At 36.4% G+C, this 144179-nt stretch overlaps 1 protein-coding gene across 1 annotated transcript; it reads right to left on the bottom strand.

The window, feature by feature from the left end:
* Positions 1–100378: 100378 nt before the first annotated feature.
* LOC134856797 (MICOS complex subunit MIC60-like) lies at positions 100379–103641 on the bottom strand. The gene is made up of 6 exons (XM_063873076.1): positions 102866–103641; positions 102025–102219; positions 101638–101820; positions 101446–101534; positions 100863–101317; positions 100379–100624 (listed from the first exon to the last, which is right to left on the bottom strand). The coding sequence occupies exons 1-6, from the start codon at positions 103628–103630 to the stop codon at positions 100497–100499; spliced, it is 1815 nt and encodes a 604-aa protein (XP_063729146.1). The 5' UTR covers positions 103631–103641; the 3' UTR covers positions 100379–100496.
* Positions 103642–144179: the final 40538 nt, after the last annotated feature.

Below are 144179 nucleotides of genomic sequence, written 5' to 3'. Positions count from 1 at the left end.
GTGTTTCACTTTTTTCGACAAAATCCGAAGTGTTTCAAATTTTTTGACAAGATACGGAAAGTGTTTCATTTTTTTGACAAAATGTAAAAAGTGTTTCACTTGTTTCCAACAAAATGCGAAAAGTGTTTCAATACTTTTGACAATATGCGAAAAGTGTTTCACTTTTTTTTGACGAAATGCGAAAAGTGTTTCAATTTTTCTACAAAATGCGAAAAGTGTGTACAAGATGCAAAAACCATTAGGTAACTTTTAACTTGTGTACAATTTTTCCAGTGTTTTTCCGAATATGTGTGCAAAAATTATTCGAATTTCTCAACATATGTGCGAGTTCGGAACACTAAATTAGGTTCTAATTGTTTTTCAATGGTTTACACTGAACCTCTTATTTATTCTCATAATTAAATTGAAACTGAAGAAATTAAATAATTACAAAGAACAAAAACAATACCAAACACTAACTATTTACAAGGACATTTAATCAAAGAGCTGTCGAGCAACAGAAGAGTTCTGGAGGTTCTCTATAGAACGCAGAGCCGGACGAGGTTCCATTGCTGGTGGTTGTTGTGGAGGAGTGTTTTGAGGTGTCATTGTTTCTGAGAAACCCTCATCTTCATCTATTGTGATGAGGTTTTCGGCTGATACTGCCTCCTCCCAAGGAAAGAGGAAGTCGTCGACTGGTTGAGCTACAAATGTTGAGTCAGAAATCTCGGAGTAGTTCATTTCTACATGATCAGAAACTTCCTCCATCATTTGCATTTCTTCAAGTTGGTTCTCTGTCATGGGTACTTGTCTCATATGATGTTCGTTGAAGTCCCTTCGCGTCACTTCCACCATGTGCCAGACTTGGATTGAGATGTCCATTTGTGTCAGAAAAACTCCAGAGACTGTTTCTCGCATTTGAATTTGTACTAGATCAGGCGAAAATTCTACAGAGTAGATGAGGTTGCTGTTTTGCACTGAGAAAATCATTTTGAGCAATGAATTGAGTAAAAGCGTAAAAACAAGAAAGAGCTGAGAGAGGGGGTAGCTGACGGAAGATAAGTTGAAATTAAGGTATTTAGAACTGAGAGAGTAGGTAGTTGACGTAGTTAAGTTGAAAATAAAATGATTTTTAGTTAGGAGTTAGGGATACCTTAAACTCGAATGTGTGGGTTTGGTCAATCAGAATTGATTTTCCTTATTTGGGTTGTAGTCGTGTTCAATCAGATTTCAGCTTCCTTTTATGGCATTCTTGGATAAAAGTCGTGTCCAATCGGAAACAAAGTTCCGTTTTGGGTATTGTCGTTTCCAATCACAAAAATTTTCATTTTTGTTCTAGTTGTCGTATCCAATCAGAGAAATTTTTAAGGACTTAAATCTTCCAAATAAGTAGCAATATACACAAAAGAAATTGAAAAAATAAATGACCAAAAGTGGTTTGCCTTAAAAATAAGAAGTATTGCTGGTATAAATAACAAAAAAATAGCAAAAGAATAGCATCTCTAGAATTTTTTTAATCAAGGTAATTGAATTTTTTGTATGTAATCAATGACAAATTGTTGATTTTTGAGTAGATAGTCAAGTTCTTTGATTTTGACGTAAATTTGGGAGGATAACTCAAATTTGATTAATTGTTCAAAGCAAATCTCTGGAAATCTGATTCCAAAAAGAATCAAGCAGGATTTTGAACTTTGAAAATCCTTAAAGAAATGATGGAATAAAGAAATTTGCTGGGCAGTTTTTACAAGTTTGGGTAATGAGTAGGGGATAAAAAGACTTTTTGATATATTATGGTACGACTTTTTGATTAATTTCAAATTCTCGAGAATAAATAAAATTTCTTTCCTTGTGAGGTGTAATTCAGCCGTAAGTTTGAAGCTTTGACACGCAATATGTTGATCACAAGTAAACATTGAAAAAGTTTCTCTGAAGAGACCTTTACTTAGTCGGAGAACTCTATTTTGGACAACATAAACGTCCAAAAAATTGTGAAAAAAGTAAGATTCAACATCTATTTCATCAATAAGAAAATCAATTGGAATTTTTTCTTTTTTCTTGTAAAGTAACTCGAGGAAATTCAGATGTTTTTTGATAGACATTTTTCAAAAAATGATTACGTTTTTTTTAGTAATAAACAGTTCACTTTTTGAAAATGCTTGATTCTAATAGGATGATTTCCAACAAACAGTGTTACTAAAAAAATATTCAATTATGATCATTTGATATTGAAAGGGTTGAAAAACCCGTGAGAAGTAGAACTCAGTTTTGATTGGTTGACATAAAATTTATTGAAAATCCCATAACCATTGAAAGTCGATTCTGATTGGTTGATATCAGAAAAGATAAAAATTTCCTTATAATTAATGCTCGATTCTCATTGGTTGATAGCAAAACTTTTGAAAACTCCCTGGTTAGATTGGATAAATTTTATTTCAGCTAGACTGAAAAGTAAATCCATTCTGATTTTCTTTCACATTAAAAGAAATTGATTAAAAAATTTGTTTTTTTTATTCATTTTTATTCTTTTTTTGAGGTTATTCAACTTTTCTTTTCAAAAAACTTGGGACATTCTAAATCTCCCATTTTTTTGTTTTTCTACTTTTTGAGATGCCGTCACTGAATAGAAACGAAAGAATTCCATGTCTTGAATGTGGAAGAGAATACACTCGCTTACAAGCATCAAGACATCGAAAGCACCGTGGCGTTTTAGAGTGTTCCAATTGTAACTTTTATACATATAGCAGCGACGAACTTACTAATCATGTCAAGAAGAAGCATTGTCAACATAATATTAAATTATGTGCTCAGCAGTCTCAAAACACACTCCAAGAGAAGGTAAAACTGATATATTTTTAATAAAAATATAGTAGAAAATACTTTGAATAATAATTTTTTACTGAATCTGAAAAGGCTATACACTAATTTTGAAAAACGTCTCGTAAAAAATTTACAGTTTTGTCATGATTATTCTTGTTTTGTCAAATTCAAAAGTTCTGATTGATGATAAAACCAGCAACCACCGAGTTCAAATTGTCTTGGAACTTTCAATGGAAATCGATTCGAAAATCTTCCATCTACTGTAAAAACTCCATGGGTTGCCAGCTTGAGGGGACTTTGTTGCGATAAATTTGTAGTAAAATTAAATCACATACGCTGACGAGTGCTTAAGTAATTGTTGAAATACTATAAAAAACTGGATATTTATAAAACATTGATTAATTAAAAGTTTTTACCTAGTAAAGCCATTTTAAAATTTTCCTGGCTTAGTGCTTCTAAAAGCAATCATAGAGTAGTGCGTAATAGATAATGGGGATTGATTTACTAAAAATTATGGTTTTCTTTTGCTTTTTTTTCAACGATTCAGAAAAGAAACTGAGAACTGTGCTGGAAAATGTATCTTTTGCTAACATTTGAAAATTTCAAGATACTAATATACATCATTCTCAACCGAAAGTTTACTTCAAAAGCAAGGAAACGACTACAACAAGGGTGTGGTTGTTTCCCCTGCACACTAATTGATGACGCACTAGTCGTTCTGGTGACGAAAATCGGTGGAGTCAGTTTCTGCAGAGAACCTTTCGTTTTCTCAGTTTTCGGTTCTGTAGTTTGCTGACTGACTTAATGAGATTCGTGATCACTAGAAAGTGATGCTTTGACATATCGTTTATGAGTAGGAGATTCAACACGAAGTCGCACTGATGTTTTGACACTCTCAATGGCAGCAGTTTTGTCCCGCAATACCTAAAACTGTTGCAATGTAGTAAATTGTGTGAATAAATACCTAACAATTTTGTGGTCCTTTTATTGCTTTGATTTTGCTTTTACACTTTTTCATACTGATATAAAAAAAAATTTGTTAATGATTAATTCAAATTTCAATTCACTATCTAACCTGAAGACATTCATTTGCACATCGTTAAGAACTTCAAATTGGAATATAGCTGGTACACCCATGTGGTAGAGGAGTTCAAAAATTGGTTCATGTGTTCTTGAGTTTTGTTCTTTGTTGTAGTACGTCTATTTATCCTCCTGGTCTCTGCGGATCGTCTTAAGGGTGATTGCTATTTTTTTCTGACGATGAAACTCGGCGACGAAACAGTAAAAGAAGCATTTGTCATTCTCATAGTTGCAGATATTCAGTAAAAAAAGCTGATGTTTAACAAGACCGGCTGGCAGAGCCAAGTATGAGGCACCTCTGAATGGTGCAGACCGCAACATTTTCAGGACAATTTTGTCGATTTTTCGAATTCTCCACCCGGTGCCATGTGAAGCATACTGATGGACAGTTGAAAGTGTTTGATATTAGCAATCATAGAATTGCTCGGTTTTCCATCCCTGAACATCGACGGCGACCATTTTACAGTTGGCAAGAATGGTGATCACTTCCTCAGATCCGTCCTGTTTTTCTTTTTCCAGTATCACTTCTACTGACAACTGAATTTTCCAAGGCTCGTACATGATATATTGATTTATCAAAACTTCTCTCTCTGCTCGTTTTGACACAAATAGAGCCAACAGGCCCTTTTTAGTGTCCATTGGTATGATGTTGCATACCCTTTCTGCCCCATCAAATGCCGACTCACTGGGTCTGGGATGTACTTGGGTGAGAATCACTCAATTTACGTCCCATGCTGACAGGACATGCTCGTTTTGCATATGGTTTGCATACGCACGATCGTTTTTGAATACTTAAGATCGTAGAGACATATTCTTCTCTCTGCCCGTTCTCCACTATTTTTATGGATGTTCACGATATTTTCCCATATTACTCTCAGCGATGTAGTCAGAGTTGACTTCGTCGATCTTGTGAACACCCTGTAGATGTTTTTTCAGGCTTCGCCGGTCGCTCAGAGTTTCTTGTTTTGAAGGCAATTTGTTAAGTGTTGATTTTTCCAAGTTTTTTTTAAACTTAAAATTTCGAATTAAGTTGTTTTCCTATAAGGAATAGCTGAAGTTTGGCAAAGCATAAATTAAATTAGTTTAAGATTGTTGATTGAGGTTTTTATTGAGTTATTAGCCCCTGTTAAGGAATCTATTACTTTTACTGTGTGCTGTGACTGTTTTGCTTTCAGAGAACTTTGCTTCAAGCTTTATTTAAACACCTTCATTATGGATATGTATTTGCTTTACGGTCACAAAGTTTTGTTCTGGAGGTGAGGTGGGAATACAATTTGAGAAAGTTGGAAAATGATCATAACAGCCATGCTAGTAGTAGTAGCAGTAGTAGCAGCAGTAGTAGTAGTAGTAGTAGTAGTAGTAGTAGTAGTAGTAGTAGTAGTAGTAGTAGTAGTAGTGTTACAAATTAAATAGAAGTAGTAGCAGAAGGAAAGAAGTGGGGGGGGGGGTTTGTTTGTTTCCGGTAAAAGAGTATTTGCTGAAGATTATGAATTTTATTAATTTTTCCAATAAAAGTTTCAAAAAATGCTTATCTCATGTATCATTATTGTGCTTGGTGAAATTTATGTGTATGCAATAAGTTTGACTAAATGGATTTTTTGATGTGTGTATATTTATTACGTATGCAAATATGTATGTCAATATGAATGTTTCTTCTGCATAAACGTTCATAGAGGGTCCTTCGAAATATTGAGGCATGGCCGTTTTGGTTTGGCGGGCGAAAAATAACCCGGCGCTGCTCGTCCCTACGCTCCTATGGACGTTACGCTTCGCTACGCTGATTAATTTCAAGATAAAACTTTTGTCAAAGTCAGTTTTGTTTTCCTTATCAGAATTTTTTTAAAAAGCAAATTTTACAAAGAAAAAATTTTTGTCTCCAAATCCAATGAAACCTAGTCCAATCAATTTGCCATGATCTTGTGGAGAGGGTTGATAACCTTGCTCAAAAAATTTTAAAAACGTATTATGATTTTTTCGCCATGTTTACCAATACTTTGATATTTATGCACGTGTAATTGTTATTAAAATATGATATTAGGCTATATCATGCTTTATAACAGCTCAAACACTATCTGTTGCCTTCGCGTAAGACCAAGATAACCCCATCAGGCACACGGCAAATGGGAGAGAGATGACAGAGAGTGTTTGAAAAGAGCCAATAGTATGGCTGAATTCCCGGAATTATTATGCCGGACCGTTCCATATTATGCTTTCTTATAAGAAAGCTATATAGCGAAAAGGATAATTGAAAAATGGGGTATGTGGACTCGTCAGTGCAGTGCAGTCTCTCTCCCTCTCTCTCTCTCTCTCTCTCTCTTTTCTTCTGTGAAAATGATTTCTATTTATCTCTAAATATTTTTTGACTTATATTTTGCAGGAAAAAAATAAAAGACAAAATAGCAAAAAAAAACTTGTTACTTTTCAGAAGTTACACAATTAATGACTGAGTCTTTGATCGAATGAATGCAAATGACACGTCTGTCTTCTAACAGAGAGCAGCAGCGTTAAAACTGATAGTTCAGTATTTGGTTTCTAAACCGTTTTTTTAAAATATTTTGACTAAGTTTTTTTCTCTTCTTTTGTTTGGTTTCAGTTTTTTGACAATTGAAAACAACTCAGCAGACTTAAAGCCTGATAAAAAATTCAATCGGTGTTATTTACAAAATAAGTTACGAGATGATTCTCAGGCTAACGAAATCTACAAAGTGACAACGAGCGTCAAACAGTTTAGGTTTTAAAAGTCTATGAATTGCACCTTTCTTTTCATAGGTGCATAGCAAGCTGCAATTGGTGGAGTTTCAGGCAATTTGCCTGGTGCTACTGGATCGGACTGCTTGCTTATCATGACGAAGAGGGTTGGTGTTGGTTTACGACTGCTGGCGTTCCTTGATCGTCGAACGACATCTCCGAATTTGTGGGAGTTATGTACTCATCTCAAGGAGTTCAGTCTGGCGACCTGACAGAGTCCATGTTCCAGTAAGACTCTCGCACTGCATAATCTCTGAAAAACCCTTCTTGATTCACATTTAGTAAAATTGACTGACAGTCGTAGTCAGACAAAATTTTACCCGCGGACCGCTCTAGCGAATTTGGATCGTAAACATCTGTTCGCTCCAGAGCGGGGTAGCTTTCAGTCATGCTGACACTCTCGTATATTCGTTTCCGACTCTATATAAGGAGATCGATACGGTCGATAATGAAGTTGGGCATCACAATTTAGTAACCCACTATTCATTTTTGATGCTTTGACGTCTCGGTTCTGGTTCGGGTTTTTTTGTTCTGCTGTACAACCACAATCTAGTCTGTCATATAGGTTTTGTAGATGATTTTTCTCTGAAGAGATGAGTTTGAATTTATTTGCAATGGAGTGGTCATTTTCAAATTTTGAAGTGAAGTTTGACTATTTTGATTCGTTGTTGACTTGAGATAAAGAATTAAAATAGTGAATATAGTTTCTGTAATAACGAATCTAAGTTATTGGTATTGGGTGGTCTCAGATGTGGTCCAGTTTCAATAAACCTGGTAGCGTCTTCTTTTTATTACACTTTATGGTTTCTCTAACTAAAACTAGAACTCAAATCCTTTGAAAAACTTTACTTCAAAGAGAAAACATAGCGTCTTTTTACGATGATCGAAGAGCTTTGTGGTACTCTAAAGGGGCCACTGATTGAAAAAATTAAAATTGCTGCCAACTACAACTCAGCTAACAGCCTTGGAATTAGTGGACCTGCAGCTGCTGTGCAAGGAAAGTTACCACAAGTTTATTTTGCCCCACAGACTTGTTCAATTCAAATTCAAACTGACCTGATTACTAATGAACCATTGAACGCTTTACTAATATTTTAAACGGTGATAAGGCCTCTGAGTTTGCAAAATTTATTGATATTATTTTGAGTGTTCATGGTCTTTTAGAGATGGATTCAAAAATTATGTTTGGTAAGTTTATAATGGAAAAGAATTTAAGTTTTTGATTTTTAGCATTTTCATTTTCTGTCCTTAAGAGAAAACCTGTTACTACACCAGCCGGAGACGTTCTCGAAAAGAAGAGCTTTGTGGTACTCTAAAGGGGCCACTGATTGAAAAAATTAAAATTGCTGCCAACTACAACTCAGCTAACAGCCTTGGAATTAGTGGACCTGCAGCTGCTGTGCAAGGAAAGTTACCACAAGTTTATTTTGCCCCACAGACTTGTTCAATTCAAATTCAAACTGACCTGATTACTAATGAACCATTGAACGCTTTACTAACATTTTAAACGGTGATAATGCCTCTGAGTTTGCAAAATTTATTGATATTATTTTGAGTGGTCATGGTCTTTTAGAGATGGATTCAAAAATTATGTTTGGTAAGTTTATAATGGAAAAGAATTTAAGTTTTTGATTTTTAGCATTTTCATTTTCTGTCCTTAAGAGAAAACATGTTACTACACCAGCCGGAGACGTTCCCGAAAAGCATAGCGACGAGCAACGCCGGGCTAGCGGTTGCAAGTTAATCCTAATCGCAATGCCTCAAATTTTTGAAGGACTCTTTATAAAATGTTTCTCGTTACATTTATGTAGCGTGGTTTTGAAAACAGTCTTCTAGAATATTCTCCCAGACAAGTAAAAACGAACTTTTGGAAAAAATATCATTTATAAATTATAGAAAGCATCACAATTTTTAGAACATCATATGTGTAGCAAAACGTATCTTATCATGGTCATTAAATTCAACATTTAATTGAAATCTAGATGAAAGAGTCAAATGAGCAACGTATATACAAAAACGTCTACACAAGACAGAGTTTGCAGTTGAATAGGCTTCTTCATCAAAACTTGGATGGGATCATAAGTCGCGAGCCTCATTGCTATGTACTTTTCTGGTTACTCTAATAAATTTCTTCCAAGAGGGTCTGCAAACAAAACAAAATCTCCAACTCTTGCAAATAGTAACCAATGCGTTCCAGGTTGATCAGACTTGGATGCAATAACTATCATAAAAGAATAGTTTCTTCTCAGTTTGAATTTAATCGCATAATCAGCCGCATAAAAACATCCAAAACGACATTTCAGATGTTTGCATCGATTAATCAGCTAGATAATTTGAATATTATCCATTTCTAATTTAAGTAATCAGAGTAGAAGATGTTGGAGGTTAAGTGGGGGGAGGGGAGGTGGCAGACCCTCATCTTTTAAGATAAGGAATAGAGCATCCGGTCTGCCAGCTATGTATTAACATTGGGTATAGATTCTACAATGTATTAAGATAGGTAATACCGATGGTAAGGTTTTATGGTTTGTGTGATGGTACGATAATGGTAAGAAAAACGGTTTTTTGGTTTTTGAGTGGAAGTGTCTAGTTTTCCGCGAAAATGTTGGCGCGTGTTAACTACTTTGTAAATATCACGGGTTAATTACGTAATGGGTTGTGTAATGAAGGATGTTTGATACATGGTAAGTCAATGGTAAGAGTTTTTGGGTAAAAAACTTGGAATTGTTATGAAAAAAATTTCAAAAAAATCCAGAAAACAATAAGATTTGTTCTAATTTGATCTAATAAACATGTACTTTCTATTCATCTGAATTTATTCTGAAACCTACTGAATCTTCAACAAAGGTCAAATTTTTTGATAAAAAAATTACATTACAAAAAATATATATAAATCACTGCATTGTATAACAAGTTTACCGCAAAACTTTACATTTAAATATCAAAAACCAATATAATACGACATCAAGAATAACTTTACTACAGCAGATCAGTTCTTATAAGTTCAATGGTTTTGTATGATTTCCATCATCTTGTACTTGTCTTTTTGGATAAAAATAGCTTAGTCCTTTCTTTGTCTGTTCATATGTAGCAATCATATGATTTATAGTTCTGAATCCTCTGTTAGTAGATGTAAGGCTAATTGCTTCATCAAGCACTCTCCTGTATTGTGACAAGGAACCGTCTCCAGAATCTTATAGAACCCGTTTTTTTAATCCTTTACTGATAAATTTGAACTTATCGGACTTGGTGTCATAGCAGCAATTTGTCTTGCTACACAAACATAACATTTCTGTACATCTAAATTCTTCTTTTACAAGTCCCGGCTCCCGTTTATCATGCTTTTTATGAGTACTGCAACACGTTGGGAAGAAATTAGATTTTGCATCCGCCTTGAAAGGATCCCTACAGTCATTTTCCCTCATTTTTCCCAAGCAGCTCTCTTATCTGGTTGGATATAGTCGTATAAATTCTCTTCCGCAAGTGCCAAGTAAAACGAGTCTGTGTCCATCTCCAACTCTTAAATTTATTCACATCACAGAACTTGTCAAAAGAAGTTATAGTAGAGTTCCAACATTCTCAGTTTCGCATACTGAAGTATGAAAAATCCAACGATGATGGGTTCTCTGTGTTCAATGGTTGATTTGAATAACTCCACCTTATGTAAGTCTTTTTCAACTGTATTCAGTTTTTTGAACAATGACCCATTGGTTGCCTTATGAGTTTTTTCATCGCTCAGATTTTTTGTGATTGTATGTCTCGAGATCTATCCATGATCTGATATCGATACGAGGAATTACCCAAAAATTTCATTGTTTCTGCTACACTTTCTAATAGAGTGTTTTCATCTCCTTCTCTTCTCGCATCAACCACTGATTGAACGAAATTATTGAAACATTTCAGTGGAGTATACTGCACAAAACGGTAAATTTTGGTGCACTGCAAGCCAAGTTCCAAATAAAAGTTGAACAGAGGAGTTCTTACTGTTCCATTTTCCAGCTTGAAACTAGATATCAGCATTCTCTGGGGATGCTTTAACATGTCGTTCTCGATTGCATAGTTTATCATGTAGTCTCCAATATCATTTCTTCCAACTTCAGTGTTTTTGAAAATTGGAGGAAAGTTGGTAAAGTTTCATTTTAGCTCATCTGGAACAACTAAATCGCACTGAACGTAGCCAAAAAGAGATCCCTCTTTTATTTTTGCTAGAAGGGAGTCTGAAGAAAGAGGTCTTTTATAGGGAAAGTGGTTTCTGATGTGATTTTTGATCTTGTCATTGGTTTTGAAATTTTCCCCACAAGTCCGTGGTAATAGCATCCCATTGCTTCGAATACTGTTTTACAGTGATCGCAGTAACAATCAACATTAAAACAGTCGATTTTTTTCTGTTTTCTAGATGTAAAAAAGCTCTCAATTTCACATCCTGGTCTTGATTCTTGATAGAAAGACATAACCATATTCTCAAAGTTGCGAGTTCGATTATGTCTAGCCTTGATTTTCTGCATATCAGTGTCAAACTCCCATCTCGTGTACAGTCCTGTTGGCATATCTTGACACATTGAGAAAGGGTAAAGCTGGCTTGCATCAATTCCAACGATTAATTCCCAAAATTTGATGATTTTCTGATGTATGTTTCATTAACTACAGCTTTTCGAGTGAAAACAATGGAAGGTCCACCATTCATGTCCTCTCTAATTTTTTCACACAATCTTTATCACTTTCGCAAAAAGGATAAAATTTGTAATTTGTAGATATGTGTAGACATATGTTTGCTAGATTTGGAACTGTTCATCCAAGTTTCAACATATCTACCCCCTTGTTATGATAAAACTGAATCAATTTTTGCATTGCTTCCAGGGTTGGAACTACATCCTTATTGTTGTATTACTTCAAAAAGACTTTGAACACTGTCATTCCAACTTTTTTCCAAGTTTTTCTATTCTAATTATCCAAACCAGATGGAGGAACAGTCTTGATTTGAACCTTTTTCAGTGCCTGTTCTTCGTCAAGCCCACTTTTTTCAAGCTTCTCATAATCAATGAAGTCTTTGTCTAGAGGATTGTTATTTGTAAGTTTATTGAAAAAGGCTTCATACGGTGGCAATTCAGGAAAGTCAAGTTTGTCTGGGTTATCATAGGGAAAAAATCCTTTCGTATCTCTAGTTTTATAGGCTTTGAGAAAGGAGTCCAGAGTAGTTGCCCCTTTCAGAAACTTCATTATGTCGAGAAATTGTACATGTCCAAACTTGAAAGATATAAGTCATTTGATTTTTTGATGACGGATGTTTCTTGTTCTTTATCGCGAATCAAATAGTGGATTAGGTAGGACTTGATCAAATTTAAATCATATCTACCGCTGTTCAGTCCAAAAACAGGTAAAGTTTTTACATATCTCTCCAGATGTTGTTTCAAATCAATGAGTTGATTTTTCTGAATTCGCAAGAATTGTCTTGACATATCTGCTTCTTCCGAATCTTCAATGCATTCGTCTTTGTACTCAAATTTATTACTTGAATAATTTTTACCGCGTTCGTTCAGCTGATCAAAAATCTTTTTCATTCTTTTATTGACAGCTACTTCAATATCTTGAAATTTTGTTCTCATCTCCAGCTTATTTTTCTCAGCCAACAGCTCGAGTTTGCTTACAAAATCAATAATCAAGTTCTGTGGATCCTTGTTGTACAAAAAGATGGGCTCATTAATCAGATAGATTCGATGATATATAGACCAAAATGGGGACATGTTTTCCAATCCAGGTAGTAGTTTGCGTCTCTTTTAGTTCCTCTGTAGGAACACAAATCGACTCAAAGTCGAAAATAGCTAGATTATTAAAAAGTTTGTTGTCTTCAGAAACTGGAAGACTGAATCCTTCTAGCTTTTCAAACAAGGTTTCGCGAAGCTCATAGACGTTCTTTGGGTAAATATGTTTCACTCGGTCCTTGCATCTCAGAAGATGTTTGTTGAGAAACTCAGATCTTTTGAAGAAAGTATCACAACTAGGACACCGGAAACACTTGAAGAAACTATCTATATCATTTGTATGAATAATATGACTGTTAAATCTCATTAATTTGACTGTTTTGTCAAATCTTCCAATACTTCGTCGAGCTAGTTCTCCTACATATTCTCCTTCTTGGATATCGAAATCGTATAAAAAGATGTTCATTTGAACAATTTCCTCGACAACAGGTAAGTCTTCTACTGAAACTCCACGAAACTTTTAGGATCAAAACCAGACTTTGATACAAATTCTGTAAAGTATCTAGAAGTGTGAGAGTCGAGATCATTATGTCCGTTCTTGTACATGGCCAATGCACGGAAAAGACACAAATGATCTTTGTAAGGTTCCTTGTCCATGTTAGATAAAAGACAGTTCACTTGCGTATGTCGTAGTAAGGGTTCGGGTAAGACAGAGTCCGGACATCCCATTGGGATGTTTTTCAGCAAAGCAGCAAAAATTGTAACGTTAGTTATCAACTTGAATCTCCATTTTGTGTTTTGGCTTTCTTGGGTACATTGCTCCACAATATCAAATTTTTCTACTTTTCCTTGGATCGTTATCAAGTCTGCTTTAGTACAGAGCAAATGGGGTTTTTCATTCAAAGTATTGTTACATTGGCGTAGAAATATCGATATTCACCAGTGTCAATATTTCGAAGAACTAACCCCAGTGCAATGTTGATTTTAGCGGCAGAATCGAGCTTGTTGAAGACTTCTTCAAGTTTCTCAATGATTATTTTAGTATCTAACTTGGACAATTGGAAGTTAAATACCTTACGTCTCCCATTTTCCATCTCCGTATCCACCAGAAAAAGTTGACAAGCACTAAGTTCCTCCTTTAGTTTTTCCCCATCTTCCTCCACAATCTTGTTCAAGTCGGCCACCGTATCACTGGGTTTCCGTTGTTTTGCTCCATGTTCTTTTCTCCGGTGTTGTTGGAGAGTAGTAATTTGGGAATTCTTGTTCACCAGAAGAACAAACTATTGACTACTTCGAACTTGAAGGTGCATGCTTCTTGGCCATATGATAGTTCATTTCTTGTTGATTGTAAGTGGAATACTTACAGTCAGGACAAGAAACAACTCCTTTAGCACATCTTTTTCGATGTCGAACTGCGTTTTGACGAATATACAAATTTCCACAGTCTTCATATTTTACTTTCTCGTTTTGGTTAAGGGTCGGTATTATCTAAAAAAAATTGGGACTTTAGAAAATTTCCTAAACCAAAAATTTAAAGTACCAATTGAATGAAAATACTGACTTTTTTCTTTTAGTGAAGTAACGAAATGTAAAAATTGAAGTAAAATTCAATTAACTGTTTCTGATTGGCAAACAACATGAATGATTCAACGCAATAAAATAAGCGTATTTATACTATCGATGACGTCATCCCCTACGCAATTTTCCTTTTATGGTAATGACGTCATTCTCAAAATAGAAGTGACGTCACCACCCACGCAATTTTTCTTTTTTGACAATACTGTCAATCTATGAATAGAAGTGACATCAGCACCCACGCGATTTTCCTTTTACGGTAATGACGTCATTTCTTCGAAAGTTCTAGAATTTTCCAATAAAATTTTTAACCAATCAGAACTAAGCAGTTTCTAGACATAACTTTGGATCCAAAATACTCATTTTTGAACAATGTCAATTAAAAAACTTTTGAACTTCCTCAAACTACTCTACAAGAAAAAAAAAAATTTTCCGTGTGATTTCCTTATTGATGGAATAGATGTAGATTCTTACTTTTTTGATAACTTTTTGGACGTTTATTTTTGTCCTAAATAGAGTTCTCCGACTAAGTAAAGGTCTATTTAGGGAAACTTACTCAATCAAAGAGCTTACATTTGATCCACATATTGCGTATCAAAGCTATAAACTTACTGCTGAATTACACCTGACTAGAAAAAAAATGTTTATTTATTTTAGAAAACTTGAAGTTAATAAAAAAGTCGTACGATAATATTTCAAAGACTTTTTTTATTCCCTACCCAACTCCCTGTCAAAAAAGAAGGTAAAACGATTTTTACAAAGCAAGACATCGTATAGAAAATTTGGTCCACCAATCAGACGTTTCCGAAGGCTTCAAGCGTTTTCAAAATATATCAATTAAATCTGGTGTATGGACTTGGCATTTGTGGACATACTAGCGAGTCAAAACAATGGAATCAAAAAATTATTGGTTGCTGTTGATGTTTTTTTGCGATTTGTCAGAGTTCAAACAATGAAAAATAAGTATGCCAAAGACACTTTACAGGCTTTCAAAAAAATGATTTCTCGAAAAAATAATCCTGAAAAGCTTTGGGTTGATAAAAGAACAGAACATGGCGGAACTTTTAAAAAATTTTGCAAGGAAAAAAACATTGAAGTTTACTCGACAATGAGTGAAGCAAAAGCTGCATTTGCAGAAAGAGCCAGACAATCATTAAAACACATTATTTACCGCTACATAGAAGATCATGGTGAAAAATTCATTCACAAAATGCCGAAATTTGTGTCTTCAAGGAATTTTCGCATCAATAGATCTATTGGGAAATCACCTAGAGATGTTATATTTATTTGGAGTATTTAATTCCTTAAAAGGTAAAATTTTGTCTAATTGGATACGACAACTCGAACAAAATTTAACATTTTTGTGATTGGAAACGACAATGTGTATAATGTAATTTTGTTTTCGATTTGACACGAGCTTTCTATAAGAATTCCATAAAATGAAACTGAAATGTGATTGGACACGACTACAATCCAAATAAGGAAAATCCATTCTGATTGGTTAAAACAACACATTCCACTTGAAGGTATCCCTCTCTCTTAACTAAAAATCATTTTATTTTTAACTTAACTACCGTCAACAACCTCCTCTCTCAGCTCATAAATACATTAATTTCAACTTAACCACCGTCAACTAACTCCCTTTCAACTGTTAACCTTGTTTATATTCTCTATCGTTAAATCAACTTATTGCTCAAAATGATCTTCTCAGTACAAAATAACAACCTTATATTCTCGGTAGAATTTTCGGCTTATTTATTACATATCCAAGTGCGAGAAACAGTTTGTGGAGTTTTTCTGGCACGAAGGGACATCCCAATCTAAGTCTGGCACATAGTGGAAGTGATGCGCAGGGATTTCAACGAACATAATATAACGCAAGTAACCCCTACAGAGAACCAACTTGGATAAATGCAAATGATGGAGGAAGTGAACGAGCATGTGGGAATGAACTACCCCGAAACTCCTGAGTCTAGATATGTGGCTCAACCATTCGACGATTTCCTCTTTCCATGGGAAGAGGGATCTGTGGACAACCCAATTACCATCGAAGAGGATGAGGGGTTCTCTGAGCCGAGAGCTCAAGTCAGCGGACCACCTAGACAACCAGCAGTGATGGAGGCAAGACCAGCTTTGCGCTCCATTGAGAACTTGAAAAATTTTGAGAACTCAGCTGCTTCACAGCTCTTTGATTTGTAAATAAATTGGTTTTTGTCGTGTGTTTTGTAAGTTAATTTCTTTGCATCTAGTAATTCTATTTTAAAGAGATAGGAACGAAGAGATCATAGAAAAGTTTATTAAGAAATTTCAAAGGTAAAAGTTTGTTATAAATGAAACTAATATGCATCTGGTAAATACTTTTACAGAATTATGTTAGAAAGATGGCAAAAAAATTAAACCAATTTTTGCAAGCATGTTAAAAACTTCACAATAATTTTTGCACCATGCAAAAACTTTCATAATTTTTGGCACACTTGTTAAAAAAATCAAAGAAAATCTCGAAAATTAAAAAAAATTTCATTAATTATTTTCGCATTCTAAAGAAAACTGAAAGATGATTTTCTTGCACTGTTAATAGTTAAAGTTAATGAAAATCTTTGTTTTAATTTTGCTCATAAAAAAATTTTTTTGCATGTATATAGATCAAAAATATTGGAAAAACAATGTATTAAGATAGGGAATAGCCCTCAAAGTCAGCAATTAAGAAAAAGTTTAAGCAATAAATTAACAAGTTTTTTACAATGAAATTTTTTGCAATTTTTACATATGCATAAAAAAAAGAAGTTAGATTTTTGCATTTGTTTTCAAAAAAACCACGAAAAAACTTGCAACTAACACCACATTTTTTGAAAATTTTTGCACACTTGTTAAAAAACCAAAACAGTTTTTGCATCTTGTATAAAAATTTAATTTTTTTTTGCAAATGTGCTGAAAAAATCAAACCAAAATTTGCATCTTGCGAAAAAAACTCTGAGTTAATTTTTGCACACGTGTTGAAACTTACAATTTTATTCGTTGAAAAAACTTTTGATTTTAAATAAAAACAATTTTGAAAAAATTTTCATAAACAAATATTCAATTATTAATAGAAAAATTGATACGCTCACTATTTACGGTACCATAACCATCAATAAAACAATCAACATTTTTCAACAACTCAGTCTCATACATTGAGTTTTGAACTTTTCGAATCCTTTCCAAAAAGTCTGATCCAAGAGTCTGAGTGGACGCAAGCTTCTGAACAGAACTGAGATAAAGTCTTTTGAATTTTTTTTCGCAGCAGACGTTTCTTTGCAACTCTGGTTAACTTTTCCGGTATTCTACCTTTCAAGTTGTGTTCGACTGCAAGGTTCAATTGATTGAAAACTTCGCCTCTTGATGAAATAATATTGGAATAAAATCTGTATTTGTGTAAAATATACTTTTGATTTTAAGTATGAAAAGTCAACATACTTTTGAAAAGTCAACAATTTGATAAGTGAAATGATATTTATCTAATCCTTGCAAAATCTGATCGAGCGATGATCCGATTAATACTAAATTAATACGAAATTTGCAATTTTTCACTGGGCAGAATGATGAATGGTTAGGTACACAGTAGTCTTGGGTGACAATAAAATTTTCTTAAAAGTTTTCTGGGACAGAGATAAAAAGAGATTTTGCATTGTAGTCCGAATGAAAAGTGGGATATGCTTGACACATAGCAGATGCCATCACCGATTACTTGTTGAAAATGATATTTATCTACTTTGAATTGCTTATAAAGTAGTTCCATCACCTACGCAATGTCCATATTTGGATCATCACCTAATCATTATTCCATATAAGGTAATGATACCTTATTTGAAATGTACAGTGAGTCATCTACATTTCCTAATTTCTATAAATTTTCAAATATCATGATTTTGAAATATCTACTACTAATCAGTTGGCTCTGAGTCTCAAGTCAAAAATGTGTTCACGAAAAGATATCCCTCCCAACTATATTGAATTTGCTAAGAGCTAAAAAAGAATTGGGAGATTTTCTTGGACCCAAAAACCCTACAACGGAAAAATTTACTTTGAACCTTGCTACCAATTGCTAAAGAAAAATGAATCGGGACAAATCGAAAAGACCCAGCCAGTCTATCTTGGTGAAAAAGAAGGGGAAAGAATATCAGCAATACTGAATACTGTTATTCACGCTGCTGAAAATCTTGGACTCGTTGAAACCCTATTCTGACAAAGACTCAACCATGGAGCAGGAAATTGCGAACTGTCATGCGGTGTATGACATAGCAACAAAAAAGAAGAGAAGGGGGTGTGTCACAATCAAGAAGTACATTGGTTTTTCCATAAATCTTATTTCAAAGCTTCAAAATAAATTGGGACTTTTTCATATCGTCTTTCAAGAAAAGTCCCAAAAATTTTCTTTAACAGTTTTGGAATCTCAAATTTTACCAAAATTGCAAGATTTGGATACAGAATCACAAATTTCTCATTTTGAGTGGATTCTGCATAAAGGTAGAAGAAAAATGCACATAAGATACAGATCCGATACCAACAAAATAGAACTTGTAGAATATCGTAGAAATGGAAACCAATGGAAAAATAATCAATCTTTACAACTACAAAGAGAAGAATATGATAAATTACTCGATATGCTTCCTTCATTACTAGGTTATGAAGAGACCTTCAAAAAATCTTGCATCATTATTGACGAATGCACTGTAGAAAATGAACGTACAGAAATTGAATGAAATTCTAAGAGTTTTCGAGATTATTAAGCAAGATTTCTCATCAAATACAAAAAGAAAAAATTTGTTTCTTTGTACCTGTATTGTTTTGGACCCGGACATAAATTTAAAAGAAATGGACCAAAAATTTACTTTTGGAAGACTAATTGGATACGGAAATTCCTGTATCGATTACTTTTTGGAAATTCAATAATTGTTCAGACTTCATGCTATTTTACATGATGCAGCTGGACCTGTGAAGACTACTACTTATAAGGGACCTGGTTATTGTTATGTTTTACCTACATTTCCAAGTTCTTGTTTTCTTCTTCACGTGACTGGATTGTTCTTCTGTTTATATATTGAAATTTTTGCTTCATCAGTATAAGCATTATTCGATTGTTAGTCATTTTAACCAAAAACGTCAGCGAAAACAGTTAACATCATGAGTCTAGTTGTTTGGATTTTGAGTGTATTGAAAACAAAATAGTGAAAGAGTTAGGAGTTTATAAAAAATGGACAAACTGTGGGATATTCCTTTCTTCCTCTCAAAAAGTTCAAGCAGACTACATCTCAGTCAGCTTGGTGTACGAAGCATCTTCATGGAATCTATTGGAACAGTGGCCATGAAAAATAAACTGAGCTTGAAAAATATTGAAAAAAATGAAAGCTCCAGAAACGGAGTTTTTTGCAAAAGGTTATGAAAATTGTAAAATTCTGTCAGAAATTTTGGAAAAAAAGGTTACAAACTTGGATGACTACGCATGCCCAAAAGTTCACATTTTGTTTCAAAGATGAAGAATATGATTGGAGGTGTAGCAACTACTCATTTCATCATGCAAATACTCTTCACTGTGCAGAAAGAAAAGCTTTTGCATACGGAACATGGACTCGATGTTTTTTTAATAAATTGTAAATAATCTAAATAATTTTGTATTATCGTGTTTTTGAAATTTAAATTTTAATCATTATCAATTTTTTCATTCCAAAAGTGAGATGGGAGATGAATGTGACAAGCACTTAAATTTAGGAAATTTTGTTTTTGATGAGGAGAATCATGAACGAAAATCATGGGAATTGTTTGGACGTACATGTAATGGATCTCTTTTAGTTTTTTTGTGCCAGTTTTTTTTAATAGTTTTTGTATGTGCAATCGTTCGAATTATGTTATCCACAACATGTGATGAAACAACTGTTTGGGTAGCTATCTTATCAAGTACAGTCGGTTATATTCTACCTTCTCCAATGCTATGAATAAAATAATATCTAACAATGAACGAATTTTTATTTCCCTAACTGGACCAAGTGGATCTGGAAAATCTCATCTTATTTTTGATTGGTTCAAAATTGATACTTTTTAACCAGCATTCGACAAAATTTTTCATTTTTATCGACATTATCAACCTCTCTATAGTCAAATGCAAAGAAAAAGCCTTAAATTTATTCAAGGAGTAGATTTTGACTAGATTGCAAACCTTCCCAATAACGGAACTAAGTATTTGCTTATAATTGATGATTCTTGTGAGGAAATTTCTTGTGAGGAAATTTGTAAAAACTGCCACTGCTGGGAGCCACAGGGGACTGAATACAATATACGTCAAACACAATTTATTTCATCAAAGCAAATTAGGAAGAGATGTAGAGTTAAACAATACACACATAGTCTCGTTCAAGTCGCCGAGGGTTCTTTTACAAATCAATACATTAAGTCAACTACTAGGTCTAGGATCACAATTGAAAGAGTGGCATCAAGATGCAACATCTACTCCTTATGCATGTTTACTCATTGATTTAATACCAAAAACAGTTGATTCGCTAAGATATTGCACAAACAGTGGTTCAGTTCCATCAAAATTTTACTTACCAGCTGGAATAGAGACAAAGTTTTTGGACGATGAGCATACAATACGTCTCTATACTCCCAATATTTCAAACATTTTCCCAAAAACTTCAAAAACAATTCATCTTCCATTGTCCAAAAAATTTCATTCAATTCCTCAGCGAATGTCTAGTAAACTTACTACGAGGCAAGCTAAAGGATCTTCGAAAAAAAGACGTATTAAAATAACGAAAAAAAAACCAAAACTCACACGAAGAAGAACGTCACTGCATAAAAGGAGAACTATTTTGAGCTCGCCAAAAGGCTAACAATTGATATCTGTTATCACTCTTTTTGTCATTAAGCGATTGGCATAGTATGTATCAGTTTGTTCTATTTCCTTACTCGATTTATCAATCACAAAGTACACTTCCAAAAAAAACCAAAATGGAAGAAAAGCAAGAAAAAGAGGAGATTGTTCCAAAAAATTTTAATTCATTTTACAGTGCTGTAAATGCAAAGTTGAAAACGAGCAACAATAAGCACCTTAATGATTTAATTTTGAATTCTCCTAGAATTATACTAAGTCAGTTAGAAAATATCATATTAGATAATCGAGACACAAAAGCTATTTACTTTACCATTTTGGAAGCAACTCAAAATCCACCTAAACTTGTTATCAACAAAAATGCCAAAGCGAAAGACAGAGAAACTTGGATCCCTTTCAAAATCTGAAAAAGTAAGTCTGAACAGATTGTTTTCTAGGGTTAAAGCTGCGTACGGTTCTGTGCGAAACTTGTGTAAAGCAAGTGGGTTGTCAAAAAAGAAGGTAGAACAATTTTTACAAACCAAGACATCGTATAGAAAATTTGGTCCACCAATCAGACGTTTCCGAAGGCTTCAAGCGTTTTCAAACTATATCAATTAAATCTGGTGTATGGAATTGGCATTTGTGGACATACTAGCGAGTCAAAACAATGGAGTCAAAAATTTATTGGTTGCTGTTGATGTTTTTTCGCGATTTGTCAGAGTTCAAACAATGAAAAATAAGTATGCCAAAGACACTTTACAGGCTTTCAAAAAAATGAGTTACAAGGAAGGATATTCCGTTCCGAAAAGGATACAAACCACAATTTCCAGATGAAATTTTTAAAATTTTGGCAATATCTACAAAGAATTCATTTATATACATCATCAAAGATATCAGCAAAGTTGAAAACGAGCAACAATAAGCACCTTACTGATTTAATTTTGAATTCTCCTAGAATTATACTAAGTCAGTTAGAAAATATCATATTAGATAATCGAGACACAAAAGCTATTTACTTTACCATTTTGGAAGCAACTCAAAACCACCTAAACTTGTTACCAACAAGAATGCCAAAGCGAAAGACAGAGGAACTTGGACCCCTCTCAAAATCTGAAAAGGTAAGTCTGAACAGATTGTTTTCTAGGGTTAGAGCTGCGTACGGTGCTGTGCGAAACTTGAGTAAAGCAAGCGGGTTGTCAAAAAAGAAGGTAAAACGATTTTTACAAAGCAAGACATCGTATAGAAAATTTGGTCCACCAATCAGACGTTTCCGAAGGCTTCAAGCGTTTTCAAAATATATCAATTAAATCTGGTGTATGGACTTGGCATTTGTGGACATACTAGCGAGTCAAAACAATGGAATCAAAAAATTATTGGTTGCTGTTGATGTTTTTTTGCGATTTGTCAGAGTTCAAACAATGAAAAATAAGTATGCCAAAGACACTTTACAGGCTTTCAAAAAAATGATTTCTCGAAAAAATAATCCTGAAAAGCTTTGGGTTGATAAAAGAACAGAACATGGCGGAACTTTTAAAAAATTTTGCAAGGAAAAAAACATTGAAGTTTACTCGACAATGAGTGAAGCAAAAGCTGCATTTGCAGAAAGAGCCAGACAATCATTAAAACACATTAGTTACCGCTACATAGAAGATAATGGTGAAAAATTCATTCACAAAATGCCGAAATTTGTGTCTTCAAGGAACTTTCGCATCAATAGATCTATTGGGAAATCACCTAGAGATGTTATATTTATTTGGAGTATTTAATTCCTTAAAAGGTAAAATTTTATCTAATTGGATACGACAACTCGAACAAAATTTAACATTTTTGTGATTGGAAACGACAATGTGTATAATGTAATTTTGTTTTCGATTTGACACGAGCTTTCTATAAGAATTCCATAAAATGAAACTGAAATGTGATTGGACACGACTACAGTCCAAATAAGGAAAATCCATTCTGACTGGTTAAAACAACACATTCCACTTGAAGGTATCCCTCTCTCTTAACTAAAAATCATTTTATTTTTAACTTAACTACCGTCAACAACCTCCTCTCTCAGCTCATAAATACATTAATTTCAACTTAACCACCGTCAACTAACTCCCTTTCAACTGTTAACCTTGTTTATATTCTCTATCGTTAAATCAACTTATTGCTCAAAATGATCTTCTCAGTACAAAATAACAACCTTATATTCTCGGTAGAATTTTCGGCTTATTTATTACATATCCAAGTGCGAGAAACAGTTTGTGGAGTTTTTCTGGCACGAAGGGACATCCCAATCTAAGTCTGGCACATAGTGGAAGTGATGCGCAGGGATTTCAACGAACATAATATAACGCAAGTAACCCCTACAGAGAACCAACTTGGATAAATGCAAATGATGGAGGAAGTGAACGAGCATGTGGGAATGAACTACCCCGAAACTCCTGAGTCTAGATATGTGGCTCAACCATTCGACGATTTCCTCTTTCCATGGGAAGAGGGATCTGTGGACAACCCAATTACCATCGAAGAGGATGAGGGGTTCTCTGAGCCAAGAGCTCAAGTCAGCGGACCACCTAGACAACCAGCAGTGATGGAGGCAAGACCAGCTTTGCGCTCCATTGAGAACTTGCAAAATTTTGAGAACTCAGCTGCTTCACAGCTCTTTGATTTGTAAATAAATTGGTTTTTGTCGTGTGTTTTGTAAGTTAATTTCTTTGCATCTAGTAATTCTATTTTAAAGAGATAGGAACGAAGAGATCATAGAAAAGTTTGTTATGAAATTTAAAGGTAAAAGTTTGTTATAAATGAAACTAATATGCATCTGGTAAACACTTTTACAGAATTATGTTAGAAAGATGGCAAAAAAATTAAACCAATTTTTGCAAGCATGTTAAAAACTTCACAATAATTTTTGCACCATGCAAAAATTTTCATAATTTTTGGCACACTTGTTAAAAAATCAAAGAAAATCTCGCAAATTAAGAAAAATTTCATTAAATATTTTCGCATTCTAAAGAAAACTGAAAGATGATTTTCTTGCACTGTTAATTGTTGAAGTAAATGAAAATCTTTGTTTTAATTTTGCTCATAAAAATTTTTTTTTGCATGTATATAGATCAAAACTATTGGAAAAACAATGTGTTAAGATAGGAAATAGCCCTCAAAGTCAGCAATTAAGAAAAAGTTTAAGCATTAAATTAACAAGTTTTTTACAATGAAATTTTTTGCAATTTTTACATATGCATAAAAAAAAGAAGTTAGATTTTTGCATTTGTTTTCAAAAAAACCACGAAAAAATTTGCACCTTACACCACATTTTTTGAAAATTTTTGCACACTTGTTAGAAAAACCAAAACAGTTTTTGCATCTTGTATAAAAGTTTAATTTTTTTTTGCAAACGTGCTGAAAAAATCAAACCAAAATTTGCATCTTGCGAAAAAAATTCTGAGTTAATTTTTGCACACGTGTTGAAACTTACAATTTTATTCGTTGAAAAAACTTTTGATTTTAAATAAAAACAATTTTGAAAAGATTTTCATAAACAAATATTCCATTATTAATAGAAAAATTGATACGCTCACTATTTACGGTACCATAACCATCAATAAAACAATCAACATTTTTCAACAACTCAGTCTCATACATTGAGTTTTGAACTTTTCGAATCCTTTCCAAAAAAGCTGATCCAAGAGTCTGAGTGGACGCAAGCTTCTGAGCAGAACTGAGATAAAGTCTTTTGAATTTTTTTTCGCAGCAGACGTTTCTTTGCAACTCTGGTTAACTTTTCCGGTATTCTACCTTTCAAGTTGTGTTCGACTACAAGGTTCAATTGATTGAAAACTTCGCCTCTTGATGAAATAATATTGGAATAAAATCTGTATTTGTGTAAAATATACTTTTGATTTTAAGTATGAAAAGTCAACATACTTTTGAAAAGTCAACAATGTGATGAGTGAAATGATATTTATCTAATCCTTGCAAAATCTGATCGAGCGATGATCCGATTAATACTAAATTAATACAAAATTTGCAATTTTTCACTGGGCAGAATGATGAATGGTTAGATACACAGTAGTCTTGGGTGACAATAAATTTTTCTTAAAAGTTTTCTGGGACAGAGATAAAAAGAGATTTTGCATTGTCGTCCGAATAAAAAGTGGGATATGTTTGACACATAGCAGATGCCATCACCGATTACTTGTTGAAAATGATTTTTATCTACTTTGAATTGCTTATAAAGTAGTTCCATCACCTACGCAATGTCCATATTTGGATCATCACCTAATCATTATTCCATATAAGGTAATGATACCTTATTTGGAATGTACAGTGAGTCATCTACGTTTCCTAATTTCTATAAATTTACAAATATCATGATTTTGAAATATCTACTACTAATCAGTTGGCTCTGAGTCTCAAGTCAAAAAGGTGTTCACGAAAAGATATCCCTCCCAACTATATTGAATTTGCTAAGAGCTAAAAAAGAATTGGGAGATTTTCTTGGACCCAAAAACCCTACAACGGAAAAATTTACTTTGAACCTTGCTTCCAATTGCTAAAGAAAAATGAATCGGGACAAATCGAAAAGACCCAGCCAGTCTATCTTGGTGAAAAAGAAGGGGAAAGAATATCAGCAATACTGAATACTGTTATTCACGCAGCAGAAAATCTTGGACTCGTTCCTGTATTGAAACCCTATTCTGACAAAGACTCAACCATGGAGCAGGAACTTGCGAACTGTCATGCGGTGTATGACATAGCAACAAACAAGAAGAGAAGGGGTGTGTCACAATCAAGAAGTACAGTGTGAACAAGCCACCCTACATTCAGATTCGACTCTTCACTGCAAAGGAGAACAAAGTCTTGAAGCAAGTTGCCTATCTCAATTATTCTTTGAACGAATTCAAAGATCTCGCCCTAGTCTTGGGAGATTTTATGTTTGTTGAGAACTGTAATGTTCAAAAATTTTGTTGAGTGATGTTATTATAGTAATGTAATTCAAATGTTCATCTTCTTGAATCATTTTTTGAAATTTCTTTGAGCTGCGCAGTATGAGTTGGAACATTGGTTTTTCCAGAAATCTTATTTCAAAGCTTCAAAATAAATTGGGACTTTTCATATCGTCTTTCTAGAAAAGTCCCAAAAATTTTCTTTAACAGTTTTGGAATCTCAAAATTTACCAAAAGTGCAAGATTTGGATACAGAATCACAAATTTCTCATTTTGAGTGGATTCTGCATAAAGGTGAAAGAAAAATGCACATAGGATACAGATCCGATACCAACAAAATAGAACTTGTAGAATATCGTAGAAATGGAAATCAATGGAAAATTAATCAATCTTTACAACTACAAAGAGAAGAATATGATAAATTACTCGATATGCTTCCTTCATTACTAGGTTATGTAGAGACCTTCAAAAAATCTTGCATCATTATTGACGAATGCACTGTAGAAAATGAACGTACAGAAATTGAATGAAATTCTAAGAGTTTTCGAGATTATTAAGCAAGATTTCTCATCAAATACAAAAAGAAAAATTTTGTTTCTTTGTACCTGTATTGTTTTGGACCCGGACATAAATTTAAAAGAAATGGACCAAAAATTTACTTTTGGAAGACTAATTGGATACGGAAATTCCTGTATCGATTACTTTTTGGAAATTCAAAAATTGTTCAGACTTCATGCTATTTTACATGATGCAGCTGGATCTGTGAAGAATACTACTTATAAGGGACCTGGTTATTGTTATGTTTTACCTACATTTCCAAGTTCTTGTTTTCTTCTTCACGTGACTGGATTGTTCTTCTGTTTATATATTGAAATTTTTGCTTCATCAGTATAAGCATTATTCGATTGTTAGTCATTTTAACCAAAAACGTCAGCGAAAACAGTTAACATCATGAGTCTAGTTGTTTGGATTTTGAGTGTATTGAAAACAAAATAGTGAAAGAGTTAGGAGTTTATAAAAAATGGACAAACTGTGGGATATTCCTTTCTTCCTCTCAAAAAGTTCAAGCAGACTACATCTCAGTCAGCTTGGTGTACGAAGCATCTTCATGGAATCTGTTGGAACAGTGGCCATGAAAAATAAACTGAGCTTGAAAAATATTGAAAAAAATGAAAGCTCCAGAAACGGAGTTTTTTGCAAAAGGTTATGAAAAATGTAAAATTCTGTCAGAAATTTTGGAAAAAAAGGTTACAAACTTGGATGACTACGCATGCCCAAAAGTTCACATTTTGTTTCAAAGATGAATAATATGATTGGAGGTGTAGCAACTACTCATTTCATCATGCAAATACTCTTCACTGTGCAGAAAGAAAAGCTTTTGCATACGGAACATGGACTCGATGTTTTTTTAATAAATTGTAAATAATCTAAATAATTTTGTATTATCGTGTTTTTGAAATTTAAATTTTAATCATTATCAATTTTTTCATTCCAAAAGTGAGATGGGAGATGAATGTGACAAGCACTTAAATTTAGGAAATTTTGTTTTTGATGAGGAGAATCATGAACGAAAATCATGGGAATTGTTTGGACGTACATGTAATGGATCTCTTTTAGTTTTTTTGTGCCAGTTTTTTTTAATAGTTTTTGTATGTGCAATCGTTCGAATTATGTTATCCACAACATGTGATGAAACAACTGTTTGGGTAGCTATCTTATCAAGTACAGTCGGTTATATTCTACCTTCTCCAATGCTATGAATAAAATAATATCTAACAATGAACGAATTTTTATTTCCCTAACTGGACCAAGTGGATCTGGAAAATCTCATCTTATTTTTGATTGGTTCAAAATTGATACTTTTTAACCAGCATTCGACAAAATTTTTCATTTTTATCGACATTATCAACCTCTCTATAGTCAAATGCAAAGAAAAAGCCTTAAATTTATTCAAGGAGTAGATTTTGACTAGATTGCAAACCTTCCCAATAACGGAACTAAGTATTTGCTTATAATTGATGATTCTTGTGAGGAAATTTCTTGTGAGGAAATTTGTAAAAACTGCCACTGCTGGGAGCCACAGGGGACTGAATACAATATACGTCAAACACAATTTATTTCATCAAAGCAAATTAGGAAGAGATGTAGAGTTAAACAATACACACATAGTCTCGTTCAAGTCGCCGAGGGTTCTTTTACAAATCAATACATTAAGTCAACTACTAGGTCTAGGATCACAATTGAAAGAGTGGCATCAAGATGCAACATCTACTCCTTATGCATGTTTACTCATTGATTTAATACCAAAAACAGTTGATTCGCTAAGATATTGCACAAACAGTGGTTCAGTTCCATCAAAATTTTACTTACCAGCTGGAATAGAGACAAAGTTTTTGGACGATGAGCATACAATACGTCTCTATACTCCCAATATTTCAAACATTTTCCCAAAAACTTCAAAAACAATTCATCTTCCATTGTCCAAAAATTTCATTCAATTCCTCAGCGAATGTCTAGTAAACTTGCTACGAGGCAAGCTAAGGGATCTTCGAAAAAAAGACGTATTAAAATATCGAAAAGAAAATCAAAACTCACACGAAGAAGAACGTCACTGCATAAAAGGAGAACTATTTTGAGCTCGCCAAAAGGCTAACAATTGATATCTGTTATCACTCTTTTTGTCATTAAGCGATTGACATAGTATGTATCAGTTTGTTCTAATTCCTTACTCGATTTATCAATCACAAAGTACACTTCCAAAAAAAACCAAAATGGAAGAAAAGCAAGAAAAAGAGGAGATTGTTCCAAAAGATTTTGATTCATTTTACAGTGCTGTAAATGCAAAGTTGAAAACGAGCAACAATAAGCACCTTACTGATTTAATTTTGAATTCTCCTAGAATTATACTAAGTCAGTTAGAAAATATCATATTAGATAATCGAGACACAAAAACTATTTACTTTACCATTTTGGAAGCAACTCAAAATCCACCTAAACTTGTTATCAACAAAAATGCCAAAGCGAAAGACAGAGGAACTTGGATCCCTTTCAAAATCTGAAAAAGTAAGTCTGAGCAGATTATTTTCTAGGGTTAAAGCTGCGTACGGTTCTGTGCGAAACTTGAGTAAAGCAAGCGGGTTGTCAAAAAAGAAGATAGAACGATTTTTACAAACCAAGACATCGTATAGAAAATTTGGTCCACCAATCAGACGTTTCCGAAGGCTTCAAGCGTTTTCAAACTATATCAATTAAATTTGGTGTATGGACTTGGCATTTGTGGACATACTAGCGAGTCAGAACAATGGAGTCAAAAATTTATTGGTTGCTGTTGATGTTTTTTCGCGATTTGTCAGAGTTCAAACAATGAAAAATAAGTATGCCAAAGACACTTTACAGGCTTTCAAAAAATGAGTTTCAAGGAATGATATTCCGTTCCGAAAAGGATACAAACCACAATTTCCAGATGAAATTTTTGAAATTCTGGCAATATCTACAAAGAATTCATTTATATACATCATCAAAGATATCAGCAAAGTTGAAAACGAGCAACAGAAAACACCTTACTGATTTAATTTTGAATTCTCCTAGAATTATACTAAGTCAGTTAGAAAATATCATATTAGATAATCGAGACACAAAAGCTATTCACTTTACAATTTTGGAAGCAACTCAAAATCCACCTAAACTTGTTATCAACAAAAATGCCAAAGCGAAAGACAGAGGAATTTGGATCCCTTTCAAAATCTGAAAAAGTAAGTCTGAGCAGATTATTTTCTAGGGTTAAAGCTGCGTACGGTTCTGTGCGAAACTTGAGTAAAGCAAGCGGGTTGTCAAAAAAGAAGATAGAACGATTTTTACAAACCAAGACATCGTATAGAAAATTTGGTCCACCAATCAGACGTTTCCGAAGGCTTCAAGCGTTTTCAAACTATATCAATTAAATTTGGTGTATGGACTTGGCATTTGTGGACATACTAGCGAGTCAGAACAATGGAGTCAAAAATTTATTGGTTGCTGTTGATGTTTTTTTGCGATTTGTCAGAGTTCAAACAATGAAAAATAAGTATGCCAAAGACACTTTACAGGCTTTCAAAAAAATGAGTTTCAAGGAAGGATATTCCGTTCCGAAAAGGATACAAACCACAATTTCCAGATGAAATTTTTGAAATTCTGGCAATATCTACAAAGAATTCATTTATATACATCATCAAAGATATCAGCAAAGTTGAAAACGAGCAACAGAAAACACCTTACTGATTTAATTTTGAATTCTCCTAGAATTATACTAAGTCAGTTAGAAAATATCATATTAGATAATCGAGACACAAAAGCTATTCACTTTACAATTTTGGAAGCAACTCAAAATCCACCTAAACTTGTTATCAACAAAAATGCCAAAGCGAAAGACAGAGGAATTTGGATCCCTTTCAAAATCTGAAAAAGTAAGTCTGAGCAGATTATTTTCTAGGGTTAAAGCTGCGTACGGTTCTGTGCGAAACTTGAGTAAAGCAAGCGGGTTGTCAAAAAAGAAGATAGAACGATTTTTACAAACCAAGACATCGTATAGAAAATTTGGTCCACCAATCAGACGTTTCCGAAGGCTTCAAGCGTTTTCAAACTATATCAATTAAATTTGGTGTATGGACTTGGCATTTGTGGACATACTAGCGAGTCAGAACAATGGAGTCAAAAATTTATTGGTTGCTGTTGATGTTTTTTTGCGATTTGTCAGAGTTCAAACAATGAAAAATAAGTATGCCAAAGACACTTTACAGGCTTTCAAAAAAATGAGTTTCAAGGAAGGATATTCCGTTCCGAAAAGGATACAAACCACAATTTCCAGATGAAATTTTTGAAATTCTGGCAATATCTACAAAGAATTCATTTATATACATCATCAAAGATATCAGCAAAGTTGAAAACGAGCAACAGAAAACACCTTACTGATTTAATTTTGAATTCTCCTAGAATTATACTAAGTCAGTTAGAAAATATCATATTAGATAATCGAGACACAAAAGCTATTCACTTTACAATTTTGGAAGCAACTCAAAATCCACCTAAACTTGTTATCAACAAAAATGCCACAGCGAAAGACAGAGGAATTTGGATCCCTTTCAAAATCTGAAAAAGTAAGTCTGAGCAGATTATTTTCTAGGGTTAAAGCTGCGTACGGTTCTGTGCGAAACTTGAGTAAAGCAAGCGGGTTGTCAAAAAAGAAGATAGAACGATTTTTACAAACCAAGACATCGTATAGAAAATTTGGTCCACCAATCAGACGTTTCCGAAGGCTTCAAGCGTTTTCAAACTATATCATTTAAATTTGGTGTATGGACTTGGCATTTGTGGACATACTAGCGAGTCAGAACAATGGAGTCAAAAATTTATTGGTTGCTGTTGATGTTTTTTTGCGATTTGTCAGAGTTCAAACAATGAAAAATAAGTATGCCAAAGACACTTTACAGGCTTTCAAAAAAATGAGTTTCAAGGAAGGATATTCCGTTCCGAAAAGGATACAAACCACAATTTCCAGATGAAATTTTTGAAATTCTGGCAATATCTACAAAGAATTCATTTATATACATCATCAAAGATATCAGCAAAGTTGAAAACGAGCAACAGAAAACACCTTACTGATTTAATTTTGAATTCTCCTAGAATTATACTAAGTCAGTTAGAAAATATCATATTAGATAATCGAGACACAAAAGCTATTCACTTTACAATTTTGGAAGCAACTCAAAATCCACCTAAACTTGTTATCAACAAAAATGCCAAAGCGAAAGACAGAGGAATTTGGATCCCTTTCAAAATCTGAAAAAGTAAGTCTGAGCAGATTATTTTCTAGGGTTAAAGCTGCGTACGGTTCTGTGCGAAACTTGAGTAAAGCAAGCGGGTTGTCAAAAAAGAAGATAGAACGATTTTTACAAACCAAGACATCGTATAGAAAATTTGGTCCACCAATCAGACGTTTCCGAAGGCTTCAAGCGTTTTCAAACTATATCAATTAAATTTGGTGTATGGACTTGGCATTTGTGGACATACTAGCGAGTCAGAACAATGGAGTCAAAAATTTATTGGTTGCTGTTGATGTTTTTTTGCGATTTGTCAGAGTTCAAACAATGAAAAATAAGTATGCCAAAGACACTTTACAGGCTTTCAAAAAAATGAGTTTCAAGGAAGGATATTCCGTTCCGAAAAGGATACAAACCACAATTTCCAGATGAAATTTTTGAAATTCTGGCAATATCTACAAAGAATTCATTTATATACATCATCAAAGATATCAGCAAAGTTGAAAACGAGCAACAGAAAACACCTTACTGATTTAATTTTGAATTCTCCTAGAATTATACTAAGTCAGTTAGAAAATATCATATTAGATAATCGAGACACAAAAGCTATTCACTTTACAATTTTGGAAGCAACTCAAAATCCACCTAAACTTGTTATCAACAAAAATGCCACAGCGAAAGACAGAGTAATTTGGATCCCTTTCAAAATCTGAAAAAGTAAGTCTGAGCAGATTATTTTCTAGGGTTAAAGCTGCGTACGGTTCTGTGCGAAACTTGAGTAAAGCAAGCGGGTTGTCAAAAAAGAAGATAGAACGATTTTTACAAACCAAGACATCGTATAGAAAATTTGGTCCACCAATCAGACGTTTCCGAAGGCTTCAAGCGTTTTCAAACTATATCAATTAAATTTGGTGTATGGACTTGGCATTTGTGGACATACTAGCGAGTCAGAACAATGGAGTCAAAAATTTATTGGTTGCTGTTGATGTTTTTTTGCGATTTGTCAGAGTTCAAACAATGAAAAATAAGTATGCCAAAGACACTTTACAGGCTTTCAAAAAAATGAGTTTCAAGGAAGGCTATTCCGTTCCGAAAAGGATACAAACCACAATTTCCAGATGAAATTTTTGAAATTCTGGCAATATCTACAAAGAATTCATTTATATACATCATCAAAGATATCAGCAAAGTTGAAAACGAGCAACAGAAAACACCTTACTGATTTAATTTTGAATTCTCCTAGAATTATACTAAGTCAGTTAGAAAATATCATATTAGATAATCGAGACACAAAAGCTATTCACTTTACAATTTTGGAAGCAACTCAAAATCCACCTAAACTTGTTATCAACAAAAATGCCAAAGCGAAAGACAGAGGAATTTGGATCCCTTTCAAAATCTGAAAAAGTAAGTCTGAGCAGATTATTTTCTAGGGTTAAAGCTGCGTACGGTTCTGTGCGAAACTTGAGTAAAGCAAGCGGGTTGTCAAAAAAGAAGATAGAACGATTTTTACAAACCAAGACATCGTATAGAAAATTTGGTCCACCAATCAGACGTTTCCGAAGGCTTCAAGCGTTTTCAAACTATATCAATTAAATTTGGTGTATGGACTTGGCATTTGTGGACATACTAGCGAGTCAGAACAATGGAGTCAAAAATTTATTGGTTGCTGTTGATGTTTTTTTGCGATTTGTCAGAGTTCAAACAATGAAAAATAAGTATGCCAAAGACACTTTACAGGCTTTCAAAAAAATGAGTTTCAAGGAAGGATATTCCGTTCCGAAAAGGATACAAACCACAATTTCCAGATGAAATTTTTGAAATTCTGGCAATATCTACAAAGAATTCATTTATATACATCATCAAAGATATCAGCAAAGTTGAAAACGAGCAACAGAAAACACCTTACTGATTTAATTTTGAATTCTCCTAGAATTATACTAAGTCAGTTAGAAAATATCATATTAGATAATCGAGACACAAAAGCTATTCACTTTACAATTTTGGAAGCAACTCAAAATCCACCTAAACTTGTTATCAACAAAAATGCCAAAGCGAAAGACAGAGGAATTTGGATGCCTTTCAAAATCTGAAAAAGTAAGTCTGAGCAGATTATTTTCTAGGGTTAAAGCTGCGTACGGTTCTGTGCGAAACTTGAGTAAAGCAAGCGGGTTGTCAAAAAAGAAGGTAAAACGATTTTTACAAACCAAGACATCGTATAGAAAATTTGGTCCACCAATCAAACGTTTCCGAAGGCTTCAAGCGTTTTCAAAATATATCAATTAAATCTGGTGTATGGACTTGGCATTTGTGGACATACTAGCGAGTCAAAACAATGGAGTCAAAAATTTATTGGTTGCTGTTGATGTTTTTTTGCGATTTGTCAGAGTTCAAACAATGAAAAACAAGTATGCCAAAGACACTTTACAGGCTTTCAAAAAAAAGAGTTCTCGAAAAAATACTGCTGAAAAGCTTTGGGTTGATAAAAGAACAGAATATGGCGGAACTTTTAAAAAATTTTGCTAGGAAAAAAACATTGAAGTTTACTCGACAATGAGTGAAGCAAAAGCTGCATTTGCAGAAAGAGCCAGACAATCATTAAAACACATTATTTACCGCTACATAGAAGATCATGGTGAAAAATTCACAAAATGCCGAAATTTGTGTCTTCAAGGAATTTTCGCATCAATAGATCTATTGGGAAATCACCTAGAGATGTCAAGAATACTGATTTCCTCTCAATTCTGTACAATAAACCTCTAACAAGGTATAAGAAACTAAAACTCAAAGTTGGAGACAAAGTGAGAGTTTCAAGGAATGATATTCCGTACCGAAAAGGATACAAACCACAATTTCCAAATGAAATTTTTGAAATTTTGGCAATATCTACAAAGAATTCATTTATATACATCATCAAAGATCTCGACAAAAATGAGGAAATTCTGGGAAAGTTTTATAATAAAAGAGCTGAGAAAATGTTCTGATTAAAGGTAAATCATTTATTTAAACTAATATTCTATCGATCAGTTGTCATGTATTATTTCACTATTGAGTTGGTTTCCAACGCTTCATTTAATTGTTATCTGAATAATAGTCTTAGTTCTTTTAAAAACTTTCTACCCCAACAAGTTCATTTGAAAGGAAAATGGGAGGTTGCTATTTCAGAAATATCATACCCTTCCTGGTACCAAAATGTTACAGAGGGAAAGTTTACATTAGTAGATGGTAGAGAAAGTTCTGAGGAGAAAAGAAAGTTTGTACCGATGAACATTGAACCAGGATTTTATCCAAGTATTGTTGATATAGTTGTAGCCATGAACAACAAAACTCGAGAACATCTAGGTGCTCAAGTTTTTGAATATAACGGAATCTATGTATCAGTAGATAAAATTACACAAAAGGTTGCTGTTCATTTACCTGAGAATCAATCAGTGTTTATAAATCAGAGCGCTGATTTTAGCCACATTTTTGGTTGCAATTTAGAACAAAATCAAACAGGGGTTATAATGAAAGAAAAAGGTCCACATTATCCTCAGTAATCTTACGACATTATGAGAATACACTCCCTAATGATATATAGTGATAATATAGGTTATAACATAGTCGGTGATACAAAACTCCCTTATTGCGTTGTATTCCATTTATCTCCAAAGTGAAGAGTGGAGATATAATTTCTACAGGACAGTACATGAATTATCAATCCTTTACAAATTTACAGTTTGAAAAGCTGTTGAAAAATTCTTCCCATAGTATCAAGATAGAACTAAGAGATAGTACTGGCGAAAAATTTCCTTTTGTGTCCGTAGGAATCACTCGAAATGTTCTCTTGTTCCGCAAGGTTTCGAATAATCAAATAACGAAATGGTTGCTCAAAATTCAGCTGATTTCCCTATTTTTTGAGGACATGCAAGACAGCCTGAAAAAGGTTTTGGAGTTCTTGCACAAAATCTTGGGAGAACTGCAATCCCCTTTTTTAAAAAATATATAGTCCCAGCTGCGAAAAGAATTGGGGCAGATTTGTTTGAAATTGCTGCTCCAGAGATTGGGGAAGTTGTTAGTGAACGTAAAAAACTCAAAACATATGCAAAAGATGTGGGAACAAAAACAGTTGGGAAACAATTGGGAGGTGGAAAAAAGAAATACAAACATAGAACTGGTGGAACCAGATCCATTTCTCAAAAAAAAACAGATCGAAAAACGGTCACTCTCGCAAAGAAATTTTTGACAACATAAAATGAGGTAAACCAAAGTCATTTTTGGTAGGGAACTTTTACAAATTCTTCATTGGGGATTTTTGATAAAATCCCAGTTTTAAGAAACAATTATGTCATCTTACACAAGAAGTATTCCCCAGTACTTCTCTGGATGAAAGCAGTATTGAATTTGAATTCGAAACGGATCGTAATCTCTACTTGGATATGCGTGATACCCATCTTAGCTTAGAGCTTCAACTATTCAAAGGAAGATTATTTGATGCTTTCGAAAAAGAAAAAGCAGAACATAAAGCAAAATCGGAGGAAGATTCAGATGAGGAACCACAAACTTACTTAACTTATGTAAACAATCTACTACATTCTCTATTCTCCAACTGTGGTGTTTATTTTAACAATACAATGATTTACAATGCCAATGGATTATATCCTCATCAGCCACAAATATCGAACAAAATCAACTCGTCAGCTGTGAGTAATAAAGGAATACTTGCTTGTCATGGATACAGTTTTGAAGAATTTCCTGGTGTGTTTGATATGCATTCGTTCACTGATAGAGCAAATTCCTTAGGAACAGAAATAACTTTTAGTCCAGTACATAAGGCTTGTGTATGGGAATTTGTTGTTTGAATACCTAAATGCGTGTATGTCATTTATCTTAGTTTTTTTAAATCTTTTTCACTCTATGGGAGGCTCGCCATTGATTTTTTTAACTTGCGAAAAACTTTTGCTACCAAATACCAAAGTTCGAATTAAACTTATTCGAGCTAGACTTAATTTTTACAAGCTATCTGATAATCCAAATGTCAGTCTGAAAATTGCTGAATATATCAATTAAATCTGGTGTATGGACTTGGCATTTGTGGACATACTAGCGAGTCAAAACAATGGAATCAAAAAATTATTGGTTGCTGTTGATGTTTTTTTGCGATTTGTCAGAGTTCAAACAATGAAAAATAAGTATGCCAAAGACACTTTACAGGCTTTCAAAAAAATGATTTCTCGAAAAAATAATCCTGAAAAGCTTTGGGTTGATAAAAGAACAGAACATGGCGGAACTTTTAAAAAATTTTGCAAGGAAAAAAACATTGAAGTTTACTCGACAATGAGTGAAGCAAAAGCTGCATTTGCAGAAAGAGCCAGACAATCATTAAAACACATTAGTTACCGCTACATAGAAGATAATGGTGAAAAATTCATTCACAAAATGCCGAAATTTGTGTCTTCAAGGAACTTTCGCATCAATAGATCTATTGGGAAATCACCTAGAGATGTTATATTTATTTGGAGTATTTAATTCCTTAAAAGGTAAAATTTTGTCTAATTGGATACGACAACTCGAACAAAATTTAACATTTTTGTGATTGGAAACGACAATGTGTATAATGTAATTTTGTTTTCGATTTGACACGAGCTTTCTATAAGAATTCCATAAAATGAAACTGAAATGTGATTGGACACGACTACAGTCCAAATAAGGAAAATCCATTCTGACTGGTTAAAACAACACATTCCACTTGAAGGTATCCCTCTCTCTTAACTAAAAATCATTTTATTTTTAACTTAACTACCGTCAACAACCTCCTCTCTCAGCTCATAAATACATTAATTTCAACTTAACCACCGTCAACTAACTCCCTTTCAACTGTTAACCTTGTTTATATTCTCTATCGTTAAATCAACTTATTGCTCAAAATGATCTTCTCAGTACAAAATAACAACCTTATATTCTCGGTAGAATTTTCGGCTTATTTATTACATATCCAAGTGCGAGAAACAGTTTGTGGAGTTTTTCTGGCACGAAGGGACATCCCAATCTAAGTCTGGCACATAGTGGAAGTGATGCGCAGGGATTTCAACGAACATAATATAACGCAAGTAACCCCTACAGAGAACCAACTTGGATAAATGCAAATGATGGAGGAAGTGAACGAGCATGTGGGAATGAACTACCCCGAAACTCCTGAGTCTAGATATGTGGCTCAACCATTCGACGATTTCCTCTTTCCATGGGAAGAGGGATCTGTGGACAACCCAATTACCATCGAAGAGGATGAGGGGTTCTCTGAGCCAAGAGCTCAAGTCAGCGGACCACCTAGACAACCAGCAGTGATGGAGGCAAGACCAGCTTTGCGCTCCATTGAGAACTTCCAAAATTTTGAGAACTCAGCTGCTTCACAGCTCTTTGATTTGTAAATAAATTGGTTTTTGTCGTGTGTTTTGTAAGTTAATTTCTTTGCATCTAGTAATTCTATTTTAAAGAGATAGGAACGAAGAGATCATAGAAAAGTTTGTTATGAAATTTCAAAGGTAAAAGTTTGTTATAAATGAAACTAATATGCATCTGGTAAACACTTTTACAGAATTATGTTAGAAAGATGGCAAAAAAATTAAACCAATTTTTGCAAGCATGTTAAAAACTTCACAATAATTTTTGCACCATGCAAAAATTTTCATAATTTTTGGCACACTTGTTAAAAAATCAAAGAAAATCTCGCAAATTAAGAAAAGTTTCATTAAATATTTTCGCATTCTAAAGAAAACTGAAAGATGATTTTCTTGCACTGTTAATTGTTGAAGTAAATGAAAATCTTTGTTTTAATTTTGCTCATAAAAAATTTTTTTTGCATGTATATAGATCAAAACTATTGGAAAAACAATGTGTTAAGATAGGAAATAGCCCTCAAAGTCAGCAATTAAGAAAAAGTTTAAGCATTAAATTAACAAGTTTTTTACAATGAAATTTTTTGCAATTTTTACATATGCATAAAAAAAAGAAGTTAGATTTTTGCATTTGTTTTCAAAAAAACCACGAAAAAATTTGCACCTTACACCACATTTTTTGAAAATTTTTGCACACTTGTTAGAAAAACCAAAACAGTTTTTGCATCTTGTATAAAAGTTTAATTTTTTTTTGCAAACGTGCTGAAAAAATCAAACCAAAATTTGCATCTTGCGAAAAAACTCTGAGTTAATTTTTGCACACGTGTTGAAACTTACAATTTTATTCGTTGAAAAAACTTTTGATTTTAAATAAAAACAATTTTGAAAAGATTTTCATAAACAAATATTCCATTATTAATAGAAAAATTGATACGCTCACTATTTACGGTACCATAACCATCAATAAAACAATCAACATTTTTCAACAACTCAGTCTCATACATTGAGTTTTGAACTTTTCGAATCCTTTCCAAAAAAGCTGATCCAAGAGTCTGAGTGGACGCAAGCTTCTGAGCAGAACTGAGATAAAGTCTTTTGAATTTTTTTTCGCAGCAGACGTTTCTTTGCAACTCTGGTTAACTTTTCCGGTATTCTACCTTTCAAGTTGTGTTCGACTACAAGGTTCAATTGATTGAAAACTTCGCCTCTTGATGAAATAATATTGGAATAAAATCTGTATTTGTGTAAAATATACTTTTGATTTTAAGTATGAAAAGTCAACATACTTTTGAAAAGTCAACAATTTGATGAGTGAAATGATATTTATCTAATCCTTGCAAAATCTGATCGAGCGATGATCCGATTAATACTAAATTAATACGAAATTTGCAATTTTTCACTGGGCAGAATGATGAATGGTTAGATACACAGTAGTCTTGGGCGACAATAAATTTTTCTTAAAAGTTTTCTGGGACAGAGATAAAAAGAGATTTTGCATTGTCGTCCGAATAAAAAGTGGGATATGTTTGACACATAGCAGATGCCATCACCGATTACTTGTTGAAAATGATTTTTATCTACTTTGAATTGCTTATAAAGTAGTTCCATCACCTACGCAATGTCCATATTTGGATCATCACCTAATCATTATTCCATATAAGGTAATGATACCTTATTTGGAATGTACAGTGAGTCATCTACGTTTCCTAATTTCTATAAATTTACAAATATCATGATTTTGAAATATCTACTACTAATCAGTTGGCTCTGAGTCTCAAGTCAAAAAGGTGTTCACGAAAAGATATCCCTCCCAACTATATTGAATTTGCTAAGAGCTAAAAAAGAATTGGGAGATTTTCTTGGACCCAAAAACCCTACAACGGAAAAATTTACTTTGAACCTTGCTTCCAATTGCTAAAGAAAAATGAATCGGGACAAATCGAAAAGACCCAGCCAGTCTATCTTGGTGAAAAAGAAGGGGAAAGAATATCAGCAATACTGAATACTGTTATTCACGCAGCAGAAAATCTTGGACTCGTTCCTGTATTGAAACCCTATTCTGACAAAGACTCAACCATGGAGCAGGAACTTGCGAACTGTCATGCGGTGTATGACATAGCAACAAACAAGAAGAGAAGGGGTGTGTCACAATCAAGAAGTACAGTGTGAACAAGCCACCCTACATTCAGATTCGACTCTTCACTGCAAAGGAGAACAAAGTCTTGAAGCAAGTTGCCTATCTCAATTATTCTTTGAACGAATTCAAAGATCTCGCCCTAGTCTTGGGAGATTTTATGTTTGTTGAGAACTGTAATGTTCAAAAATTTTGTTGAGTGATGTTATTATAGTAATGTAATTCAAATGTTCATCTTCTTGAATCATTTTTTGAAATTTCTTTGAGCTGCGCAGTATGAGTTGGAACATTGGTTTTTCCAGAAATCTTATTTCAAAGCTTCAAAATAAATTGGGACTTTTCAAATCGTCTTTCAAGAAAAGTCCCAAAAATTTTCTTTAACAGTTTTGGAATCTCAAAATTTACCAAAAGTGCAAGATTTGGATACAGAATCACAAATTTCTCATTTTGAGTGGATTCTGCATAAAGGTGAAAGAAAAATGCACATAGGATACAGATCCGATACCAACAAAATAGAACTTGTAGAATATCGTAGAAATGGAAATCAATGGAAAATTAATCAATCTTTACAACTACAAAGAGAAGAATATGATAAATTACTCGATATGCTTCCTTCATTACTAGGTTATGTAGAGACCTTCAAAAAATCTTGCATCATTATTGACGAATGCACTGTAGAAAATGAACGTACAGAAATTGAATGAAATTCTAAGAGTTTTCGAGATTATTAAGCAAGATTTCTCATCAAATACAAAAAGAAAAATTTTGTTTCTTTGTACCTGTATTGTTTTGGACCCGGACATAAATTTAAAAGAAATGGACCAAAAATTTACTTTTGGAAGACTAATTGGATACGGAAATTCCTGTATCGATTACTTTTTGGAAATTCAAAAATTGTTCAGACTTCATGCTATTTTACATGATGCAGCTGGATCTGTGAAGAATACTACTTATAAGGGACCTGGTTATTGTTATGTTTTACCTACATTTCCAAGTTCTTGTTTTCTTCTTCACGTGACTGGATTGTTCTTCTGTTTATATATTGAAATTTTTGCTTCATCAGTATAAGCATTATTCGATTGTTAGTCATTTTAACCAAAAACGTCAGCGAAAACAGTTAACATCATGAGTCTAGTTGTTTGGATTTTGAGTGTATTGAAAACAAAATAGTGAAAGAGTTAGGAGTTTATAAAAAATGGACAAACTGTGGGATATTCCTTTCTTCCTCTCAAAAAGTTCAAGCAGACTACATCTCAGTCAGCTTGGTGTACGAAGCATCTTCATGGAATCTGTTGGAACAGTGGCCATGAAAAATAAACTGAGCTTGAAAAATATTGAAAAAAATGAAAGCTCCAGAAACGGAGTTTTTTGCAAAAGGTTATGAAAAATGTAAAATTCTGTCAGAAATTTTGGAAAAAAAGGTTACAAACTTGGATGACTACGCATGCCCAAAAGTTCACATTTTGTTTCAAAGATGAATAATATGATTGGAGGTGTAGCAACTACTCATTTCATCATGCAAATACTCTTCACTGTGCAGAAAGAAAAGCTTTTGCATACGGAACATGGACTCGATGTTTTTTTAATAAATTGTAAATAATCTAAATAATTTTGTATTATCGTGTTTTTGAAATTTAAATTTTAATCATTATCAATTTTTTCATTCCAAAAGTGAGATGGGAGATGAATGTGACAAGCACTTAAATTTAGGAAATTTTGTTTTTGATGAGGAGAATCATGAACGAAAATCATGGGAATTGTTTGGACGTACATGTAATGGATCTCTTTTAGTTTTTTTGTGCCAGTTTTTTTTAATAGTTTTTGTATGTGCAATCGTTCGAATTATGTTATCCACAACATGTGATGAAACAACTGTTTGGGTAGCTATCTTATCAAGTACAGTCGGTTATATTCTACCTTCTCCAATGCTATGAATAAAATAATATCTAACAATGAACGAATTTTTATTTCCCTAACTGGACCAAGTGGATCTGGAAAATCTCATCTTATTTTTGATTGGTTCAAAATTGATACTTTTTAACCAGCATTCGACAAAATTTTTCATTTTTATCGACATTATCAACCTCTCTATAGTCAAATGCAAAGAAAAAGCCTTAAATTTATTCAAGGAGTAGATTTTGACTAGATTGCAAACCTTCCCAATAACGGAACTAAGTATTTGCTTATAATTGATGATTCTTGTGAGGAAATTTCTTGTGAGGAAATTTGTAAAAACTGCCACTGCTGGGAGCCACAGGGGACTGAATACAATATACGTCAAACACAATTTATTTCATCAAAGCAAATTAGGAAGAGATGTAGAGTTAAACAATACACACATAGTCTCGTTCAAGTCGCCGAGGGTTCTTTTACAAATCAATACATTAAGTCAACTACTAGGTCTAGGATCACAATTGAAAGAGTGGCATCAAGATGCAACATCTACTCCTTATGCATGTTTACTCATTGATTTAATACCAAAAACAGTTGATTCGCTAAGATATTGCACAAACAGTGGTTCAGTTCCATCAAAATTTTACTTACCAGCTGGAATAGAGACAAAGTTTTTGGACGATGAGCATACAATACGTCTCTATACTCCCAATATTTCAAACATTTTCCCAAAAACTTCAAAAACAATTCATCTTCCATTGTCCAAAAATTTCATTCAATTCCTCAGCGAATGTCTAGTAAACTTGCTACGAGGCAAGCTAAGGGATCTTCGAAAAAAAGACGTATTAAAATATCGAAAAGAAAATCAAAACTCACACGAAGAAGAACGTCACTGCATAAAAGGAGAACTATTTTGAGCTCGCCAAAAGGCTAACAATTGATATCTGTTATCACTCTTTTTGTCATTAAGCGATTGACATAGTATGTATCAGTTTGTTCTAATTCCTTACTCGATTTATCAATCACAAAGTACACTTCCAAAAAAAACCAAAATGGAAGAAAAGCAAGAAAAAGAGGAGATTGTTCCAAAAGATTTTGATTCATTTTACAGTGCTGTAAATGCAAAGTTGAAAACGAGCAACAATAAGCACCTTACTGATTTAATTTTGAATTCTCCTAGAATTATACTAAGTCAGTTAGAAAATATCATATTAGATAATCGAGACACAAAAACTATTTACTTTACCATTTTGGAAGCAACTCAAAATCCACCTAAACTTGTTATCAACAAAAATGCCAAAGCGAAAGACAGAGGAACTTGGATCCCTTTCAAAATCTGAAAAAGTAAGTCTGAGCAGATTATTTTCTAGGGTTAAAGCTGCGTACGGTTCTGTGCGAAACTTGAGTAAAGCAAGTGGGTTGTCAAAAAAGAAGATAGAACGATTTTTACAAACCAAGACATCGTATAGAAAATTTGGTCCACCAATCAGACGTTTCCGAAGGCTTCAAGCGTTTTCAAACTATATCAATTAAATTTGGTGTATGGACTTGGCATTTGTGGACATACTAGCGAGTCAGAACAATGGAGTCAAAAATTTATTGGTTGCTGTTGATGTTTTTTCGCGATTTGTCAGAGTTCAAACAATGAAAAATAAGTATGCCAAAGACACTTTACAGGCTTTCAAAAAATGAGTTTCAAGGAATGATATTCCGTTCCGAAAAGGATACAAACCACAATTTCCAGATGAAATTTTTGAAATTCTGGCAATATCTACAAAGAATTCATTTATATACATCATCAAAGATATCAGCAAAGTTGAAAACGAGCAACAGAAAACACCTTACTGATTTAATTTTGAATTCTCCTAGAATTATACTAAGTCAGTTAGAAAATATCATATTAGATAATCGAGACACAAAAGCTATTCACTTTACAATTTTGGAAGCAACTCAAAATCCACCTAAACTTGTTATCAACAAAAATGCCAAAGCGAAAGACAGAGGAATTTGGATCCCTTTCAAAATCTGAAAAAGTAAGTCTGAGCAGATTATTTTCTAGGGTTAAAGCTGCGTACGGTTCTGTGCGAAACTTGAGTAAAGCAAGCGGGTTGTCAAAAAAGAAGATAGAACGATTTTTACAAACCAAGACATCGTATAGAAAATTTGGTCCACCAATCAGACGTTTCCGAAGGCTTCAAGCGTTTTCAAACTATATCAATTAAATTTGGTGTATGGACTTGGCATTTGTGGACATACTAGCGAGTCAGAACAATGGAGTCAAAAATTTATTGGTTGCTGTTGATGTTTTTTTGCGATTTGTCAGAGTTCAAACAATGAAAAATAAGTATGCCAAAGACACTTTACAGGCTTTCAAAAAAATGAGTTTCAAGGAAGGATATTCCGTTCCGAAAAGGATACAAACCACAATTTCCAGATGAAATTTTTGAAATTCTGGCAATATCTACAAAGAATTCATTTATATACATCATCAAAGATATCAGCAAAGTTGAAAACGAGCAACAGAAAACACCTTACTGATTTAATTTTGAATTCTCCTAGAATTATACTAAGTCAGTTAGAAAATATCATATTAGATAATCGAGACACAAAAGCTATTCACTTTACAATTTTGGAAGCAACTCAAAATCCACCTAAACTTGTTATCAACAAAAATGCCAAAGCGAAAGACAGAGGAATTTGGATCCCTTTCAAAATCTGAAAAAGTAAGTCTGAGCAGATTATTTTCTAGGGTTAAAGCTGCGTACGGTTCTGTGCGAAACTTGAGTAAAGCAAGCGGGTTGTCAAAAAAGAAGATAGAACGATTTTTACAAACCAAGACATCGTATAGAAAATTTGGTCCACCAATCAGACGTTTCCGAAGGCTTCAAGCGTTTTCAAACTATATCAATTAAATTTGGTGTATGGACTTGGCATTTGTGGACATACTAGCGAGTCAGAACAATGGAGTCAAAAATTTATTGGTTGCTGTTGATGTTTTTTTGCGATTTGTCAGAGTTCAAACAATGAAAAATAAGTATGCCAAAGACACTTTACAGGCTTTCAAAAAAATGGGTTTCACGGAATGATATTCCGTTCCGAAAAGGATACAAACCACAATTTCCAGATGAAATTTTTGAAATTCTGGCAATATCTACAAAGAATTCATTTATATACATCATCAAAGATATCAGCAAAGTTGAAAACGAGCAACAGAAAACACCTTACTGATTTAATTTTGAATTCTCCTAGAATTATACTAAGTCAGTTAGAAAATATCATATTAGATAATCGAGACACAAAAGCTATTCACTTTACAATTTTGGAAGCAACTCAAAATCCACCTAAACTTGTTATCAACAAAAATGCCAAAGCGAAAGACAGAGGAATTTGGATGCCTTTCAAAATCTGAAAAAGTAAGTCTGAGCAGATTATTTTCTAGGGTTAAAGCTGCGTACGGTTCTGTGCGAAACTTGAGTAAAGCAAGCGGGTTGTCAAAAAAGAAGGTAAAACGATTTTTACAAACCAAGACATCGTATAGAAAATTTGGTCCACCAATCAAACGTTTCCGAAGGCTTCAAGCGTTTTCAAAATATATCAATTAAATCTGGTGTATGGACTTGGCATTTGTGGACATACTAGCGAGTCAAAACAATGGAGTCAAAAATTTATTGGTTGCTGTTGATGTTTTTTCGCGATTTGTCAGAGTTCAAACATTGAAAAATAAGTATGCCAAAGAAACTTTACAGGCTTTCAAAAAAATGAGTTTCAAGGAATGATATTCCGTTCCGAAAAGGATACAAACCACAATTTCCAGATGAAATTTTTGAAATTTTGGCAATATCTACAAAGAATTCATTTATATACATCATCAAAGATATCAGCAAAGTTGAAAACGAGCAACAATAAGCACCTTACTGATTTAACTTTGAATTCTCCTAGAATTATACTAAGTCAGTTAGAAAATATCATATTAGATAATCGAGACACAAAAGCTATTTACTTTACCATTTTGGAAGCAACTCAAAATCCACCTAAGCTTGTTATCAACAAGAATGCCAAAACGAAAGACAGAGGAACTTGGATCCCTTTCAAAATCTGAAAAGGTAAGTCTGAACAGATTGTTTTCTAGGGTTAGAGCTGCGTACGGTTCTGTGCGAAACTTGAGTAAAGCAAGCGGGTTGTCAAAAAAGAAGGTAAAACGATTTTTACAAACCAAGACATCGTATAGAAAATTGGGTCCACCAATCAGACGTTTCCGAAGGCTTCAAGCGTTTTCAAAATATATCAATTAAATCTGGTGTATGGACTTGGCATTTGTGGACATACTAGCGAGTCAAAACAATGGAGTCAAAAATTTATTGGTTGCTGTTGATGTTTTTTTGCGATTTGTCAGAGTTCAAACAATGAAAAACAAGTATGCCAAAGACACTTTACAGGCTTTCAAAAAAAAGAGTTCTCGAAAAAATACTGCTGAAAAACTTTGGGTTGATAAAAGAACAGAATATGGCGGAACTTTTAAAAAATTTTGCTAGGAAAAAAACATTGAAGTTTACTCGACAATGAGTGAAGCAAAAGCTGCATTTGCAGAAAGAGCCAGACAATCATTAAAACACATTATTTACCGCTACATAGAAGATCATGGTGAAAAATTAACAAAATGCCGAAATTTGTGTCTTCAAGGAATTTTCGCATCAATAGATCTATTGGGAAATCACCTAGAGATGTCAAGAATACTGATTTCCTCTCAATTCTGTACAATAAACCTCTAACAAGGTATAAGAAACTAAAACTCAAAGTTGGAGACAAAGTGAGAGTTTCAAGGAATGATATTCCGTACCGAAAAGGATACAAACCACAATTTCCAAATGAAATTTTTGAAATTTTGGCAATATCTACAAAGAATTCATTTATATACATCATCAAAGATCTCGACAAAAATGAGGAAATTCTGGGAAAGTTTTATAATAAAAGAGCTGAGAAAATGTTCTGATTAAAGGTAAATCATTTATTTAAACTAATATTCTATCGATCAGTTGTCATGTATTATTTCACTATTGAGTTGGTTTCCAACGCTTCATTTAATTGTTATCTGAATAATAGTCTTAGTTCTTTTAAAAACTTTCTACCCCAACAAGTTCATTTGAAAGGAAAATGGGAGGTTGCTATTTCAGAAATATCATACCCTTCCTGGTACCAAAATGTTACAGAGGGAAAGTTTACATTAGTAGATGGTAGAGAAAGTTCTGAGGAGAAAAGAAAGTTTGTACCGATGAACATTGAACCAGGATTTTATCCAAGTATTGTTGATATAGTTGTAGCCATGAACAACAAAACTCGAGAACATCTAGGTGCTCAAGTTTTTGAATATAACGGAATCTATGTATCAGTAGATAAAATTACACAAAAGGTTGCTGTTCATTTACCTGAGAATCAATCAGTGTTTATAAATCAGAGCGCTGATTTTAGCCACATTTTTGGTTGCAATTTAGAACAAAATCAAACAGGGGTTATAATGAAAGAAAAAGGTCCACATTATCCTCAGTAATCTTACGACATTATGAGAATACACTCCCTAATGATATATAGTGATAATATAGGTTATAACATAGTCGGTGATACAAAACTCCCTTATTGCGTTGTATTCCATTTATCTCCAAAGTGAAGAGTGGAGATATAATTTCTACAGGACAGTACATGAATTATCAATCCTTTACAAATTTACAGTTTGAAAAGCTGTTGAAAAATTCTTCCCATAGTATCAAGATAGAACTAAGAGATAGTACTGGCGAAAAATTTCCTTTTGTGTCCGTAGGAATCACTCGAAATGTTCTCTTGTTCCGCAAGGTTTCGAATAATCAAATAACGAAATGGTTGCTCAAAATTCAGCTGATTTCCCTATTTTTTGAGGACATGCAAGACAGCCTGAAAAAGGTTTTGGAGTTCTTGCACAAAATCTTGGGAGAACTGCAATCCCCTTTTTTAAAAAATATATAGTCCCAGCTGCGAAAAGAATTGGGGCAGATTTGTTTGAAATTGCTGCTCCAGAGATTGGGGAAGTTGTTAGTGGACGTAAAAAACTCAAAACATATGCAAAAGATGTGGGAACAAAAACAGTTGGGAAACAATTGGGAGGTGGAAAAAAGAAATACAAACATAGAACTGGTGGAACCAGATCCATTTCTCAAAAAAAAACAGATCGAAAAACGGTCACTCTCGCAAAGAAATTTTTGACAACATAAAATGAGGTAAACCAAAGTCATTTTTGGTAGGGAACTTTTACAAATTCTTCATTGGGGATTTTTGATAAAATCCCAGTTTTAAGAAACAATTATGTCATCTTACACAAGAAGTATTCCCCAGTACTTCTCTGGATGAAAGCAGTATTGAATTTGAATTCGAAACGGATCGTAATCTCTACTTGGATATGCGTGATACCCATCTTAGCTTAGAGCTTCAACTATTCAAAGGAAGATTATTTGATGCTTTCGAAAAAGAAAAAGCAGAACATAAAGCAAAATCGGAGGAAGATTCAGATGAGGAACCACAAACTTACTTAACTTATGTAAACAATCTACTACATTCTCTATTCTCCAACTGTGGTGTTTATTTTAACAATACAATGATTTACAATGCCAATGGATTATATCCTCATCAGCCACAAATATCGAACAAAATCAACTCGTCAGCTGTGAGTAATAAAGGAATACTTGCTTGTCATGGATACAGTTTTGAAGAATTTCCTGGTGTGTTTGATATGCATTCGTTCACTGATAGAGCAAATTCCTTAGGAACAGAAATAACTTTTAGTCCAGTACATAAGGCTTGTGTATGGGAATTTGTTGTTTGAATACCTAAATGCGTGTATGTCATTTATCTTAGTTTTTTTAAATCTTTTTCACTCTATGGGAGGCTCGCCATTGATTTTGTTAACTTGCGAAAAACTTTTGCTACCAAATACCAAAGTTCGAATTAAACTTATTCGAGCTAGACTTAATTTTTACAAGCTATCTGATAATCCAAATGTCAGTCTGAAAATTGCTGATTGTTCGCTGTTTACTAGAAGAATTTTAGTTGCTGAACCTAATCATCAAAACTTGCAATGAAATCTGGAAAGAGAATCTGCTCAATTCAATTACATGGAAACTGTAGCAAGAACCTTTATCATTCCATCTCGTCAAAACTAATTCATACAAAAAAATACTTTCAATAACACCCCAATAAGAAGAATAGCTGTTGCAATGAATACAAATTCAGCTGTTGCGGGATCTTTTCATGAAAATCCTTTCAGCTATCAGCAATTTCATTTGAGAGAGCTGAGAATTATTCGGGTTGGAAGAGCAATTTTTTCATTAGATACAACTTCTCCTTCTGTCGTCCTTATGTTAAAACAATGAAAGCAATGCAGTTTATCGAAAATTTCTCAGCTCTTCCTATAGAAGGTTTTCAAAATCACTATTTTCTATTTTTTGACTTGACTTCACTAGAGGATGCAGCTGAACAGTTGCATTATTCAGAAATTAGTGGAGAAAGCTTGAGATTAGAAATGTTTTTCCAGTTTCCCTTGGAGCAAGTAACGGAAGTGATAGTCTTGGCAGAAAGACTATCAAATGTTCAAATTGACAAACTCGGAACAGTTGCTAAAAATGTTTAGTTTTTTTGAGTTTTTGGTGTTCTTTCAAAAATGTTGTATTTTTTTTGGGATTTTTCATTGTTATTGTCTCTGTATTATCTATTTTGTTTTTCTTCAGACCTAAATCTGCAGACAAATTAGATAATGAATGCTGTTTAATTGAAAACCCAAGAAAAGTCTTCAAACTAGACTGTAAACCAGTGTTCATTATTCTTTGTCCAGTTCACAAGTTTTGTGTATGGGACTTTGTTGATTCGATACCTAATTGCGTAGGTCAAAAACTTTGGTTTTTTTCACCTTAAATTACAATATCAAAATTTCTATTTCTTTAATTTAGATGTAAATCAGCTAACAGTTGCAAAGATGGATAGTTTTTCATTTCTGCAAATCATTGAAAAAATTCCCGAACTCTGGTTCAAGTACATGGGATCTTACCACTCTGATAAAGTACCTCAACTAACAAAAACTCTTTTGCAATTGTTAACTCAGCTCCAAGCAATGATAGAGGGGAGCACTGAATCATGATAGCTCGATTGGACCAAACTTACTATTTTGCTGATTCTTTGGGTCAAAAAAGAACAGCTTATTCCTTTCTAACAAAAAAGTATCGGCGAATGGTTCCTCGAAAGCTACAAGAAACTGATAATTTGTGTGGATTTTCCGCAATTTTTTCACCATTTCTTCTTTTTAAAATCTACCAGACAAACTTGAATAATATTCATGATGTGCATGCTTTGAATTTTATAAGTAATTTTATGTAAATGTGTAGTTTTTTTATTTGTAAGTGTAAATTTTGGCAGTAAGTTTACTATACGATGCAGTGATTTATATATTTCATTGTAATTTAATTTATTTCTCAAAAAATTTGATTTTTTTTGAAGTCTTTGTAGGTTTCAGCATTGTTTCAATCAGATAGAAATTAAGATTATCTAATAAATTAGGTCAGATAGCTACTCTTATCGTGTTTTGAAGTTTTTTGAAAATTTTTTCATAAAAATTCCAAGTTTTTTACCCAAAAATTTGTACCATTGACTTACCATGTATCAAAAAACTAATTAAAGGTCCTTACACAACTCACACGTAATTATCCATTGATGTTTACAAATTAGTTAACACGCGCCAACATTTTTGCAAAAAACTAGACATTTCCACCCAAAAACCAAAAAAATTACGTTTTTCTTACCATTATCTTACCATCACACAAACCATAAAACCTTACCATCGGTATTCCCTATCTTAATACATTGTAGACTCTATACCCAATGTTAATACATAGCTGGCAGACCGGATGCTCTATTTCCTATTTTAAAACATGAGGGTCTGCCACCTCCCCCCCCCCCACTTAACCTCCAACATCTACTACTCATCAGACTGTAGATGCACGCTCTCCAGTGAAAAGTAACTAGAAGTTTGTTGCAAGACCTGCATCAAATTTCAATTCCACCGAGATGGTGCAATGGGTCAATTTAGGATGAATAAAGTCATGTGAAGCCCCCTGAGTAGATGTGAGATCAAATGCCATAATATAAAACTAGGATAATTAGCTAGACTGATTCCATGGCTTTTGTTCAAATCAAAGTCAAGAGCTTCCAATGGGTTATAGTATAGTCTTTTCTGTTGTAGCTATTAGAGTACCTGCAATAGCTAGAACGTTCCTGTACACAATGATTTCATATAAGCCGAATTTTTGAAATTGAAATAGATTTGTGCAATTTGTACCCAAATACGCTTCATTTGTGCTCATTCCAACAATCATTTGTCGAACTGATTTTCGCAAAAAAACATCCTCTTGACGCCTGCTTTGTACTCCTGTTGTGGTCAAAAATGTTCGTGGTAAAACCTCAACGTAGCTGTATTTTGGCGGGCCAGTTATCTATGTTTTCTCTATGGATGAAAGAACAACGTCTGTTACGGCCATTTTGCTTCTCTGATTCGAACTTGGTAATGTTTGTCTTGGTGATCTGACATTACCACAACGTCATAGGGAGATCGTCGCAGAGAAAGATGAACTGTTACACCACAAATTAAGTGCTTGTCACTTGACAGGAAGTCACATGCTATTTTCAAATAATCGCAATTCTCTGGATGCAGCCACGAGTCCGTTACGTTCTGTTACATCTGCAGCCCTCCCTCCTCCAGGCTCAATTGCAGAATGGTTATCCTCATAATAATAGCGTTGGCAAGCAATCCGTTTTTTTTGCATCGTTACCATAGGAGAATTCAGTCTCTATGAAGCTTTCATGCGCAAAGACTCCTTTAGTAGTTAGATTTTCTCCCCATTCAAGGAAATTTTCTCCGCATTCGGAAAAAAAATGAAAGAAGGTTATTAATCAAATAAGGTGCATCTTTTTCACCGGGTTCAGTAGCGTGAGTTCTAAGAACATTTCCATTGTTTTGAACTATTCTCGATACAATTTCCAGACGAGTGCGCAATAAAGTTTTTTTTTCGCCTAAAACTTCAAAATCCAGCATAGGACCATCAGGTGAGTAAGATGGCCGAAATTTTTCTGTATAAATGCTTGTTTAAATGAAACAAATAACGGTGGGTTTTCAAACAAGTCTAGTGAGCTGTGTGTTGCTTCAGTTGGTATCAAATTAGAAATCCTTTCGCACTCTGATGAAAAAACTGGAGCGACTTCTCGTTAGTAGACGTTTCTTGGGAATGACAACTTTTTGTTTTTTCTTTTGATCTTGGTTGAAGTCTTCTTTTTGATTGCTTTACGAGATTGCTTCCACCGCCTTTTTTTTTTCTTAGGGTATTTTTTACCCGACTTTTCAATGCTTGTTTTGGTGTTTTTTTTTCATGGTTGCAATATTGATCAATTCAGATGCAGCTTTGCCCATCGCCAAAGCACTAAAGCCACTGCCTCGTTGTCTATAATGGCCCGCAAAATGAGGCATGGTAATTTGATTATGGTAGCATGCATGCATTATCGTTCTAGCTTGGAATTTTTAAACTTTAAAGTCAATACAACTTTCCCTCCCTCGCCTGCAAAAGGTAAAAGACGTCCGGTCTCTGTTTGTAGATTGACTTCAATACTTTGTATGATATTAACTAACACTTTCTTGTAATCCAAATTGCTAAAAACTTTTCGGTGACTTATTCAATGGAACACGCGCTACCGTTTTTCACTTTTCTGTTGGTATGAATGACTCTTAACATTGGTATCGTCAACAATGTGATAGTGACTTGTTTTCAACTAGATGAACATTAATTGGTTATCGCTAGATATATCAATAGGAAAGCCCCCATCAACTTCTGCGCTGACAATGTGCTTTGTATTTGACAAGAACGTTTGTAACCGATATGGTAGCCCGTTCCAGCCCTTATTTTTTTTGAAAACTAGAATACTGAGAATTTGGAGACTCTCAAAGGTAATGCCCTTCCCAAGCCAGTGAAAGATGTCTGGCAATTGGGTCGAGTTCATAGCCAAACTTTTAAAGGGGAACCTTGCTAGTAATTTCGTTAATAATTTCACAACATTATCATAAAAACTTCTTGTATTTATGTTACTTTCTCCATATTATGGTCTAGTTATTTTGTCTTTTTGAGATTTCAGATTCGCTAAAATTTTGTCTTTTTTGTATTAGATAATTTACTGTCGGTCGCATTAATCAACTAAGCGGGAAACGTTGATTCTGACAATGCCACTCTCCGCTCGCCCTGTAAATTGATCTCCTCGCAAACTAAGTTTTGAAAGCTTGCCAATGTGTTTTCACCGAAGATCTTCATCGAAGCCGATGACACCAAAGAAATGGTAAACAAATCATTGCTCATATCCTCATCTTCAGACATGTCTGTTTTATTCTTTTTGTGTTACTCTGATTAGCTCGTCTTCGTAAAACTTTCCCTCTATTGGCTCCTTATGGGGGTAGGTAAAATTATATGTTGGTGGATTCCTTGTTGATTTATCAAATATCTCGAAAGCTTCGTCGGTGAACGACTAATTGTATCCCTTCCAAAAATTATCAACTTTTGCTAATCTAACAAAATCTTCAACGTAAAAGTTAGGTCGGCGAACAAATTTCTGCGATTGTTCCACTCGCAATGAAATTAAGAGTGGAACGTCTTTTTTACTCACTTTATTGATTGCCAAATGAGTGACAAGGTTTGTTCTGTAATTTAAATTTCTCAATAACCTAAGGTTTCCCTCTGCAAAATCAGACGTTTTTTGCACTCTGTTGTGTATGTTTTGATGTCTTTCTGATCACATAAAGATTGGAATGATCCTTTGAACTCTGTGCCCTTATCTACCGAGACTTTTTAAAAAAAAATTTCTGTCTGTATCATTTGTTTGAACGCTCCTGCTGTTTCTGTGGTATACTTTGATTTTAGTGGCTGTACCCAAAGATATCAGGACATGCAATCTACTGCAACTAAAAAATATTTGTTATCCTTGTTGTATTTTGCAAGTTAATCAACATATGCCAAACCGAGTGACCAAATTTCATTTATGTCATAAGCCATCACTTTAAGCCGAGGTATTTTGCGACGCTCTGTTCTCGGTTCAATTTTTTGTATAAACTAGTTCTGTATTTAAAAATTGCTTAATTTTTCTTCTTGGTATGACCGTTATAGCCTTAAAAATTTTATTGCTACCGAACAATGCTGGTCCTTTATCTGTGTAACTCTTTTTCATTAGTTTTTCCTCAGTTGGTGTAGGTTTCCCATCTTTTAGTTTTCGTATCCTTCTTTTTTGACGTTATTGGGCGTTCCATACAAGTCAGTGTCGTCGTCGTTTTCTCTTTTATTTTTTTTTTGACTATTTCAGTGGTTTTCTTTCTTGTTTTGCGTCGTTTGGCTTGTTTTGAACTTGTTGATGTCTTACCGCTGGCGGTGGTTTTTGCTTTGCCAGAGGTTGGCAGAGATTTGGTGGAACTTTTTACTCTTCGTTGAGCCTGCTCTTTAATCTTTGACTGAACTGCGTGTTTGGCATACTTGTTAATAACAGTTTCTTCGGTAAGGTCGAGAGCGGACAAAATCATTATGTATGCAGGATTTTAGCATTTTAGCTTGCTGTTGTATATCGTACAAAAACGTTGCTGCTTTGAGACCAGTTGGTACATTGTCAACATAAATTGTTTCATCCATGGCGTTTATTGTGGCTCAAATTGAGGTTTTGATAACTTCTAGGTTATTTTTAGCTCTCGTGAATTTTTTATTCTCCATTAATTGCAATTGTAAAAGAATGCGTTCAAAAATCATTTTATTTTCCTTTCGCTCCTTCCTTTCGCTCCTTTCGTACTGTTGGTTGTTCCCCAGGGTCAACAAGAGGTGTTGAGGGGGGTGTTGGCGGAAGGGGTAGTGGAAGAGCTTCAGTCGATTTAGAGTTTTGCTTCGGAGGTATTAGAGGTCTCATACGGTTCAAATAGGATAATTGAGACTTTTTGTAGGCTTTTTGTGTTTAATTGAACTATCAAGCAGCACTTGCGATGCATGCGGCTACTCACGGATGTGTGTATGTTTTTTTGGAATTAAAACAAACTCTTCGACTGCCATATTTTTATGCTAACGATAAGTATCTATAGCAAAACTAAAGTATCAGTCTGATCAGATTGAAACCTTGCTTACTTAGAATAATTGGTCGTTTTCGTTTAAGTATTGTTTTCGGTCTGATTTTCCACCTTGAAGTTTTGAATGTATGGAAAATTTACAGGTACATTGCCATAGACTACCTTGAGCAAACATTCGCATATAACTGAAATAACATGAGGTTTTGTTGTTTTTCTAATGAAGCTTCGGAGCTGGCTGGGATTCAATTGTACCATGCGCTGCAGAATAGTTAATTTTTTCGAGGTCATTTGTGAGACGTGTAACCTCTGCTTGATTTATTGGTAAGTAAAAATTTGAGGGACCAGGTGGTGTAATGTATGAACAATATCTCGAACAATCAGATATTCGGGGATCCCAGTCGATTCAAAGATCTCCGTATGTGCCTTTCGTAGCAAGCTCATAACAATTTCTCAAAATTTGCTGTTGTTCAATTGTCTTCCAAGATGATCAAGTTGCTGAAACTCACGAGGTTATTTGAACAAAAAGATGTGTGATGTGTTTAAATCAATTGTCCGAGACCATCGGCTTTGTTTGAAAAAATTATGCTGAACATAAATTACATCTAGTTTTGGTGTCTTCCTGCTGTTGCTAGTTTGACAAAGTCTTTATCGTTATAGATTTCTTCGCATGAATCATCAAATACTAGAAGAACTGTCCAAGGTTTGGCAAACTGTCAAAGCCATTGAATTTTATAAAAGTTAGATCAATGCTGTGGGTAATGATTTTTTATCTATAAATAGGCTGAATCTCTCTGTAAAAGTAAATGGCTCTTCGAAATTTAGGATAAAAAGTTTTTCCTTTCAACAATTTGAATACTAGCTCTTTTCGTCCAGAACCCGAAGGGCCCAGGATTGCCAAAAACACTTTCGTAGATTTAGCAAAAATTTTATTCTTTTTCGTGGATTTGGTAATACATAATCAACTAAAACCGATAATATTGAGAACAAAACTGAGGTTTCTTCACAAATAATTGCGTCAATGAAACTTGAAGACACAAAAAAAACAAATAAAATCAGAATTAACATCATTTGTGACGTAAAAATCACTTCAGACCTCGGTACAGTAACATTATAAACGAAACTCGGTAACAATTGTTGCATCAGGCTCGTCAACTGCCGTGTCATTCATTCAATGTTTTTTGTTTCCCTACCTCTTTCTCTCACTCGTTAACTTGCAGTATGGAAAAAAAAAATTTTGAAAAAATATAAATAAGCATCTGAACAGTGATAAATCACAAAACGCGTATATCCAGTATAAAAATTATCATCATCATCATCATCATCATCATCATCATCATCATCATCATCATTCATTTCTAAAACAAAATTTGCAGGAAAATGATCAGTTTTTTCACGGTACACAAGTTTATTCACAGAATCTTCTCTTATTATTTTTTGAATGCCGTTGGTAGGTCACTTGAACTCCTGGTTGACGTTTGAGCACCAAGACTAGCTTGGGAAGATAAAGACCGTGCTTGCTGGCTAACATTACTCATGTATTTGAATCGCTCAATGTAGATGAGTTGGTCAATCACGGGGAAGAGTCTTGTTCAGAAAGTGTGACTTGCTTTTTTCGCTGAACTACTTGGCCTCTACAATCAATGCGTTCATTTCTAGTCAATGAAATCATTTTGTCATTTCTGGTAATTTATATCAATAGTAGTCGAGAGGAAAAATAAAGAACAAGCAGCCAGGAAATCATTTTTTCAAAGTATTAAAAAAATCATGATTTATTTCCAAGTCTGTTTAGGTTACTGTATGTTTTTCCAATTTCATTTTTAATTTTTTCCAACACTTTGTAAACCTGCTGAAATTCAAGCCAGTGGAAATGAAAATAAAACTATAGATACCACTTGCTCAGCCCTAAATCCCATTGATATACGTTTGGATAAATCACTGGTAGCTTTTGAAGTTTGGACAAAGTTTTGAAGTAAAGTCGTATTGTTTGTTCAACTCCTTTCTCAATCAACATAGAATTGAAATCAAACAAATAATCAAATATGTTTTCACAAGTAGATAATGTCAGATTGGTCGCCTTCCCATATTTCTATTTTGCAAAAATACACCACGTTTTTTGCAAAAATTCGTTCAAGTAAAACAATTCCTTACAAGTTTCTGCATATTCTACATTTGCAATCTCTCTACATCGTATGATGAAAATTATGTAAAGTTTCTGAAGGTATAGATTTTTTTGTCGTATACCAGTTAAACACTCAGCGAAAGATAAGTGCTCCGAATCTATATATGTTTTGTGCCAATTGCCTTTTAAGTTCATTTTGCGTAATTCTCCATTCAACATAACGATCGATTTTTTAAATATCAAAACTCGTTGCTTTTTTTTACAATCTGACAACACCGAGGTTTTAGATAAAACTAAATTATCCTAAATTATTATATTTAGAGTGAATTTTCATCCCCTTGAGCGAACGGAGTCTGTGCATATAGTTTCCAGTTTGCGGGCGGTGGCTATTTACTGTGTATTACTAGCGACGTTTAAACTGTGTACACACTTTTAATGGTTTTAAATTTAGCCGAAACAGTCCAACCTAAAACATAGAATAGTTAAAAAATCGAGAAATTTACCCAGCCCTAAATTAAAGAGTGGTTAGAAAAATTGAGGTTAGTAACCACCTTAAACATAGGTGGTAGAATAACAGAGAATTTTAACCACTTAGGGGGTTAAAAGTGACTATTTTAGAACCACTCTGAATTTACAGGGGGGGGGGGGGCTTAATAACCCCGATTTTTCTAGCCACTTTAACATATTACTAATTACATTGAATTTGAAAAGCCAACTTCAGCTTAAAAGCTAAGCAGAACTACGCACCACCTAAAATACAACACAAAAAAATCTTAGTCCCAAAAAATTGAAAACTGTTGAAAAAAAACAAGATGAACAAAAATTTGTGTATGTCTCGATAAAAAAAGGCCCAGCTAAAGCTGGAGGTACCTTGTTGGTTTTTTGAACAGACTGACTGTACCCTTGCGCTTTGCGATACAAAATTTCAAAATTTCATAAATTAGACTGCCCAAAACAATAGTTGCTCTATTAAAAAAAGAGAGAAGATTAAAAATTTTTGAGAAATTGGAATTTTCAAGTTTTGAAGTAAAGTCGTATTGTTTGTTCGACTCCTTTCTCAATCAACATGGAATTGAAATCAAACGAATAATCAAAAATGTTTTCACAAGTAGATAATGTCAGATTGGTCGCCTTCCCATATTTCTGTTTTGCTAAAATACACCACGTTTTTTGCAAACGTTCGTTCAAGTGAAACAATTCCTTACAAATTTCTGCATATTTTATATTTGCAACCTCTCTACATCGTATGATGAAAATTATGTAAAGTTTCTGAAGACATAGCTTTTTTTGTCCTGTGCCAGTTAAAAACTCAGCGAAAGATAAGTGCTCCGAATCTATATCTGTTTTGTGCCAATTGCCTCTTAAGTTCATTTTGCGTAATTCTCCATTAACGATCGATTTTTTAAATATCAAAACTCGTTGCTTTTTTTTTACAGACTGACAACACCGAGGTTTTAGATAAAACTAAATTATCCTAATTTATTATATATAGAGTGAATTTTCATCCCCTTGAGCGAACGGAGTCTGTGCATATAGTTTCATTTCAATTAACCAAACGTACTTTCGAAAACATACTCTGTTAAAAACCAGTTTGGGAGTGGTGGCTATTTACTGTGTATTACCAGCGACGTTTAAACTGTGTACACACTTTTAATGGATTTAAACTTAGCCGAAACAGTCCAACCTAAAACATAGAATAGTTAGAAAATCGAGAAGTTTACCCAACCCTAAATTAAAGAGTGGTTAGAAAAATTGATGTTAGTAACCACCTTAAACATAGGTGGTCGAATAACAGAGAATTTTAACCACTTAGGGGTTAAAAGTGACTATTTTAGAACCACTCTGAATTTACAGGGGGGGGGGGGGGGGAGGGTTTAATAACTTCGATTTTTCTAGCCACTTTAACATATTACTCACTACATTGAATTTGAAAAGCCAACTTCAGCTTAAAAGCTAAGCAGAACTACGCACCACCTAAAATACAACACAAAAAAATCTTAGTCCCAAAAAATTGAAAACTGTTGAAAAAAACAAGATGAACAAAAATTTGTGTATGTCTCGATAAAAAGGGCCCAGCTAAAGCTGGAGATACCTGTTGGTTTTTTGAACAGACTGACTGTACCCTTGCGCTTTGCGATACAAAATTTCAAAATTTCATAAATTAGACTACCCAAAACAATAGTTGCTCTATTAAAAAAAGAGAGAAGATTAAAAATTTTTGAGAAATTGGAATTTTCACAAGTACACTTTCTAGGGAACATGACGTTGCGAAGTTCATGAATTTTTGTCTGCTGAAATTAGGTTGTGGCATCTTAGCCAAAAAGACTTAAAACTGGGTTTTTCGATCGAACACTGAACATAAAAAACGGCAGGTTGACTTTCGACAAAATAAACAAATTTCCAAAAAACCATTAAAATTTCGATCAAAGACTTTTTTGAGGCCATTATTTTTTTTCGAGAAACTGAAGGTAGCCACTAATGCATGTAGGTTTTCATCAACTTGTTGTCCTGATTTATCTCTTGATGTCAGATTTGGCAGGATAGTTATCGAGAAAAGAATTAAAAGTTTCCACAAATCGGTCAGCAAATCAAAAATATGAATTTTCTGAGAATGAAAGCTTTTTCGAAAAATTTTTTGGTCATAGCTGCCTATTAATAAGAAATTAACACAAGCTGTTACTTTGATAGAACTCAAATTATCAGTTTATTGAGAAAAATTTAAAAAATCACGAATAGAAAAATGGAATTTTCCGAGGACCAAAAATATTTTCGTAAACGATTTTTGGCGCTCATAAACGTTTCATTTCTTGAACACAAAGTCTCAGATTGGCGAAAATCATTTTTGAAAAAACAAAAAAAAGGTAAGCATATGGGTCAAGCATTCCTCTACAGATTTTTTTTGAAGGCTGTAGATAGTGAACTAAAGTAAAAAGATACAAGGGGATTCTGAAAGTATACAGGGGATGAGAGGTCTTTCCATTGAAAACCGTTTTTTGAAAAGCAGTTCAATTCGCAAAAAATGAAAGTTTCAAAAAATTTTGTAAGCGTCTCAAGCAACTGTAAAATAAAAACCCAATTCCTTACATTTTCATTAAACCTGTTTTTTTTGTCAAACAAGAATTCCATGCAATCCATTTGATTTTTAAATTAGCTACGGAATAAAATTTACAAAGAGGAAAGAAAGACGCTGACAACGTTTGAGCAGACAAAAATTGAACCAAATAAAAATCTTCTTACAAAAAAAAACACTACAGTTTTAAGTCCCTCTGAAGTTTCAATGAGCAACACTTGCACTTGCTACTAAAATGAAAGTCGTTTAGGGCACAGGCAAAATCCATGCAAAACATCCGAAGGAAATTCCAAAGCAGAAATTGCAATTTCTTAATACATACTGAGAAAAACAAGATCCGGCCGGTACTCCAACCCAAAACCCAAAAGTTTTGAAGTGATACCGCTATCTCTAGGCCAAGTGGAAACTGTTAAGATTCAAAAATAAAGCAATTTTAAATCATACAAAAAAGTTTTGTACGAGAATTAAAAAATCCTGATTAAAGTCACTTGACTTGCTCTCGCATATGAAAAAAAAATAAATTGTTAAACCGACAAAACAAATTGTGAAAACCAAACATTGGATCTTTTTTATCTTTTCCGCCCGCAAATCCATTTTCAACATCTAGAACTGAGATTATTTTGCTTCAATCTCATTGGCAATAGTTAGCCAATCAAACTTCCGCACCAACTCAATTAAATTTAGTCGACCTATGAATAGGCCAAAATAGCCGGAAATTTAGATTGTTTGGTAAATTTGTTTCAATTAAACTGCCTTGTTTTACTCAGAATATTAAAAAACCGAATAATTAGCTCAAGAAAAAATGATTACATATACATCTGCTCATTATTCTGTCTCGTTTGTGATCAAAAAGTGATTGTATTTGTAATTATCAAAATAATCAGTGTTTTATTCTATGCATTTATACATTCATTTGTCTGCTTAAGTTTTGTCGGCTTAGGTTCCACATTACGGATTTTTCTTGTGCTGTCAACAAGTGTTGTAGTTTCAGGAGAAATTGAAATTTAAAAAAACATATGAATTCAGTTGGAATGTATTAAAACCAAGTATTCAGCGGCATTTTTACTCCAGTTTTCTCGTAATTGATTGAGAGTGTAACTCGAGCTCTATTTTGAAACTGATTTTGGGAAGCCAACTTCAACACAGAGGCTATGCAGCGCTGGGCACCACTTGCGATACAACACTAAAGTTTCTCCCTAATGAATTTGAGTTCGACATAGAAATTTTCATCTAAATCCATACCATGGAAACACTGAAGAAATACATGAAATTTCACAAAAAATAATTTGACTAGATTTCATTTCCAAAATTTTCTGTTTTTCGATCACATATCACTAAGAAACTGACTGATAATATAGAAAATTGAAAATTTCACACAAAACGAAAAAAAAACATTGTATAAAACTAAACACCTGCTAATATGAAAGTTATACTGGTTGGAATTGAAAGTATGGTGCCTTTTTTTACAGATTTAAGATGGTTTCCCATAAAAAAAAACGAAACATTAAAAAAATGGGGTATTCTCTTCGGAAAAAAATGTAGAAAATAGTTACCGCTTTTAATCACCCATTTAAATAATCGTTTACTGAAATAACCAAATAGATGACAATCATATAAAAGTCCTCGATGTGTTAAATTAGATAACCTTTTACTGGCATAACCAAATAGATGAAAAACATATAAAAAACCTTCGATGGGCTTAAATAGACAAAAAGCTAAACTCCAAATAGATAAAAAGTCTTCTTTTTTTTTTTTTGAAAAATGCTTCCCACTTGCAATTAGTTTTTTCTTAAATGTTTTAATTATTGAAAGTTTTTTGAATGGGGTCAGTACTAGGTGAAAAAACTTAATCAAAGACCAGAAACATTTTGAAACTTTCAAAGTTATCAGTTTTGGTAAGCAAGAAAAGCCATTCAAAAAACACACACTTGCTCTGGAATATAAATAGCAATTGCTATCAGATCGAAATTCAAGATGTTTTGATCAATCAGGGTGGACAAATTTTTTATCGGGGAAAATGATTATTTAACCGGTAGTATCTATTAGTTTTAAGCAGTTGATTGGCATTACGGCGCTCCTGTATTGTTGATGTCTAGAAGCCATATGATTGTGGGTACAAACGCCATGTGGGTTGCAATATGCAACCTTTTGAAAAGTCTTTTGACATCGTTCGCTTAATACGCTTGCGATTAGCAAACGTTATCAAACCGGAATATCGACTTTTTTAGGGCTGACAATTTGTTCAACAGAATCAACTGAATCATTTGTTTCCTGACTCATATTGATTACAAACTTTTATGCGTGATCGGCACTTGGCCTTAAGGTAAAGAATACACCTGGGATAGCAAAGGTCGTGGGTTTGGATCTGACCAGGGACTTTTTGTCAACCTGGAAGTACTCCTTTTCAAAAAAGTGTTAGCCTATAGCTTTTCTGCTTATGTTTTATCGGCTGAGTTGCCATATCATAGTTTTTTTTGTACGTAGTTTTTAATGTAGTTGCCATCAGTCTTTTGAATTACTCCTGCAACTTTTAAGTTTACTAAAATTACTAGCCTTGGCTTCGTATAATTTGCTGTTTTTGTTTTCTTTCGTTTAAAAACTTTATTCGGCTTAAATGAGTTTGGTTTATGTTTTATCGACCTAGTGACCTACTTTGGGGTCATTTTAAAGGAAGCATTAACTTTATGCTTCATCCCGGATCGCAAAAAATGTTTTTAAAAAATTTAGAATAAATTGTATAGCTCAACGTTTTTCATGACAACAATTATTTTGTCGGTTCTACGGGAAAGTAATTACGTTTCGTCGGTTCGGTTGCCGCTTGATATTTATTTTTTTCTTAAGTTTTCCTTAATTGCCTTCAATGTGTTTCTAGACGTGTTTTTCGCTAATAGAACATGATTCCAGATACTTTGAGTTGTTTAAGCTGTATTTTTGAAGTGTTTTTTTTTTCTGTTGTTTTTTGGACTTAATGGCTTTCTATTCATGTCTGCTAGCTTGCACTGCTAAGTTTATCTTGTATCACAAGTGGTGTGAAGCTCCGTTTCGCCTCTGTGTTGAATGCTGTTTTTCATGGACGGATCTATAAATTTCTCAATGATGAATTTTCTGTCGAGTATTTTTCAGGTCAACAAAATAGTTTTTCTGAGATCTCCCAATATAAATTGTAAGCTAATTTGCTAAAATTTTATGCACGGCAAGAATTTTTTTCAATTAAAAAACAGACCAAATGGGTTTTTTTCGGCGCGCGCTATCCCATCAAAATTATATACTACCAAAGGAAAATTTGGAAAAATTTCATAAAGTAGGCTGAAAATAGATGTGGTATAAAGAACCAAACGGGGACCCTTTGGTTAGGGAGGAGGTCGAATCCTTGAGAGGGAAGCCCCCTCCCCTAAATCGGCCCATACTATTTTGATTTTGTATAGCTAATACATTTCTGGTATCAATTGTTCTTTGTGAGCTCAAATGGGGTATGTTTTTTTTACTGCGTGCCCTACTTTTGAAGTCAAAATCATGAAAAATATTAGTTTCTTAGTTTAAAAAGTACAACTACTTCTTTGTCGAACTAGGTGGTCTGTCCCAATCCCCGAGCTCTCAGTGATTCGCTCAACTTCTCGATAATTTCAACTGCTTTTTCTTGATAATCACTCAAAATTTTTTCAACCTTCTCTGGTATCTTTGCGTTTGCATAGTAGCCGTTCCACTGAAGATAAAAGGAAGGATCTTGGTTATCATGACTGTATCTCAAATCGTTAACCATTTTATAGGCCGGCTCATGTAAACTTTCTAGGTTTCGTTTTATTATGAGGAGCGTAGTTTTTCCATCTTCAAAGAATTTTTGTTTATTTCTCAAAGCCTCCAGTTGATCCAGTGCTTGGCTACCCAAAAATTCGGTTCGGAAACGTAGACTAAACTGAGTAATTTCATTTTGCAAGTGTTGAATTTCTTGTTCTAGTAAAGGAAGTACGTGTTGTAACTCTTGCAAGTTGTCTGAAATTTCGGCCGCCCCTGGTCTTATAACCTGAAGATCTTTCACCATTCTAGGTTTAAGGGTTTCAAGCCAATGAGTATCAACTTGCTCCAGATGAAGACCTGCTGTCTGGGCGTATTGTATTCTTCGGTGAATATGCTCTTCATCTTCATCATCTACGAATGCATCGTCAACTCCCTCATACTCGTTCAGTTCAGGTACATACGTCATGTAATTATCCTCTTCAGAGACCATTTCTTCAGGTGGTGCAGTCTCCCCTCCATATTCCACTGGTCGAAGTCTGGCTGGAATTGTGTCTACTTGCCCCTCTAGGGCCTTTCTGGCCGCACCTGCCCACTCAATTCGAGCAAAAGTTAATTCAATTGCTTCAGCTTCAACATCAGCTAATAATTTTTCCATCCTTTCTTCAAGGAAATCAAGGTCAGCTTGGTTTTCATCAAAAAAATTAGCTTTTCGTGTCTTAATTGCGTGGACCAGCAAGTGATACAAAGTTTTTGCCTTCGAAATTGTGTCTTTGATGACTCTATACAACAGTTGAAGATAATCATATCTGTCCAGGTAGAGTTCATAGTCTTTTTTAAGACGCTGAGCTCTCGATGTGTTCCAATAGGGGTCATTGTGAAAATGGATGCCTCTTTGTTCATTATAAGCTTCCATTTCCGTGACCATGATATTAATGACTCTTTTGAATCGACCTTTTTGGAACTCCAGTGTCATCCTCTTTTCACCTACTATGGCCAGCTGGTGTTTCAGTCTCAAGATCATGTAGGTATGCCAGTGTGCTTTTGCTTGGTCCACTGGTATCTGAGTTTGGTTTGCATATTTGTCCCATTGGTTTCTAGTCCATGAATTGTAAGCTGAAATGAGTTCTCATCATTAATAACAATAGCTCACATCGATTCAATTGATAAAATGGAGGCAATGTGGCAATGTGTAATCGCAGAGTGCACGAATTTATGTTTGACACGTACTAATACGCCAATTTGACTTTGAAAACCACTTTTTACAACAAAAAATTAACTTCCTAGTCTGATGTTTTTTGTGATAGGGGGTTTCATTTCTAGTTTTCTGTAAGCGCTGTAACTTGCGGGCTGGAGCTTAGAATTTTGTTTTCTCACAAAAACAGTTAAAGAACTGATAGTGATGAAAAAACAATACTGAAATGATTCAAAAAAACCAAAATTCTTTAAGAAAATCTTGCCTTCTCTATTTATTTAGGATACTGTTAAAATCAAACATTTAAGGCAAAATGAAAGTCCAGTAAATTAACTGCCATTGAAACCATTTTTCTGAAACCTTCCTGGAGAGTTTTTTATTAAGCGACGAGCCAGATTCAAACCGTTTTGGAGCAACCAAACAAAGTAAAGTATTTGAAGGAAATACATCTCGAGTATGAACAAAAACAACTTGAATGCAACTTTTTTCTGTTGAGTATGATTGAGTGAGAGTCTGCGGAACGGTCGCTTTGATGTTTAACTAATTCTTTTGCCTTCTTTTTAGACTGCGTTTTTGGATTGCGCTTTTAAATAGCGTTTTGAAGGAGAATTGAACTGAATTTCAGAAGAATTTGGGAAAAGATTCCAGTTTTTTTGTGATTATTACAATTGATTATTTGATTATTAATGGATAGTGAGCAACCATAGAGTAGCAACGGACCAAAGGGTAGTTCTGGTCGAAGAGTTGAAGCAGTTGTTCCTGAGTTTGGATGATGCCAACACAAGAAAAGTTTTGGAGTTTTTGACTACAAGGGTAAACAAAAATCAGTTGGACAACACTGACAGGTTTGATAAATTTATGGCGTTTTGTCAGGACTTTCAATGAGGAGGACCTCTTTGATGCAAAAAACGAAAAAATTTGGCAAAAAACGTTTTTTGGTTTATTAAAAAATATTTGAAGTTAATGTCATTGATAGTATTATGAACGCTCATCAATGACTCGCAGAGAGTTGCCTTGGCCGATGGTTGGATGCAAACTTGTTTAATAAAATTTAATATGTTGAAGGTTAAAGATGATGTGTGCCGCCATCGAAAATTTTTGAAAAGTATTTTTTCTATGATGAGATGTTTTAAAAAGATCTATAAAAAGGAGTGCTTACCACCTACAGAGGCTGCTCTTTACAACTTTGCTGACTCAATAAATTATGTGACTTCAACGAAAAACTGCAGTATATCTGTTCATTGCTCCGGCAAAAAAAACGCACTCAACCAAAAATGGACTCAGGTGAAATCACCAAAATAAGTACTTGCTTGAAAAACCCGTTCTGAAAAGTCAGAATCGGTGCTCAAATGGGAAAATTTTTTCTAATGCTAACCTTTTCAAGCGAAACATTGCTATCGTGGCGAGAGATGGAAAAATCGGCTAAGTTATTTGCCAATTAGTCTCCCGAGCAGACAAAAAAAAACAAATAACAGAATCCTTGAATTAAATTACTATTTCTTATTAATTTGTAAAAGACGCTGTCGTGTTGCTGGTACTACGTTACTCTTATCGGCTATTAAAAAGTGTTTGTGTTTAAATTATAAAAATCAGTAATGTCGTGTAATTAGTTAATTCAACTTATCTTACTGACAAAAATTTTGTTATTTAAGCTTTCAACATGCTCAGTATTTTTGAGCTATATGTGTTTAGTTATATCGAATGACTAAAGCAACCTTATTGTTAAAACTTTTTTTCCTTAGGTGATGTAAGTTGCTCACAAAAACATTTTTTGTCGCATTATACCTGACATAATAAAAAAAGACCATTGATTTTGGATAAAATTTAACATTGTATCTATTTTTTTACCAAGCTTTCTATTAAGAACATAATGATAACACAATGCGTAAAATACAAAAAAATGGATAGTAATATCTACTTTCAGATTTGAAATCTAAATTTCTTTTGATATTTTCAACTTAAAATAACAGAAAATTCAACAATTAAAACAATGCATCACGACACCAGCGAAAAATTTATATAGAAATGATTCAAACAGAATAAGATGTCGATTTCCAAGCAATTTTTTGCAGAAACTCAAAAAACAAATTATAAAAAATAAAAATGGACAATTATGGTAAGAAATAACGAAAATTCATACAAAATTAGCAAAGCATTTTTCCGCTACACTCTTAATTTTTATATGAATTATAGATATGCGTTTGTCCCAAACAAAAAAAGCTGCAAAAACGGCCAAAATTGTCACAAGTTTGGGTTTACACAAGAAAATGAATGAAAGCAATTATTGCTAAAATCTAGTACTAATGAGATAACCGGGGCTATTTTTTTCTTCTTTCGTTTCAATTTAGTTTTTGTTGTTCTTTAAATGAAGCGACTTTCCTCTGATCTTGAAATAAACGCAAGTTGTATCATTGGCATATTTTTGTAAGCTGGGAGAGCAGCAGTTTCCGCTGATCTATCTGAGTAACTTCTAATCAAAAAAGAAAAAAACTAGATTTATGTAGAGTCTGACAAACCCTATGTTTTGACTGAAGCGATTTTCCGCTGAAGTTAGACTGGAGTGAAATTCTCTAGCTATACTTCTGAAATTAGTGAAGTTTCTACTTTTGAGGTGAGAATGAGCAAAGCAATTTCCGCTGACCTCTCAATGTCATCTCTATTTTGTAAAACTATTTTTTTTCTCAAATTAAACATTAAAATTGAATAGAGCGAAGCATGCACTACTCATGTATCTGATTTTTTTCTTTTCTTGAAAGTCTAAAATGAAAATAATAAAAACAATTATCCCATGCAGTTATCAACCCACAGACAAAAACATAAGTCGTTTTACCACATTATATTTTCACATAATTTTGCGACAAAACTGTAAAATATTGAAAAATAGCAGTTCTGGAAAATGGCCAAAGATTTGAATCAAAATTAAACCGAAATGCTTTTTCTACAGAATATACGCTCTCTTGGAGCAAATTATGATAAAATGGATGTGCTGTCTGCAACAAAACCCTTTTTTTGTTCAAAAAGAAACTTGGTTATGAACAAACATTCTTAACATTTTTTGCCAAAATGACTCTAAGCACATAGCTACCTGTAACAAAACCAAATGAAGTGGTGGAGAAGTAGCAATTCTTTCAGGGGAAGAAAACGTTTCAAAGATTCTGAAGAGTGCGGCCTCAAAAAAACTACCAATTCTTACTGTTTCGACAATCTGTAACAAACAGAAATTGTTTCTAACTCATTGAATAGAAGGAGCTGCTTGAAATAAATCTGAAATCTGCACCAAATGACAGCAGGCGTGTTACAGAGACTCTCAAACAACCATAGATTTGGCCTTTGCAAATGTTCCAAGCTCCACTTAACGTTATTCAACACGCAATCAATGATCATTATGGTGTTGAAGTTGACTTCAACATTTGTTTCATTAAAAATGTAAGAAGGACAATTTCTACAGGAGAAATTATACAAAACCGCAAAAACATGAACTTAAAACAGAGTTCAATTGTTTTTCTTTGAAATAAGTAATCGAAAATGAGTTAGAAGACAGTGCAAACAGTACTGATAAAAACGTGAGTCCTGCAGCAGCAAGTTCACAGCTTTTTGAATGCAATGTTACCGTTGTTAAAAAGAAATACAAAGTCAAAAACGCTGGATATTGAATCATCTGAAGCATGAGAGCACGATGAAACACAAATGACTAAAAATATATCAAACTCAGGGTACTCTGGAGGCGAAGGAAAATCTGGGACAGCAAACTGTCAATGTCTCAAATTGGTATCGGAAAATATTGACCTATTTTTACAATGGCTAATCCTTTGTTAACACTGGACAACCCAAAAAAATTTTTTTGACTAAGTGAAAGAAGATAAAGGCAATAAAACGTTCAAAAACCGAAGAAAACTTTATAACTGCCAAAAAAGTTGAACGGTTATTTTATCGCAGTCGGTCCAGAGTTGTCATCTGGATTTCAAAAACTTCAAAATTTCTGAAAAATGATTGCAAATAACAATTATTCTTTCCTGTCACAATAAAGCCAAAAAAACTGGAGATGACATGGATCTGTCAAATTATCCAATTACTAAAATCAATCCTTCTATAACAGCTCATTTGACCGGGATTTTTACCAGATAATTAGCGAAGCAGTTTATCCTAGTTGTCCAGAAACAGCAAAAGTAGTTTTTTTCCTAGAAGAAAAAAAGTCACGTCCAAGCAATATTGGACCTATTTCTTTAGTTCCTAGAAAAAATTTTTGAAAAACTATTATCGAAATGAAAATTTATTTTTAAAATAAATTTGGCGTCCTAAGCAGTAGAGAGTTTAGATTTGGCAACAAACGCTTCAAAAATCATGCTATTGTGGAAATTTTGGGGGTTCTTATTGAAATCAAAAATACTGAAAAATTGGCGCACTGCACACTCATAGATCTAACTTAGGCTGTCGAGACTATTGATGAAATTTTTCTTTCTCACAAGTTTCAACTTTACGGACTGAGAGGCGTTTCTCTTAATTTACTGAAGTCTTACATCAACAATAGAAACCAGTATGCCTTTCTGTCAAACAATTCGTCAACAATAGAGAAGCTTGTTTTTGGGGTACCTCAATGTTTTGTTTTGGATCCCCTGCTTTTTTATAGGTAACATTGTTCTTCCCAACATACCAGAGCTTAGTGAATAGAAATTTTTCCAGAGTGGGTAGAAAATAATGAACTTGCAACAAAAAAAAACAAATAATGACTACGAATGGAATAAAAAAAACTAAAATTTTTACTAGGAACCAAAACACGATAGATTTATCAATTGCAGTTAAGTAACTGAGACCAATTTTGGATCAAAGTGTTACCTTCAACCAACTTGTTTAATCAGAAAAAAAACGCAATCAATTAATTTCCATTTTTTTTTTCGAACAAGACGGTTTCTCAGCTCGTCTGTTCTCATTAGAGTTTAGAGCTATTTATACAACCAATATCGATTTGGTGTAGTAGTAAAGGGTGTTACCAATAAAGTCGCTTTAAAAAAACTGCAAGCACAACAAAAAATTTTCACTCGAATTGCGTTTTGCCTCAAAAAACACAATAAGTAAGAAAATTAAGAAAAACGAAGGAAAGTTGCTCAATCAATGATTTTTACATATATGAACTGCTGAAATTACTTTCTGAAAGAATTCGATAACATGAGAGTGACAAACTGATCAAAATTGTTTCAAAAAAAAATTTCACAAATCGCTCGATACCACCAGAAGAATAAAATCACTAACACCAAAAAAATTAACAAGAAGTAAAAAAATATATCTGTGCGAATACGGACACTATATAGTTCTTCAATTAAATTCAATAACAATATCATTAAAAATTTTTTAGTTCAGCCTAAACAGTCGATAGGCAACCTTATGCATGAAATTAGATATACTTGTTCAATTGATTGCAACTACTTCAACAAATTGTTTTTGTAAAAAAAGTATTGAGTTAAATTTTTGAATCATTGAATCATAAAGCGTACACCCGAAAAAACTATCATAGAAATGATACAAAATGTAAATTTCAATACTGAAAACTGTTTTTTCGCTACCTTTCTTTGCTCGTATAAATTTCTGAAAAAAAACATAATAAAAAGAGGCAAGATAAATGAGCTGTAGAATTTCGATCTAATATTATTTTTTCTGGATTAAAGTTACTTAGATTAAACAATCAGGTCCATATAAAATAGTACCTAATAGAAAGTTCTCAGCGGCGCTTCATCAGGTTGAATTACCTTCTGCCTCTGCTCATGTTGGTGCTCTTTCATTGATAAGTTTTCTATATTGTTGGATTATTGCTCTGCTTGAACAAATTTTTTTATATGAATAATGAAGTATCTAGTAAAAAACAGCAACAAAATTAGGATCGACAACTTGAAAAAACTGCGTGATTTAGAGTTGGACCATGTATTGTTTTCAAAAAATTTGTGATACGTTTTTGACTTTGGTACATTTGGAAAATAATGACTTATAGCTTCAAAAGAGGTTTCTGATAACCGGTTTAGCTAGAAAGTCTCAAAATAATGTTGACAAAAAAAGTTATTGTAGTTTCCCCATTCTTCAAGGTAAAAGCTAGCAGTGTTTATCATTTGATAATTGTTGTTAATTGATTGTTTTGTTTATTTGATGACTGTCTTTTTTGATTCTGTTTCAAACGGCATAATTCCAAAATGAAGAAGAAAAGGAAAATTTGTCAAAGGGCATTAACTCGGGAATTTTTTTTAGCGATTTTGAACAGGGGTGTGGAAATTGAATAGGTTATCATTTCATCTGTATCGATAAATTTGGAATTTTTGTGGAAAGCATCAGCCGGCTGTTTTTAAATAATTTCTTATGATCAGTTTTTCTGGCAAAACTGTCACTCAACATTTATTTAGAAACAATCAGTTCTAAATTCTGTGCACATTTTTTCACTTCTGGTAAAAAAGGAGAAATAATTGTTGATAGCAAGCACAAAAACTTAAGCCGTTCAGTAAAAATTTCTGATTTTATGCCAATATTGAACTACGCTATTTGAGAAATTACCTCTTTTTCTGCTTAAGAAAGTATGTTCAAATTAATTTGGTTTTGTTTTTGTTTTTTTTTGTGGTTTTTCCAAGTGTTTATTTTTTGCTTTAGCTAACTTTGCATTAAAAATCATTTATACCAGGGGCAAATTTAGGGAAGGGGGCGGGCGGGGCGGATGTTCTTTTCAGGGATTCGACCCCCTGCCGACCCAAAGGGTCTCCCCTTTGGCACTTTTAAGAAATCCAGTTTTGGCCGACCAACCTAAAAATTGTTCTAAAGGCGCCTTTGGCGCCAATGTATACTAATTTTGAGGGGGGAGCGCGCGCCGAAAAAAAAAACAAATTTTATTGGCCTATTTTTTCAAAATTATGCCTGCGGCGCACAAATTTTGACAAAAAAGGAATAAAACAGAGCTCAAAAAATCTTTTTGGTCGACCTAAAAAAAGGTCGACAATATTTTCGAACATTTTTTGAAAATCCGCCCCCGCCCCCCTCGAGAAAATCCTATGTCCGCCCCTGATTTATACTGAGTTGTTTTGCTACTTAGATCTAACTCACAATTTTGGAAGCAAAAAAAAATCTAAGCTCACATAAAAATAATTAGCTTCCTCCAGGTAAATACTAACATTGTTTATCTTATAATTTATCAGCAGGGTGTTAAATTGATGATTGATTTGCTAAAAATGCTTGTTTACTAACTGTTTCGTTTCTGTATTCTGTTTTTTTTTATGGTGAAAGTTTTCTGGTCCTTACCCCAAGAAACCTCACTAGCTAATTTCGAAACCATACGCAAACCTTCTCGATGGCCTTGTATATGATCGAAAAATATGCAGATCCAGATAGATAAATGCAAAAAATCAAAGTTTGTGCCAGCAATTTTTGTGTTCAACCCTGGTTCGTTTAAAATTTCGAATAATGAACCAAGCTTGATAACGAATTGAGGAAAACTTTGTGGGAAAACATTTGGTTGAAAGAAAACTTTTTTAAATGCGGTTTTTGTTGAAACATTTACATTTGAATTAAAACGTTGACAATTTGACCAAATCACTATCTATGACCTTTTGATACCAGATTCTTTCAAACATAAACAAATAAGAAACTGCTTGATTTTAAGTTTTTTAAGTAAAGACTCAAGTGAGACTTATAAGGACAATTGTTAAGAAAGTTGTAGAAGCTTTTGTAAAATTTTCACACCGCGCGATAAAAAATGATGCAAAGTTGCCTCTCTCTAAAAATGAAATTAATTTTTCAGTACTTACTGGTATACTCGGGAACAAAAAGTACGATAAGTTGATCCTCTGATAAAAGGTGATCGATGTCTTTCAGATTAAAAATTTTTCTATTTCAATTGCGTCAGTTAAGAAATGTTTTTCAAACGTGTTGTTTTCATACATGGAATGAAACGATTCAATGGTTAAAACTTACTACGAATGGTGGACACGGGCTTCTCCGACTCAAAACAAACTAGTAGGTGCTTCAAACTGAAAATTGAGTCTCTCAGAGAGAGTAGTTCAGATCACTTGCTGATGATTGAGAAAAAGTTTTGTTAAATTTTTAAGTAAAATTTTGAGGAAGAGTTTTGTCCATGAGTCTATATTGAAGAGGACATTTTTGTCGACTTAATTTTTTTCTCGAATACTTGAATACTTTTAAGATTCGATGAACTGAGTTAAGGCGTAGCTCAGATCATGTGCAGTCGGTCACTGGAATTTTTTTTGATAAAGTTTAAAGGAAATGTGGTCCACAAAAAATAAGCATTTTAGAAAATTTTCATATAGTCTTCATTTACTTCATCTTTTAGCTGTCAATCAACTGTCAATCGTGGTGCTAATTAATCTGTAAGCAGGTGCTGTCCTTGGCATAGTCTGCATAGTCTGTCACCCTTTGATAATGTTTAGTGTCACTCTTATTGTTAACTTTGTGAGATCAACTTGATTATCTATTGGAATTCAAATACTGAACAACGAAAGTTTTCAACATGGCGCAGCCAGCAGTCTCAGGCGGGAGAGGGAAAAATCCACTGGGCATTACAGGATTCTGGCCATCGAAATGTACTGAACCGCCCATGATATGGGAGTTCTGGATTAATAGATTCCAATGGGGAATGGTGGCGAAGCATACAATCAATCCGAAAAACTACTATTACGCAGCTACCCTTACTGCAGCCCAAGTTACCGCTTTGTCCGAGGAAGTTGATGGAAAAATCGACTGGAATCAGAACAAATACTGATTTCAAACTTTTATTACCCAAGGATGTTAGACGTACTGGAGACGGAATTCAAGAAGGAAAGGAACGAGACATATGAGACATCTCAACTTCTCTCTCGGAAGCAATTCATCAATGAAACTCTGGAGCAATTCCACTCCGTCCTGAGCGGACTTGCGGCCCCATGCAATTTTGGAGCGTTGGAGGACCGTATACTCAGGGATGTATTCATTGTAAATGTGAATAATCGCAAAGCACCAAAGGAATTGTACAGGTCAACGAAAACACCGAAGGAGGTGTACAGGATCGCCTTTTTGTATGAGCGGGGAAATAAATATGCCACATCTTACGTTGCCACGGGATGGATGGGAACCCAAGGATCGTCATCAGGGGGTGGAATCCAGATTAAAACAGAACCGGTCGGGACGATACGAGGAGGATATCGTAATAGCCGTACAAAAGGCAGAGGCTCATACCAAGGACGAGGTTCAAACCGGGGGAGGGGGAGGGAATCTGCCCTAGAACAACCGATGCTACAACCGCGACCAAGCAAATTTTACAAGAGAACATTTGGATAGATGCCCCGCAAAAGGAGTCACGTGTAATTTTTGCCATAAAATTGGACATTTCGAACGTACCTGTAGGGGGAAGCGCGGAAATCAGCGAGGACGTGGAGCAGTAGGAATGATACGTGAGAAAGCTGACGATACATCTGGAGAACTCGGCGGATGAGGAAGCGTCTCAACATGCAAGTTCCATTGGATGGGTCAATAAAAATCCAGTGGTACACTCATGGGATTCAAGCAGTTCAGATGAGGAATATATGGTAATGGCATTAAAAAACATAAACGATTCACGGAATTAAAAGTTGCTGGGGCACTGTTGCCGATTAGAATGAATGGGAAATCAACTCGGGTGTGGATCGAAAGCGGGTCTCCGATCTCAATTTACACCATCGGGGAACTAAGAAGAACCCTTGAAGCCTCGGGGAAAAACTTGACGCCCTCTCGAATGAGGATAATGCATTTCGGAATTATGGGAACAATCCACTACAGATGACCGGAACAATGGCTGTCACTTTAGAATCCAAGGACTGGAAGATAAACGCGAGGATAAAAGTCCGCCCATCGATAATTGGAAGAGACCTGATGCCTCAACTAGGACTACAGTTGGTGCAGCAATCACCAGGGGACCAGATAATGTCCATTGATGAGGTGGAAAAGGAAACATCGGTGCAAGAGGGGGAGCTGGACTCTTGGCAAACTTACATCAATAAGTTCCAAACCTTTTTAATAGGGTAGGGAAAGTAAGAAATTACAAAGTGCCAGCGGAAATTTTCGAGAATCTCACACCAGTAGAACAGAAGCACGAAGGTTCCTATTTCATTGCAAGAAAAAGTAGATGCTGAAATCGATAAACTACTGAAACAAGGTCACATCGAAAAACTAATGGAATGCTCGGATAAATACTTTGTATCCCCAATCGTAATCACAGTGAAAAAAGATGGGTCGGTAAAACTAGCGCTCGAGTCAAGAGAATTAAATAAACAAGTGCATAAGAACAAGTATCAAAAGCCGAATATTGAGGAATTAATGGATACAGTGGGGCAAACGATCAGCGAGAGGAAACCAGGGGATATTTTTTTACAACGATGGATCTAACCTACGCGCACGACCAATTGCCTTTAAGCGCGGAAACGAGCGTAGAATGAAATTTTTCTCTGATCGGAGGTCGGTCAACGGGTACGTACCGGTTCAAGACCGGGTTCTATGGACTGACTACAATGCCAGCTGAATTCCAGCGCGCAATTGATTGTATCCTCGCAGAATACCCGGAGGTAGTAACCAAGGGAACCGCGATTGACCACTTAGCAACGGTAGAGGAAATCCTTTAAAAACTGGATCGGGAAAATATGTCGCTAAAACTAACGAAATGCAAGTTCGCCCAACGGGAATGTGAGTGGTTAGGCCACAAAATAACATCTACAGGAATAACTCCATTGGTACGGAAACCAGATCCGATACAAGCGCTAACGCCACTGCGGACTTTAACGCAGTTAAAATCGTTCATGGGGTCAATCCATAGCCTTCATAAGTATTTTCCAGCTTTAGCTGAATTGTCCGCGCCGTTGCGGCCATTATTAAGTAAAAGTAATGATAAAATTTGGACAACCGAATGCCAGAATGCATTTGAAAATCTCAACAAACAAGTGTCCAACATTGTTGAACTGTGACATTTCGATATTCACAAGGATATTCGAATAGTGTGCGATGCAAGTCATAACGGGTTAAATGCCGTACTCGAACGATTAGGACCGGAAGGGTGGAGACCAATTTCATTTGCCTCACGTTATCTAAGCGATGCGGAAAGAAAATATTCAACAAATGAATTAGAAATGTTGGCAGTATTGCGGGGGGCTGAATACTTCCCAAATTACATACTGGGAAAAAAGTTCTTAAAAGTGACCAATCATAATGCGCTAATCTCCCTTTCGAATGGAAATAATAGGAAAAACAAGACAATGTTTAGCCGTTTAACGCGTTGGTTAGACCGACTCATTCCATTTAATTTCCAAGTTGAACATAAACCAGGGGCAAAAATTGGGCTGGCGGACTACTTATCACGTCATCCAAGTAGAGAAGCAACGCCAATTAGTACGTATGATAATGTGTTTACCGTGGCGAAGATAAATTTAATACGTACCGCTCTCGAGTTCGATAATAGTAGTGCATCCAGGGGATACAAAACACGCAATGATCAATCCAAGGGACCGCATATCAAAGCGGAAAGCAAACAATCTATCAATAGATTGAAAGTTTCGTCACGAAATAAACCGGTAGAGGGCGGGAAGTCATGCGAGCGGAAATCGATCAATCAGAACCGAACACATGACTTAAACCGACGGCTCGGCAATTTACGCAGTAATTTAGTCGGTGCTATTACTCAATCGAAGAAAAGTTGTCTAAATTTATCAAATTCAAAATTCCACAATTCAAAATCTAAAATTGAAATGGACAAGAATATGAAAAAATGGCAGAAATTTTTGCAACAACACCCGAGTTTAAACAGCAGCAGTGATGAGATAGAAGAATTACCAACGAAAAACTTATCCTTAGAGGCGATTACCAAAAAAACAAAATCAGTCCGGACAAACACTACCCTCTTTTTACCCTCGGCATTCAAAGGTGAGACAATCCCACCCGTGGATCCGAATTCAATATGCATGTCAACCATTCCTCTAAATTGCAAAATTGTATGCAAGATTACCGTATTACTTGAGTTGTTCAACCTAAAATTTATAGAGTCTAATGACATTTCTGACCCCCAACTGAGCGCGATTAGGGATTTAATAGTTACAAAAGATTCTAACATTCACAAGAAAGTTACAGCTATGAAACGCTATTATTCTCATTTTTTAATTACTTTTACATGAAAGAGAACGTCGTGTGGATGGATGAAAAACTCGTGATACCGATGAACATCCAAACTGCAATTAATAATCGAATTCATGCTTACCATCACGGGAAAACCAATATGTTTGATGCTGCAAAAGACGTTTGGTATCCATACATTTACCGTTCAATAGCTTCAATGGCCGAGGACTGCCCTGAATGCACCGCCGCTGGTAAGAACTTAAAAACGATTTTAAGTAGGAATCAACTCGGAAATATACCTGAACCGAAGGAACCAAACAAATCAGTCTAACTGGATTTTTTGGGTCCCATTAACGATTTAAATGAATCCCGGAAATATGTGTTAGTGGCGGTCGATCGGTTTTCTCATTTGCCATCGGCAATGGTCTGTGGAAAAAACCGGTCTGATAAAATAATGAAGTTTTTAAAAAGTTATATAACAAACCACGGGGTGCCCAGAAAAATTCACGTGGACCACGGAACAAGTTTTATGTCGAACGAAATTAAAGCATTCTGTCATGGGGAGATCATTGAAATCATAAAATCACCAGGTAATGATCACCGGGCAACTGGGTGCGTGGAGCGCATCATTGGTAGTCTTAAAAACTCCATACTGACTTTCGTCCAAGAAAAACATCCCGAACCCTTGGAGAAAATGATTGAAAGGGCTCTTGGTGCCCTGCAATTTTCGAAGAATGCAACACTAAAAATCTCGCCATTCGAGGCGCACCACGGTCGAGTAGCGAACACTGTCTTAAGAAACCTTACTAAAAAACCATCTCTTCAAAATCTGGATTGGTCGCGGGTTATAGAAACGAAAAATGCTTGTTTAGATGACGCCGACCCTAATAAGAGGGACATGTCACACCCTGCTGAAACGAACTGGGGCGTAATATCGGATCTCGCATATGATATTAAGCACAGAAGCCACGCGCGCCAGCTGACCAATGAGCAATCAGAAAATCGGGAAGACGAACCGTCAATATTGAAATCTGCAGGCACCATCGGACAACCTGGACCCCTGGATTGTTATTCAAGCGAACCGGAAACCGAAACCTAAAAAGGTATAAACAGCTTCACTCTAAGGTTAAAGCAGAAAGTGCTCATACGTTAACTTTAAATAACGGGGTTGTGCTTAGAAAATCGGGTGTGGCCACGAAGCTAAAATCAAAGAAAGAGAAAGCGGCAGTTCCACAAGCGGTCCTACCGCCACCAACTCCGCGCGAAGTAAAAGAGCGGGCGACACGGAAAATAGCTCCTGAAAAACAACGGAAGCAAACCGGGCGCCGATTTGAGAACAGTGGTTCCGAATCGGAAGACAGTGAGGATTTACCGATTATCTCAGTGAAACGAACAGTTCAAACATCCGCGGAGGCACAAACAGGAGCAGCACAAATAGGAGCAGACACCGGAAGCGATCAAGATACAGTCCCGGCACTAGGCGGCGAATTGGAAAGAAATCCAAGGGATCCATCAGCGTTGAATCCAGGGGACCAAACATTGCCAGTACCCCGGGGAAAGAAAAGAACGACACGAAAGGCCAGGCTGGTATCGTATAGCAGTCAAGAAGATAGCCAGGACGAGACAGCATCAAGAGGGAGCGGAAGAAAAAGAACGGCGGTGACAAAGATGGGAGGGGTGATGATCGATTTCATCAACAAGGACGATAGAGAAGGGGAGAAGTAATTGAAAACTTAAACTGGAAATTATCAAAACTATCTAAGCCCAGGGAGAGGGTTGGTCTTTATTTGACCAAAAACTCAAAACACCTATCACTGCTAAGTGATATTTTAGTTGCTAAAACCAGTTGTCAGTAAATTTGTTAATCATCTTCATAACGCTCAGTCAGTAATTTTCTTAATCAGTAACTTATGGTCAACATCTAGTAGTTAAATTTTTCAGTCATTTAAAGTTTCATCCATTGAAGGGGAAGTGTCATATAGTCTCCATTTAGTTCATCTTTTAGCTGTCAATCAACAGTCAATCGTGGTGCTAATTAATCTGTTAGCAGGTGCTGTTCTTGGCATAGTCTGTCACCCTTGGATAATGTTTAGTGTCACTCTTATGTTAACTTTGTGAGATCAAGTTGATTATCTATTGGAAATCAAATACTGAACAACGAACGTTTTCATCAAAATAGAAACGTAAATTTAGGTTTGATTTTGTCCAATAGTGTATAAAATGACTAGAGTACAAGTGACTACTTCCAAAAATAGTGGTCAAATTAAAGAACTTTTTAACAAGTTATTGGTTTTGATTACTCACTTATTAGAACATAAACTGAGGAAGTTTCTTGCCGTCTTATTTTTCAACAGGTTTTTCTACACTCTCACTTTGCTAAGGTATCTGTTTCTACTTTACTTGGCCAATAATCGGTCGGGATACTGATTTCATCAAATTGATCCCACCTACGTTTACTCTTAAATTCTCTTATACAATACCTTGGATAAAGTTTCGCGCATATTGAGTGGAAACATTCCAAGATAATCAGTATACTCCCCGTATTTGCTGGTTTTTGATATCAGTCAGGGTAGTAATTTGTCATCAGTCAGTGTAATATTCAACTTCAGAGTTGCCATTTTTCAGCTTTTATTGGCAACTCTGAAATTGAATATTACACTGACTGATGACAAATTACTACCCTGACTTCATCAAGGTACACGGTACGTTTGGATGCACGGAGTTAATCCTATAGAAATAGACTTGGCTTTAATCGTTCCTACCATTTCAAACACATACCTGAGGAACAATTCATTGTATTCTGTGGAGGACCTTGATCCTCTTTCAGCCTTCGCCCGTTTTTCACATTCAACCTTTCGAGCGGTTTGAGCGGTTTTTTTAGACAATTACGCTCAAAATCTTGCTTCAAAATGAGCGGTTTTTGAACGGTTTATCTAAAAAAACCGCTCAAAAACCGCGCAAGATTTGAGCGGTTTGAGCGGTTTTTTAGACAATTACGCTCAAAATCTTGCTTCAAAATGAGTGGTTTGAGCGGTTTTTGAACGGTTTATCTAAAAAAACCGCTCAAAAACCGCGCAAGATTTGAACGGTTTCGAGCGGTTTATCTAAAAAAAACGCTCAAAAACCGCTCAAATCTTGCGCGGTTTTTGAGCGGATTTTTTAGTTAAACCGCTCAAAACCGTTCAAATCTTGCGCGGTTTTTTAAGATAAACCGTTCAAAAACCGCTCAAACCGCTCATTTTGAAGCAAGATTTTGAGCGTAATTAACTAAAAAAAACCGCTCAAACCGCTCAAATCTTGCTTCAAATTAGGTGAAAAATCTCGGCTCAGGTTACTATTTTATTGCAGAATGCGAACCAACCATTCAATTTCTGTACTGGCTTTACCACATCTCGTATTTCTATTTTCAGAGTCGATTAATACCCTATATGAGGGAAAAGAAAGCAAGAGTTATCGCAAAGGGAGCCGGCATTGTAATGTCATCTATTCGAACAAACCACGTGTTTGCTTCTATAATCCACTAAACTTCAATTTAATTTTAAGAAATAATTATTGTTTTTTGATGTTTTTTAACCCCAGTGGACAAAATAATTGCAAAATTAGATTTTCACGCAGTAGTATGCCTAATTTCAATGAATCTTTTGGACAAATGTTATTTGAAATTTTAACGAAAGTTTTGCATCGACCGACTGCAAATGATTTACTCCCTTTCAAATGAATTACCCCCTTTGGAAGACTCAACTTTTAGTTTGAAGAATTCAGCAGTATTTCTGGATCTAAGCAAGCCGGTTTTCACTATTTGTAATAAGTTTTTCCAAAGGAGTGAAGTTATAAGAAAAAACAAAGTTAAGACAGTTATTACACTGGACAAATGAACTTTCTCGTTCAAATTTTTTCACACCGCAAGTTCAATTTTTTCTGCTCAGCTTGTTCGAAAGAGTGTTTACTCCTATGGAAATTTTTTTACCAATATTAAAACTGGTTTTTAAGACCTGGAATGAACTGGTTATTGCTTCAAATAAAAAATGAGAATATCAGAGAGGAACTTTTTTGTTAATTTCTATGTTAATGCTGTCCAAATGATCCTTAAAATTAGGGTCTTCAAAATATTAACGTATAAATGCGCTCAAAATTTTCCACTAGTTCCCCTCGACTTATAATAGAATTTTGTTTAAAAAAAACTGTGGGACAAGACTGTCATACCGCTAAGTCCTCGCGGTATGAATTGCTAATTCCTGAATCCGTATGGATAGATAATATCGGGCGCGAGAGAGAGAGAAGTTAAAACAACTAGTTAATGTTAACGCTTGTTCTCTTTCTGAACCGTAGTTCACTTCAACCGCCGTTCTCGTCCTCGCTATCACGGTCAATCGACCAGTACACATTAACGTTACATAACATCAAAACATAAATGATGTATAAATACATAATAAGTTTTATATGAAGTTTTATCTTTCCATGCCGGATGAAATTCCCCTCCTCGGGAAAAATGATAAAGTTTAACTGAGTTTTTAGTCCCCGTGGGACTGTTTTGTTCTGGCTGTTCAATTTTCTCCTCTTGTGTCCGTGGTATTATCGACGCTGTCGTCCATTGTTCCGTGCTCTTCTTCATTATGTGGCTGTTTGTATTCCTGTTCTTTCATCTCGATGTTCGTCGTGGTTACGAATAATATGTCGTTGTTTTCCATGGTTTCGTCTTTTTCTTCTGTTGGTGATGTTAAGTCGATTACGTTGCTTGCAGTGGTCGGTTTGTGTTTTGGGCTAATAGCCTGTATAAATTGTACACAAGCCTTGTACTCGGGAGTTTTTCGGTAAATCCCATCTCCTGTATCAGAGATTTTAGGCTTGGGGAGTCTTGCACTGATTTTCTGGTGGTGAGTCGATTTCGAACTGCTTTTTCCCGGTTGCACTTGCGATCTGTATTGTGCTGATTGGGATATGGTTACCGAGTGCTCTGGCTAGGTCGCCTGTCGGTTCCTAAGTTGACTTTCTCGTTGCGGTTGCAGGCGGTGTGTTCTTTTGATTTTGTCGCTTTGGTGACGGCGAGATGGGCTCCTCCGACGTTGACGACGAATCATCGTCCTTCTCAGGGCTCTTGTTTGTTTCGTGTTCAGTCTCCGTTTGGAGGCTCAGCCCCCGTGGCGTTTGTAGCTTTCTTACTGGTTTTCCTCCAGTCCTCTTTCCTGTCGCTTTCCTTTTTGTGGGGCTGCTTCGGCTTTTGCTCAGTGCTGCCTTCTCTTGTCCTGTTAGTTTGATTGGAAGCCCCGTTCTAGTGTCCTCCTTGAACATGGGGTGTTGTGGAGCCTGCGGGTTTCCTATGTCTAAAAAACGTAGACATGGTCCGGTTCTCCGTCTGGATTTATACCCAACATAATCGCTTAATCGAGAAGGTCTGCATGGTCCGTATATTACAGGGTTAGGAACAAATGCTGTACCGCTATTTCTTAGTAACCTCGGTTGTTTGCCAAAAGTTTGTACCCAAGCACTGTGTGGTGTGTGGGTTAGGATTTTTCCATCTATGGTCTTTTGATTTTGTTCAAACTTTTTTGGGTTCTGGACTTTTGTTGCTAACTTGATAGTTTTCCGCGCCAAGTATTCTATTCATTTTTCATTATTTTTGTCTATTGTTTTTTGTACTGCCTTGTATCTTATGTTAAATTTGGTTTTAGCTAGTTCTATAGGTCTTGAATGTGCACCTGTTTCAGGCTGCGTCGGTGAATGCGTGTTAGTGAGCGTCCTTGCTAGTGATTTATGTGTGACTTTAGGTGGTGATCCCTTCTTTTGTATCTGCACTTCGTCCTCCGACCATCGCTGGAGGTCATGCATAACTTCCGCTGGCAGAGGTGGCTTCGAAAGATTCTTTCGATCTAAACATGCATGTTTTGCGCTCTCCCAATTGAGATTGTTTGACGAGCTATTTGTGGCTATATTCGATAATGGAGTATTTGGCTTTCTGCCCATATGCGTCTCAAAAGATGAAATTTTTGTGACACCGTGTGGTGTGATTGTTAGTGTTTTTATTATTTCTGCGACATCTGAAGCTAACTTATATGGTGTATTTGACTGGTCTGCTTTCATTACTGCCAACCTACGTTTAATTGTCTGAATCATTCCTTCCACGACTCCAATAGCCCTGTGATCATCTACTGGTGCGAGTAGTAATTTTATTTGTCCCACAAAAAATGGAAATTTTTAGCTCTGAATTTTTCCGCTTGGTCGCATCTTAATCTTCTTGGTACCCCGGTGTTAGAAAGGTATCTTTGAAAGAAGTTGATTGCAATGTCTGCTGTTGTATCTGACACAAACTTTGCTGTTGGGAACATTGACCACTTATCTATCGCAACTAAAATGTATGCATCCCTATTTAATTCATCCGGGAGGGGCCCCGCGAAATCTTATTGATCTTCCTCATTAGGTTCGACTACTGGTTCCATTTGGAATGGAATCTGCTTTCCTAGGATGGGTTTTAAAATTTTACCTTGCTCCGTGCAGTGTTTGCAGTTTTGTGCCATTTGCACAATGGATCGATGAATATGCGGGAACCAGACATGGTGACTCAAGTCCAACATAGCTGCCGATCCCGGGTGTGTGAGATGAATACTGTCGAGCATTGTCTGCAGCAATTGAGATGGAAGTTTCGGATGTTAAGCCAATACTGTCCATATGATGCTTTGATAGCTTCCCAATCTCGCTTCTTTACGAAATTGATCAGAGGACGCAGGTTTTGGTCCTTCTTTGTAGCTGCGGCGATGAAAGGAACCCCCAGTACTCGCTGGAGTTTTCGACGGAATAGCGGCGTGTCCTCCTCCGTTTCTGTGGCCTTCTTCACTGTTGCTACTACTCTATCCCATTATTTCGTTGTGACTGGACTCTAGCTGTGACGAAGTTGTCATCGTCGGGGGCCCCACGTTGAGTGTTGTTTCTTCTTGTGGGCATACGCTGCAATCCACGCGGCTGACTCATATTTCTTTTTCTACTAGTGTAGTGTCAGTTTCAGTTTGTGTGGCTGTAGTCGTCTTGGCTGTTTCAATTTCAGCTTCTGTGTTGATCACTGTTTGTGTGGATGTAGTCGACCTGGCTGCTTCCGTTTTCGGTTTATCCGTTTTTGGGCTCTTTCGGTCTACCACGGTGGTTTTTGATGTCGAGATGCCTCCAAAAATGATTTTTGGGAAAGTTAACTGTTTTGATTTGGTGATCAGTTCCCTTGCGTCGGCTACTGACGCGGTTGAAGTGGATGGTGTCGGTGACTTTGTGTTCTTCGTTTGTTTTCCTTTGGTTGGTGGCCGCTTGTGCCACCTCGGGTCAGAGAGACTTTCTTCCCGGTCGGATGCGTTTTGCCAGTCAAGCGAAATATCTGTACGACCGCGTGGTTTGTTTGTTTTTAACTCTGTTGGAAAAAATCCGCCTGAGCATTTTTTTGTTTCTTTTCTGCTCATCGTTTTAAGTTGATCGCGCTGATCGAAGTCTTGCCGCAGTTGAAAATTTTTGAATGCGAGAGAGTTGACTGTTTGTGAACAGAAATTGAGTCAGACTGAATTTTGTTTTTGGGTAGCAATTGACCACTGTTGGAATGTTTGGAATGTTTAGTTGTCAATTCAGCGTTTGAACTAGCCTCTAAAAACCCTTTATTTTCCGCACCATTTTGATCAGATCATATGGTGCTCTGTTTTGATTGGCCAAATTATTTAGATTGACGTTGTCAATCATTTCTAAGTTGTTTATGAAAGTATTAATTGACGCCACTACAAATTCCTCATCGTACTCACTGGGGGGTATTGGTAATCCAACCCAATTTCGTGATATTTAGTCTATCAGTCCCATTTTACTCCCTGTGAGATGCTTAATATCAAAATGATCAGGTTTTAACCTATCGATCTAGCGGGTTAGTCGGCTTTGACTTGTCTTTGATCGTTAGCTTGCGTTTAAAGCGGTGATCAAAGCTTGATGGTCGGTGATGACAGTAAAATGTTTGCCGCATAGATAGTATTTGAAGTGTTCAATTGCCCATACGATCCCTAATAATTCTAGTTCGTTGACTGGATTTTTTTCCTCATGGGAGTTTAAAAATCGTGACGCGTATGCTATAGCCACCCAACCCTCTGCTGTGTGCTGTTCCAAGGCTGCTCCTAGCTCTGTGTTAGATGCATCACAGACGTTGCGCGTGTCTAAATGTTGATCAAAGTGTTTATTTTGTGTTATTTTAGCTACCAGTTGTAAAATGTTTTTGAAAGCTAACTTATGTTATGGTAGCCAGTTGAAGTGTCTGTTTTTTTTAGTGTTTTTAGTAGAGACCATAGGGCTGCCTCTGTTTGTGTAGATTTGGTATGTATCTTGTAAGGTGGTATATTGAGCCCATGAAACTATTAAGTTGTTTGAAAGTTTTGGGAGGTGATAATTGTTCAATCGCTTCAGTTTTCTTTGTAAGTGGTTTGGTTCTTTCACTGCTGATGTTGAAACTAACCACTCAATTTGCTTGCATGCGAACTTACACTTGTCTAGGGAAATTGCGAGATTTTCCTCGTCGAGTTTCGTAAGCATCGTTTGGAGTTTTTGACGGTGTGTCTCTATGGTTCCTTCCGTTACAATTAGGATATCGTCCAGATATGCGTAAGTATTAATACAGTTAGTAAGTGTTAAATCCACTGCTCTCTGAAACTCTGCCGGCATATCCGTAAGACCGTAAAATCCCGTCTGGAACTTGTATGTTCCTGTAGTATTACTGCCAATGAGGCTGAAGTTACATTGTTCTCATGTTGCTTTATCCAACGGGATTTGTCAATATGCGTATCGTAAACCAAGGGTAGAGAATAATGTTTGGTTTGACTTCTCTGATTTCATCACTTGCGCGATATTGTCCGAAAGTAGGTCAATGTTGGACTTTTGGTATTTGTTTTTATGTATGTGTTTGTTAATCTTTTTGGAATCTAAGGCCAGTTTAACTGTTTGGTCCTTTTTGACTGTGACAACTATTGGGCTGATGAATTGTTGGTGTGAACAGTTGTCGAGTTTGATGATGTGTTTTTGATCAATCAACTTGTTTAATTCTGCTTCGACCCTTTCTTGTAGATGTATTGGTATACGTTTACCCTTTTGCTGTATCGGTTAGAATTCTTTACTGAATTGTGTCCTTATTCATTACGTGGTGTTTTGACTTTCCTATCCGTATGCATAATTTTTGAAAATTATTCTTGACCCATTGTTTAATTTCGTCGTTTGACTCGTCGTTTCATCGAACATTGAGTACCCTGTGTGTTTATTTTTTCCTGAATCAGTCTAATGCCGATGCGTGGTAACAGGTTCCGTCCTATTATATTTGACTTGTGATTATCCACTATGATGAACGGAGCTGTTTGTATTTTCCATCCTCCCGACACAATTGTAATTATCAGTCTTCCTTTTGGATGTTTTGATTCGCCGTTATAGCATGCTAAATTTCTGGCAGTATCCTCCAGTGGGTTATTTTTAAAAACTGCCGTTTGATCATTTTGTTGTATTCTTCGAGCGGTTTTTTTCGTTTAAGAAAGACACCGGGCTGCCCGAGTCAGCAATAGCGAATAGTTCTGTTGTTTTTGTTTTCAATTTAACAATATGTTCATTTAGATCATCTTCCGATAGTGTTTTTGTGGTTTTTATTTCGAATGACTCCGATATCGCCATTACGGAAAATTCGTCTATTTGTTAGCTCTCCCAACCATTGTTTGTGGAGAACTCAGCATATGCGACAGGGTCAGTGTCTGTTTCCGTGCTCTCTATTTCTGTTTGCTCTTGTATGTCATTATTTGTGTTTCCCAAGTAATTTACGTTTGTAGAACGGCAAACTTTCGCGAAGTGTCCGCGTTTTGCGCATTTCGAGCTAATTTTGTCTTTTGCCGGACATGATTGTAGATGGTTGGGACCATATTGATTCCCACACTTATAACCTTGTTTTGAATTTGTGTTTCGTTGTTGTTGATGCTGGTGACCTCTTGTGTTTTGTGATCCACGAGGATACGGTTGGCAGCGAAAACCGCCCCGACCTCGCTGATTGTTTTGGTTGTACTGCTGATTTTGTCTGCCACGTGTATTTACCTAATGAACCGGCTCTTGTTTTGTAGTCACTGTTTGGCCTCCGATCGGATTTATTTTCATTGTACGACTGTGTTTTATTCCTTTTTCTCGTCGTATCTCGTTCTCGTATGCCCCCTGTGGGCTACGTGTTTGTGCCAGCAGTTCTTCTGCAATTTTTTCCTTGTTCATGTGAGCGGTAAACATATCCCTATCCCACTCACTTTGTCGGTCGCCGCAGTCAGCCCTTGAAACTAGTTCCACTAGGTCAGCATGAAATTGTTCTAGACTTTCTGCTTTCTTTTGTTTTCGACAAATAACGATATACCTCTCAAAAGTTATTATGCATGTCGTGACGAATATATCTTCCAAAACAGTCATGAAATCTTGTGTAGTTGTAAATTAGGTCGTTCTTGTTGAATTTGGCGCTGTCCTTCAGCGCCGAGACACAGGAAAAGATAGCTGCGTACTTTTGCGTCCGCTTCGTCCCATCTGAATGAGTTACACAGAACTCCTTTCTCACGCGCTTTGATCACGTGGTTTTCCCAGCCCACTCTTTTTTCTTGATTACGTACCTCTCAGTTTTTCCTTTGGGCTTCCGTTTGACCGGTTATTCCGACCTCAAATACTCGGTTCAGATGGCTCTACTAATTGTGGTCTTTTTCGTAAAAGATTTCGAATTTCGATGCCGTCATTTGCGAATACTGCCATTTCCAGTATTGCCGCCCATTTTGTCCACTCTAATGGGGGTTCGGCCGATGCTCGTTCCCAGAATGGGTTTATGTTTAGCGGGTTCTTCAAAACATAAATGATGTATAAATAAATACATAATAAGTTTTATATGGAGTTTTATCTATCCATGCCGGATGCAAAAAGAACTGTGTGACAAGACAAAGACGCAACTCTTGTGAACGAGATTTTTTTTGTGGGAAAAACGGCTTCTAACCGATTTTGTACTAGTTTAGAAGAAAGGTCCCCTAATTCAGATAGAGACGTCTAAAGCATTCGATTCACGTCCATATGAATTATTTCAGAACATTTATAAAGATTTACGAAATCAAAAATCAATTCAATATAAAATGATGTTACCAGATATACTGATCAACAGAAAAGAAATCTTCAAAAATTATACATGAAATTTATGTAGTCATACACCGGCGGCAACAAAGCCAATTTTTATGCGTAGGAGAAGATATTTAGGCGGCATATTGCAAAATTTTATGAATAAGAAAACGATTTGTGGCAAAACCTGGGTACACATGTAAATTGTTGGAACAAGAGACTTTCAAATGATAACTCATGCAAGTCAATGAAAGTTATGCGTAGATATAACTTCTACTTATAAATTCAGAATCTCAAAAACAACCAAAACACCATTTCTGATGCACTAAAATTGTGTGAAAATGAGCAAATATGAGAGATCAAAATATGTGAGCAAATATGGGAGTTCAAATAGATCATTTTCTTAAATTGACACATAATTTACCTGCTGGATTTTGATGAGCCGGATCATTTGAGGATACATCGACTTCATTTGCGCTAGCCATTACTCTGCTAAATGGTTTTTTTTTTCATGAAATGTTAACGAAAACTTTTGAATTTATAAACTTTTTTGACTTCTAATGTTCAATTTGAAAAGTACGTGCGGGTCATTCATCCTGAGTAATTTCTCATAAATTGTGTAAGCTATTACGGCCTCATGTCTATGACCTCATCACGGAGCGAGTTAGAGGGGCGAAGAAGATATATCGCTCATTGAAACATGGCTAACCCGGAGAGCCGAGTTCAGTATTAGCCTGCAATCAGATCAAAGTAACATGATGTCTACCACTTCAATAATTTGAAAAGCTACGGTTGTGCAAAACTGTTCCGTAAAAGAAAAATATTTAAAAAAAATGTTTACATGTTAAAAGTCTTAAATTGTTTTGAATTTTTTTTGAATTTTTTGGAAGTGGGAAGGGAAGATGAGGTAGGATGCGCTTTTAAAAACTGTGGGAACTAACAACTAGTTAACAAAAGTTCATAACCAATGAAAACAAAATCGTTCTGATTATGATAATTAGTCTGAAAACCAACTCTCTGACAAATATTGCTCGAAATTGGACTGAATTGACAAAAATCAGACCAGTTTTTTCATCACAGGATTTTTCGAGCTTTATTTTCAATCTTAATCACGGCATAAAGGGTTGTAATGTGATGCCAGGTACTCATCTAGATATATGGTCACGCCAAATTTGGTGAGTCCTATTCAAAAAACTCGTTTAGAAGTGGGGCTCTGCCCAACCAATTGAAAACTGCTTGAAATTCTTCAAGTGGATGAAAACAAAACGAAAACTTTTAAACATTTTTGAATCAGATTTAGTCACCACTCAAGTTTTCTACAGAATGAAACTATCGAAAAAAAAAAAAAATATATATATATATATATATATTCACTGGCGAATTTTAGAAACTACCTTAAACAAATTTTTCTGACTGACTTCTAAATGGGACCTTTTATATGGTAGTTTTTCGGACCATACTTCTAAAAGAGGATTTTAACGGTACCATAATTCTAAACGAGCACCGTTATACCGCTTTTGACGCCGTACCTCGAGGTACCTAAAACACACTCTGCTCTTTCACACTTCGAAAAACCGTCTTTAATGACCAAAGAAATGATTATGCTAAAAACGGCAATCGAAAGACACCAATCAATTTACCAATCAAACTTCTATCCGATAAACATTCAATGCTGTTTTTAGTCAATTCAAGCTGAAAGGCAATTGGTATTGTCGCATGGTGACTCAGCTAGAACGATACCCGAACGCACTTCTCGGGTTCAACTTCAAACGGGTACAACTCCAACGTGAACAAACGGGTTTCTCAAACAAGTACCACGACAACTCGCAACAAAAGACAACCACCAAATTTTAAGAAAGCATTTAGTCGGAACACACAATAAAAATTTATAAGCGAGGCAATGGTAAGCCGCGACCGCTCGTCTCGATGTGCTTACCTGTGGTATTTTGCGCGTACATCAAAGTTTGATAGTGGTATAGATTGTATTCAAAGAGATTTATATAATAATTTAAGTATTGTTGCGAGTTGTCGCTTTCCTTAACCTGCGAGTAGTTTTTTTCCCGAGTTGTTTTTATTGCGAGTTGTCGCAAAAACTGAGTTTTGCGTGTTTATCTTTTTTGCAGCTATTTCAAATCTTAGTTTTGCTTTTGTTTAAGATAAAAGTGAAAATCAGAGTCACTTCTAGTTTTTTTCAACAATAAGAATTGAAAGAAATCATAGCGCAATAATCTTTGAACAAATAAAAACGTGTTCAGTATGCTTTTGTGCCATATTTGAAACACTAGTGCATTATTTGAAACAATAGTGCACATTTGAAAAACCATTTCAATATCTAAAATACTAGTGCAATATTCAAATTTTGCAGTAGTTTTTCAAAAGTGACATTGAAATACTAGTGTATTATCTTTCCTAAAACAATCAAACAAAACAAATTAGAAAGAAAAAACCGCGTGTTATTGTGAAAATTTCTTCAAATGTATGTGTTTTTTATTGGAATTTTCCCATGTGTTTCAGAACAGATAAGCAGCAGCTTACATTGAACACATTTCAGGATGCACTGCTCGACACTGCGTGCCCGTACCGAACTTTTTGGCCATAATCATATCTGATCATTGTAAAATCATGCAAAATTCATGTCTGTAACAGATGTCTGTATTCGGCATGCACATACCTGCATCAGGTGTGCTAACTGAAGATATGCTCACACCTGCAGCATGCATGATCATGCCTGAACTGAACATGCTCACACCTGCAGGATACATGATCATACCTGAACTAAACATGCTCACATCTGCAGGATACATGATCATGCCTGAACCGAATATGCTCACAACTGCAGGATACATGATCATGCCTGAACTGAATATGCTCACACCTGCAGGATACATGATCATGCCTGAACTGAATATGCTCACACCTGCAGGATACATGATCATACCTGAACTAAACATGCTCACATCTGCAGGATACATGATCACGCCTGAACCGAATATGCTCATAACTGCATAAACGCCTGAACTGGTAGTTTTTGCTACACTCTTTTTTTAAAAAACAGAATCAAACATAGAAAAAAATGGCTTCAAATCGTGATCTTCAGTATTATAAGATAATTTAAAAAATGGTTAAATTCCAACAGCATCATAAACTCAGCTTAATAATGTGACACTTTACATCAAATTTTTGGTTTTTTCTCAGATATTTTCCAATCTACTTTAACAAATAAAATTAGAAAAAATCATGCGTTAAAAAGTAGTCGCACATTTGTTGTTATTTTTTTTCAATGAGGTTAATATTATCAACCAATCAAATTTCTTTATTATATTTGCAATTTTTTTGGCTACTGGTTTGCGAAAATTAAAAGATTTTTTTATGGTCCGATCAAAATTTATCAAATTTTGCAAAAATCATGCGTTAAAAAGTAGTCGCACATTTGTTGTTAATTCAATCAATGAGATTAATAGTATCAACCAATCGAATCTTTTTAATTTATTTGCACTTATTGCGGCTACTGGTTCGCGAAAATTGAAGGATTATTGGCCAAAAAATTTTGTGACGAATTGCTTTAATTATAGTTCAAACCGGGGATATTTAGTTTTTTTCAACTATCCCTCCCGTTGACCCCCTGAAACTAACCTGACGTCCTCTTTTTTGGGATGTAGATACGACATAATTTCCTTCATTTGAAGATGGTTGGCTCGAGGAGGTAAATTTGGATAAACTCGTTTCGAACAAAATCTGAAAAAGTGAAATTTTAACAACAAAGACCAATTAGTCAAGATACGCGAAGTAATGTATAAATAAATATGAATTTGTCAAGTTTTCAGTCAGGCGTTATCATGTCTGCGGCAGGCATGAACATGTTTCACTCAGGTCTGATCATGTAAGATCCAGGTACGACCATGTCTGTAGAAAAATACGCATGCTCACTTGTGAACAGCCCTGCATAATGGGGGAACAGTCCTGAGAATATTCTCTCCCCTGCTAAATGGATGATCAGCCGTGAAATGGCACAAAAAGTTCAGTACGGGTGTCTCAATTTCTTCACAAATTTTCTCAATGTAAAACAAAGCTGTCGCTTATCTACTAAATAAGCAACAGTTATATGATGCATCGAAGTTTTTAAACCAATTGGAACGCCCGGGTGTCGAGTTGGGATCAAATTTGGAGTTGCAATGTAAGATGTTACTTATCTGTTGTGAAAATGACAAACTTCTATCAACACCATCAGTTGAACAAAATTTTACGCTAACACGTAATTTTTACTCTCTTATTCGTTTTGTTTGATTCCTCTAGGAAATATACTATTGTTTCAAGTTTTGCACTAATGTTTCAAAAATTCCAGCAGTGCTTTCAACAATTGCGCTAGATTTTCAAATATGACACGGAACCATACATACTGCGCATATAATCATTTGTATTCATAGGCACGCAAATTCAGCAATCAATAAAATTCTATTGGAGCAATGCAAGCCAGCTAGTTCATAATTTGGCCAACATATGGTCATTTTTTAAAAAACTAGAGCACATTCTAAAAGTTCAGCGGGCTATTAGTGCTTAGTACTCTACATGAGATTGCAAAAAGTGACAAACGTTACATCAAAGTAACCATTAGTTGGTAGATATTCGCTCTAAGCGAATATGATGCTGAACTGCAAATCATCTATTGGAAACAATAACTTGATTTTTTAGCAATTGAATTTTAATTGAAAAGTCTTGTTTGAGCCTGAACCGACACAAAACTTTTTCTCCTAAAAACATCTAAGCTAATCAAAAAGGAATCATTTGATTCAATGTTAAAAATCTAGCTAAACCCCAATTTAATTGAACAGTACACTTCAGGAAGTTATTTACCAATAAATCACAAATTTGATATTAGCAATCAAAATTCAACACAGAGACGAAGCTCCTAAAAACATGCAAGCTAAAAACATTGATTAGCTTGCATGTTTTTAGGCGAAGTCAGGAAAAACATTTCAAAAACCAGATCGGAAGAAGTTGCCAACATTTTTTGAAAATTTAACTAACAAAACTATTTATAACTGACATTTTAAACTTGCCTGTTCTGTTGAAGACACGCGATGAAACTATTTGTAAACAACACACAGCTGAAACAGTGAAATCAGACATTTTTTCTAAACTTTTTGCTAAAGTTGACACAGTAAAACAACAAAATCTTCCAGCAGTTCGATCAAAAATATCGAAAACTTCGGGTAGATTCAACTTCTGATTTGATATGACTTCAGGCTTGCGTGGTCTTTGTTTTCGAAAGAAATGGCTGAAAAAAAACTATGGGGGAAAGTCTTGAGAAAAAAATTTCAAAAACTTTATCTGCACACAAAAGAATGATTTAAGTAGAGCTAATTGCACAACCAAAATTTGAATCATTTTCCAACTGGAATTGAGAGAAAAAACAACAAAAAAATTGTATAACAAACTCAAAAAATTTGAGATGACTTCAGGCTTGCGTGGTCTTTGTTTTCAAAAGAAATGGCTGAAAAAAAACGATGGGTTAAAGTCTTATGAGAAAAAAAATTCAAAAACTTTATCTGCACACTTTAAAGAAATATTTAAGTAGAGCTGATTGCACAATCAACGCTTGAATCAATTTTCAACTTGAATTGAGAAAAAAAAATTGTATAAAAAAACTTTTATTTTTTGAAATTTTTTTAAAGCTTTTTTTCAATTTATTTGTTTTGTTAATTAAATGAATTTGTTTTGTTGGTATTGTAATAAACTGTATTGTATTGCATTGTATTTTATTGTATTGTTTTGTATTGTGTTGTATTGTATACAATACAATACAATACAATACAATACAAAACAATACAATATAAACAATTCAATACAATGCAATACAATACAATACAACGCAACACAGTACAGGACAAAACAATACAATACAATACAAAACATTACAATACAATGCAATACAATACAATACAAAACAATACAAAACAATACGATACAAAACAATACATTTAATTCCACAATTTCATTTAATTAACTCAATCACTACCATATATTACCAAAGAAAATTATTCGAAAAAAACAATAGGAAACTAAGCCGACAGAATTGAAGCCGACCAATCTCAAAGCAGAAAATGTGCCAAAAAATGGATTCCTACAAGATCTCATTTACATCGCAAGGGTAATAAATCTAATTATGAAAAGTTTTCGTAATCAAAAGAACATTTTTTCAAAAAAAAAATGATCCATTCAATATGCAATCAAAACGCTGAACTTTGATTCAATTGGTATTTTAAAAACGAAAAACTCTTTTTAAGCTGATTAGTTGATAATATTCATATTCATTTCATAATACTCGATGAGTTTTTTTTTTCAAAAAAACTGAATTCGAGAAAAAATCTATTTTTAATCAACTGATTTCGAAAACTTTTTGACAAAAACTACTTCAAGTGTTTTAAAAATGGATAGAAAATTGCAAAGAGACGATCTTTCCTAGAGATATTTTGTTCTCCTAGACGTTACACTAAAACTTCGACCTAAATGTTTTTGCGATAGCTTAGTTTGCTGCTTATACTCGAAATCATTGCTCATTTACACTCGCTTAAAAAATTAGCCTTCAAGCAAAATCTCGCAAAATTTCATCTTTACGCTTCAAAATCTAGAATTCGGACAAAAAGAAGGTGTGCGTTGAGACAGATTTTTTGTTTCCATCCATCTTGTTTTGAGTCACTAATGGAATTCATGTTTCTTTTTTAGAATCATGTTTTTGAAACTCATAGGCAACGAAACACATCATAGTATAAATTGCATTTTCCAATGAATCGATAAATCGTACTTAAATTTTTTTTATTCGCCCGACTTTCTCATCAGAGCGGATTCAAAAAATTGTTCACCTAATCTCATCGCTTTCCATTTTCACGGCACCGCTGACTAAATTGAGAAAAATTGAGAAAATTGAGAAAAAAAAACAAAAAAAAAATATAAAAAGCTCAGAAAAATTTTTTCGAAAAATTTAAATTTTTTCTGTTTAAATTTTTTCATATTATTGAAAGAGCCTAGAACCATTTTTGTTACTTGAATTAAGAGAAAACTAAAAAAGAAAAAATCATTTTGAAAATTTTTTTGAAACTTTCTTGATAATTTTTTTCACTTTATTTAAAAACCCAAAGAGGTTGACTGAAGATTTTCCACAATTTCAGTTCAGAAACTCAATCAGTCTCATGAGACACCAAAAAATATATACTCGAAAAAATAACATTATGAAAATAAGCCGACGCATTGAAACCGACCAATCTCAAAGCCGAAAATGTACCAAAAAGTTTTGAATCCTACCAGAACTCATCTGCAATTCTTAATTTAACAAATCTAAATGCAGAGCGGTAACTGTATTAGCTGACTGTTGTTTACTTTAATTTACTTTGAAGCAAGACAAATTACGTGTAACATTTTCACGTGCGCGAATAAAGTAATTTACGGAAAAAAGTTTAGTATCCGATTTCACTGCCCTCGCTTCTCGCAAAGACAAAAAGTATCAAGTTCAGAAAAACTCCTTTCTAAGCTAATTTTTTTCAAAATGATCTATGCAATCAAAACTGTGCTATCAAAGCGCTGAACTTTTATGAGTTTAAGCTGACTAGTTGATATTTTTCACATTCATTTGATAAAACTCCTTGATTTTTGTAAGGATGAATTTAAGCTGATATGTTGATAATTTTCACATCAATCAATTCATAAAACTCCCTAATTGTTGTCAAAAGAACTCAATTCGAGACAAAAAAATAATTCGTCTATCGTTTGATTTTGAATTTTTTTTAAAAAAAGCTACTTGGTCGAGCAGTAGCTTGCAAAAATCAACCGTCGCAGCCTGAAAAGCTATATACCAGAGGATCTAAATTTACAGATCAGCTGAAAAACAACAGGATGAAAAATTCAGAAAAGAAACAGAAATTTTACGTCTGATCAACGAAAACGAACTCGACTCAATGTGTTTGCCCGATTGATCAGCAAAACACTACTTGATGTGTCGCCCAGAGTTCTTAAAACTCTCAGCAGACAAAAACAATGAGCAGGTCGAACAACATTTGCTCTGTTTTAACTGTTTGTTTGGTCACAAGTTGAATAATTTTTATTCTAAACAGCGGTGCACAGTAGATAACTGTGGCAGAAAACACCACTCAACTTTGCATCGATTAAAAGCAGTTGCAGATGAAGCGCAAACTCATCAATAATCAAACAACGTCAGTGTTGACACTCATGTTTCAACTCCATTTAGCGATGATACGATGGACCTGGAGGAACTCTGACATGTTAAAAATCAGTCGCCGTTTATGCCTGTAACTCTAATTCGTGAAAACAAACTAATTATGTTTTACGCATTGTTTGACAATTGCAGCATTTGTTCGTACATTCGCAAAGCAACGGTTGAGGAGCTAAGATGCATTCCAAAGTAGACAATTGATTTAAACGTGCAATCCATTTTCTTAGAAGTACAGTAAGAACTTCATTTGATCGTGCTATTTTTACAGTATTAAGTGTTTTCTGGATTGAAAAAGCGTTGTTTGACGGAGTACACGTGAAAGAGCTCAACAAAATATGCACTCAATTCAACCATTTGGGCTAAGTTTACTTTCCTGCTTTCGAAGCCAACTCGGAGTGGATGCCTTTTTTTCATTGCCAAACCTAATATCAAAAAGAAACCTATTGGGAGTATTTACGCAATTCTTAACTTCCTGGGTTGGACTAAAACGAACCCGATGAATCAGACACTTCTTCGTGATAAAATTATCGATCACTCAATTAATTTTTTTGATCCTGAACACTCCAGCCAGTCCAAGTAAAGTGAGTTAGTTGAAACAATCTAGACAATTGATAAATTGGGTATACGCTTAAAACCAACACCACCTCGGCACTCTGCGAAATTGAAAACGCCTTCGTTTCATGCAAAATAGTATCCTTCATGATGGACCAAAGTATCATATCGTACCGACAAGGTCTCTCTACCGAACACCTTTGTAATCTCTAAACAGGAATTGAAAATTTCTCTGCAGCGCCGACTAAAAAAAGAACCCGTCACGCTACATTTTTATAGAAAATCGCTGACCACCGATATTGACAAAGGCTACGTTAAATCGGTATACTTTTTGTTTCCGCAGCCTGCAAAGATTTAGTATCTTTCTTATCATGCGGTTACCAACCCAAATAAACCAGGCAAGGCAAGAAGCGCTGCCAATGCAGCTTTGAAGTTTGAAGGATTATCCTTTAACTCATGCATTGAGTCAAGTCATGCCCTTCTTAAATATATGTTCGGAGTCTTGTTGCATTTTAGAGAAAATCCGATAGCAGTTTCGTCAGACATAAAGGCATGTTCACGCAAATTGGAATAGAAGAAGAAGATCCAAACGCTTTTTTCTGGCCTTTGGAAAAAGGTATAAAACAATATCAATGCTTGAGACTGACATTTGGTGCTAAGTGCTCTCCCTCGATTGCAAATTTCGCCTTGCTGCAGACATGAAAAGATTTCTGCATACATCTACCTAAAATTACGAAATTCATCAACGAAAGCCTTTATATGGATGACTTTGTTCGCTTTTTTCAGTCTCCGAAAGCAGCGGATATCTCAGTTCTGGCTCTCAAATCATGTTCACATAAAGATGGTCTGACCAAATTCGTTTCCAACAGTTCTGAAGCTCTCCAATCGATTGCTGATGCCGAAACCAACGAAGAAAATACTCAAAAAAATTAGGTGTTCATTGGAACTTTGCAGAAGACACACATTTTAGGAAGCTGCAGGTTAAATAAGATTATGACGCTACAAACATGACACTGCGTAAAGTCTTGCAACAGTATTCTACCCACTGGGTATTCTCGAGCCTTTCCTGGTTAGCTTTAAAAAAATTTACAGGAATTTTGGTGTTTAGGAATAGCATGTGATGATAAAAGTCCTGATCAATACACATCAGTCATCAAAACAAGTTCAACTCAATGTCGCGAAAAGTCTTTGGTAAAAATTGGCATTTTAACGCCTTTTTCGTCTCTACAATTACATGTTTTACATGTAGCTCCACTGAAACAAGAGAGTATTCCAAAATTGGAACTACAGGCAGCTCTTTTGGGAGCCCGACTTCATATGTTCGTTTTTGACGAAATTAAGTCCATTTTTCAGAAACTTAGGCCCTGGACAGATAGCACAACCGTCCTGGCGTGGCTGAAATTATGTTCCAAACAGATATCCCTTTTAGTGCCAATCGCATAAAATCCTTTCCTTGTCGAAAGTAGACCAATGGGATCATATTCAAGTAAAATGAACACTGCAGATCATGGAACCTGTGGCATCATCCTTTCAAACGTATACAGCTTTTAAATATTTCCACCAGAGTTTTTTTACAGCCTTTGATGACAACGCATTGCACTTCCTTTAGCCTTGGTTGAAAAGTTATTAAATCATCTTTTTTTTCAAATAAACCAAACCTCTCGTAAAATTGTTAATTCATAATTGACTTATAATGATGACGCAAATGTAAGCCTGGGCATTGAATACTTGATCACTTAACTTTTGACGTACAAAAAGCAATCAACAAACGAACTATGTGAAATTTGAAAAATATTCATGACAAAAGCCTGTGTGTAGAATACATATAGACGCGCATAAATTTAGTCGAGTAAACAAGCGACAAGTTGATTTTGAAGGAAAATATTTAGATTTTTTTGACAGAATAATTTATCGATTTTTCAAATTTATCCGGAGTAAAACTCTTTTTCACTAATCATAAGAAAACGTTTAGTATATTTTCGATTGTGCAATTTACTTCGAGCGAGCTTGTTTGGCTCGAAATTAAACTTAAATACCACACTTTCAAACCAGCTTTCTCTTAGGATCTTCCGATGATTACTTTTGGTACTTGAATTTGCATGGGAAATTTAAAAAAAAACTAAAACGCAATTAGGACTAATTTTGATTAAAGCTTGCCCATTTGAGAAAGATGGATCATTTTTTTTCATCTTGCTGAGAATTTCTGAAACCAGAAGTCATTCACTTTTTGCGCCATTTGTACTTTACTGAAGAGCATAACTTATACACAGAGGCGAAGCAGAGCTTCGCATCACTTGCAATCCAAAAAACAGTGCGTTGCAAAATAGTGAGTGGAAAAAAGAGAGAAGCCAAAATTTCTGAAAATTTTATTTAAAAAATTGCACCTCCAAAAACTTCATGCTTGGATCGGATGATGTTCATGAAGAGCCTTCAAAAGCATTGGGAATCAATTAACGAACGGCAACAAATTTTGGGTCAACTAATGTTTAGCCGAAAAGAAAACTGTTGTCCAAAAAATGTTTATAAAGTTTCAAGTTTCTACGACCCAACCGTAAATATAATCACATAAAGATATATTTCGCCCTCCAAATTACCCAATATAAGTTGACTCCGTCGATATAACATGAAATGAAACTGTTTCTTCGAAAAAAAAATGGTAAATCAGATGGTAAATCAAAACTATTGAACCTATATTATAGTGAAAACTGTCGAAATATGAAACACACGCTTTAGAAAGGAAGCAGATAAAAGGCCGTACCAGATAAGATAAATGGTATTTTAAGAAAAACGGAGAATGAACCGACAGATACTATGACGAAAACCACGAATCCGAAAAAAATCAATATTCGTTCGATAATTTTTTTTTGAAAAAATAATTATTACTTGAAACGAGCTTAACACCTAATTGCGTCTAACCAAAATTTTTTCAAAAAAAAACAAACCAAAATAAGTTTCATTACTTCTTTCATTAACACAAGAACTTGCAGGATGTTAATTACTTCTTCCATGTATGTTACCAGGGGTATATATAATAATTTGAACGGTAGCGTGCGCTGAAATGCACAACATTTTCCAAAAAAAGCCCCAAAACGCCTTATTTGAAATGTTTTTTTTTCCAAAAATTTGCCTGGTTCTTTCTAGTTTTCCACCCATCAGAAAAAATCCTAGATCCGCTTCTGTATGTTACGATATTCTGGGACACCGTCCTTCACTGAATTCCTTAAAACGCTCAGCTAACAAGACGAACTTTTTTTATAATACCAGTATCATAGCGTATTTGAAGATATTAAATTCTAAACTTTATTCTCACGCAAGTGCAATTCGATTTCTTTCAATTTAAAAAGCACTATAATATAGTTCAGTGACATTTCAGTTCAAGACAATCACGAAAGTGGTTGGGTGGCAAATCCTGTGGCAGTTGAGAACAGTGAGAGCACCCTGGCAGCCTGTTTGGCCTCCAGAAACAGACGTGCTTCCCTCACCCAGTCCTGCACCACCTCTGCTGGCTTCCCTGGAACATCACGTTGACTTAATAGATCGATACGATATTTCAAGCGTTGATTGCTCTTTGAACTGAATTAAAAACCCCTAGTCAATTATTTTTTTGAATCAAATTAAATTACTTAGCTGAAACACTATTGAATAGTGTTCCTGTAATACTCTTATAATAATGAAAACTTTTGTTTATTCGTTACTATCCCCTAGCAGAATTACGATGAACTACCATTTTAAACAACAAATTTTCATACCTTTTAAATTATTTAACAGTTTAACACTAAGAGACACGTCGCCTCTATCCAAGGCCACCTTTGCATATCCCAACAATTTGTAGTTGTCGCACGAGTGAACATCCAAATCTGTAGGAACCACCGTTGAACCCACACTGTTGAAGGAAAACATTGATCTCAGCAAGGACAACACATGACTGTAGAGCGAATCTCTTCCTTCACAGCTGTCAACTTTTCCCAGTCTGAATGAGGTTTTGAATACCTTCTGGAATCTACACTTTAGCATATCTTCAGTGTACACTCCTCTCGAGCGAGCGGTTGGGGACAATGAACTCAAAACTGTGGATACAAGAGGTTCATTTTCAGAGTGGTTTATTATTTCGATTCTCCTTAGAAACTGATGCAGAGGCAGCAGCTCAGCATCTAGTTCATTTGCATCTTCAGATGCGACATTGACTTCGCGGTACAGTTGATTTCTGAAACATTCAAATATGAAATCAAATTTATCGTTCACTTCAATTTCAGCTAATCTAAAAAAACTTTAAAAAAAATGAGAAACTAAACAACATAAGGAGGTATAGGAACAGCAGCATTTTTGTCTTACTTGAATGCCTCGGACGCGAGCCACATGTAGTGAGAGTACAATGCCTTCCTCTGTGAGTCAGCCTTGCTTTCTACGGCTGTTTCTATTCCCTGAATCAGATGATAGCAAATTACATCAAATCAAGTGCATAGAACAATTTAATTTAAACACATTGAAAGAAACAATCGTGCTTTAATTTAAAGCTCATCTTACCCGGATCTTGGCGGAGAACAGTGAAAGTGTCTGTGCGTGTTGCTTCCTCAATTCCTCCAGCTCCTCTGCCCTTTTCGCCTCATAATGAGCTCGGATGAGCTCTTTTTCACTGTCCATGGCAGCCTCCACTAACTTCCTCTCCTCAATTACTCTGCGCTCCACTTCGCTATCAAAGTCTTCGTTCTAAGCAAATGAACAAAATATTTAGCGAAAAAAAAACATTGTCATTCAAAGATAGAATTTGTGATACTGACTTTGATCTGCCACAATTACAAGTCTTTATTCGCGCCTGAGATCCCACAAGTTCGCAACTCGTAGGCTAGTTTCGCTCTGATATATTGCTTTTATTATGTCATAAAACATTAGATACTGATGTGTATCACTAACCATGGCCGTTGAACTAGTGACGCCCCCTGACAGTCCAGTTCCAGTTTTATGTTTCTCTTGATTTAAAAATTGACTAATCAGAAGACAGCGCATTGTTTTCAATTTTGTCTGAGCTTCACTGTACGCATTGGACAGCTCTTGAGAGGATATTTCATCTAAGTTTACCTTATCGCTCGCCCACAAGGATTGATCCTGCTGCAAACAATTTAAAACATAGCTAATTGACAGTTGGAAAAGAGTAATGAAGAACAAAATAGATTGCGTTATAGCTCTTTGAATTTATAAAACAGTTTATGATGGACATTTTTTTGTTAAAACTAACCCAATTTGGGAAGAAAACTGGATCAATAGGCGAAACTTTTATTTCGCTGGAAAATCTGAACATTAAAATACACTTTCGAAACTAGAAGTCAATCAAGTTTTCCATGACATTTACACTTTTGCTGTTCGATAGTGGAGTTTGCCTTCCTTTTAACAACGGAAATGCACTGAACTTAAAAAAAAATCACAAGTCAAAACGCGAAAAACCAAAACTGAGCATGAACAAACTTTTCCTGAAAAAAAAAACATTAAGACCTATATAAGAGTACTCACTTCGTTCATTAGTCTTTAAAAATTTACCCAATAAATTAGAGATAATTGGTAGACTGTGAGATTGAAACATCGTTTGAGCAAGAAAAAAAACACTTTTACAACCAATTTCTAAAAAATTGCTTTGTTTTCCATCCGTCTAAGAGAACGTTAAGCGCAACGGAACGACTAGCTCTAAACAAATCCACACACCGATTTATCTACAACTAACATCGAGTCCGAGTGTGAACATAAAGCCAACTGAACTGACCTTCAACTCATGCAGTCGCCCGACAGCATTATTCAACTCTGATTCGGAGAAAGTGATAATAGAACATGTACCAGCCAGAGACTTGCCCCTGTCATCCAATTTCCTCTGGTAATCCAAAACCAAATCTATTTGCCCTACTTCACAATTCCTTTTCAATTTGTTCAGTCTCGATTGACACTTTTCACCAGCCTGTACACACGCTTGCAACTCATTAGATCGCTGAGCAATTTCTTCGGAAAGGTAGACAAATTCCTCGTGTGAGAAATCAGCTGCAGGAGTAATTTTCTGTCTCAGCTCCATTAAAGATTGGGACAACCTTTTCTCGTCTCGAGTAAACTTACTCAACCGCTTTTCTAATTTTTCTAATTTCTTTGAAATATCTGTTTCTACTTTGTTCTTGCTCCTCTTTTCTTCTTTATACTTTTTTCCTTCAAACTTTCTCTCAATTGAGGATTCGTTCTTCAAAACATCAATACCTGTATTTCTCGGCAACTTTTCGCCAACATTCAGCTCTTCGGCACTCTTAAACCGCTTCGCAACTTCATTCAAGGTTCCCGGAAAGAAGTAGTAGGCAGTTGCACCTCCAACAACTACAGCACCGCCTAAGAGTGCGACTGCTTTCAGGGATCTATGAGATGATTCCGGCTCCACTGCGCCTCCGGACCCAACATTTTTTCTGGTACGCGACAAAAACAAAGTGCGCTTTACAACAGAATTCAGCTTACCAACATGCCGTAGAGACGAAATCACCCTCCGCTCATGCATGTTCTGAAAACAGTTCAACCGATTGAGGACGAAATTTAATTATTGTTTCGACCAACAATTAGGAAGCAGTTATGAAATAACCTATGCACACAAAATTAAGTACCCACCGTACCCTAATGCTATATGGTGACGTTGGCGGAGGGGTATTTCATCTCTCCCAAAAAGAACAAGAAAATTACTCTCTACCTGAGCGCGAGCTTAAGGCCGGTGATCTCGTTTGCGTATTGAATCGAACAGCCCACGGAGATACTACACAATCGCTTGCACCGTCTCGCTTTACTTCCGCAAGGATAAAGTCGGCCATCCCCATGTTTCGCGTAAATCCTTAGGAGTACAGGATGTTAGCGTGCAGAATATAATTAGTTTATTTTAAGATGGGACTAATTTCCTACATTTCTAAACCGGTTGGCCAAGCAGTCTACGCTGAAGACTAGAACAAAGTTCTTTGGATTTCAGTTAGCGTCCCCCAAAGGCCAATCCCTACATATTTAGAAATAATGATTTCGTATTTCTGATCGACTGACATGACAGACTGTGATAGACATTAAATAATTAGCAAATGATTCCATGAACCAACTACTTTGATATTGGGTAACCTTTTCACTTCATTTTAAGGTGGGTAGCCTTTTCACTCCTATGTTGGGTAGCCTTTTCTATTAGATTTTAGAGATCTGGTTTATGTTTTTATTGGTGATATCGAAAGACGATGTAATTCTCTGATGAAAGAAAATAAGAAAAGACAATAAAACGCACGTTTTTCAGATCAAACCGAAATCATCCGCCGCACTGCGTAAAAACAAATCTTTTATCTTTTATAATGATGAAAGAAAATAAAACGCAAGTTTTTCAGATCCAAAGTGAAATCATCCGCCGCATTGCGTAAAACAATTCTTTTATCGGAATTGAAAACAGAATTGAATTGAAATGTGTAAATTATCTATATCAAAATCTTACCGGTAAGAGGAACGCTTTTACGAATGCAAGAACATTACCGACAGCCAATTAAAGAATTAACAAGGCTGTTCCTATATCAGGGCAAAGCCCTGAATGTTCCGACTGTCCCTTAATTCATATCGAAGAGTTTTGAAAAAAGAAAATATTGAAAATCTATAAACTTTATAAACGCCTCTGTTGGCAATTGGCGTACCCATTTGTTGAGTTCAAATTTTGTCATTTAGTTTCTTATTTGAAAGTCAAAGCCCTTATTCAATTTTACCCTTAGGCAATTACCCAGCCCAATTGATTAGATTGCGAATGAAATGATATATATCATTTCTAATTTGAATTGCTATTTGAGCAGATATTTTACACATATACGTAGGAGCATATGTTTTGATTGCAAAAGAAACTATCTCTAGGCAGAGCAACATGGAATGTTCTGATTGCAAACCTAACTTTGGGCAACGAAAACTGACAGCGAAACTTTGCGAAATCAACAGACCCGTTAGAGAATACCACCAACAGACAAAACTAAGGAAAGAGAATTTCAAAAAGTATCTGCAGAGAAGTTGCAGAAAACCAGATCAAAAAAAAACAGCAGATTTGAAATGAACATTTGGAAGTTCGCATAATTTTGACATTTCTCATTTGAAGATTCAAATTTTTATAATTACTTTATAATTGTAATATTATATCACGTTTTATTTCAAGTTGGAGTGGTAAGGAAATACAATTATAAGTTGACTCAGGACGCTCCGTTGAATTTTCTGAACCGACAAATTTTTTGAAAACATGATTTTTTTCCTCCGTTTTTATAATATCCTCTGAATTAAAAAATTGACTGTAAAGTCCGTTGACGCTGAGACAACTTTGAGTGACAAGCCGTAAAATTTTCTTGGTAGCAGGAGGTAGTTGATAGAAAAACATAGGGATTATAACAAATTTAATATCTATTAATCAAAGTAATTAGTTAAAAATCACACCAAAATGGTTTTGCTGTTGGCCAAAATGCTAGAGAACTCCCTATTTCACAAAAAATTTCATATTTGGAACCAATCATTCATTCCCTTACTTCATAAATGAAATTCATCTAGCTTCAAATAAAATGTTTGATTTAAAATAGTTTTCATTCTTCTTTCCTTTGTTTAAAAAATTACGTTTTTATATCACTCAAAAAACACGATAAGCGAAAGCGAAGAATTCGAAGCGAACGCCGCGAGTCCTATCGAAGGACAAGTACAACTTCGACTCGAAAGAATGCAAGCGAAAACCCAACGAATGAACGCGGCAAAAGGACGAAAACTGGACAGCTTTCGAAGAGAGCTCGTTAGGACGCAAGATAAATTAAATGAAATGATCGACGATAAACGAAGATCCTGTCGTGTGAAATCAAAATTTGAGAAACTGTTGAACGTCGTTGAAAAGAAGGCACAAGAAATTGACGCCCAGCAGGGCAATGAGGCACGTTCGATAGAGTGTGAACAAAACAAAAACGCAGTGCTCTGAAGATTTCGTCAAAGAAATCAATGAATATTTGGAGAATACTGGCAAGGCCAAAGCGCTTGGCAGTACCTCAGCAGCTCAATCCCTATACAGTTCAAGATTGAGTCACAGACCAGGTTCCATGGAAACTTTGTCACACGCGAGTAACCAGTCAAATGATGAAGAAGTACTCCGCCTCAAAGAGATGGTTGCTCAACTGGAGCTGGAAAAATCAAATAGTAATTGAAAAAATAATCTGAAGAAAAAACGGAATTGAAAATTCAAAATATTGAAGAAACAGCGCGATTGAATTAACAACTTGGCAACATGACTTTGTCGATTGCCGACAAACAATCAGATCACGCAAATAAACGATTTGTGTCCCGGACAGGAGTGGTAGACACATATCTCCATCAAGAAAGTTAGTTTTTTTTGACGAAGAGGATCAAAAAGACTACACCGACGACTGGATAAAATCACTCAGCCAACCTGACGAACCGAAAAAGAATGCTTCGAAGTACCAATTTAAAATCGGATCGATTACGCAACAAGAAGATCGACATCAGGACAGATACTCAGATGATCTAAACAGCGAGTTCAGATATCTGAGTTTAACCAAACCCATCTTACCAAAGTAAAAATGCAACTTTTTGGAGGAGAGCCATTGGAATGGCCGAAGTGGTCAGGATTGTTCACGGCTACAGTGCATAACGCCAACATCACCAAAAATTTACTATCTGAAGAGCCATCTATCTGGAGAAGCAAAGCAGATACTAAAGGGACTCAGCTTCGATGGCAGCCAATACGAACATGCCTGGAAACTGTTGTACAGACATTATGGCCAGCCACACATCATAGTTGACTCTCAAATTAAGTTAGTGCATAACTTTTCAGTGATCAAGATGCACGACTCTTGCCAAATATCGAAGTTCGCTGGAATAGTGATTACATTTGTTAGTATTCTTGCTAACTTTGGATATCACGGGGATTTGAAAGCAACAGCAATTATCAACGTGATACTCGCTAAGGTCCCTCCTGATCTGAAAAAAAGGACTTTTTTGATTTTGAAAGAAGACATTCAGATCCAAGTGCTGAACTAAGTGAATGGTTGATTGATGTGGCCTTAGAGCACGATCAATTAATTGCAAAATGTCGTGAATCCAGATTTGCAACTGGATCCAGGAAACAAAACAATCAAGGTATTTTCCAAGGAAGAGCCAGAACCTATACAATAGAAGACAAGTAACATCTGAATAAAAACGCAGATCAATGTTTGTGCTGTAACAAAGGAATCCACCAATTGTGGAACAGTCCAGACCTCAAAACGATAAATGTGAGACAAAGATACGAAGTTCTGAAGAAAAATAGATTGTGTTTTGGATGCTTGAACAAAACACATAGTATCAAGGATTGTAAAATTAGTCCATGTGGGATCAGTGGTTGCGACAAAAAGCACAGCCGTCTGTTATATGAACAAAAGCGAGATAACAGAACAGATGTGCAACAATAGTCGACCAACTCTTGTAGTATGCCCCTAAGTAGTGGTTTACTTTCGATTGTAAAAGTAACACTAATTAACCCAGAAACAGGCAAGTCAGTGAACACTTGCGCTTTGCAAGATACCGGATCGACGGTGACACTAATTGATAAAAAGTCTCAAATAAATGTTGAATTTTTCAGCAAAGGAATGCAGACGAGAACTTTCTGGAACGAACAGTGCGATCAATATCAATGAAAAGGTCTCAGTGAAAGTGACAACCAGAAATCTAAAACCAGAACACATTATCTGTTTGGTACATCCAGATTTGTCACTTGGATCAACCAGCTATGATCACAAGATTTACAAAAGAAGATTTCCTCACTTGTCGATTTACCAAATTGCAAAATATCACACTCTGAAGTGAAACTGATGATTGTCCAGGAAAATTTCAGTCTGATAAGACCAATTGAGTATAAGCGTCAAAACAAAAGAGACTCATGGGGAGTAAAGACACCACTTGGATGGTCACCAAGTGGTTCATTAAGACAACAAGTTAGGATTTGCGAAGCACAATCTTAGTTCTGTTTTGCAGAGGAACAGCTAGCTCACGAAGCAAACAATGGTGGGCCATAGAAAATTATGGTTCCTGAGAAACTGTTGAGTCGCTATCTGGAGAAGAAAGAAGAGCTCAACAAATTCTCGAATCAACGACAAAATTGGAAGATGGGAAGTTGGACTTCTATGGACAGAAAACAACATCAAGTTACCCAATAACTACGGAAGTGTACTGGGAAGCTGAGATCGTTGCAGCGGAGACTCGGCAAAAACATGGAACCGAAGAAAAAATATACCGAAACAATCAAAGCGGATCTCAAAAAGGGTTTCATCGAGAAAATGTCTCAAAATTATATTCAAGAAAACGATAACAAAAAGAATTGGTATCTACCACATCATCCCGTTTTTCACCCATATAAACCAGGCAAAGTTAGAAGAGCTTGCAATGCAGCATCGAAGTATCAAGGTACCTCTTTGAACGATAACTTGTTATCTGGACCAGATTTGTTGCAGAAACTTGTTGGGACTTTGTTCAAATTTCGGGAAGGAGCAGTTGCACTCACAGCCGACATTGAACAGATAATTCTCCTTGTCAAAGTAAAAGAAAATGATACTCACAGTCTGAAGTTTCTATACTCAGATGTTGAAATTGAAAATGAAAGGACTGTTATTTACAAATACAATCGACGCATATTTGATGCTAGAAGTTCAGCAATTTGTGCAAACTATGCACTAACACGAACCCTTGAAATTGATAATTTACATCAGTTGTCAAATCATCTCTAGATGGATGATTTCATCTTTTCATCAAATGACCAACTGGAAACTAAGAACCTCAAGAAACACTTGTCAAGGGGTGGTTTCAAGTTGACAAAATTCCAAAGCAACGTTGAAGAGTTGTCTGAAAATGCCGAAGAAAACGAAGCACCAATTTTGGGTCTCGGTTGGAGGACCGATTCAGACACTTAAGCAGTATGTCGAATGAAGAACATACCAGTTGAAGGATTCTCTCAACGAGACCTTCTTAGCGTGGTTTCCTCATTATTTGATCCATTAGAACTTTTGTCAACCTATACAATTCGAAACAGAAATGTTTTGAAGAACTTATTGAAACAAGATGGGATGGATTAGGATAATATAATAATACCTGAAGATATTGCAGAAGAATATGAGTTTTGGAGAAAAGAAATCGTACAAATCAAAGATATTCAAATCCCAAGAAACTACTTCAAATTTGTACCAAAACAAACTGACCTGCATGTTTTGCAGACGCGCACTTGAAGGCTTATAAGGAGTTGCATAATTCTGTGCGTCAGGTGCAGATGCAAATAGAAGTTTATCTTTTGTTGGCAAAACAAGAGTGACACCAAAGAAGCAATTGAGCATACCAAGGCAGGAGTTGCAAGCAGCAGTGATCGCTACCCGAATCAAAAACAACATACTCGAATCGCACCAAGCCACAGTAAACGAAGTGTACATGTGGTCGGATTCTAGTACCGTATTGGCTTGGTTGTCTTCCGAAAAGAAGTTACCAGTTTTTGTAGCAAATAGGGTCGCGGAGATCTTAGACACCACAACTATCAACTCATGGAGACATGTGAAAGGAGACATAAATCCAGCAAACTTAGCAACAAGGGGTCTGACAATTAATCAGATATCCGATAGCACTTGGCTACATGGGCCGACTTGGATAAAAATTGAAGATCAGTGGCCAAAGAAACTAAAGGTCAACAATGTAGAATTGGAAGTCGTCGAAGAAACTTGTTTGAAAGTTACAATCATTGAACATTTGGTCGTCTGGCATAAGTTTAGTAATTTCAAAAGACTTCAAAATACAATTGCTTATTGCATAAGGGCAATAGAAAAAGACAAACCGAAGAATTTGATCATCACAGCTGAAGAAAAGATGAAAGCAACAAAAGCAATGGCCAAGAGATACATCGAGTGGAGGTTCAACCCTCCCAATTCTCCACACTTTGTAAGAGTTTGGGAAAGACTTGAGAAATTCCAAGAAAGCAATGTATAATGTCTTAGGAACACAGAACATGAATGAACACATCCTAAGAATGACAATTTGCATCGTGGAAGGAATCTTAAATTAAAGACAACTTACACCCGTTTCGGATGTCATTGAAAGTTATGAGGCGATAACCCCAAATCATTCTTTGATTGGATCGTCTGGGTCAGAAATGTGTCGAATCTACTCAAATGTATCACAGGAACTGAAAGCAGCCCAAACAAATGCAAATCAAATCTGGCAAAGATTTCAAAAGGAATATATTCCGAAGCACTTAGTAAGAACTAAATAGTTCAAAGAGTCAAAGAATGAGCTGAATGAAGGAGACCTTGTATGGATAGTTGACCCACAAATATTCACCGACAAGTTTCACTTAGGAGGAATAGTGAAATTAAACTATATTGAAGATGGCATCAGTAGATCAGCAGAAGTGAAAACGAAGACTGGAATGTATAATTCCAGTCTTCGACCCGTAAAAATACTAAAAGACGATGAAAAATTAATATGAAAATTTAAGTCAGTTATCGTTTTCACTTTTGAAAAGGCAAATTCATCGTAATTATTGGCGATAGTATGTTATTTGTTTACAAAATTGTTACAATACCCACTACGCATGTATTGCCAACATTACATTTATTGGTTTCTCGCGCATAAAAATTACAAACTGACATACCCGAATTGATTTGAAAACCCTTCAAAAGTTTACTCATGTTGTTATTATGTGCGGAGGTAAAGACGCATGTGATCATATCATAAGGATTACCCGCAAAACGAGCTGGCGAAATTACCCGTAATATGAAGATCTTAACTGGCTCAAGACCCAAACAGAAAATACAAGTTGTGTCAGTTTTTCCATGAGAATCATGTGACACTGAAGTAAGCGTCCTAAATACCTTCTTGGAGAAGTTTAGAAAGAACTTCGGACAATTGCACGTAAATCCCGAGTATAAGTCGTACACCAACAGAACGCATTACAATGAGCGTAGTTATCGCACAATTCTGAGTCTCTTATTAGAAAAATTAATTACTTGGTGATCTTGTTTGGCCGGTGACATTCCAGATTATAGATTTACCCATTTCATTATTTCTTGCACAAATTTCTTGTTGAATATTCATGTGACTTTACACATATTCTAATTAATAATATTATCTTGGCTTCTGATGCCAACATAGGGCCGACTATGAATGCCTGTTGGCGATTGGCGTACCCATTTGTTTAGTTCAAATTTTAAATTTAGTTTCTTATTTGAAAGTCAAAGCCCTTATTCAATTTTACCCATAGGCAATTACCCAACCCAAGTGTTTAGATTGCAAAATGCTAGCATTTCTAATTTGAATTACTATTTGAGCAGATAGTTTTGATTGCAAAAGAAACTATCTCTAGGCAGTGCAAAATGGAATGTTCTGTTTGCAAACCTAACTTGAGGCAACAAAAAATGACATCGAAACTTTGCAAAATCAACAAACCCGTTAGAGAATACCACCAACAGAAAAAACTAAAGAAAGAGACTTGCAAAAAGTATCTGCAGAGAAGTTGCAGAGAACCAGAACAAATCTAAAATAATTAGCAGATATGAAATGAGAAATGAACATTTGGAAATTCGCATAACTTTGACATTACTCAATTGAAGACTCAATATTTTATAAATACTTTATAATTGTAAAATTTCATCACGTTTTATTTCAAGTTGGAGTGGTAAGGAAAGACAATTATAAGTTCAATGCAAGTAAGTTTCTTTTATTGTTTTATGAAAACGCTCCGTTGAATTTTCTGAACCGACAAATTTTTAGAAAACACCATTTTTTCCTCCGTTTTTATATTAGCCTCTGAATTTAAAAAATTGCTGTAAAGTCCGTTGACGCTGAGACAACTTTGAGTGACAAGCCGTAATAAACTTGGACAATATCAAAGAGTGAAATTTTAAGTGGTACAAAATTAATTTGACCGATAAATTAGCCTCAATTCAATTTGCAATGATTTTGTTGTGCGGGACAATTCGACACGCATAAATAACTCGCGTTACGCTCTCAAATTTTTGAATTAACTGTTCGAAGCGCAAAAAACTTAGTCCAGAAAACGGAGCCAATTTGACCATTTACAAACCCCCCAGAACTTTACAAAAAAATTCGATTTCAAAAGTCTTTTTAAATTTGAACTCAGGAAGTCGATTTTTTCAGTGGAGTTAAAAAAAATTTTATGTAAAACTTATTTCGATCGGAGAAAATTGACTCAAAAAAACCACACCGAGCATAAATATTCCATTTTCTTCAAAAGTCGAAACAATGAAACATTCTATCAGAAAGCTGTAGGAATTCGTTGACACAATTCAATGACAAGTCAGGAAGCGTTCATTCGTTGTAGTATTTTTAATCAGAAGGGACTAGATTAATTAAGCAATCTGCAAATAGATGCCAATTGTTTTAAATGTGCTGCGATTCATTTCCTTATTTAGCAGCTATTTTTTCAAAGTCACCATCAGTTCTGAAAGTTACCGCACTAACCGTACGTTTGTCAACACCATTTTTAGCCCCCATTTTTTTTGGTCTCCATTTCTCATTTTCTGATGCATTTTAGCAGTTTCTGCTGTTGCTCCGAGATTGGAAATAAAAGAATCGAGGTAGTTTTTCTTCACACAAATTTAGACGATCAAACTAAAAACCTTTAAAGACAACGTAGCAAACCTCAATGAAGATCCAATACTTCAGAAGTAAACAGACATTTCAGCCGCAATTATTATAGTTAAATTTTTAGGTTACAAAAACTCCAATTTGACCAATTTTGGTAAATCTATGTGTGTTTTTGAGACCTTATCTATGGTACCCAAAGCAAGGTCAAAGTAATTTCAAATTGAACTCAATAACTTCTTTTGTCCCATTAATTCCTTCCAAAATTCAAGTTTAAAAATGTACATAGGTTCTCGACGGAACAACTCTGATAAAAAATTAACTGGCAAATTGGCCACCGCTTTTGTCAATTTGCAACAAAGGAAATGACCAGTGCTGATGTCGAATATAACATTTTAAAGAATGACATCCAGGAATGACATCTGGTTTCACCGGGACAATCGACGGGACTTGCCCCGAACTCTCTTGATCATGAAAAAAAGGCCCGCATTGTCTGCGCAACCAAAAAAGTAAGCACGACATTCAAAAACCATGTCAAAACACTAGCAATAACTATAACTATTCAATAAATACAAGCAAGGTACAATTGTTGGATCCGAAACATTCGACATTAGTTGAAAGGGCTACCTTTGAAAAATGGCACACAAAATTCAGATACTGGCTTAAGCTCTGATGATAAAATAACTCATTGTTTATTGTCTTAAATTACACTATAATATTTCATTTAGAAGTTTTCTCATTTTTACTCCCTTTTTTTGAAAACCGTTTTAAAAAAAAATTTTTTCCTTCCAACTTTGGGTAATTCAAAAAACCTCGTCAAGAATCAAGCGAGATCATTTAAGAGCCCTATTAGTCGTGATTTCAATTCAAAAATTTTTAAAACAAAAAAGACATTATAAAGAAAGACTGGTCAGAAAATTTTCGATTTTTAGATTTAATAGCAAACAAAAATTTCTCCCAACTTAGATTCTACTTAAGTTTTAACGATATCCTTTAGCGTTTTTAAAAATCAGTTACCTCTCTTTCAAGCTTTTTCCCACCTTATACAATAGCATAGGTCAGAAAAAAAAATAAGAGAAAAATTGAATTTGAACAACAAAATTACTAAAATGAGTTTTTTCTCTCGATTGAAAAACAACCAAAAGACAAATCGAAAAACATGGACTTAATTTTGAATTTCAGAAAACGCAATTTCAGAAAACTGGATTCAAAAGAAAACTTTTTATTCCGCTGGGACTTCTAAAAATTAATATCCACTCCCGAAATTAGAAATCGATCATGTTTTTTTGCGCCATTTCAGCTTTTATACTTGGAGAGTGCATTTTGCCTAGCTTCTAGCAAATGAAATTGAATTGAACTCAAAAAAGTGCATATATACCTGAGGGCCCTTATATGAGCATGTTTAATTATGAATGCAGTTCTTTTGCTCTTGAAACCTTCTAAGACTTTTCCTGAAAAAAAACTAACCATCATGACCTATATCAGAGCCTGAACTACGTTCATCTACTCTTAAAAAACGTCATAGTTATGTTTTTTTAAAATTTATTTCCGAATCCCTTTGGTTTTTTTTTTTTTTTTTTTTTTTTTTTTTTTTATTAGCCCCCGGCCTGCTCAGTGCAGGACCAACCGTGGGGGAGGGGGAGATTTCATCCATTTTGCCGCAGCCGGTCCCACCTTGAGGAGGCGGATGACACTGGGACCCCTCCAGCCGTTACCCCTCCAGGAATCCCTTTGGTCGCAACCGGCTACTATTGTTTATTTCTATTCTTACAAAATAAAAGCTAGCTATCAGACAATCAATTGACTCAGGAGACCGAAAAAGAACATGATTGACACTTTTGAAAAAGACGACCCAAAAAAGCGATAAATCACTTCTTCATTCAAACCTTTGTTAATTCATTTTTCAGTATATTTTTTCAAGTCTATCAACTCTATAACTTAGTCAAAAACTAAATCAACTGAAAAAACGCTGCGAATATACATCAGCCCTAAGTTTGCCAAAATCTGCATGATTGTTGCAAACAGGGGCGGATTTGGGGGGGGGGCGGAAGCCCCCCCCCTCAGGGATTCGACCCCCAGCCGACCCAAAGGGTCCCCCCTATGATACTTTTTCGGAAATTCATTTTTGGCGGACCGACCCTAAAATTTTTCTAAAGGTGCCTTTGGCGCCAATATATACTAACTTTGAGGGGGAGCGCGCGCCAAAAAAAAACGAAATTTTTTTGTCAAAATTTTTCAAAAAGTGCCCAAAAACGGCTTTTTTGACTGTTTTTTCAAAAATTTGCCTGCGGCGCACAAAATTTTTACCAAAATAGGGGCAAAACAGTGCTTTGGGACAGCTCGAAAAATCAATTTGGTCGACCTAAAAAAAAAAAGGTCGTCAAAATTTTGGAAAATTTTTCGAAAATCCGCCCCCCCCCCCCCCCCCCTCGAGAAAATCCTAGATCCGCCCCTGGTTGCAAATGTTACATAACTTTTACTTAATACTTACAAACTTCCGACTGTTTTTTAGTAGCCGATTAGGATTTCGGCTGATTTATATACGAAAATATCAAAGAGCGACTTTTACTGCATGCGAATCATAAAAATTGGAAGCTTTTACTAATACTAGGCAAATTACATGTCTTACTTTGCAGCTCAGTTTCGCCGATGAGCTTGATGTTGCTCTGAATGATTCTAAACGTTCTGATCAAGCCTTCTCAAACGTTGCACTCGGTCAAGCCAACTTCGACAAGCCAACTTCGGGTGGTTGAGTTCAGATGTTTTTGCTATGGACCTTGAAACCTATACTTCATATGCGAAATCAAGAAAGACAAGCAATTTTTCAGAAGCAATCGCTTATTTTTGACTCTATTTACAAATGAAAAACCGATGACCTTTGTTTGTGGTTTGATTATACGTATATTAACAGATTCTACTTTAAACTAGAATGCAATAAAGTAGCTTAAAATGCTATCGAGTAATTCAGAAGCTAAGCAGATTATCGAATAAATTTCAATTGAAACATGTTGGTTCACTCGATAAGAGATCTTCATTGAAAAAACTGATCACAAGTCTCAACTACTTGAAAATGGAAATATGATACGTTTGTACTGATGAATAGGGCTGCCAAATTTATCTACGGCTCTGTCACTTTCTTACTTTTTCATCGCAAAACCTCAGCCTTAAAAACAGTCTCAGACAAAAATTGTTGGCTCTTATCTACTTTTCAACGTCTCTACACAGAGGCGAAGTGGAGCTTCACAACACTTGCGATACAGCTCAAAAATTTCATTGTTAATTAGCAGATGAAATTCGAAACCTCAAAACACAGCTTTTCAGAAATTACTTCTACACTTGTCATCAATAGATTAGCTTTCAGTCGTAGATTTTCGTTCATGTAAAAAATGCTTCATTATAATTTGCAAAATGGTTGCAAGGTCTGAAAAACAAAATTTAAGATAGAAAATGATTCAAATACTATCACTTTAATGAAAACATCTAAAGCTCAACCAGCTGCCCAGTTTGAACTATTGCGACGAGCTGCTGATAAAGTCGTCAAGCAAGATACCATTTATTGAGAAAATATTGTTACCAAATATTGAAAGTTACCAAATATTGAAAAAACATCGAAGTCGGTAGTATAATATCCTTGATTGACAGAGGTTGCTACCATAAAATCATGGATCAAATGGACGTTACTGCCGAATTCCATCAGCCTCAGGGTTGCATTAATAACACTCCTTCCTATTATATGACGTTTTCAACGTTACTAATTGTTAATGTAGGTGAAAATTTGAAAACTTTGAGCAGTGTACCAAACAATGGATTTTATTCAACCATTTTAACAATGGTGATATTTTGAACTTTACTTTGTGCAAGTAGCGGAACAATGACTTAACTTGTAACAATGGCCTTATTTTGAACTTTACTTTAGTTACTTTAGTTTAGTATGTAAGCTAACTTATTTGTAAACTCAAGCATTTATTTGCAGCCTGGTTAATTGATTTATTCAATTAACTTCCTTTCTTTGTTTCATTACAGTACGAAGACAAAAAGCCAGTTTCCCAAATTTTTCAGGCTCAATGCAATTTTTCAGCTCAGCCCTCAGCCCGATTTGATAACTTGCGAGAGAATTGAGTTATACTTCAAGGCCTTCTAGTTTACCTTCAAATTTAAGCTTCCTCGCAGTGCCAAAACCTCTTTCCTGAGTTTATGTTGAAAGGCTTCATTGTTTCTGCTTTTACTGCAGTTGCTTTGAATTTTAATTTGGTTTGTTTTTATATTGCGGTCTTCTTTTCCGTCTGATATTAAAAATCAAGATTTTTTTTTTAGTTTTCATGATGTTTGATGCTACTCATTGCACCCGTTGTTGACACTGCTTGACTGCTTGCCTCCATTGTTTTCTTTTACACAGAATTTTCTATCTTTATTCGGTTTTTCATAACAATACTGTTCATTATTTTCAATGAAAGCCGCTTTAGGCCTCATTTAGAAGATTGAAAGTGAATGAAATGTGAAATGGAGATTGTAAGAAGTCATGTCAAATGATTCCAAGAATTCGAAAAAAATTTTGACGTCGATGCTTAATGGATTCTAATACTCCTCTTAAACATTGAATTATCTAACTTTCATCAGAGGCGAAGTTGCACTTCGCATACACAGCAAAAATATGACCGATACCGCTTCTGTGAAAAGCTGAATGAGTAAAACTTTGAGTCTACTAAATTTCTTAAGTCACGCACGCCAATTATGAGTCTACACAATTGCTAAGTGACGCAAGCATATTATGTCGCATGTAGCAGTACCAGTCATTTTGAAAAGGACCAGAAAATTAACGACTAACATGCCTCAATTTATAGAGCGGACGCATTTTAACTAGTATACGAAAAATTTCATTCAAAACAGCCGATATTGCCCAGGTTCGAACCCTCTTATTTTGTTGCGGGTCTCCTTCCTTACCTCTATGCTACAGATCCATGATATCATGAAGCATAAGTGTTATTTGTAATATAATATTGTCTGTGTTAATGAGAATTGGCTGTACTTTATAGCTGGTAATTGATCAAAACGAACACTTTCAATATGAACACACATATTTGCGACTTAGGTTGGAAAAGAAGAGAGTTCATACTATCACACAAGCTTTGCTTGTGTAAATATCAAAAAAGTAACTTAAACTAATATAATTGAAATCATTTTGTAATTCGACAAGTCTGGCGATATTCAACTTACCGGATCCGGGCTTTCGACAACAACCTATACTTTTTCTGAATGTTTTACGTGCAAATTTCGAATCTGACTTTAAAAAAGGTGAAAACTAACAGAAATAATATGTGCATAGTTTCACATTTCAGAGCTGCAGAAAAATTCAAGCCCGCTTCAACACTGTGCAGTCCGTTTCGCTCACGCCACATAAACCAGGCCAGGTTACTTGGCTTTGACTGATAGACACGGCTAAGGCTGCTTCTGACGCGGGACCAACGCCGAAGTTATGGACTTTTTAATTCTATTCGTTGAATTAAATCATGGTTAATTTATAGATAATTAAATAAGTAAGTGAAACAAATACACAAAAGCGTAAGTAGATGAAAGCACGCAAGCAAATCGATGCACACACGCGCGTTAGCTTCTTTCTGGAGCTTGTTTGCGCGCGCGCAAACGGTCTCCAGGCAGAAGCAAACGCGCGTGTGTGCATCGACGTGCGTGCATGCATGTAGTTACACTTTTGGGTATTTGTTTCACTTACTTATTTAATTATTTATGAATTAGCCATGATTTAATTCAACGACTTATTTAATTTATTTTTTATAACCCGCGTACTTAATTAATTTATTACTCATTTAATTTATTATAAATTATTAATATTTAATTCAATGAATAGAATGAAAAATCCATAACTACTCTATCAATGACTGTTTAAATTGTTCACATAACACTTAATTCATTCGTTTTCAAGCAGATTTTCACGTTTCAAGATACCAACGGTATTTCAAATGAAAATTATTACGGTTTGAAAGCGTTAAAAAATGTTTGGGTCCATTGCCAGCCTAAATTCTTATTTTTCACCAAATATTTTTACAGATTCAAACTCAGAGCTTTGGGTAGTCTACTGAAATTTAAAAAATTAAGAAAATATCGGGATCCCGTGAGTTGCATTTTGCTCCAATTTTAACGTTCAATTTTTAGACACTTCATATTATTGTTACGATCAATTGACAAATGTGGAAGACCTTTTTGTATTTGGGTGTTTTAGTTTTTTTTATTCCGGTCATTAGAAAAACGTGGAGGAACTTTGTATTCGGGTGTTTTTTTTAGTTATTCGTTAGTTTTCCACGCAAAATTAGGCACCACAAATAATCAACAGAATTCGTCGAGTGATATATTATAGTAAAGCCCTTTCAGTCGTGATTCGAACGACATTTAAAAAAAGTTTGAAATGTTTGATTTTTGGTCTGACTTCGAGGTGATAAGGTGGGCATGCAGGCTTAAAAAAATTGATTATGCTGAAAATTGAGTTTTACTTGAGTAAAATAAGTTTATGAAAAAAATTCGAAATTTTCTTAAACGTTTTTTTTTTGTTTTTCTAGTCATTTTTCTACAAAAACTGTTTTCAAGTTGGCTTTTTTTAAAAAGATTGTCGAATATGCCTAATTTCTATTTTTGTTCATATCTTTTTATCACACCACGCAGTAACAACGACCATAATTTGAAAAAACTATTCTTGCATTTTTTCAAGACTATGTTCAGAACCTTCAAAAAATGTCTCCAAAAAATGGAATTTGTCTTTCGATTTTCTAATCATTTTGCTACAGAAACTATTTTCCAATTGGCCTGTTTACTTTGAATGTCGAATATGCCTACTTTCTTTTTTTTGTTCAAATCTTACTATGACACAACAAAGAAAAAATGACTAAATTTAAAAAAATTTAAGGATTATGGTCGAAAATTTTTTCAAGGATTATGGTCGGAACATTGTTCTAATTGCACAGTAACCGGCTACCCTTTTTTTTCATTTTTTTGCAATGATAACACTGGTCAGAACGTTCGATTTTACTTGCAAATCATCCGACTGTTCTCGCTTTTCTCATCCGAGTTCTTCTCTTTTTTTTACCCAGCTCTGAAAAAAAACTCATTTCTTTAACTCAATATAAGTATTATACAATTAATCAAATTTTAGCAGATAAATGTCTCATCGAATTTTGAACTGACTTTTATCAGCTGATGTTGTTCAGATAACAGCACCACGTCGATGAGAGGGACACGATGGTATGTACAAGTACGAAAATAGATGAGATGATAATTCAATAGAAACTATGAAAGCGCTGAACTAAAACAAACAATACAAGTACACATATTTGAAATAAAACGATTAATGGAATTTAAAGAACTTGGAATATATAAACTGTGAAAACTGTACAAAACTAATGGCTTTAAATACTTCGAAGATCACTTCTCCGATTCAAATTTGGTCTAGAATGTCTTAAAAATTAATCGTAGAAAGATGAATAAAACAAGTAGCAGCTAAAGAAATACAAGAAACAACAGAACTAGAACTGACAACAAACTTTGGCAATTTACGCGGGAAACGATTTGCGAAGCTATGGAAAGACCTTCATAGCATTACATAGCTAGCTTAATCAAACTAATCAAAAAGCACCCTGGTGTAATTTTGCTGATAGCAATGTAATTATCAATAAATCTTCTTTGAAATTACAGGATTCTAAGGATTTAAGAATTTGAATCAAAATGCCTTAGACGACTAGACAGGTCTGGAGTCCTTTCGTAGGCAGATGATGTCCATTCCTTCTTTTCGCGGCATTGAGATTTTTCACGACTAAACAGTGATTGCACTTAGCATTCATTAAGGCACTTGAACGTGAAAACAAGCAGAGCTTACAGGATCCTCTAGAGGAAAGAAAGGATGATGAGCTTCTCGGTGATAAAAATTTGGTCGAGTAAAAATCTGTCTGCGCTTCTTCTTGCCGCCGTAACCGCGTTCTACTTGAAAATCGTATCTTCGAATAAGTCTCAGGGTTAGGACTACAAGGAAGAGAAATGGATGTACTAATTTCCACTTGGGGACACTGAAAGTATTTGATATCCGTTGATTCTTCTTCAAGTATATCATTGCACGTAGTATTTGCCTGCCTTCTTTTATAGCCTCGTTTTCGAACACCTTTATACCTGTGTCTTTTTAATTTTCGCTCCACGCTAGCGGATTCGTTTTCTGGAATTTCTAAGGGCACGAAGTAGCCAACAATCCTCGATGTATTAAAAAATTGATCCATTTTCCTCTTCCGGTCAATGCGGACGGAACTTTCTAATTTGGGTAAATCGACATTATCAAAACCAGAATCATCAATTGAATCCGATCTTCTGGGGTACTTAGAGGTGAAACTTTGAAGCCACGACGGAATACCATTATTGCTCGCAAAAACATCCTTAGTTTGCAGAGAAGATCGCTTCCTGTAATGTCTCTTCCGTCTCATGGCTTCGCCTGAAAAATAAGAAATTAAATTAAATTTCAAAAGTAGTTTTCCGAACCATTCCGATAACTCTCCCTTCAGAAATGAACACAACAAATACAAAAATCGTTCAACTATATTCGCAAAAATCGTTCAACTATAGTTCAGTAACTGACATATATTCAAATGGTGTACAAAAGCATAGAAAACAGAAATAATATTGACACTATTTTTAAAGACTTCAGTAAAGCTTTCGATCCTGTTGATCGCTAAAATAGATAGAATAAGCTTGACTCAAACTGTTCATTTCAAAACAACGAACGCTAATATACTTGACTTAGTCCTTGTTAGCAACCAGGTTGAAATAATCGACACCATACCACTCTACGTATTTACTGCACTAAAATCTGATCACAAACCTATTAACCCAATGATCCGCATAATTGAACTCAAGAAAAGCTCCACATTTAGTAAAACCAGTTTCTATAGCTATTGCAAAGCTGACTTCAACGGTTTAAACGATGCGTTTTCAATCAACACCTTCTCACCTTACTGCTGGTCAAATGTTACAAAAATTCACGAACTATGGTACGAATGGTTTCATAGCTTTCTGCCAAAGTTCAACCCGCGTAGTACTCAACATAGACAAAATCTTCCTCCCTGGATAACTCCTGAGACGTCAAATTCAATGAAACGTCTGTCAAATCTATGCAAACAAAAAGGTTCGTAATGTGCCTCGGTGATCGCAATGAAAGAAAAGGAACAAACCGCCGTAGAGAATAACAGAAGCAAGTATGAACAACATCTGTCTAACTCGCGTGATACTAAAGCCCTGTTTAAATACTATAGAATGTTCCGTAACTCAGATCTACCTTCCGTCATGAAACTTGATAATTCATCTTAGGAATAAAACATCAATGTTGTGTAAAGCTTTTCAATGAAATAATCATCATCGTCAGACACTGAAATAAAAGCTTGTATAAAAATGTAAAATGTACATAGTTTAACAAGGTTAAACATTAAAAACAAAGTGAATAAAATTCGCTATGATATGTGAATATGAAAGCAAGCCAGTTTACACTGGAACAAAATACTCTTCTATAATTTCAGAGTCAGCTCTAGGCTGCGAAACTCATCCCGCGTGTTCAGGCCGGGTTTCATTCTAGCGATGTGAATTGCCTCTAGAGTCATCAGTTTTCGGACATCGTTCGCTCTGTCTATGATCTCCGTTGTAAATTGGGTGTCTCCGGTGCAGATTCGAGTATGTTCTCCTACAGGCGAAGATGATCTTCGGTGTTCTTGCAGTCTTGTGGTCAAATGACGGCTTGTTTGGCCGACATAGCTGGCCATGCAGCCAGGACATGATAATTTGTAAACGACCCGACTGGCAAGAGCTTTGTCTATCTTCGATTTTAAGTTGGGTAACACACTTCTCATTTTGTTCGTGGTAAAAACGACCGACGTGTTCGCCACAGCTCTCAGTTTTTTAGCAAACCTGTCAGATATACTGCCTCGATATTGCATTGAGAATATGGTCTTTGTTTCGTGTTTTTCCTTGTTTAACGGTTGTTGTCTTGGTGTCTCATTATTACTACTGAGAATCTTGTGGAGCGTCGATCTTACTATACCGTGATAGAATGCTGGCGGGTATTGGTTCGCTTCCCATGTTTCTATGGCCTTCTCCAGGCCCATGTGAAAGTCAGTACAGGTTGATGTTGAGTTATTTATGCGATGAATTGTCCCCTCTATGATATTTTTCTTGTATCTGATCGGCGCACATGCTCTAAACGACAAAATCAGACCTGTATCCGTTGGTTTTGAGTACCAGGACGTTTTAATGCTGTTAGAGACGTGGTGTATTTGCATATCCAAAAAGGCTATTTTCCCATCATCCTCCTTTTCCACTGTAAATTGCAAGTTTTGATGCAATTTGTTAACACTCGTCATGAGCCTTTCAATATCGCTTTTTCGAATGCAGCGGATGATATCGTCCATGTACCTTGCAAATAACTTTGTCTCTTGTTCCGTATGCCTGTCGCAGTTCCATTCGCGGTCTTCCAACTCCTTGAGCTCTCGTAAGGAGATCCCCACACATTGTCTGTGGTACCATCGATTGCAGATGTCACAGCAGATGGCGTTTCTTTCCCATGTGACTTCACTCTTACAAATTCCACATTCGGTTGCATTCTCTAGAAGTGGTGAATCTCTTGATAACGTATATTCAAATTGTTTCAACCATATGTTTGCCAATATGACAGCTAATGCCGCACCCATTGCCACGCCGTCCTTCTGAAGATACCATTGGTTGTTAGCCCAGAATGATACATTTTTTACTGTTAGTTGCAACAGCTTTTTGAACGTTCCTTTTGACATTTCAGGCCGCGTGTTGTCGTTTGAATATAGGCGCCCAACCGCGAGGTCAATGGCTTCATCTACAGGCACGTTTGTATAGAGGCTTACCACATCTAGGGATATGATCTCTTCGTCTTCTGCGAGCGTGATACTAGAGAGGCTATCCTTTATCTGTTTGGTCGATGTTTCGATATTGGCCCCTTCTACCTGTTGGAACATCGCTGCCAAGCGTTTGTCCAAGTTGGCGTAGCAACTCCCTGGTAGTGACAGGACCGGCCTTAATGGAGTCTGGTTCTTGTGAACCTTAGCCAATCCGTATAGTCTGGCTGGTTGTGACCCCGTTGCCTTCACTGACTGGTAAAAATCCTCCGAGATCTCGTTATTTCGCCGTAGTGCTACCAATTTTTTGTTGAGTGCGTCCTCCAATTTTATGGCATAATCCTTTTTTGTGTTTTTGGATGTGATTTTTTCAAATTGTCTGCCATCCAGTATTTGATTTAAACGTTCCATGTAATCACTTTCGCTCATCAGACAGTAGCCTGCACCTTTGTCAAACGGCACCGCTTTCAGGCTTTCTCGTTTAAGGTATTGACGTACCGTGCGAATAAGCTTGTCCGGTTTCTGTTTTTTGGCCATCCTCGTGTACCAATGTGCCGTAGAGTTGATCTCGTTCAACTGTTCGTTATCCATTCCATTGCATTTGGCTCTATATAGAAACACGTCGACATCTGATAGAAAGTGTGTCTCTTTGAATGTGTCCATTACAGGATGTTTTGGACCCAATGATAAGAAATCAACGACATATTGTGGTGGTGTTATGTCCCCCACCACCCGAACTGTGTTTCCAACACCTCTCAAAGGCTTGTCCTGTTTTGCCGCGAGGGACGCTAGCTTCTTCGCATGTGTGTTCATAGTTATGCGGTAGAATTTATTGATTTCAATCCTGCTGTGCAACATGATGCTGGGGACAGGGATACCTCCACCAGTCTTCAGAGCATTTCTGGCGTCTGTAAGCTGCACATCCAAGTCTTTTGTTTGTTGAACCGCCGTTGATATATGCCTTCTCAGCTCTCGCTTCTGAAAGTTGTGGACAGCTGTCTGCTCGAAGATCCCATTTTTTGGCAGTCGAAACATCAGAAACTTGGGTATTAGGTCGTTTCGGAGGCATGTTCTCAGGAATGATACCCGTAGCCGATTATTCTCAAACTTTTTCCTTGCTTTAACGTACTTCAAATAAAGTAGCCATTTGTTTGTTTGTCCCAATCTCTTCTTTAAAAGTCGCCACGATAAAAACATTGATCCACAAATATCTTAGGAATAAAACATCAATGTTGTGTAAAGCTTTTCAATGAAATTTTCGCAAGGTTTTCGCAACTGAAATATTCTTGATAATTCAGTTGCGAAAACCTTGCCAGAACAAGCTAATCTATTTGCCAAGTTTTTTAACTCAGCATTTATAATCTCTTCTCAACCATCCTGTCTTGAAAAACAAGAGCACTCAGTTAAACAAATAATGCATAAAATAGAACCAGACAGGAATCTGATTGCCAAACTGTGTATTGATCTAGATCTAAGTAAATTGAGAGGTCCCGATCTACTACCTTCCGTTTTCTTTAAGCGTTGTAGTGAATCTTTAACGCCCTCTCTCTACCATATCATATATAAAGCACTCCAGACCTGTTGTTTCCCTGATCAATGGAAATACTCTATTGTCAACCTAATGTCCAAAAAGAAATGGAAGAAAGGCCTCGATAACTAACTACAGACCAATATCACTACTTAATATTGCCAGCAAAAACTTCGAAAAAATTCTTTTCATCGATCTATATAAACATCTAGAACCTATGTTGCACAACAACCAATTCGGATTTTGCGCGATAAGGTCAGGGATCATCCAAACGCTGCTCTATCTTGATACCATAGATTCAGCTATAAGCAAAAATGAAGAAGTAGACGTAATATAAACCGATTTCGAGAACGCTGTTGACAAAGTAGATCACGGTATTCCGATTGATAAGCTCTACTCGCTGGAAATCAGAGGCAAGTGGTGCTCCTAAATGATCAATCCTCGGGCCATAATTCTTTCTTGTCATGATTAACGACCTACCAAGTGTAAGTAATCATTCCACCAGCTTCCTATACGCAGACGACGCAAAGTTCATACGAATTGGTGAAGATTTTCAGAATGACCTAAATAACATCTTCACGTGGACTCAACAAAACCAGATTGCGTTCAATGCGTCAAAATGCACTCACCTACCGGTTAAACGTCCCACAAGTAGCAACTTTTACTTCGACTCAATTTTAATTAAGAAAATCTCAGAAGAAAAAGACCTAGGAATAATTGTAAAATCGGATCGAGGCTGGAAATCGGATATTAAACTTAGAAGAGGAAAAACCCTCAACACTCTATGCATGCTTAAGCGCAACCCACTGCCTCTTAATACCAATACCAAACTTAACCTGTTCAAATCAGTGGTTATTCCAGTTTTGCTTTACGGTTCAGCGTGCTATCAATTGAACGTCGAATGAATGAATCTCTTAGAAGGTGTTCAACGCAATGCATGCAACAGATCTTAATTACAAAACGTCGCTTCAGCGTCTAGGAATACTGACTTTACCTACGTACATTCAGCTCAATAATTTAGTTCTACTATCTAAAATCCTCAATAATCACTAGGACTACAATTTTTCTGACTATTTTCCGCCAAAAAATGACATAGCTAATACAAGATCTCGTTTATTTTAATGTACACGCCCTGCAACAATTGTTTGTGAAAAAAGTTTCTGGTTTCATGCAAAGAGGCTGGCTAAATTGGTTCCTCAAAAAATGGACTTTACCAACACGATAGGACTCAAAGGACGGTTGCTGCAATTGATGTGGGAGCATTTCGAGAAAAGATTCGATGACTCCAACCCCTGTAGCTGGAAAAATTTGTGCGACTGCACCCGAAACAACTGCAGAAATATGTCTAACTAATTCAACTGAAACTGTGGGGGGAAACCCCTTGCGTACGCTAAATTCATATTATTAATATTATTATGATTATTAACATTCGCCCGGAAGTACATATCGACGGAAAAGAAAGCTATGAAACGACTGGCTAGCTCTAAACACAGCTTCATATGCTTTTAATTGTCTCTACCAAAGCCAGTTCTATGTGTGGTCCTTTAACATCGGGTCGACAAAATCGTTACTGTTTTTGGGCTATCGGCCAGAACGCGCAGATGGACTTAGTGTAACATTCGCCCGAAGTACTTATCGACGGAAAGTAAGGCTAGGTTTTAAAACAATTTGCTAGCGTCTAAACGCAGCTCTACATGGTGGAAGTGCAGCCACTACATGACAGTTTATAAACCACTCCTGACTTGAGGTCATTAGAAAATGCTGACTTCAAGGATGGTAAGCATAATTCTAGTCTTCTTGTGGTGAAAACCACTTGAAAGTTAGTAATTTTTTGTAATCTGTGTCTTTTGGTGGTCCTTTTGGTGGTCTTTTGGCCAGTCCTTTTGGTGATCTTTTTAACAGCTGGTCGACAAAAAACGTTACTGTTTGCGGCTTCGATCAGAACGCTTCAATTAACATAACTATATGCAAAATAGTGAGCTCATGGCTGGGTCTCAAAATCCTCAGACCACGAAGTCACTCCTAAAAGCAGGGGTACTACTTCTATATTATATTACTATTGTTTTTGTTCAGTAGATGAAAATCATCATCTCCAACGAAGATGGATCAAACCATTCCCCTATCTCCTAGCTTCTCATAATCTGAAAATGAATTTGGTATTAAATAGATTCAACTCAAGACATTCCGGGAAGCTAAAAGTTGTTAAAACAACGAGTTACAGTTCTCTTCCGAGACCCTTCCGGATTCTGGAAACCGGAGAAATTACGCTCTTGTTTGTTCTCGGAAGGCTGGACACGTCTTCCCAACACCCTTCCTTGTTCTCGTGAACTGCTCACTAACGATTGTAGCGGCAACACTTGGAATGGTTTCTGACACTTTCTGATCACAATCATAATCTGCAGTCGTTTTTTCATTGTTGTTTTCCACGGAGAATCGTGTTGTTTTTCACTGAGAATATTGTTGTTCTGATTTTGCAGTTTCAGTGTGTGCGAATTAATAAAAGGTTACGTGACTTTCACGTCCAAATCAAAAAATTAAATATAAGTATGTCAGGCAAAACTAACCCTTCCCGATTTGTCTGATCGTTCAATTAACATCACTAATTAATAAAAACCATCAATCTTCTCGGTTAGATGTTCCAATAAAAATTCGATGGCGAAATTACAATTTGACCATTCTGGTCGAATGTCACATACTCCCCGGGCACCCGGTCAATGTCCTCATTGAGTCCTGTAGTCTTCATCAAAATGGTACGGTTTCATCGAACAGAATTTACAAAATGCATGAAATCACTTTTATCTACGTCTTATCGACTCACTGCAAAATATAAATGGCATCAAACTACACTATTGTAGACATCCAAATTCTCTCACTAATCTGCACTTTTGAGAAAATGACTGGAGATAAATTTATTTTTCTGACTTTCAACGTCTATGTCCCGATTTAAAACTTTTTCTCCTAGGTTTAAAAAGTGTTGGGACACAGGACAGTCCTGTCCACCAACAAACTAAAATTATCCTACTATGCTTCTTCTTTTCGGAAATTTAGTTGTTACTGGCCCTGAATATTAAAATTAAGGAACTCGGTGGTTAGAAGGAACAATGAAATAATCTCCCTTTTCAAGAGATTACCCAAGCCTTTCATGTCACCACAAAGTTATCAGTCATCTTAGTTGATTAAAAACGATCATACAGGCTGGAGTATTTTAGTATAGTCTCCACTAAAGCATTTCTAAATGAGTAATAAGTCTCTCTAAAGCCACTAATCAAAATCATAATGCAAATTTATAAATGCAACAAATTCTTTATCCTTCAAATTTCAACTAATTGTTTTCTCTTCAGATTCAATAGCAAACTTAGTTGCTTTGTTTCATATTTGAGTTTTTGACATACAAAACAATTCTTAGTTTTCACAACTTCTCTTTCGTTGCTTCTTTGTTTCTTTCTTTGCTCACTCTTTGTTTTCGTCGTTAAGAAGTTCTAAAACTTCTGAATTCTTCTATTTTGTTTCCTTTTTGCATCTTGTTTTTCGGCCATTTATCAATGTTCCATCTCCTCCTCCTGCGATATTGACTCCTCACTTTCAGTCTCAGTGTCTTGCAACACGTCGGTTGCTATTATGAGGCTGTTGGAGGCAGTCCTCCAACACTTCTGATCTTCTATTCTTTGTTTACAACAAGGTAGAGGATCAACGTTAATTTCTCTGTTTTGGCAGAAGCTGTTGTGGTGGCACAACGTCCCGTTTCTCTCCAGGTCATCCTTCAGCATTTCTTCTCTTTCTCTTCCGTCACATTAAATTGTTCTCCATGTTCTCTTTACCGCAGTGGTTACTGCATTCCGATGAGTTATAGAAGCTCGCTTGAAAGCTCCTATTCCAATGTCCAGCTTATACGCACTGTACACTCTGCTGTGCTTCGACATATGCTTCTTGTCATAATCGTTTAACAATGCAGTCATGTTGGCTCTACACCATGGCATCAGTCGTCTTCTGGTCCCCATTTTTTTTTTCACTTCCATCGGTATGTTCAAGATTTTGCACGTTGTCTAGAAAAGATCTAAATCTTTTAGACAAAACAATTCCTGCAATTGTTCTTTTTAGGCGTTTATTGTCTATTGTTCTCTCTTACATGACCTTCTAGTTATTGTATCGCCATCATAACTCCCACTATCACTATCGTTATGGGCTGTGATGAAATTGGTAAACCCATGAAGAGCAGCTCTCCAGAGTCCCAGATCAAAACCAGATTACTACGCCCGGGGTACCACCATGTTTGTAGCAAGCAATGACAGGGAACTCATCATGTGTCGACATGATGCTCCTCCAATTACGCTTTCCCGACGCTTCCAGTAGTGGTTCCACTTCCATCATTGCTCGGTGGACTTCGTCATTCTCATCTAATGCATTGTAATCCGTGACTGTTGACCCTTTCTGCTTTTGTCTTTCAAAGTCACTGAAGTTCCCACTGGCGTACCCCATGAACTTCTTTCCCAGTATCGTTTCTAATTCCTCTTTGGTTCTCTCTGGAACTGCTGAGAACATTTTGCGCAGTAATTTGTAAAATTTTTCTGACATTCTCGCTAGTCTTACGCATTTTGGCACTGAGAAGGCTTGATCCACGATCGGTCTCGTACTTTTCACATCCACCGCTACAAAATGCACTAGGTATCGGCTCTTGCACATTGGAGTTGAAGTTGATCCCACTAAATATCTCGCTCCAGTCGGTCTACGATAGGTTTCACTGTGCCGGATGTTTATTTCCGCCTCGATCGCTTCTCTCCAATTTCCATTATTTTTCTGCTCGGTTTGCCAAACTCCCGGAAAAACTTCTACACTGATGGTTGTGACCATCTCATGCTTTTGTTCTAGATTCAATAGTGACTCTAAAGAACCAGACATGCTGTAGAATCCTAGTGCAGTCACTAGATTCACCTCGGTTCCTCCATGGCAATCTGCAATCAATTCCGTTTCCGTTTTTGCTTTCATCACAATGTTCCCAAACAAAACCGTCAATTGCTTATAATGTTTCTCCAGGGTATTTACGCAATCCAGACCACCACAGATGTGACCTTCCAGTCCACAGACTTCTGCAGACAGCTACCAGGCTTGATCCAGTCCTCTGGTCCCCAGCCAGGCAACTCTACTTTGTCTTCTCCGTTGCTCTTAGAGGCTGTCATCATCAAATTGTAAATGATGTTCAGGTCACGCAAGTTACAGCCTGAGTTCAGTTCCCCCTGCACGTCTTGTGTCGCACGCAATATCGAATCGGCGTTTGGACTCGGACGCCATGATGGTTTCATCAGTTCCCACACCACCATCAAACTCGTTCTTAGCAGTTTGTCCGAGAATCCCAATCCAAACCCCACTTGGTTGTCAGATTTTGGTACTGAAGGTGCAGTCACCTTTTCCTCCAAGACTAGTCCCAGCTTGTTCTGCTCATTAGCAGCGTTTCTTATTGTCGCTATTCCTGACGTCCAGAATCTTAGCAACACTGCTTGCTCGTAATCAAAGAAGCAATCGCGTATGTCTTCTTTACGAAACGGTTGTACGCCATCCCTATTACTCCAGATACGTAACTGTATGACTACTTCCTGATCGGTCCACAGTATTCATTGGACTTCGGCAGTGCTCCCATAGATTCTTTTGTGAGCTTCATCTCCTTGTTAGAGAATCTCTTTATTTCATCAATCTTTTCCATCGATTCCAGCTCCACAGGCTCCTTCAATTTCACTGGCATCGGCTTACACTGATGGATGTCCAAAAGTGCTAGTAGGAACAAGGCTTTCGCTTGTTCATCGCTTTCTCTTAGCATCTTGACACAAGTGTTCAATGCTGGCACTGACATTTGTTCTATCTTGAATCGAATGAAACACAGAGCGTCTCTCCGCTTCGCGCACGCTACTGCCGCTCCTTCTTGGGCTAACAGATCCATCATACTCGTCATTAAGAACACCTTCTCTCCCTTCGATCTTTTTCTTTCTTCCGAATCATTTTCCCTGCGTGTCAGTTCACTCATGCACCAAGCAAACCTCAGTTGCAACTCTGTTCTCACATAGGGAATTGCTATCAGAGCGTGTATCTTCGGAGTGGTTCTCAATTCTTTTTCGAAGTACCGTAACACTACTGCTCTCCATGGTAGTCTCACCAACTGCTCGATCGTTTCAGCGTGCAATTCAGACAATACCAGAGTTCCGTATGCCTTCTGCTTCAGGGTTGTGCCTTGCATCATCGTCTCCAAATAAACTTCCATAGCACTTTTGTCTTCCAGAGCAATTAAGTGTCCTCTGGCCGAATTTCTGTACTCCATCATCTCCATGTATCCACCGGCGGGCAAATCAATCGACACAGTTTCCAACACTGTCAGACGGTTATATTCCACTAGGGCTATCTTTCCTACGACGCTTCCCTTTCCGTGATTCATGGGAGACGGTTTGAAATCTTTAAGGGCACTCTCTCCACATTGGCTGAGTATCTCCATTTCTAACGTCGCTCCATTCAGAGTGCGGTCACTCCTCTTGGTTTTGTAAGTGGCTGATTTTATTCCTGCCATGAGAATGGGTGGGACCATCGCTACGTCAGTCAACCTCCTGTCTGTGCCAGGCAATCGATCATCACCATTCCCATGTCCATGGCCTCCTCGGCGCGTTTTCTTTTGGCTGAGTTGATAGCTTTTATCGAGATTTCGGAATCCACCTTTGTTTTTCCCGCTTTCCTCAGTGACACTTTGCTGCCAAGTTTCATTTTCATTTCCTTAACCCTGTCAACCACCATCTTTGATCGCATCGTTCCCTTTCGGGTTCTTGGCAGTTACACAACTTCTTCTTTGTCTTCTTGCGGCGTCATCTTTATAGGAGATTTTGCCTCACTTTCGTCAGTGGCCGAGTCAATCAGTAACTCGCTCAATCTCCCTTCACACAGGTCGAGTTTGTCAAGGACTTCCCGCATTAGGGGTCTGTTGAGACCTAGTTTCAAAATAGACAGGGTTCCGTAGCTTTGAACTACTGTCCAAACCTCTTCCATGAAGGCCACTCTATCCATTCTACATCCCGTCCTATTTTCATGGTCTCTATGATGTACCTCCCACTCTTCTTCGGGCAACGTTCCATGAAGGCCGACGGGGGCTCCAGCGTGGAAGCTCCCTCGTCTGCCGGCTCAGTTGCCGCTTCCAACGTGTCCGCGCCGTTTTCAAAGTCGCTGAGAAAGTTGAAGTCCAGGCTGGACATCCCTCCAGTCTAAGCCTTATCGTCCTCTTCATCAGCCTGATCGGGATCCTGTTGCATAGGTTCTTCCGATGGACGGCTTCCTACCTGCCCATCTTCTCGTCTCGGATTCTTTCCTGAACTTGAGGGCCCTTGTTCTTCGTCCCTTGCTCCATCTGGAAATTTCGGTACAACTAGTCTGCCCGCTGACTGATCTTCCTCTTCTCCGAGAACTACTTTGACTTCTTCACAGCCGAAGGGTGCTAACATGGTTCTATTCTGTAGTGTTCCGCCCACCGTTAATTCTGGTTTTACACTCGTTAAGATTGAGGAGGCTACTGGTAAGTCAGCCTTGCCTCTCATGACCATAGGCGCTAAATCCAGCTCCCCCATTCCTCATCGAGTCGACCAGGCTTCGGAGTCGATGTATTGCTCATCCGTCTCCTGGTTGTTTCATCCGTGTAGGCAAACTGCGTATACTGCAGCAATGCGGCGTTTCTGCCCACGAAATCCCCTACCCTCCTTTCATAGGTTTCAAAGGCTCTCAACCTAGGGGTTTGTACTACGGAGTCTGCTCCGAGCAACATCCTTCTGATCAAAGGGACTTCGGGGATCTCTTTTGGCAGTTTCTTGTAGTCACCCCAGCCCTTCGTTTCTTCTCTCAATTTGTGGTATGCTGCGGTCAGTCGAGGAATTCTTTTGACTTCGCGGTTTGTCTTATCGTAGAACCTTAGATTCCAGAGCTTCGGGAATACCTCGATGTGCCCTCTATCCATTTCTCCCATCCTGTCTCGGAAGTTATCATCAAAGTTTATGACGGTCATATCCGGCTCTGATATCTTCGCGAATAACAAGTCCTCACTCATCAACTCTCGTAGCGCGTGTTGCTGACACCAGTTAAGTGCACTTCCGTCTACTGCTGATATGAGGTTCAGGTGCAACACCGACCTCCTGTACGCCTCCACCTTAACGTCAGGAAATGCAAACGTGACTGCCGGACCGCATATCACTTTCACGAACTCCCTGGCTCCTCTGATCAATGCTAAGAGATCGGTCCTCATAGCTAAGCTCAGATCAGTTGCACGGGCATGCCCCCAGCATGACATCGCCCGTCTTCCTCACTCTGGATTGTCTCATCCTCTCATGTTCCAAAGCGATTCTGCTGTAGGAGGTATTGGATAAGAGTATGTCGCAGATCTCCTGTCTTAGTCCAGGACCCCTGGTTCGCTTCACGTCGAATCTCCTCACGTTCTCCCTCATCTGCTCCGGATAGTGTGTCAGATTCATCAATCCTCCCAAGTTTCCGTGTGTTATCGCAATTAACGTTAGAAGTCCGTCTAATCGCAATTTCTGCACTCCCTCGGTGAGCAGTATCGCTGGTCCTCTCACAAAATTCTCCATTGCAAACGTCACAAACAGGGTTAGTAATTCAACGATTGATACTTCAACGACTGCTTGGAGAAATTCTTTCTTCAGGTATCGAGAAAGCGTTGGGTAAACTTTCGCCAAGAAGGACGCGGTCCATCCGGCTCCTAACCCTTCCAGCATGTTGTCAGTCCGGTCAAAGCCTTCTTCTCCCTTTACATTCTGTATTCAGAAAGCTTCCAGAGTAACTTGGCACATTCTGTTTACATTCTCGGCTGACTTCTCTTCAGCATTTTTGGCCAGGTTTACCTCTTTCACCAGGCATGGATTTTCCTGATCACCAATGGGCCTTGCTCGAAAGCGTCCGCGCCCAATAGCCGCACTCGAGAGGTCAAGTGCATCTGGTTTCCTTGTCAGGACCATCGCTTCCAAGTGAGCCCTCGTCTCCTTGGAATTTTTCCTTCTTGCTCCTTCCTCCTTTTCTTCCATTCCTCGGAGCCATAAATTGTTTGACATCGCTACGATTACTCGTTGGTCATCGTCAATTTCTGGTTTCAATTTAAAATGTCAGCTGAAGTACCACAGTTCCAACCCCAGTAATTCGTCTAACACTAACATATGTAGTGAATGGTTCTTAAATCCTCGCATCGCATTCGAGATGTCAGACCACATCGCAGGTAATTCCGCCCTAAATGGTCTTAGGTCCTCCATCTCTATTCCGCGATTTGGGGCAGATATGATCACATCATATTTCCCTTCAAAGAGCAACGCCACCATCGCGTATACAAACTTCAGTCTATCCGGGAGATGTGCATATCCCGGAGACAGTGCAAACACTGCTCTCGGTGTTATTTTGGGGAAGGCACCTTCTTTTAGGGTGTCCACTACTTCACCCATCGATTCGAGGATATCCTTTATAGCTGGCCATACAGCAACTTCGGCCGTCGTAGGCTCTCTGAGTCTGCTGAGGAAACCCCTACTGTGTAGATGCTAGTTCATGCCGGCAAATACGATTGTAATTGGGTTTATTTCCGTCTGTCGTTGTACCCTGGTTGCCATTGACACTGACTGCATTAGGTCCAGGTCGACCGCTGCTAACATTATAACGTCAGGCTAAAAGAGAGACTTGGAGGTACGTTGGAAGTCTGAGTTCGCGACTATCATAATCTTTGCTTTTCTCATTTCTGCTTTGTCATACGCTGCAAAGATTGCCTCTTCTTTCCTAATCGTTTTCATTCCACATTTGGGTACGCTCTAACTTTTACGTGACCTTGGGGTGTTCGTAGCTGCCTGAACAATTTCACGTGTTGTCCTATTGGTGCTCTCGTTGTCAATAATCTTCCGGGCCTTTCTTCTCGATTTCCTTCATCATGATTCAGTTTTACATCTTGCAAAGGTCTTGCATTTACTGGACCCATCGTATTGTTTGAGGGCAGTCCCTCTAAGTCAGAAATCTCAAGGCGGTCGTGGAGCTGAAGTTTATGCCAGCTGCTATCAACCAGTCCACGCGTGCGATTGAGTACAGTCCGTTGACGGATAACCTCGCTCCATTTAACATCCTTATGGCATCTGCTGCAAACCTCACCGTCTGAAGGTTCAATTTCATCAGGTCCTGTTTGTGTATATGCCAGGGAGAAGGTATGGGCCTCGACCACATCAAAGAGCTCCTGTCTGGTCGTCGCTCCTCTCGGCTGGTACTCACTGTCTCTTGTCTCTGATCTCGAGGTGCTTGTGGTCTCCGCGGTCGGGTGGACAGGTCCTAACCTTCGTCTTGGATGAATGGTTCTTCTTATTGGCGCTTCTCCCAATCGATCTTGTTTATCTGTGCTTTGCCTTGGCTCGCTAGAGCTTTGCGGCCTGTAGGTCACCGCTGGGACCGTTCCCAGACGTGTTTCTAGGTTATTGGGCGCAAAGGTTGAAGTTGCCGGCTCGTTCGTTGTTTCTTCCTTCTTTAGCACTCCCGTGTCAAAGAGCTCGACCTCCATTTCTTCCAGTCGCTCATAGAAGACTCGGTTCATCCAGGCTTGACCTTCTATACTATCAAACTGGCTCTTAGCTCGTGTTCAATGTCCATAAGGATCATCCGTCCAGCATTCCGACTCGCCAAATTTCTCAGTATGTTGTTCCACCAGATGACTCCTTCAATATGTCTTCTTCCTGTCGATGTCAACATTTTCGTGCTCATGGGCACGGTGCAGACGGTCAGTACCGCGCACTTGAATTTCTACCAGAGAGTAGTGAATAGGCACACATTCATCGACTCCCATTGCGCCTCTTCCTCATCGGAGCCTCTAGATACATTGTTTGTCCCTATTAGGATCATTTTGTTAGGGATCCTCCCTTGGTTCATCAGCTCCACCATTCGAAATATCTGGGCTATCGTTGCACCTCCAAAGGCCATCACCGTGGTGATCCAAGGGGTCCTCAGGTTCTGGAGTATTCTCACCATGCTGTCACTCACTATCAGATGTGATGTCCCAAGTGGCGGTTGCTGCAGTTTTACTGCTGGGCTTCAAGTCGATCGATTGAACCAGGCCAGCGGATCCGTATCGGGAACTCCTGTGAAGTTTTTCTTCACCTGGTTGTTCTTCTGCACGTCAATCTTTCGGGACACTTTCTACATCGGCATTTCATGTATCTTCCTGTCTGGGGCCTTAGAGCTCTTTGCTGGTAAGGCTGTATCACTAACTCCCACTCTCGCCATCGTCTCTTGGCAGAGTTGTACTCTGCCCGTATCATCTATTGTTCCATAGGGTGCAGTCACCCCGGAACCTGGTGCATTCCTATTAGCGACCAATTGTCCAGCTGTTTCTATCAATTTGCTCACTGTTTGCTCCACAACTGGGTCACCTAGGGTGTCACTCGGGTCCGGAATTGTTACTCTCCCTGTCGTAGTTGGGGGTCTCACCTCCGTTGGCTGACTAAATTCGCGAGACTTCCGTGGGGCGGTACCCACGGTTATCATGCCCTAACATGTTTATTAAGGCGACCAGCAACATGGCTACCTCTGGGTCCTTCAGAGCGAAGTCTCGATCCATCAGCCGACGATAGATCGCATCTATGGTCGGTCCTACGTATCGTATGCCTCTACCAGTTCCATCAATTCGTTCCAGTAAGAGTTGTCCATCTTCTTTTAGATTCGATTCTATAATCAGTTTGATCAATTGAAATCAGGCGAATAATTAAACGATCAATCAGGATCTAGAAAAAAGTCACGAGTCTCACATTTGTCAGTGTCACTCTAACTTTGTATTAAAGTTTATTCAAATCAGATGAAAAAGATTTTGATCTTAAAATATATTAAAATTAGTTTATCACTAAAACTTTGGAATTCGACCTAAGAATGAACAGTCCAAACTTTGGATCTATTCCTAAGATCGTCATTCGGTTATTCATGGTCACTAATCCCTTCTTACCCAGGGTTTTAATAACATAACACTTAATACATAACATATAACATATCACACACAACACACTTAGTATGACACCTTCCTGCAGGCAACCTAAACTCAGCTTATACTCAAATAATATTTCTTATGTAAGTATACTTGAATGTTAGTATCAGAAAACATCACGTGTATCAGTGCATACAGCTCCCGTGGATGCAGTCGTCGTCCTCGGTTCGGGTCGTATACTGGAAGCGAGAGTTCCTTCATCTCCCTCTCCGCAAGGAAGTCTCTCAGTCTCGTCAAGGACAAGACTAGGTGTTCGGGTCCACATGCTGCTTCTCCGTCGCCCTCGTCACCACGAATTATAGATACTTTCCCGGTATCTGCGACGCGGCCGTAGGCAAGGCTGCTACGCCTTCTTTCCCTGGTCTTTGCTTCCAGAGGAAAACTATGTTTTTTTTTATAATCCTTTTTTAAAATCCGCTGCTAACGCTGTCCTACAACTCATGTCCGCTGTGATTGCTATCGCACATGTCCTATTTGTAAGAATAAAATCGCTATCGGTCAAAATTATGCTACTTAAGTACTCGTTCGGCAAGTTAAACTATGACTCAACTACTCTCCATATGTCCGGTTTCTTAGGGTCCTCGCCTGTTTCTACTTCCAGATCACCTGTCTCTCTCGTGCTACTCTTAATTTTTCTACTAATAATTTTTCAGAGTGGGTAAGTCCTACCCCCACTCCTAGGACAAAAATATCCATCGACGTCCCCATTGATCGCATACCGGATAATAAATCGAGATTGGATGCAGGAATGAGTAGTTGCCCTTCCTGGGCCGCCCAGGAAGGATCATCCTTTTCGGTTTTTGTGTATTTCATGCTCTGACGATCTACATCTTGAATCGTGACACTGGTCTCCTTTGGGTCCGACGTCATTTTGTTCAGCCATTCCAAAACGCGCAGAGTCGTCAAGTTTTGTTCGTAGGATTGCTGTTGCTCGTCATCGAATTCTACCTCGGTCTTGGACCGGTCATCGATCCACTCCTCATCGCGGTCGTCGACTAAGTCGATGTCTTGCGACACGGTTATTTCTTCTATGTCCACCACTTTTTCCACTATCTTCTTCAGATCTATCCTGTCCACTACAAAGTCATCTCCGTAAAGTTTTTATTTATTCGTGAGTCTTGTCCTGTCACTCTGTATCAGATGTCACTCTGACTCTGTCGTCGAATTCTACCTCGGGCTTGGACCGGTCATCGATCCACTCCTCATCGCGGTCTTCGACTATGTCGATGTCTTGCGACACGGTTGTTTCTTCTAGGTCCACCACTTCTTCCTCTATCTTCTTCAGATCTATCCTGTCCACTACGAAGTCATCTCCGTAAGGTTTTTATTTCTTCGCGAGTCTTGTCCTGTCACTCTGTATCGGATGTCACTCTGACTCTGTCGTCGAGTTCTACCTCGGTCTTGGACCGGTAATCGATCCACTCCTCATCGCGTTCATCGACTATGTCGATGTCTTACGACACGGTTGTTTCTTCTAGACCCACCACTTCTTCGACTATTTTCTTCAGCTCTATCCTGTCCACTACGAAGTCATCTCCGTAAAATTTTTTTTCTTCGTGAGTCTTGTCCTGTCACTCTGTGTCGTCTGTATGTGGTTCCAAATTCTTGAGGACCTCTATCTGTTCGGGGTCTTGCCATCTCTTCTGAGTAAGTAAGTTTTCTTCATCTGCTTCAATCATCTCTTTGAGATCCAGGTGGACTTGATGCTTCCTTTTCGACCTCATTCCCATTATTCTTTACCTTGTTGCCCTTCTCATTGACCTCACAGGCAGGGTCCATCATCAAATAATCCCCTTCTTCCATGTCTGCAGGTATACACCAGTCTTACGTAGATGGGTTGTGTCGTTTAAGGTTTTCGTAGTGAGCGGCTCGGCTGGTACTCAGCCTATAAAAACGTGCCTCCTGGTGTACTTCTGTAATCATGAAGGGTCCATTCTATTTCTTTAGGAGCGAGCTTTTTCGTTTTGAAATACCCATACGTAGTCTCCCACCGAGTAAGCTTTCGCACCAGCTGCTTTTTTGTCGAACCTTTTCCTCTGCCTTGCCTGTGCCTGCTGAGTGTTCTCTCTACACAAGTCGTTTAGTTCTTGTTGAAGTCTAATCACACCACTTACGTAGACTTGTGGTGATGTTTTCTTCCCCTCATACTCTGGGTGAAAGAAAGTCAAGGGCAAAGACTTCTCGTGTCCGGTTAACATCATATGTGGACTAACTCCACAAGGTGGAGTGTTGCATGCTGTTGTAAGCTCCAATCACCTGTGGAACGTATATGTCCCAATCGGTCATGTACCTGGAACAATATACCCTCAGCATCGACGCCAACGTCCGATTTTGCCTTTCCACTAAGCCATTCGTCTAAGGATGGTATGTCGTGGAGTAAGCTTGAGCCACTTGTGAGCGTCTCATGAGCTCTTTCGTAAGTTCTCCTACGAAAGCTGTTACTTTATCCGATTGAAACGTCATCGGACAACCATGTCTCGCTATCCACGTATTGATTAGTTGATTGCACGTCTCTTCTGCTGAAGCCTTTATGCAAGGCACGGCCTCTGCATACTTCGTGAAGTGGTCGATCATGACTAAGACCTGATTATAGCCACTGTCTGTCATACATATTTTCTGGTGGTCAATCTGCACCATCTCGTTGAATTCAGATGACTCAATCTACTGCAAGGGAAATCGCAATTTCCTTGGATTCTTGACCTGTTGGCATGACGGACATGCTGTTACCCACTTCTCGCATGCCTTCTTCATTCCAGGCCACTCAAAGCGCTTCAGGATCCTCTGGTAATCTTTGTCGATTCCCTCATGGCCCATCTGATTATGCGACCTGAATAAAAGTTCTGTCTAACAGAGTTGCGGCACAGGATTTTGTCTCCTTCTCTTCTCATACAAGCCACAATCCCGTCCTTGTTCAGATATAACCTTCCCACTTTCTGCATAAAGTACTGTCTCAGAATACGGTAACTGTCTTCCTCCAGGTCATCTTTGTCTGGTGTTCCATTTTCGATCCACCTTTTTAAATTGCTCGTCATGCGGTCATTTCTTTGTGCTCTTAGTAGATCTGAGAGTCTGTATCTCGCCTTCAAATATGTCTTCATGACCTTCATTTGACTATTCGTTTCATTGAGCTGTTGCGTGTCATCTGCCATCTTCACGCACCAAATTATCGCCAATGGCTCTGTCTCTTGTCTGAAGGGTTGAAGATCAGTCCTGACTACTTCTTTCTGCGGCAACAAACTCATCGATCATTTCGATACCGCTATCGTTTCTAGGTCATCTGCTGCGTTGTCAAAGACTGTTTCGCTAAGTTCCAGGTAGCGATCAATGTCAGGTTCTTGATATATCTCTCTGTCCAAGTCTCTTGCTCGAGCCTCCACTAGTAATGTGTGGATCGCTAGCTCTGACAATTCCAATCCCACGTTCGAGTTCCTGTTTGAGTAGATGTCAATTCCTGAATTCCTTGAGTTGTCATCAATGGAAGAGTCTGCCTCGGAGCACGTTTTCTCCTTGGGATAAGTTTTATGAGCTCTGCTCATCCATCTGAACTCCCCGGACAAAATTTTATCCTCCAGGTCTTGTTCCTCACCTTGACCTTGGCCATTTTCCTCTATACCTGACTCCCCGGACAAATTTTCTTGTCGTGGGTCTTATTGATCCTGTTCCCATCAATTTCCTTCTCCCCGGACAAACTTTCTTTGTCCAGGTTTTGTTCAACCCTTTCGCCTTTCTGATCCTGATCCTCAAAAGCGACGGTTTTTCTTTGAGTCCCTTTCACCTGTTCTTGCCGTTTGTATGATATAATTGCCAAGACGTTTTGGGGTAATGAGGACGCTAGTTGCTGAACTATTGTCCTACAATCCCTTTGTTGACATCTTGATGGCATAATCTTTACCTTCTCACTGACTGTTAGCAATGCCATGGCTGCTGCCCACTCGGGGTCATCTCTAGTCACTTTTGTCTCCAACAATTCACCCAGCATCCGCATTACTTGCGGAGTGACCTGAACCATTTTATGTTCATACGAGAGAGTTCTTGCTGGACCAGGTTTGAGCGCAGCAACAGATCCAAAGGCACCGGGTCTTTCTTTGATAAAATCTTTATTTCCGTTGCCTTTTCCACCGGTAACTCGGGTTGTCCCGGAATCGGATGTCCAGATTTATCCAACCATCTTGTCAGGGGAAGCGCCTCATAAGTTTCTTTATTCAGAACTGAGAACTCTTCCTTGATTTCCGCCTGATTGGCTTGTTTCTGTTCTAGTCTTTTATAAAATTCAGTCTTCTTGCTGAAGTTGTCAGCATTCTGGTGTTTGTCACGCATCCTGTGCTTGATTGTCATGTGGTAGCCGTCTAATTTCACTATCCACCGACCAATATAGCTCTGGTCCATCGAGTACGACTTCAACCAGGATGACGCTCTATTGTCCACGCGTAACTTAAAGAAAGCGCGCCCTAAGTATGCGCAGTACTTCTCCACGAATGTGACTACTGCAAATATTTCTGCCTTTGGTGCACCATACTTCATTTCAATGTCACTCAACATTTTACTGCCATATGCAATGGGACGGAGAACTGTTTTCCTATTCTATTCTTGCTCTTGATGCAGTATTCCTGACATGGCCACTACTGATGCATCTGTATCCAGAACATACATGCTCTTCTCTGTAGGCATGCCTAGCACTGGCGCTTCGCACAGTTCCCGCTTTATGTTCTCGAAGGCAGCTTGAGCTTCATCGTTCCATTCGAACTTCTTTCCTTTGTTGCGCATCAGTTTCTGCATAGGTACACCTTGTCTGCATATCTTTTTATGATCTCACGGTAATAATTGGCAAACTCTAGGAAGCTCATGAGTGGCGTGTCCGTTCTGGGAGCCTTCCATGTCAACACAGCCTCCACTGCTTTTTGTCCGGCCTCACGAGATGCCTGTCCACCATTCTTCCTAGATACTTGATTGAATCCCTAAAGGTTTCACATTTCGACGATTTGCATTTCAAGCCTGCTCTTTTCATGCAGCCAAAGACCTCATCGAGCCGATCAATGTGGTCTTCCAAGGTGAGTGTTGCCATGACCACGTCATCCACGTAACACATCACAAGGTTCCCTTACTTCTTTGTCACTCTGGTCAAAGCCTGAGCCATCAGTCTTTGAAAAACTGCCATGATGATGTACAAGCCAAAGGGCATCCTCTTCCACTGGTACAACCCCAATTCACATGTGAATCCGGTCTTTTCTCTGTCCTTCTTCCGCAGAGGGACCTGCCAGAAGGCAGAACCCAAGTCCAGTGTGGTGAAGAACTTGGCGTCACCAAGTTTTGAGAGGCTCTCGTCCCTTCGCGGTATTGGGTACGATTTTTTACGCATGTTTAAGTACGAAAGTTACAAGAGAACCTAAGCTGCCCCCTCTTCTTCCTTGCCATGACTACCCCGCAAGCCCAAGGCAATTTCGAGTGTTCTATCATGTCGTCTTCGAGCAACATTTCTACTTCCGCTCGGCACGCTTCCGATTTATGAGGCGTCATTCGGTTTGTACCTTCCCTATGAGGAATGGCGCCTTCCTCTAATTCTATTTCGTGTTCAACGAAGTTGCAGCAACCGATGTCCGCCTTATGTTTTGAAAATACGTCCGCATTCCGATTTAAAACCGCGCTTAATGACTCAAGATCTCCCTCACCTATTTTCCCTCTCAAGTGTTCTATCTCCGGAAAAACCGGTTTGTCGGATTCTAGTTTGTATGACGAGGGGCGTTCTGGAAAATTGGAGTAGCGTGACAAGCCGTCAACCGATTCAGATTTCATTGAAAACTGTTTAATAATAGATTTAAAATTATCATCAATTCTCGTTGAAATTTTATCCTTATCAGCATGATTCGGGCAGTCTTTCATACTACATCTCTTCAAGTGCTGTGTCTCCTCATAGTCGGTTTTCATCGGCAAAGCGTAACCAACTTGTTTACTATAACTTAACGAATTTAAATTTCTCATTTCAAAAATTGCTATTACAGCTTGTCTCGGCTGTAGTTTTACCTTTCTATCAAAAAAGATTGGTACATTGTTCTCATCTGTTATTATTCTATTAATTGGTTTCTTAACATACTTCCAGTGCGGGTTTCTAATCCCTATTAGATCGTTGTTCAAGTCAATCATCACATCGAAGCTCCAGACAAAATCACGGCCCAGGATGAATTGGTCTGATTCGTCTAAGTTCTCAACCACCAGGAAGCTCATCTAAAGATTGCGTCCTCCCATGTGAAGGACCGTTATTGGTGTCCTTCCGGCCACGTAAATTGCTCCGCTGTTGGCGGCAGCCAATCTGAGGTTCGTTGTAATTAGATTTTCCCTCGTGAATACCCTTCCTTCCCATGTTTTTATTGGCATCACGCTTACCACTGCTCCTGTATCCAGTAGTCCTGTTACTCCAATTTTCTTCCCATTGGTATCTAGCAGATGTGCAGTCACATCTGCCTTGTACCCTATGTGTACTGCGGACCTTAAGTTCTTCTTGTCCCAAATAGATCTGCCCCATTTGGTCGCTATCTGTTTTGACATAGGTCCTAGTGTAGATATTTATCCCGCCAACGTTCAACTTCACTTGAAAAAGTCCATAGACTTTCACGTAGCGCCGGTGAAGTTTCTTCGTTCGAGGCCACCCGTTGTCAACAACGCTCGTACAGCCCTCGGTTCAGTGGGTAGCTCTACCTGTCTCAGATAATCTGCATATGTGTCTAAATGCAGATTTATCGGGGGTTTTCGATATAGCTGTAAGCGAGGTATCAAGTTTTATTGAATACTTAGATTCAATTGTACCAAAATTCGTTGAAGGATAAAAAAGCTGGGTTCCATCTGTAACCATGATTTGCTAGCAATTTTTACTCAGCGGCTGGCCAATTGTCTGGCAAAGCAGTCAGTGCACCTCCCGATTCATCTCCCTTATTGCAAAACATTTGCATTCTTTTCATGGGTCTTTTCCGTTATGCAGCCCAGAATTATCAAAACTTTGAATGAGTTAGTATGCTTG

This window comes from Symsagittifera roscoffensis, chromosome 1, assembly GCF_963678635.1.
Source record: "Symsagittifera roscoffensis chromosome 1, txSymRosc1.1, whole genome shotgun sequence".
NCBI classification, from domain to species: Eukaryota; Metazoa; Xenacoelomorpha; order Acoela; family Convolutidae; genus Symsagittifera; species Symsagittifera roscoffensis.
The sequence above is the reverse complement of the archived record's forward strand: the minus strand, read 5'-3'. Positions and strand labels throughout refer to the sequence as shown.

Coding starts and splice junctions, on each gene's coding strand:
- LOC134856797 (XM_063873076.1), bottom strand. CDS start 103,630: ATGCATGAGCGGAGGGTGATTTCGTCTCTACGGCATGTTGGTAAGCTG. Junction 102,220..102,865: donor GGCGACTGCATGAGTTGAAG/GTCAGTTCAGTT, acceptor AATTGTTTGCAG/CAGGATCAATCCTTGTGGGC. Junction 101,318..101,445: donor CTCGCGTCCGAGGCATTCAA/GTAAGACAAAAA, acceptor TGAATGTTTCAG/AAATCAACTGTACCGCGAAG.